A 104,411-nucleotide genomic window follows, 5' to 3' on the forward strand; every position below is an offset into this window, starting at 1 on the left:
AATAAAACTACTTCAAGGTGCAGCGTCAAAAATGTCAACAGAGAAATATACGAAGAAATAAAAAAATAGCCAAATGACAATTATATATGTATATAAAACAAACATACATCAAGCTATGTATGTGCTCACCTACAACATCACACAGACAACTCTCACATTCATCTGAGGTTGAGCAGCTGCACCGCACGTGGCACAAACAATTTTAGATGTTTGTTACTTGTACATGTTGGCAGGTAACAGCGTTTGAAGCTTTCTTTACGATTTGTTGTCACAAGAAGAAGCTAAATCCCTTTATCCCACACCAATTATCTTACAACAGATGTGGACAACACTGTTCAGACTATTCCATTAGAGACCGAGTTGATATTTCTAGTTTACTAAAACGTGGCAGGTGTATACAAAGCTTGCGGGTTAGTCCCACTTATTGTTTAGGCTCGCCGAGACTAACAGACGACAAGAGGCTCAGCGTTGGTCTCGGCACACAGACAGCAGTCCACCTCTACACTTCTGTGGTTGGACTGATGTCCTAGTGCAGTCCGTCTGCTGATTAACAGACGCCACAGACTTGACTGCCACATGGTTTGTTGTTTGGGAATACGACAATGGTTATACTAGGTATTACAGACCTGTCAACAATGACAATTATGGGAGTGGAGACTGCATCTTCTACAAAGATGCGGTTTTCATACTTTTGTACAAGTGTTTATAATTTTTTCCTTTACTTTTTTAAAGATAAAGATATCATAAGAGATCAAGATAAATTAATTTGTATCTGTTTGAATTGTCAATAGGCGCAGTCTACGGGGCTGGGAGACGGGCCGTGAGTGTTTGAGCCTGACAGATACCACGGAGTGATGAGCCTGACAGATGACATGCAGTACTTGCAGTAGACAATGTGATTTGGAGTATTTGGCCCTAGTAACCGAGCAGGAGCCACTAACATCAAATGTGAAAACTTGCTGACCAAGAGCAGCAAGACAAGAAGAAGAGTGTGTGGTCTCCAGGAGGGAGTGTCCACGCGTTGTCTGTCCCCGAGGGCAGTGGTTGTCAAAGTGTGGGCCGAGGACCACTTGTCACGTGTCCCAGTCGTACAGCAGGGTTTGTACACCTTGTACAGGTCTACCACGTGTATCAAAGACGTGCCACTGAACTGTACTCTAGGAATATATCTGTCGACTGCACTTGTCCATAAACAATATGTGGAAACACAGCAAAAACTATGTCTGTGGACTAGACTGTAGGGAAAGAGATATATTTGTCCACTAAACTGTGTCTTTGGGAGAAAGGTGTAAACAAATTAAGATTCAGCAGTGGATACATGACTGTGGTCTTACAGCCATTTGTCAGGACAGTTTGTGAACCTAAGTTCACGTGATCTTTTATTAGGAAGTTTTATATACACATAGAAGTATTTTTAGCGCGTACTCTTTATCTTGAGTATATTTCCTTACTTTTATCCTACCTTCCTTGTCTTTATGGTTGCGTTAGTGGTGTTGTAAGGTTTTGCAAACTTTCCAAGAATTGAACGGGTCACATGATAGACAATCGTACAGGTAATATGGAAGACTAGATTTATTGTGTAAATGTTAGGTTAAGATAAATGAGTTCGATTTCAACGGACAGTTTTTCTAACATTTCTGTTGAAAAGGTTCACAGTATTGTCTTTCGCTCAGGGCGCCACACAGCCTCGCGCTGGCTCTGTCCCTGCTGCCCTGTCCCTGGGTGCCTCCATCTTTTATTTGTGCTTCGTGCGTCAGCCACAGGTTTCCTCCACCTGAATGTTCATTCTACAGATGCTGTTTCCCCAGACCCACTATTACAACTGTGCCTTTGCTGGCCTTCCTACCTTGACAAGATGCACAGAACTCAATACAACTCTGCTGGACATTGTTTTCCGTCAGGTCAAAGTTGACAATTCTACACCACTCCTCTAGAGAGACAGAAAGGAGCGGAGAAAAGAAGGGTTTTTGTCTGTTTTCACATTTAAAACTGGGTTAGAACGATGTAGTCTCGATCATCAAGAAGATCACTATATTACGGAAAGTAGCAACTGATCTCTTTAGACACACAGGCGCTTCAAGGAAATAAGACCAAACAAAGTTTTGTATCTCGCTCTCTGTTGCAATCATCATTGTATCGTCGCACAGAACAGATTCGATAAGCACTTAAGGGGGACGGGTGTCAATCCTCGCCAGTTCATTGTTAGTACAAGAGGATCAGATTCCTCCGCCTGTTGTCTCGACAGAAAACAAGGAAGAACAAGGAGAAAGGTCTGTCGCCATGGTCGCGCGTGTGTTCTTGCTGCTCTTGTGCTCTCCATCTTTCTCCTCTCCAACTATTGTTCACCTTATGCTCTCATCTATCCATCTCTCAACCAATTTGAACGAACTTTATTGGTTGCCTGTGATATCATGATGTACTCGTAAAGGTTCACTGAATTACCGATACCGTAGACATTAGTCATTAAATCATGTAACTACTCAACATTTACTTGTCTCTTCCTTCTGTGAAAAAGGGACAGGGCAAGAACAAAACAGTCATCTGTCACTAATAACACAGTTGCCTGTCTCCAATACATATCCTCTAAACACTTAGAGAGACCAGGGAAAACATTAGGACTAAATATATTTGCACTTAGTAACTAATTAGAAAACATAGCAACGAGGTTATTTTACTCTCTAAGATGGCATTCAACTTACATGAATGTAATAATATTGTATTGCGATATCTGATGGAAGTAAATAAAGTAAGTATATAGGACATGCTAGGACTTGTCAAAGCCCACTGAGGATGTTTTTTCCATAATGTGTCCTGTAGGTCTGTAGAGCCCAGCCTCCCATACACCCGTTGGCTGCTGTTTGGCACCTTTGTCACCTGTCGCATCACAGGTGTTGTGTTGTATTGTTCACAACCACCCATGATTAGAGGCTTGTAGGATGTATTACAAGGATTTCCATCAGGTGTTATCGACCTCTTGGGACACTTATTTTCACTGTGGAATGATATGAATGCGATCTCATCCTGTTTACACAACAGCGATGGAGCAGAAATCAGTTTGTCAAATGAGCTTTCACCTGTCATTACTGTTGGTCGGATGGGATGAGCTGACATCAGTTTTATACATGTAATAAAACTGTCTGATATCTGTCGTCGCAAATTGTGTGACAGAATTAATAGTGTGTGTGTGTTTGTTTGAGTGTCTTTGTGTATGTCTGTGTGTGTGAACATATAAAGTACGTACACATATGCGAACATACACATAATACACACAGAAAAATACATATAGACACACATAGATAAGTAGACCCATATAGATATCCACAAACATATTCACATTAGCAAATTTTCATATTAATGTTTGTGGCTCCTGGTCGGTTACTAGAGCAAATACTCCAAATCGTATTGTCTACTCCAAGTACTGCATGGCATCTGTCAGGCTCAAACAATCATGGCCCGTCTCCCGCCCCGTAGACTGCTCCTGTTGACAATTAAAACAAAAACAAATTAGTATGAAATATTTATATCTTATTTAAAAAAGTACAGAAAAAAATCAACTTATACAAACAAATCCGGTATGCACAACAATATGAACACCGCATCTTTCTGGAAGACGCAGTCTCACTCTCATAATAGTAGTTGTTGACATGTCAAGTGAACACAACACTAAGATATCAAAACAATGTTGCCCTGCCAGCCCTCTCAAATAAGTCAATGAGGGACACGTCTGTTTGTTTGTACCAAAACGTGGGTCAAAGATAATGATGGCGATGAGCTGTTTATTTCCAGATTTGGTCTGCCATGTCGCTGCCACCGCTCAGCAGCCATCACCGCTAAATCCACCGGAGGGCTTGTTTGTATGTCAACGAAACTTTCTGTAAAATGTTGTAGTGCATGTAACAACCTGCACACCTGATATCAAACTGTTGTCAGTGTCCCTTCGCCCCTTCTTCCTCCCTACACCTCCCTACCTCCCTAGGGAGTTTGTAACAAGACCGGATGTCTCAGGTAGAATCAACGTCTGCGCCTGCGTAGCTTAAATTCACTAACCCCAAGTCTGTTTAGGTAGACATGGGGTCTTCTGGTACTGAAACAGCCTGTCCTATAGCAGGCCCGGATGCCTCAATCAGAACCATAGTCTCCTTTAGGTCTGTCCGTACACAGACACCGGGTCTTGTGGTGCTCACCAGTGGGTGTCTTCTACAGAGCATGTGTCCATGGAATAGCAGACATTTTCTTATTTTATTTGTGGAAACCAAGGCAGGATAAAGCGTGAGTTGTCTGAGTTTGCTTTGTTGTGATATTTTCATTGCGATTTGACGGTTAGCTGTTCTTGAGCAGACGACCATGATGACCCCGAGAAATCAGGTTCCAGTACCTGCTGGGGATCAGGGGGGAGATAACCATCCACAGACACCAGCCAGGGTCTTCTCTAGTGTTTGAGACATGAAGCACCAGGCCCTTCATCATCTTCATCAAGAGACTGACAAACTTTACAGCCTTCTCTCCAATTCTTTCTCTCCTTACACCGGACATGATAGAATGGAGGACTGCCATCTCACGCACAACTCCTTTGGAAAACTCTTTCAGCATGAAAACTGCTCAGCACAATGGTGACCAGGTGTAGTTCTGAGTCGGAAACAAATTTTCTGTAAGTGAAACTACAGGAGGTGCTCACCTGTTTCACCTGTTTCACGGGTCTTGATCAAAGAGGGTCAAGTGAAGTCGACTGACAAAAGTACAAAATACAGTCTGAGAACTCAGTTATATACAGTCAGCCCTGCTTCTGCTGATTGGATGTTTGTTTACATCGCAGACAGCGCGGTCTAGTCAGCAGTAAACAAGTTTACGCCTGGATTATCACAGAACAGCTGGTACATGGAGTTGTTTTCAAACTCTCGTCGGATGTAGTCAGTGGAGGAGGATGGAGGCTTAGCTCGCACGAAATGAGGCACAGAGATAGTGTGCAAGCTTCTGATGATGAAGAAGAAGAAGAAGAAGAAGGAGTTTTGTAACGCGCAAAATCCGAATCCTTGAGAAACGCTCAATGCGCCGAAAAATTGTACATAAAAGTACAAAAATAAAATCCACATTAGCAGCCACAGAAAACCAAAAGGAAAGTTCACACAGTGAAGTTGCACACAGTATCAAACGATCAGACGGCTAAAGAGGACCACAGTTGTGAGCGAACGATCTGCTGCTGCACAGCGCATGACCACTACTCACAACACAGGACCACAAATCAGGAGAAGGATTGTCATCAACATCTACAAGCCACGTGATGTAAGTGTTTGTGTTGCATTCTGCGAACTGACTGATCTACAGGCTGATGTCGATCTCTCTCGCGTGCTTCACTGTCACAGCGAACTTGAGTTGAAGTAAAGAAAGTGAAGCGACGATCCCCTTTGTCATTGTATAATATGATAAGATTCCTTCATAGTCTTAAGATATTCACAGTATATTCTCAATATTTATCCGATGTCATCGATCCTTGTTATCTGGAGTCGTCGCCGTTAGATCTACAGTGATCGCCCGTATTAACCACAAATAACCACAAAACTACAAATAGTTTGCACTTCTTTCTCGTGGAACGGCTGAGACTCTCACTTGCCAGTGTTAGTAGCAGCTGCCAGTGTTAGTATCAGCTGCCAGTGTTAGTATCAGCTGCCAGTGTTAGTATCAGCTGCCAGTGTTAGTATCAGCTGCCAGTGTTTGTATCAGCTGCCAGTGTTAGTAGCAGCTGCCAGTGTTAGTATCAGCTGCCAGTGTTAGTAGCAGCTGCCAGTGTTAGTATCAGCTGCCAGTGTTAGTAGCAGCTGCCAGTGTTAGTAGCAGCTGCCAGTGTTAGTATCAGCTGCCAGTGTTTGTATCAGCTGCCAGTGTTAGTAGCAGCTGCCAGTGTTAGTATCAGCTGCCAGTGTTTGTATCAGCTGCCAGTGTTAGTAGCAGCTGCCAGTGTTAGTAGCAGCTGCCAGTGTTAGTATCAGCTGCAGTGTTAGTATCAGCTGCCAGTGTTAGTATCAGCTGCCAGTGTTTGTATCAGCTGCCAGTGTTAGTAGCAGCTGCCAGTGTTAGTATCAGCTGCCAGTGTTAGTATCAGCTGCAGTGTTAGTAGCAGCTGCCAGTGTTAGTATCAGCTGCCAGTGTTAGTATCAGCTGCCAGTGTTAGTATCAGCTGCCAGTGTTAGTAGCAGCTGCCAGTGTTAGTATCAGCTGCCAGTGTTAGTAGCAGCTGCCAGTGTTAGTAGCAGCTGCCAGTGTTAGTAGCAGCTGCCAGTGTTAGTATCAGCTGCGCAAAGGACTGTTAGTGTCCGCCATAGAAGCAAACTCCGAGAAAAGCTCTTGTATCTGAAATATCGTGTGGCAACAGCCTGTCCTCAGTGTTCACAGAACAGGAAGACAGGGTCTTGTTATCTGCACAATGGTGGGAAGGTGATGTCGATGGTAAGGCTGACTGGCTGGTGTACAATCAGGCAGTTTAGCAAGTCGTCTGCCCTGGGCCCGTACTGGATCTCAACGGCCCTGAGTTCAGATCTACAGCTCGGAAAGCCATAGTGTCGTCATAGTGTCGTCATAGTGTCGTCATAGTGTCGTCATAGTGTCGTCATAGTGTCGTCATAGTGTCGTCATAGTGTCGTCATACAGTAGCAACGCAGAATAGAGCAATGATGAAATCACAAAACAGAGGAAAACTGTATGAACATTTTGAAAGCAAAGGACTGACTTGTGTGATCTTCAAGATCTTCAGAAAAAAAAAAACCGTTATGCAGAGAAGACCAGAAGTCGACGGAAAATCCGAAATCGCAGAAGAAACCAAAGACAAATAGTCTTGCACAGCAACGACGAAACGAAAAAAAAAGCACCGGGCTAACCAATGGGCACCAAAAACACAGCAAACTAATAAAAAAATACAAAAATTGCGGAGAACCGCCTCCTTCAAACCTGCCAGGCGAAGGGACGCTACTCTAAGATGACAAATATTAAAACTGTCTGATGCCGGACACGTGATTTGATAGTAAAGTTAATGATGGAAAGTCACGTGGGCACACGTTTCTCTTCTTGTTTACTGTTGAAAACATATATAGTGAGATTAGAACATCTGTTGAGGCCCTATGCTTTTCTGGGAGGGAATAAGAAGAAGAATAAAAAGAAGAAGAATTAAAACATCGACAGACACCTTCACTACTTTCAAAGTTCGTCTCCATGACAACCATATAAAACCGAAGCATTGATAGTTATCACCCTGCTTTTTACAAACATGCTTCATTAAAATAGACAAACACGGCGCCACAGATACACAATCACACACACTCACATACACACTCACATGCACACACACACACATACAAACATACACACACCCACCTCCCCACCTCCCCACACACACATACACACACAAACACACACAGACACACACAAACACACACGTAGAGATTCACACACGCATAGTCACAAAGAAACATACAGGTGATCGAGACCTCAAGTAAATTTTTTCAATAAAATTCATTTCTTCGTTAGCGATTGTGTGTAAAAATAGTTACATGATGACTGGCACCTTCTGTACTGCCAGTGACACCTGAATAGAGCACAAGGTGAGAAGACAAGACCAACAGCTGTCGCCTGTATATTAGAAAATATAGTCGACATGTCTTGTTTAATATTTACTCTTTTTGCTTTAAGACAATATGCTCATTTGCATAATTCCTTTTGAGTATGTTGCTGGTGAGGAGACGATAAGGAGAAAAGATTTTATCTTTCTCTCTCTCTCTCTATGTTTCCTAAATTCCTTTTTCTTGTTTCCTGTACGTGTAGAGACAGACAATCACTCACATACATTCACACAGACTCACGACTGAAATACGAGGAAATACGAGTAGAATCCATTGGAGAGAAAACAGAGGATTTAACTGTCGGTAGTCATCCAGTCATCATTGTCCTTAAGGTTACCAAAACATTCAAAGCACTAAGCCTGCAGAAACTAACCCTCCTCCCCATAAACAGGTAAGTAAACAACTTAAGAGACAATAAATAAACACACACAAGTGAATGTCAGCGACCCGTGAAACAAACTGTACAAGTACACAAACAACACAGTGGACCACGTGACACACAGGGACAACCTCAACAAGATGGTGTCCGACTGCTGTGTTTTCTACCTGCCGTCTGAAGCTCCGGTTTACAGGGATTTTCTCACCTGCCGCTCTTCCTAAGGAAGCTCGATGACAAACATCTGTGTGAAGAGGAAACAGGCAGGTGAGAGCAGGTGAGAGCAGGTGAGAGAAGGTGAGAGCAGGTGCGTGATGACATGCGGATAGGAGAGGCGTGAGATGAGATGACTGTTTGTTGCCACGTGACTGAGATATTTCTTCATGCAGTCCTTGTGTCATGTTATCTTCTAATACTATCACCTTTGTGAAATCTGATTTCTTCTTTTGTTCCAGAGGTGTTTGTATTTCTAGAAAGGTTTTTGAGAAAGTTTCAAACCAAGATTTCACTACTTGTATGTTTAAACATTTCTCGTTTTTTATTAGTTTGTCCTTGCATCCAACAGACACGTGACATGCGACATCAGCAAAGTCAGCTTCAAGATAAGAAATCTTTATTTTGTTCAGACACCTACAGTCAGTATGTAAGGTCAAAGCTCAGATACTAGAGCAGCGTTAAGAGAGTCGAGCAGGAAACAGGCTTCAGAGGCTGTTGCTAATAGCAACGGTCTGGTGAGGGCTGGAAGAGACCACGTGACCAGGCGAGGTTAGCTGATTGGCGCCCTCCAGATGTTGCCTGCACTGTTGACACCCAGCATCACCCTGGCGAACTGCTCGATCATGGTGAGTGCGCCGCTCAGCTTTTGCCATCCGGTTCCTGCAAGGGAGATAAATTCTGCTGTTGACAAATAGCCCCAGTCACGTGGGAATGACTACGAATATTAAAATGAAGGACCTCACCGACTCACAGAATGATGTATTATAAAGATAGTGAGATCATAATACCAACAACAAGTGGTTTCACAATACCAACAATGTCATCATAATATTCGCACTTGTAATTCAGTCGACTGTTTTGCCATTTTCCACTGTACAACCACAGTACAACCACAGTACAACCACTGTACAACCACTGTACAACCACTGTACCTTTGTTACTGTAGCTTTGTAACAACTTGAAGCATATGTCGTTTGAGCGCAATATGTCTGGCATTATGATTTTCATTTTATTGAACATTCCCGATATATTCTTGTTCCTAATCACCCAGCGGGCCATACAACCGTTGTATTTGCAGTTTCTGTAGCAGGATTTTTTTACAGGGTGGGGTTGCTAGCCCCACGCCCAACCCTCCTCCTTCATCTGGACTTGGGACCGGCAGGTTACCCGGGGTGTTTCCAGCAGAGTTATTCTCGATATATATTTAGATATATAGATATGCTGATGTATATATCTGTTTATAATGTAACGTGATCTATTGTGATATGGCCATTTTAAATCAATTTTTATTTACATGACAAATGTCTAACAATTTGTGATATATATTTATATATTTATGCATTTTATCAATAATTTTGATATTTGCTATCACTTGTCAATAGCTGTTTGCAATCAGTGCTAATTATCTGTATAAAGTATATATACATAAACTGACATTGTTGATAAAATTATCAGCTGTGTGTCAATAACTGTTAGCCATCAGCACTAGTTTAAGGTTTAGGAATGCCGTTATATCGTTGTTTGTATTTTGGGGAATGTCATCAGCGCTATTCCAGCTTTGGGGAAAGCTGTCCTCAATCAAAATGTTGTTCGGACCCATGTCAGAAACTAACCTGCTTGAAAGACTTGGGCTACATTATGAAATATCAGAACTAGTACAGAAATATCAGAACCGGTCTACAAGATGGAATTCATTATTATTCTCATTGTTTATCGCAGTCCACGTGCGGCGTTGTCCCTACCTGTAGGATTGCTTTCGCTGATGCCGGTTCTGCGCCAGACCTCGTTCTGCCTGTTGACACCCAATACTTCTGTCGAACCGGAAGTGATGTGAATCAGTTTTCCAGGAATGTTAGTCCATCCAGTTCCTACTTTGTTGGCCTCGCCGCCGTACGTGCCCCCACGGAACCAAATGTCGTCGTTGGAGTTGACGCCCCACACGCCGGACGGTCCTACGGAAATCTGCGTCAAAGACCCTTCCACGCTTTGCCACCCGGTGCCCGCTGGTTTGTCCTTGCTGATGCCGGTCCTCATCCAGATCTGTGGCAGTAATGTACCCTCGGTTACAGTCGCCTGTCACTCGTCTGCTAATGTGGCACTGAACCTCCACTAAACACTGTGTTAATATTTACTCATCTGGATAAAAATATCTACGATGTACAAAATGTAGTGAGTGTGTGTGTGTTGGCGAGAACAAAGGTAAAACACAGACTCACAGACACTCTACTTGATGTAACAAGAATGACACCGTGATTGTGCAAGACAGACAACTGCTTGTAAAGTACCAAACCTGATTAGCAGAGTTAACTCCCCAAATGGCGCCCCTGGGTGACAGACTGACGTGTTTCAGTGAACCGTCCACTTGTGTCCAGGCTGTTCCTGCCTGCTGAGACGATGACAAGCCGGTTCTGTACCAGATTTGATTGTTGCTGTTGACGCCGATGACAGCATTTGCACCAACATCGAGCTGCTTGAGACTTCCCTCAACGTTCTTCCAGCCTGTGCCGAGCTCACCTGGTTTCAAGAAGGTTCCCTGGTGACGTCAAGACATCACAACAGACAATACAATGGCCAACGCTTCGTTGTACAAACTCCTTAGCAGGAAGTAAAGAACACACACACACACACACAGAGACAACTACACAGGTGTGTGTTTGTGTGCATTTGATAATGTGTGTGCGTGTGTGTGTGTGTGGTATGGTGTGTGCAGTGTAGTGTACTCTTTGTGTGTGTATATATATACAGCCATATGTTTACACTAGAGCTAGGTAATGTCGGGACTGGCACACACCCGCTCAGATGACCAGCTGTTGTCTCAAAGCATCCCAGAAAGTCTCTGACCTGAATGACCGTCTTCCCTTTACTTACACGTTTATGAGCCTTAAAAATATTTGACTTCAGTTACGGACAAGCTGCTTGAGATCAGACTTTGATATCTGTAGATACCGACAAAGGGTAAGGTGTGAAAGGTTGATGGTTGATTTGCTTGCCTCCCCATTGCCCACATCATCCACAACCCACTGGATACCTAATACTCGTTCACTTACTGGTCTCCTGAAGCAACCCCAGCGATTCAAAATAACAAAAAAAAAAAAAACAGTCGTTGCCTAGCTACCTGTAAGTGGTCACCTCACCTCACGATAGTAGATTTTATTCCCCGCATCGACCCCCCACACTCCTGCCCCGCCGACTGACACGTAGGTCAAGTTTCCCTCCACCTGCGACCACGACTGCCCGGAGGTTGACGACGTCAGAGCCAGGAGCCCCCACAGCAGCAACATCGCCATCATGCGAGCTGATGGGAGGGGAATAACATTATTTACAGTAAGGCTAGCTGTCAACACTTACAATAAGGCAATGTCATCATGCACATATTTACATACACAAAATCCACATATTCTCATTTCTTGCTTTTTGCATGTTTTTCTTCTGTTCGTCGTCAGGACTGTTGTTTATTTTTCCGTCCTTCCTCTGTTGTTCGAGTTGTCCATGTCTCAATGCTGTCAGCGCTCAGAGCATGCTCCTGAAGCACGTGTGGATGTGCTATACAAATCCTTCATTTATTTATTATTATTATTAAATGCCAAGGCATGCTACTGTGGAGTGCAGAAAGTACTCGGGTTGTTGACACCGACATCAACAGTCTGCAGTACAAACTCTACGTCAGACACGTGACTAGTGACTAGCTTGACCTTGCTTGAGCGATGGATTTCATTCCACTCCATCTCTCTAAACAAATACAAATCTTTTTTTATATAACTTCTTGCTGAAACTACTGATAGTCAGTTGTATACTTGACTAGTCTACGTTGTCTCACGTGGAGCAGCGACATAATGAGCAGACAGTCACGTGACGTGTAAGTGCTGTAGCGAGGGTAACTCACCTGTGCGAGTGATGCCGATGACAGTCTTGTAGTAGAGTGGAGTGAAGGTACAGTCAGGCGGTCCGAGGACCACAATATATCCACACGGTGGGACAACACTCTGCCCGCTGATTGGACATTTCACAATACAGGCTGTTGACAAGATAATAAATCAACAGTCACAAGGTAAATAAGTAAATATTGAGTGTGAGTAACAAGAGAGCAGTCAGTGAAGCGAGTCATTTGTTCTGTACACACGGGCAGGGATGAAGAGAACAAACAGAGGAATAAAGGCGAGGTGATGCTTTGGACAAAAGTAGACATATCATGTCCTAGACACGCATAACTAAATACTCGCTCGCACAACAGCTGGAGAGTAGAGACAAAACATTTCCCACTGCCTTTTACACATACATACAGGGATCCCATGATTTGTAGAACGAATACTGATAATCATCTGGTGTAAAAAGTTTTAAGATAATTTTAAGCTAATATATCTACGATATTTAATTATAATTTATCCTAGTTGCTGCTCTCTGATTGATGTGATCTTAATTTTATAAAAGTTCAAGATGGCCGAGGTCAGAAGATGCTGGAGTCACACGATGATGCCTAAATCCTTAACGAGTTGTGGCATCTGTCTACAAGGCTGGCTGCTCTGTCCTGGTGTACACTCAGTTGCTGACTCGGCGTAAAATACTTCATCTTAAAGACTTCCTAGTCTTGTAAAACATTTCCAGAGCCTGTAGAGACGCTACAATACTCATCGTACGCCTATAGTTCGACTGTGGGACAGTGTGTCTGTAGGTCTGTGCACTCGCTTCTGACACCTGGTACACTGCATCTCCAGGTACATCGCGAAAATTGCTGCCTCAGCTACAGAGAACGGGGTGGGAAATGTAGAGGGAGAACTACCCGATCACAGACACTTCTTTGCCGCTGCCATTAACCACAACTGTGTACTTGTCACTGATGGTCTCCATTCCTGCATTTGAACTGTCTGTCAGTCTGTAGGTCTTGCAGTTCTTTCTTAGCTCCTGCTAACAGGTCTGTCGTCTGCAAACAGTAGGTTTCAGGTCGGTCTTCTACCAACTGAGATGGAAGTGTGATGGTCGTAGAGAGCTTCGAGCATGATGTTGTCCCATAAGACATTAGACAACACCGGTGACAGGTGACATCAGTGAGGTGCGCCCAGTGAGGTGTGAAAGTAAACTCTTGTTTGGTTGTTCAGCAGGACTGTACTCGTTGACCTGTTGTACAGCACTTCGATGACTTCAGCGAGGCTTTCTTCACTGTTGCATTTTCGCATTTTCGCCCCTCGTGCCAGACTCTGTCGGATGTCTTTATGAAGCCAATGAACTTGTGGTAGAGTAGCGGTTCTCAACCTTTTACTTGTGACGCCCCCCTGACGAACAAAGGTATGTCCGCGCGCCCCCCGTAGCCAGCAATGTAAGGTAATTTCACTAAAACCGGTATAAGAAACTTTTAAAAAATTACCACCTTCGCGCCCCCTTCCCCCCACCAAGTGGGCCTACCCCACCGTTTGAGAACCGAGGTGGTAGAGGTTCCGCTCTTGCTGAAGATGCTTTTCTATGAGAATGCGACAGTTGAACATCTACTCCGCTGTCCTTCCCCGTGGTTCAAATCCAGCCTGTTCTGCTGACAGCTCTTCTGTGCTGCTGCTGTTGTTGTGTAAGACCTTGAGCACTTTGCTTGGGTGGCTGATGAGGCTGATGGTTCTGTAGGTCTGGCACTGTTTGCTGTGTCCTTTCTTTGGCATGGATGTAATTAGTTGCGACTCTGTTCCTTGGACCTTTCCTATGATCGCTACGAATAGGACCACAGTCTGGGTGCCGCACTTCTGCTCCCTCCACGAGTCCAGCGGACGCGATAGTAAGCAGACTGTCATACGGTGGAATGGGTAACTGTGGTCTGTGGGGATGAGTTAGTGGTTGAGGTGGCCTTGCGGCGGCGGCGACACAGTAGTCGGCCTTTGGCGGTACTGGACCGTCGGTAGGACAAAGGCCAGGAAGTGTCGCCACCGTTTATCTCCCTTGGAATTAGTGGACCTGTGGACCGCGGACCGCTTACGTCACGACGGACAGCGCAGGGTGAGGTCGGACTGCGGGGCGGTAGGTGTCGCTACAGGTGATCTCTCAGAGAGGAGAGAGAAGCGGTCAGAATATGTCCGTTAATTGTCAGGCCGCGGTACACCTAGAGCAGGACAACAGCGCTACCTGTCTTTGCCACCCGCTAGACACAGGTGTGAATAGGAAGCCAGACGGGAGGGCGCTGGATGAGCTGATATAGTCTTATATGCTTACTAGGTAAAAAACAGAATTTCCTCCACCCTTTTCTTGTTTTACATGCGATCTTTTGCTATTTCTGTTTCTTGATCACTGCTTCTTTCAAAGATTTCTCACTTCTTTGCAAACGCACATGCGTGGTAGTCTGGGGAATCACACTGTATAGCTAGCTAGAGGGGTTCTTTTTTCCTCCTTAAACTCTAGGAGGCAGCTACCCCGCGGCTGCCCCTGATGATAACTACCGAGTTACACAGCTGCTGATTGGCCCCTGATTGACAAACATGGCCAATGACAGGAATCGCTGACCGATAGGAGGCGACACCAGTTGGCACACATTCTCATACCTGTTGCTGTGTTTTCAATGGCTGTGCACATTGTTTTAATAAAGCCATTCAAGCTCATCCCACTCAGTGAAACAATATTCGTTAACACCAACATTTTAGTTTGAACTTCTACAAATCGTCTTTGGTTGGTGTGCAGGGTGACATGTTGACAAAGATCTTATGTGACTACTGACACCAAACATTGCGGTCAGTCGGCCTTCACACCGGTGATTTCAGACATGTTAGGACGTCACATGCCGCCATCTTGTCCACTTCTTACTGTTGTCATGCACTGCATGGGTCTCATTCTCTGTCAGTATTGTGACATGACAGTGTCAGCTGCTGACAGCAGGTAAAGCTCTGCATTGCAGCCTCCGCATTTAATACACATCGTCGCACGCGTGTTTCTGATACAGGAATTCAACACCTGCTGTGTGAACAGGTAAGGTTCAGTTTCTAGACAAAGTCATTATTTGCATTCTTTGGGTGTAAAACCCACAGACTGGGAATTGTGTGCAGATTGATTGAGCCTTTCTCTAGACTCAGTCAGGTGTTGCGAATATCGTGTCCAGACCTGGCGAGGATAATACCAGCGCATCTGCCTCCAGCAAGTGCCGCCTGTTGTGCTACGTCACGGATGCTGGAGATGAGTGCATGGTGTCACAGACGTTACAGATGAGTGCATGTCACAGATGTCAGAGATGAGTGTGCGTCTCTAATGTCACACACCGTACAATGGCGAGACGGAGCAAGTAGGCGCTTGACTCGTTTCCTTTCACTTCAACATTCGAGCAGAGATCACTTTTATGATGATGTTGATGGAAAGCATCCTATCCTATACTCCTATACTCCTATACTCCTCTACTCCTATACTCCTATACTACCGCATTTCTCAACCGTGACGCCTCCTCCCTTCCCCAGGTGCAAAAAGGTCTGCCCCCCCCCCCTCACCTTAGCCAGTGAAGTTCACTGACCGACATGTGACCAGAGAAACTTTCAAGTAAATGACCGCCTTTGTACAAGTGTATGTATCTATAAATAAATGCACATACACACAGACATAGTTACACATAGTCACATAGTTACACACTTACATACACACACATACTTGCGCCTACAGTCACATCACACACAATCATATACACAGACCAACACACTGCCTAGTTGATGATTGACGGATACGTGTTACATGTGTTCGTCTACATCAGCGGTTCTCAACCTTTTACTAGTGACGCCCCCCTGACGAACAAAGGTACGTCCGCACGCCCCCCCCTTAGCCAGCAATGTCAGCTAATTTCACTAATACCGGTATATGTATAAGACACTTTTAAAAAATGACCACCTTCGCGCCCCCCCCCCTTTTGTAACCACGTCGCGCCCCCTCCCCAGGGGACCCACCCCACCGTTTGAGAACCGCGGGTCTACAGGGATCTCGGGTTGTGTATGAGAGAGAGAATGTGTGTGTGTGCTTGTATTTGTGAATGTTTGTGTCTGTGTGTTTGTGCGTGTGTATTGCGTATGTGTATGTGTTTGTGTTTATGTGCTTGTGTGTGTTTGTTTGTGTATGTGTTTGTGCGTGTTTGTGTGTAAGACATAGTGAAGTCTGCACACCACTTCCTTACCACGGAGGTAGAGACGTACCCCTGCTTCATGAATACGGGCCCAGGCACGGCTACAAGGCTGATCCTTTTCTTTTCCACGGTCTAAATAATAAGAAATGTTCCGTGTCTAGAGGTAACTAGTGTTGCTTATACACATAGTGTTGCTTATACACATGGAGTGACAGTGACAGTGACAGTGACAGTTAGTGACAGTGACAGGGTGTCGCTACAAGTCAGTGTAGAACAAGGTTAGCTCCCTTTGCACAATACTAGAAGCAAGCGACATCGTAGTCTTGTTTACAAGGTGTGTTGTTTATAACATACATATGATATGATAGATCATTTCAGTTCACAATTTACATTTGTGTCATTTGTGTCACACCGTATCAATCACAGTCTTCTCTTGTCTCTCAAATGCTGGCTTCGAGAAACGTTTTCTTTGTTGTCGTTGTTATTGTTTGTATTCTGAATCACACACAAGAACACGAACAGTTCTGGACAATAGTTCTTCTAGTTTCTACTTTATTTTTAGTCTTCAGAGCTAGATTTTGGTCGATGCCTTGTTATGATTATTTTTGCTTTGGTGCCGTGTGACATGGCTACAGTCTCCTGGATGTCAGTGACAGGACGTGTTGTCATGACTTGTGTCAACTCGGTCTGTGCACAAACATTGGACTGGAGTCGCACTAGGCTGCATCCAGACATGTGCTGTGTGCGTGTGTGTGTGTATGGGCTGTGTGCGTGTGTTTGCGTGTATGTGTGTGTGTGTGCATTCAGCACGGGGAGTAGCCTCGAGCTAGGAGCAGGACATCATGATCACAGTCTGTAGCAATCAGTTATTTCCCCACAGTGTGATCATTTTTTTTTTATCATCTGCTGTTCGTTGCTCCTGACATCTGCACCATCAACATCAAACGACAATTTAAAAGACAGCCAATGTTTATTGCTTAGTTGTGTATCTTAAGTGACAACTATTTAAGGCAGGTTACAAGCAGACCAGCAGCAGGGTAGGAGAGGCTGATACTATCGGTGATGACGGGTGATGACGGGTGTTGACAGACCGAACTGTTTGCTTGGAGACATCACTGTCGTCACTGCGATGGTTCATATCCCACAGTTCTCTTGTGCTGCCCCATCATTCTCTGCTCAACTAGTAGTCATTTTCCTGCACAGGCAAAACTCAAGTGTTTCTATAGCAACTACATCCAACCCTGATGTCAGTATAACTGTATAGCCACGCAAATATTACAATAATTTTACTTCATATGACAACGGGGAAAAAAAAACTAAGAACTAGCAGAAAAGAGAAGTATTTCTGTTTTTGCAGAAAGGTGGTCGGTCGGTCGGTCGGTCGGTCGGTTTTTCTTTGACAATAGATGAAACTAAAAGTGAGAAGACAGTAACTGTCTGCACATGTGGAGGCCTTCTGTCTACATTCCATTAAAGCATTTGACAGAAAGTGATAAGGGAGCATCTATGTAAGAGACTGAGGACACAACTACTAGGAATAATCAGAGGACGGGTAAACATTGTAGTCAGCCACATCCACAAGCTGCTGACTCGCTGGCAAATGTCCAGCAAAGGGGGAGAACACAGAGAGTTGGTGAAAGTTAGGGTTATCTATCGTGACGTACCCATACAGCCAATCAGCGATGATGATGATGATGATGATGATGATGATGATGATGATGATGATGATGATGATGATGATGATGATGATGATGATGATGATGATGATGATGTATGGCATCATAATATATGAGCATTTATAACTCACGAGACATCAGTCTGCCGTCCTGTTGTGTTCCGTGCTGTCAGCTTGCTACATACATCAAGTCTTTAATCAAAATTAATTCTACATTTTACATTGCTTTCCAAACAACACTGACCCTGTCATCACCTCCGTCACCTGTATCTCCGTCTTGGGTCCCTGTCTTTGAGGAAAGAATGTCCTGGCAACAGAGAGAGCAAAACATATCAAATATGTAGTCTCTGTCTCTCTCTCTCTCGACCACGAGCGCCCAAGCACGCGCGCACACACACACAAACATCTGCAGACATGCACTAACGTACACAAGCGCAGACATGCGCGCACAAATGAACACACACGCACGCAAGCACAGGCAATATGAAGAAAGGAAGACTAACAGGTGATATCTGTCCTTCACCAGGTGTACAACCCTATCTTGTACAGTGACTTGTCTCACGCCATCAGCTACACTCTCTTCCGGTTCCCTGAACTAAAACTCCAGCTTTGGAGTGAAATAAATATTTAATTAACTTTCCTTGAAGCGCTGACTAAAGCAATTCTTCTCGTTTGAAGAGGGTTTGGATGTTGAAGCGATCACAGTCGACAAGACACACAGCTGGTGTGAGCACCACGTGGGACAGAGGGAGATGGGCATTGATGATGACATCTGAGAATATTTTATCTGCTACATCTTGCTCCACTGCTGATTGGTGATTGGCTGAGCTCTTGTATCGAAACAAGGTATAGAAATAGTTGTACCTGGTACTTAGTGAGTACAACATGCTTGTACAGTATGACAACCTGAATGATAAATATCAATGTAATAATGTCATACACGTACATGCTCTTGACTACGGAGAACATATGCCAAACAAGCTTTTCGCATATTCTTGTCGTTTTAAACGAAAAGAAGAAGAAAGTGTTGTACAAGTACCCGCCAGGCTACTGTTGTTATTTAGTAGCTTGTCTCCCTCCTGTCGGTCCACACACCCTGGACATGCTACCCGGCACAGGAACAACATCGCCGCTTATATCATGGCTGTAAGTAAACATCCTAAGGGGGCGAAATAATATTAAATCCATCCTTGATTCCCTCAGGGGATTAGGGTAGGTGACCAAGGGAGAGACAGGTACCGCGGTTACACGGCGTGTGAATGGCCGAACCCTTCCTTTCATTGTCTTTAAATTATTTAAATGAAATAGTCTCATTTTGTGGGTGGACGGAGGAAGTCCACTAGTAACTGGGGACAGTATTACAGTCTAACCAGCGACCTTTGGCCTTGCACGTACACGAGGACTGGACACCCAGTAACACACACCTGTCGATCTCCAGCTCTCGGATAGTTATCTTCCGGCAGACTTACTTTGTTAATGTTGCCGCTTCCACCATGGAAGTTATTTCCACTGTGTGCCCCGGTGCTTTGTTTATTGCTCACATGGTATTCTTTATCTCCATGGTGATGCACGTGAGTTACATGTTGCGTAAACAGAAAACCATGGCATGATGACGTCAGAACCAGAAGACCTAGAAAGAGGCTCACTTTTCTCATGGCAATCTGGTGTATGGAAAACAAACAATGTGTCAACAATTTTACAATAATTTTATCTGTGACACACTTAGTGCAACCCACAGTCGCGTCAGTTCGATTCCCGTGCGTCACTAACTTAACTTGATCATATTTAGAAATTTTAAATCGAGTAGAAAACTATGTATAGCCACACACACACTGCTTTAGTATGCATCACAATAATGTACAAGACAGTTATTATTATGTTGTAAAAGATCCTCTGTAAAGTCTGTGTATTATGTATCTGTATGTATATATATAGTGACAAAACAATTTCTGCTCACCTGTCCGAGAATCATTGACCAACTCGTGAAGGTTGAGTTGAAGGTGTTATCAGTCGATGTTGTGCGACAAATATGGGGCCCGTTAGCACCATGGCAACTTTAAGTGGCTCAGCGGTTTGAAAGGTGAGGCCCTAACAGGTGAGCAGGGGGAACTTTGTGCACTTACACTTCCCTGCAGAAATGGATTCTCTGGTCCTTAGTGTGACGAGAATATACTATGTTGAAAGGAAATGATTTTAAAATGCATTTTAATTAGACACCCAGCAGCAATCGTTCCTAATTGTTGCAATAATTTGATGAAAATGCTGAGAATTCAAACGCTGTTTTGTTATCGCATCCCTGCCAGAGCCCCATGTTATTATCTCTGGCCGAGACGTGTAATCTCATAATGAACTTGACTATTAGCCAATCAGAAGACTGGTGTCAACAAGAGTGGGTGTAAACAGTCAGTTGTTTATCTCAACACCAACCAATGGCAGAACCACAGACTGAATTCGGTTTGGTAGCGAAACGATTCGCTCGGCCACCCGTTCGAATGTCAGTGAAATGCCAGAAAATGACAAGAATGACTCACTTTCCTCAGTACTATTCAGTTGTTGACTTTCTTACATACAGGGCAATGAGAACTTCACAAAATAATTAATCTCCCGTTCATGAAGACAAACAGTTGTAGAGTGCATTGAAAGTTTTGTTTCTTTTCCGTTGACTTTACTAACAGACTCAGGTTTAACTCAAAAATGAGCAGTCGTGCACGGGTACATTGATAGTTTACTAATTCCACACCTCGCAAAGCAACATTATTTGTAAACTGTAAAGCACAGGTTGTTAAGCACAATGTTGTAAAGCTACTGGAAATGTTTCAGTCGGATGTCTTAACATTAGCAGCACGCTAGTTACACACCATATTAGTAGACAAAGCTTGACATCAACTCAACGACCGCAGCCTGTATACTATATACATAGACATTAAATAACAAAGTGCAGTTGTCCCTTTTGTGATGACGGGATACATACACTCATGAAGGAAGGAGATGTAACCCTGACTGGCTAGTTTCATGACTTCTATAGATGAGTCACGGTGATTATGTAGACAGGTGTTCATACAAATTCATCCTGTTTTCTGTTACTTTCCTGTGAAACCTCCCTAAATGCCTTTTCCTGTCATTGTTCAGGACATTCTGTGTGGTGAGTAGTGCTCACTAATGACTAGGACTACAATGAAATTCGTGATTATTCATTTATTTGGTGCCATTTCCTCAGTACATTCTGACTTTGGGATGTGTGTACACCGAGATTGCTAATAGCTACAACAGCTGTGACACACTTACCCCCCAAAGGTGTCCTGTGTGTAGTGTTTTCTTGAAGGATTGTACTGAAGTGGGGTAGGGGGTCCGACTTGCATCTTGACGGCCACCCACGGGCCCAGTGTTTCGTGGTAGACGAGAAAACGAAGATATTTCAACATGGTGTATAAAGCATAGCGGTTGCCTTATTTCAGTTTGCGTGAAACATTGCCTACATGTCGACAGTGTGGTCTCAGGACCAAAGTCTCTACAGATGGACCTCATGGACCTCATGGTTGAGCTGTCAAACATGGCGCCGCGGGACCCTTTAATATCTCATCAAACAGTTTCATTACTTTCGTGGCTAAGTCAGGGCAGCTATCAACATCATTAACTCCAATTAACTCCATTTAATCGACTGTTAACAGTCACTGATCTTGAGTCTTTAATCAATGCTTAATATTCGTTCCTCTCTTTATCTGGAGTCGTTCAGCTTGTTCCCTACTGTCACTGATTACCTTGCCCCTATAACCCTGCGTGGGGTCACAAACCTATTTACCCTGTCATTGGGGGTCAGTGTGTATGTGGGTTAGTAAATAATGTTTCTATGTAAGTGCCTACATTTGACAGAGCAAATGGAGAACTGATTTATCAGGGAAGGTACTGGCTGACATATAGGATGAGATCAGCTGCACTCACAGCGGCTGTAACCACGACAGTGAGAAGCAGATTTCCTTGGTTCGTATCTCGGCTCCGCCATACCTTTCTCTCGGTATGACACCTACTTACAGAAGTGACTGCTGGCTTCTGTCTTGGTCATGATGCTGCTCGTTATAATATATATGTTATTATTATTATTATTATTATTATTATTATTATTATTATTATTATTATTATTATTATTATTATTATTAAGTATTTACTATTATATGTCCATGCGGCTCGTATACCGCTGTCCTAAGCACGATGTACCACTCACGTTTACTTCTCTTTTAACAATGACCTTTAACCGCTGATTTCTTAGCACTTTACAATTTTGTGCAAAATATTGCAGTGAAGCATGAACAGCAGGTGTCCGCAGTCCTACTACAGTGACCACGCCATGCTGAGGTTAGGATACACACAGGGCAATGGCCTCACTTGTACTGATGCTCTGTGGACTTGGACTTCCTCTCTCTGTCTCTCTGTCCCTGTCTCTGTCTCTGTTTCTCTCCGTCTCTCTGTTTCTCTCGGAAGCTTTAAGAGAAATCCCTTGCATTTCCTGTTCATGAAAGTTTTTTACCGATAACTTAGATGGCGCTGCTCTGTCTCAACCTTCAAATTTAGTTTTTTGAAAACTCGTTTGTTTGGAAAGTACTGCTCGTAGGTTGACATTGTTTACATTGTTTGTCTGAGTACAATAATAATTATTTCAAACCGCAAAGGTCAGCTGTTCATCTTGTTTTATTCCTGTAGTCCGTGACTGACAATGTGTGCAGCTAATAAACTAACAACACACTTGATAACAACTAGTTATTGTTATTGTTACTACACTCAGTATGTGCTCTTTGGTGTTTGGTGGATTTTATGTGGATATCATGTCACGATGGCTTGTGATATTGTGTCACGTTAGGTGATGTTGTGTCACGTGAAGTGATATTGTGTCACGTGAGGTGATATTGTGTCACGTGAGGGGATTTTAGCGGATGGTGTGACGTGATATTATGCCACGTGAAGTGATAGTGTGTAGTGTCAATAAATATTGTGTCACGTGATGTGATATTTAGCGGATGACGTGTCGTGATGTTGTGTCAAGTGACGTGCTAGTGTGTCATGTACTGTGATTTGATACTGTGTCACGTACTGTGACATGTCATACACTCTGTGAAACAGTTTACAGATCTTGTTGTCTGGCACAACTGAATAACACTCTACACAGGTGTGTTCTGTAACCATATTTGACACTTTACCTGATCTTCTGTCTACACAAATACACAAATAAGCTCAGTAACCAAATCCACAGAAATTTTAAAGAGAAGAAACATTTTATTGTTGAAGGCCAGAAGCTAAGGTCATCATGTGAGTTCAAGGAGAGGTCGTTAGGTCAGGTTAAGGACAGTAGAAAGCAGCAAGCACGTCTGAGTGTGAAGATGGTGTTGATATTGCTGACGACCTTTTCAGCAGCAGACGAGGATCGTATTCAAACACAAGTCACGTGACAGTCTGGGTGTAGAGGCGACCTTGCGTGACCTGCTTCAAGACCAAACGGTGTTCAGGAGCCTTACTAGTTGCTTGGCAACGATCAGATCGTTTCCGTCACTTCCTTGTGGTCCTGCTGTATCCAACGGTCATGACAGTTCTCTTACCTCAGCTTGTCCTGTTTCTGGTAAAAACATTTGTGTTTTAAATTCGTAACATTATAATTTTGATAGGATGGTGTATGTGAGAATAATGTGCTCAGGTAAAGAAGGAAAGGTGATGATCCTCTGGCTAAGAAGACGACAACAACCAGTCAGCTGTCAGTCAACACACCCTGACTTTAAACACCTGTACACGTGCAGGTAACAGTCTTGTGTCCCAGTTCCCAGTCTGTAACTAAGGGAAACTAAGGTGGGTCTAGGTCTGGATTTCCTCTTTGCTCACAGATTAACGTTTTATTTATTATCTTTTGGCTAAGAGGGTTTGTAATCGGGTTATTTATTTTATAATCGGTCTTATTATAAATGTTTTATTGTATTAAGATATACATTCATGTGTGCTTGATGGTCAGTCCGCACGGCTTTGGCCAGTCTGCGACTGAGGTCAAGCATCTGGCTATGCACTCACACATACAGATAATGATTAGGAATGATAACAGTAACAAGAAGAATTGTAATATTACAAATAAATTTGAAATTAACATTAATCATATGCTGGTTAGAAGAAATAGCTACAAAAATCGGAAATCAAATGACTTTGTAACATTATATTTTATAAATGACAGATACCTATTACATCGTTATGTGATTGATATATATATGTCTCATTATAACGTCCTAAATAGTAAAAAAATGAAGAATTTTTAATGTATATATAGATACAGATGCCAGCATCATGTATAATTAACTTATGTTCCATTATTCAGGGCTTCTGCTAAGGCTAAATTCTTTGCGGTCCCTGGGACCCCTTCTTCAGATTTTTAAGGGGTCTCAGTTCTTCGCCCAAATTTGAATGGGACCCCATTGACGAAAATTGAAGGGGTCCTCCGAACTTTTAATGTGTACTGTACGCAATTTTTTGCGTAAGCAGAAGCCCTGGTTCCATATTTCTGTACTACACATTTATTCTATGCAGCACAACTGCTTCATAATTAATTGTAATATCGTTGTTAATACGTTTTTGCTATTTTCATCTATAATGACACTCACTGCTTTCACATTTCGTTTTGTTTCAGAACCCATGTTTTGAGTCCCAGTGTTCACAGAAAACACATCCTGGACATGGAAAATGAAAGTGGTGAGACAAGGGTGCGTCTCTAGGCTCACTGACACACACACACCAACAAACACAGACACACACACACACACACACACACACACACACACACACACACACACACACACACACACACACACACACACACACACAAAATAAGTTAGGTTTGTACATACACACACACTCACATTACACTTTAGAACTTCTGTCAACGCACAAAGTAACTGTAGCAATTCATCTAAGAAGTTTCATGAAAAAAAATCTTTCATGTAAATAATTCTTTAGAAACTTTGTTGTCATGTCAGTTGTGAAGTTGTCATGTCAGTTTAACTATAATATTGTACAGATAAAAGTTCAACAACATCAGTAAATAATCTAGCTACCGAGTAGACGGGTGTAACTGATCAGATGAACTTACAGAATAAACTTAGCACTTAAGAAACAAACCAAGCTACATCATGACCTCCAGACCCTACATCGGACACCGCTCCCTCCCAACGACAGACCATCAACAACCAAACTAATATCTCACCCTGACAACAAACTTCTCAGTTTCGCAAACAAATCGAATTGAAATTACGAGTTATCTCCTCTAATCATTGTCTTGCTTTATTATTAATTTCCTGTCATTCATCACAGTTTGTATACCTGTACAACTACAATAACAACCATAACAAAACCGTTTGTTACGTCACTACACTGTAAAATCACATGAAGTCCTTCTATTCCCTGATTAAAATGCATTAGCGAATCATTCATATAGATAAATAATATAAAAAAAAAGTTACTGACAATGTCTCATCATCTCCCTGTTGACACAGAACTAATGTCTTACAGATGAATATTTTCTTGGAGTCTCACCGAGTTGTAGCTGCCGTATCCGCCGTGAAAGGTGTTTCCATTGTTGGTACCAATCACACCTTTGTTGTCGCTGTAAACTCCAATGCTTCCCGACACGGTCTTCGTGTTAGTATTGGTGTGTTGATGATGCTGACTATGATGATTGTTCCACCAAGCGTGACATGATGACGTCAGAACCAACAGACCGATAAACAGCATTTTTCCCCTCATGGCGTTCGTCCTTCAGACAAAACAATATTCTAAACATCGTACATGTGAACAGTGAGCAGCACAGTGAACACACAAGACATTGTTAGACACGACTTTCAGTTCAAACTGTCAAACAGAAACAAAGTGTTGTGTGCAAGTCACATGTGATTTGTTGTGTGAAGCACGTGACTGTCACATGCTGACTGCGTGTAGCGTGGTGTGTGTTTGTGTTTGTGTTTGTGTGTTTGTGAGCGTGTGCGCGCTGCTCATGAGAAAATATCAACACGCTGCAGTTAAGTAAATCGCAAATAAACTCTCAAAGCAGTCCGAGCCATCGACCTCAGGCTAAGACAGTCGTAAGGGGGTCCGACTGACTTCTCTTTGCCACTACCCATGACTGTTGTTTGTGTGTACATCAGTTTACAACCAACTTCAAGTACAGACACAAGTCTAACCCCTGATATCATCAATGATTCTGGATACGCCGATTCCTTAGAAATGACCAGACAAGACCTGAGGTTATCCATGGTCTGTGGATACGTCACGGATCAGCCTCTCTCTCAACATCGTCATGCTTGTCAGCGATGACACCGAGAGCGAACACCTTTTACTTATTCCTACAAAAGGTAACTGTGTAAAGACGTAAAGGCACTAAGCCTCCCTAATGATTCATTCAGGTGAATGTTTGAAGGAAAAGCGAGTCAAGTGAGACGGTGTCATGCAATGATAAACATCAACGGCCTCTGTCCTCCCTGATTCAAATTGTAGGTTGCGAATGGATCGTTTACTTAAAATTGTGTCTGAAGAAAGGTCTTGGCCCTCCATAGAACTGACCAAACTTTCCGCCTTTCACGTCAAGCGATCTGAAAAACACTCTAAACCCTCGTCGGCAGACCACATGGACAAGAAATTATTTGGACCAATGGTGGAGCTGACGACTCATTTAGCAAGAAAACTATCGGAGGATGCACACACTCAGAATACTCAACAATTTGAGATCCTACCTTAACGACAGCTGTCACAATTCTGTACAACAGGATGTATAGTGATGTGGATCACTGAATACTGTCCAAAACTTTCAAGTATTTCTGTATCCGTGATTGAAGGCAAAAGTAGTGTCTGTTGTACTGTAGCCTTTTAGGAAACCTGCTGGAGCTTCTGGGATGTTCATTATCTTTACAGAACTTGGTCAAAGCTTTATTAATAATGCTGCTGTACAGTTTGCTAATAATGTTTACAAGTGAAATCCCTCTCGAGTTATTTCTTTACTCTTAACACCTTTATTGTGTAGACGAAAAATCGCTACAGTGGACGAACACTCGGGATATGTACCAGACACTCTATTAAAGAGGAGGTGTACAAATCTCATGAGGATGTTATGTGAAGTTTTTAAAACAGGTCAGAGGGCAAACATCAGGTCCCGTTGTTTTTTGCTTTTTTTAGCCAACGAATAGCTTCAAGTATTCCCGAGTTGGAAATTCCCTCTACTAAGCTAGAGCTCACACTATTTAGACATTTCTCACAGTTCCCATTATTACGATCAAGTAATGAACTATCAACCTCTATGTCAAAGTCCGTGTCACACGATGTTTGTGTTATGTTCAGGACATCTCTAAAGTAATCAGACCATGATATGGGCTACTTCATTGTCATCATTATGAGAGTTCGTTGTCAGAGTTTTCACTTTGTCAACATGTTCTATCATTGAATCATGACATGCGGAGGTCAGGTCATTAGTTATATGCTTATTTTTCTCCTGGTTTTGCTCTTACAAACTTTTAAAGGAAGCTGAGGTCATTTTGTAGGTCAGGCTGTGTTTTTCCACCTAAATATTCTGAACTGTTTGAGTCTGATGTGTTTCGCACGTGCTCAGTCCGTGTGCTTGTGGCTGTGGCTGAACCCGAGGTGCTTGTGCAGTGTCCTTTGACTTCATTTTCATTAGAAAATGTGTCTTTCAGGGGTTGTCAATGGCTGTGAGGTCTTTTAGTACACATTTATATTTATTTCTTTAGAGAACTGACAATATTTTTTAAAGTCCACAAAAAAAAACTTGTAATTATCTTGGTCTTTATTAAAGAAACAATTTAATTACGAGCCCATGAAATATTTGTGTGATTACATCGCTAGAATATCATCAGCAGCACGTGTGTCCATCGTCGCACTAAGTTCTACAGAAGGACGAGTACACACCTCCAAGTTTCAAAGGTTAACGTCCAGCTTACCTGTCTAACTCACCTGTCCGAGAGATCGTCGTCAAAGTCGGGAACGTTGAGCGGTAAGACAACGAAAGGTGATGGTTTGAAGATGACAATAAATACACATGGCGACGGTGCATTCAGTGATGTGATTGGTCAGTCTCCCTGTCAATCTCCATCTGTGAATGTGTGGCTTGTACCCAAAATATTCACAAGACAACAACTGCCACAACTTCTGTTCTACTGGCAGTACTGTGACACATTAACGAGGCAAAGGTCAGCTGACTGAACCTTCCATACATATCTGTGTGGGAATACTAGGATTATAGCTATCTCGTGTGCCACGCACCTTGATGCATGCCTGAGAGCGAGGTTGAGATGATAGTCAGTCGAACACAGATGACTGGGACTGTGGGCTGTGGGTGGGTCTGTCTTCAGCAGCCTTTCATTGTTGTTCTTCTGTCAATGACTCGTACATCCGTAAAGTAGATTGGAAGTCACAGCTGACAGTAACAGGTGACAGTTACAGGTGACAGTAACAACTGACAGTAACAACTGACATAACAGTTGACAGTAACAACTGACAGTAACAGGTGACAGTAACAACTGACAGTAACAGTTGACATAACAACTGACAGTAACAACTGACAGTAACAGTTGACATAACAACTCACAGTAACAACTGACAGTAACAGTTGACAGTAACAGGTGACAGTAACAACTGACAGTAACAGTTGACAGTAACAGGTGACAGTAACAACTGACAGTAACAGCTGACAGTAACAACTGACAGTAACAACTGACAGTAACAACTGACAGTACAATAGGAAAGTAACTGTGGACGCTAGTACAATCTTGAGATGCTGACTGTAGGGTGTGTATAGAGTCCAAGTGATGCTGTCCACACTGTCACTAATTATCTTCCCCTCGTTCACCCTGCGTGGGGTCAGAAACCTATTTACACTGTCATTGTGGGTCAGTGTGTACGTGGGCAAAAGCTGCTTCAACAACGAATGTCACAAGCAGATTTCTTAGGTTCGTATCTCGGCTCTGGCATACTTTTCTGTCGATGTGACACCTGCTTACAGAGGTGACTGCCGGCGTTTTTCTTGGTCATGATGCTGCGTGTTATAAGTTCCCTTTGCTATTATTATTATTGTTGTTATTGTTGTTAATAACAAGCTATGTAAGTATTCACTGTTATCTGTTAATGCAGCTTGTATACTCCTATCCTAAACACGATGAACCACTCACATTTACTTCCCTTTCAACCATGATACTGTTGACTTCTTAGCATTTTACAGTTTAGTACAAAATATTGCCGAGAAGCAAAGAAATCTTAGCTTCCACAACACACACCATATCGTTTCCTTACAAGTGACATCAAAGTAAGTAAAAAACTTTTTGGCAAAAACAAAATGGCGGACACGTGATGTGCAGCAGGTGACCACGCAGTCCTACTACAGTGACCACGCCATGCTGAGGTTGTGGTAGGCAAAGACCAATGGCCTCACTTGTACTAATGTTCTGTGGACTTGTTATTTCTCTCTGTCTCTCTCTGTGTCTGTCTCTATCTCTGTCTCTCATAAGCTTTAAGACAAATCTGTGTCATTTTCTGCTCATGAAATTATTTGCCCGATAACTTAGATGGCGCCTCTGTCTCAACCTTCAAATTTATTTTTTGAAAACGTGTTTGCTTGTAAAGCACTGCTTGTAATTTAACATTGTTTACATTGTTTGTCTGAGTACAATAACAAGTATTTCAGACTGGAAAGGTCAGCTGTTCATCTTGTTTTATTCCTGTAGTCGCGCGGTTATCCAACGGTGGGGCGCGACGTGCTTACAAGGGGGGAGCCAAGGTGGTTATTTTAAAAAGTTTCTGATACATATACCGGTATTAGTGAAATTAGCTTACATTGCTGGTTACGGGGGGCGCGCGGACGTACCTTTGTTCGTCAGGGGGGCGTCACAAGTAAAAGGTTGAGAACTGCTGCTGTAGTCAGTGATTGAAAATGTGTGCAGCTAATAAACTGATAACACACACTTGATAACAACTAGTTATTGTTACTACACTCGATATGTGCTCTTTGGTGTTTAGTGGTATTTGATATGGATATCTTATCACGAAGGCTTGAGATATTGTGTCACGTGAAGTGATATTGTGTCGTGTACATTGATACTGTGTCACGTGATGTGATATTTAGCGGATGACGTGTCGTGATGTTGTGTCAAGTGACGTGCTAGTGTGTCATGTACTGTGATTTGATACTGTGTCACGTACTGTGACATGTCATACACTCTGTGAAACAGTTTGCAGATCTTGTTGTCTGGCACAACTGACAAACACTCTACACAGGTGTGTTCTGTAACCATATTTGACACTTTACCTGATCTTCTGTCTCCACACATAAGCTCAGTAACCAAATCCACAGAAATTTTAAAGACAAGAAACATTTTATTGCTGAAGGCCAGAAGCTAAGGTCATCATGTGAGTTCAAGGAGAGGACCTTAGGTCAGGTTAAGGACAGTAGAAAGCAGCAAACACGTCTGAGTGTGAAGATGGTGTTGATATTGGTGACGACATTTTCAGCAGCAGACGAGGATCGTATTCAAACACAAGTCACGTGACAGTCTGGGTGTAGAGGCGACCTTGCGTGACCTGCTTCAAGACCAAGTGGTGTTCAGGAGCCTCACTAGTTGCTTGCCAACGATCAGATCGTCTCCGTCACTTCCTTGTGGTCCTGCTGTATCCAAACAGTTCTCTTACATCAGCTTGTCCTGTTTCTGGTAAAAACATTTGTGTTTTAAATTCGTAACATTATAATTTTGATAGGATGGTGTATGTGAGAATAATGTGCTCAGGTAAAGAAGGAAAGGTGATGATCCTCTGGCTAAGAAGACGACAACAACCAGTCAGCTGTCAGTCAACTCACCCTGACTTCAAACACCTGTACAGGTGCAGGTAAGAGAAGTTTAGGTTATGAGCAATACGCATGAGCCACAAAACGATAGTAAGAAAGAACCACAAGAGTTCAGTTTCTTTTTCCATCAAGAGAAAAGTAACAAATAAATATATATAATGGGGTTATCAATTTTCACCTTCACTCGTTCAAGATGTATACAAGATGTGTGTGTGTGTGTGTGTGTGAAGTTAATACACAACAGCCTACTAACTCTTTACATTTTATAACAAGAAATAAAGTGCAATGTTTTGTCTCAACAGTAACAACCGGGTGGGTCTTGTATACCAGTTCCAAGGCTGTAACTAAGGGAAACTAACGTGTGTCTAGGTCTGGATTTCCTCTTTGCTCACAGATTAACGTTTTATTTATTATTTGTGTGTATGTGTACAATTGTATCTCCGGTATAATGATCAGCACCAAGCTTTGGTAACCAACTGATTTGTGGTTTTGACAGTGGCACTGACAGACTAAGGCGATGGATTCTCTCCGTAGCAACTGTCGCTGACGGTGTGTCTTGGCCTGTTATCGCCATTTATCTGGATGGAATGTCGTTACAGGTGTTGAGGGCAGGTAACCCTGTGGTTGCTGCTAGTTGCTGGCGGGACCTGGTGACGTATCGCGAGAGAAGGATGTTGGGCAGTGAGTGGCTGGGGTTCAAGCTGCTCATTGCTTCGGCGACATGAGCATCGCGGAAAGGTTAGCCGTACGAGAGGTATTTGAGGGCAGAGGATACGAGGGAGACGTCATAGTTGTAGTGACGTAGCAAGAAAAGAGGGACGTCATATTTGTAGTGACGTAGCAAGAACAGACGTCATAGTTGTAGTGACGTAGCAAGAAAAGAGGGACGTCATATTTGTAGTGACGTAGCAAGAACAGACGTCATAGTTGTAGTGACGTAGCAAGAACAGACGTCATAGTTGTAGTGACGTAACTAGAAGAGAGAGACAAGTGTGACGTGAAGAGGTTAAAGTCAAGCTGTGGAGAGCAAAGGTCACTATGTTCCTGTTGCTTTGTTTTGAATGCACGGGAGGAAGTTTACTCCTGAGGACCCTCACATCGCCACAACTCCATCACACACAGAAGACTGCTTCCTTCAGCGTGTAACACATGCTGAGTGACGAAACCTTCCCACTAGTAACAAACGTCCAAGCAGACGTCAATGGTGATGTCACCTCGCTTCTGACACAGGACTGGTACACCTTGTGACGTGTCGGCCATTGTCACCAGACGCGACCTCAGTGAGTGGTGCTCACGGCAAGCAAGGCGGAGTTGGGCGAGCTACTGACTGAGTGATTGAAGGGAGGCAGCTTGTTGTTTATTTGTTTGTTTGTTTGCTTGTTTCCGCGACAGCCAAGGATGTCAGACAGCACGAGTGTCATGGACGTACCGGAGTATGTGTACCCGCGGACCTTGTTTTGTGTTTGCTGCCTGCCGACAACAGGTCACAGAGTTACATTGATGTACATTGGCTAAACTTTTATTGTAGTCGCCGAGTGTTGAACTTTGTGAACTGAAGTACTGCTATTGTGACGGCGCCTGAACTGCACGGAGGAGAGCTGGAATGAACTACATGTAGTAGATAAGTGCTAGTAGACAACACACAAGACCCTGTGTCCGTCAACAATGTTTGTGTCGTAGCTCAGAGGGTTCGTAGTCGGGAAAGTCTTGCTATGGATGTTTTTATTGTCTTGGGATGAATGTGTATGTATGTGTGCTTGACGGTCAGTCCGCACGGCTTTGGCCAGTCAGTGACTGAGGTCAAACATCTGGCTATGCACTCACACATACAGATAATCATTGGCAATGATAACATTAACAAGAAGAATTGTAATATTAAAATTAAATTTTAAATAAACATTAATTATTTTTTGAATAGAGCAAATAGCTGCATAAATCAAAAACTAAATGAATTTTCAACATTTACATATATATGTAAGACAGATACTTATTACATCTTTATGTGATTGATGATATATGTGTCTAATGATAACGTCCTAAATACAAGAAAAATGAATTTTTATTGTGTGTAATATATAGATAAAGACAGGTATGGGTGCCAGCACCAAGTATCATTAACTTATGTTCCATATTTCTGTACTACACATTGATTCTATGCAACACAACTGCTTCATAATGAATTGTGATATCGTTATTAATACTTGTTTGCTATTTTCATCTATAATGACACTCACTGCTTCCACATTGCGCTTTCTTCCTGGACCCCCGGTTTGAGTCCCAGTGTTCACGGAAATCGCCCCCTGGCCATGGAAAATGAAAGTGGTGAGACAAGGGTGCTTCTCAAGGCTCACTGACACACACACCCACACACTCACACATACACACACTAAAAAACAAACAAGTTGTCTTCTAATTGCATGATATAGACAATGTGTAATCACATAATAATATATGCAAATTTGTAAAGCGCATACTTACACCTAAGGAGCATGCTCTTAGCGCCTAAAAACAATAACGAGGCATGAACAGCATCCAAAGGACGGGAAAACAAACAAAAAACACATGAAAGAATAAGCAACAGTCTTAAAGACAAGTAAAAACAAGTACAGACAGATACTTCAAGCAAAACACATCAATGTGATTACCATGGGCATGTCAACATTATAGTGTGTTATTACATAAACCTTTACTACAGTAGAGATGTTCAGTGTCATAAGCGACTGTTTTCAGACTGACATTTGACTAGAAATCTGTTTGTTCGTCTTTCTTAAGCATTAGTAATGGTTGGTGTGACTCGCTTGTCTTCATTTCTTTGTCTTTGAGAAGATACGGGGCTAAAAGTGCTCCTGCGCTTATTCATTCTTTTTTTTTTTCCTTGTGTGGTGTAAACAACGTGTTTAGTGAGCTGTAATATAAACTAGTCAGAAAGAAGTTAGGTTTGTAAATACACAAATTATAAATTATAAATACTCACAATATACTTTAGAACGACTGTCAACCCACAAAGTAACTATGGCAATTCATCTTAGAATTTTACATGAAAAAAAAACATCTTTCATGTAAATAATTCTTAGGAAAAATATTAACATTTGTCATGCTAGTTTAACTATAACAGATAACTAATAAAAGATCATTCACATAAGTAAATAATCTAGCTAACGAGTAGACGGGTGTAACTGATCAGATGAACTTACAGAATAAACTTACAACTTAAGAAACAAACCAAGCTACATCATGACCACCAGGCTCCTACATCGGACACCGCTCCCTCCCAACGACAGACCATCAAGAACCAAACTAATATCTCACCCTGACAACAAACTTCTCAGTTTCGCAAACAAATCGAATTGAAATTACGAGTTATCTCCTCTAATCATTGTCTCGCTTTATTATTAATTTCCGGTCATTCCTAACAGTTTGTATACCTGTACAACTACAATAACAACCATAACAAAACCGTTTGTTACGTCACTACACTGTAAAATCATATGAAGTCCTTCTAGTTCCCTGATTATAATGCATTAGCGAATCATTCATACAGAAAAATAAAATGAAAAGAAGAGAGTTACTGACAATGAATCATCATCTCCCTGTTGACACAGAACTAATGTTTTACACATGAATATTTTCTAAGAGACTCACCCCACCGTTGAAGTTATTGTTATTGTTGGAACGAAGCACGCCATTATTGCCGCTGTCGGCTCCACCGTTTGTCGACACGGTCTCCGTGTTAGTACTGGTGTGATGATGATGCTGACTATGATGATTGTTCCACCAAGCGTGACATGATGACGTCAGAACCAACAGACCGATAAACAGCATTTTTCCCCTCATGGCGTTAGTCCTTCAGACAAAACAATATTCTAAACATCGTACATGTGAACAGTGAGCAGCACAGTGAACACATAAGACATTGTTAGACAGAACTTTCAGTTCAAACTGTCAAACAGAAACAAAGTGTTGTGTGCAAGTCACATGTGATTTGTTGTGTGAAGCACGTGACTGTCACATGCTGTGTGGATACGTCACGGATCAGCCTCTCTCTCAACATCGTCATGCTTGTCAGCGATGATATTGAGAGATATCGCATTTTATTTATTCTAACTAACGGTAACTGTGTAAAGACGTAAAGGCACTAAGCCTCCCTAATGATTCATTCAGGTGAATGTTTGAAGGAAAAGCGAGTCAAGTGAGACGGTGTCATGCAATGATAAACATCAACGGCCTCTGTCATCCCTGATTCAAATTGTAGGTTGCGAATGGATCGTTTACTTACAATTGTGTCAGAAGCAAGGTCTTGGCCCTCAATAGAAATGATCAAACTTCCGGCCTTTAACAAACGCAAGCAAACTCTCTAAACCCTCGTCGGCAGACCACATGGACAAGAAATTATTTGGACCAATGGTGGAGCTGACGACTCATTTAACAAGGAAACCATCGGAGGATGCACACACTCAGAATACTCAATTATTTGAGATCCAACCTTAACGACAGCTGTCACAATTCTGCACGACAGGTATGTATAGTGATGTGGATCACTGAATACTGTCCGATACTTTCAAAAAATCAACGAAAAGAGTGTAAAATCGTCCACCTTGTTTGGGCAAGTATTCCTATATCCGTGATTGAAGACAAAAGTAGTGTCTGTTGTACTGTAACCTTTAAGGAAACCTGCTGGAGCTTCTGGGATGTTCATTTTCTTTACACAACTTGGTCAAAGCTTTATTAATAATGCTGCTGTACAGTTTGCTAATAATGTTTACAAGTGAAATCCCTCTCGAGTTATTTCTTTACCCTTAACACTTTTATTCTGTAGAAGAAAAATCGCTACAGTGGACCAACACTTCCAAACACTCTATTAGGATAGGTTGTAGTAATCTCGAGAGCATGTGATGTGCAATCTTAAAAAACAGGTCAGAGGGCAAACATCAGGTCCCGTTGTTTTTTGCTTTTTTTAGCCAACGAATAGCTTCAAGTATTCCCGAGTGGGAAATTCCCTCTACTAAGCTAGAGTTGACACTAAAATGTCGACATTTCTCACAATTCCCATTATTACAATCAAGTAATGAACTATCAACCTCTATGTCAAAGTCCGTGTCACACGATGTTTGTGTTATGTTTAGAACATCTCTAAAGCAATCAGACCATGATATGGGCTACTTCATTGTCATCATTATGAGAGTTCGTTGTAAGAGTTTTCACTTTCTTTAGAGAAAATTAGAATATTTTTAAAGTTGACCGAAAAAGAAACTAATCTCGTTTATTTTAGTACTGCTTTATAACTCGATGAATCAAGTGATTAATACTCCAGGAAACAGATAGTTGTCATACTTATTCTCTTTTTCTTTACTGACTAGCACAGTTATCATTTCTTTGTACTTTGCTGATATTATTTCCTGAGATAAGCTTTATTCTAGCTACAAGTTGCGATGTGTCATTACTAATCACTGTAATCAAGGAGCATTGCTGTAATTATTTGTTTATTATCACAGCGAATTGTTAATAAACTAGATTTTAATTTTGAGAAATTTTCTGCCTTGTATTCTGCGCTGCATGAGTCTTGTTCATCTGACACAAATTGTAATTATCTTGGTATTCATTAAAGAAACAATTTGATTACAAACCCATGAAATATTTGTATGATTACATCGCTAGAATATCATCAGCAGCACGTGTGTCCATCGTCCTTCTAAGTTCTACAGAAGGACGAGTACACACCTCCAAGTTTCAAAGGTTAACGTCCAGCTTACCTGTCTAACTCACCTGTCCGAGAGATCGTCCGGAACGTTGAGCGGTAAGACAATGAAAGGTGATGGGTTCAAGATGACAATAAATAGACATGGCGACGGAGCATTCAGTGATGCGATTGGTCAGTCTCCCTGTCAATCTCCATCTGTGAATGTGTGGCTTGTACTCAAAATATTCACAAGACACAGAACTGCCACAACTTCTGTCTCTACTGGCAGTACTGTGACACATTAACAGGGCAAAGATCAGCTGACTGAACCTTCCATACATATCTGTGTGAGGAATACTAGGATTATAGCTATCTCGTGTGACACGCACCTTGATGCATCCTGAGAGCGAGGTTGAGATGATAGTCAGTCGACAGATGACTGGGACTGTGGCTGTGGGTGGGTCTGTCTTCAGCAGACCTTTCATTGTTGTCTCTTCTGTCAATGACTCGTACATCCGCAAAGTAGATTGGAAGTCACAGTTGATAGCAACAGGTGACAGTAACAACTGACAGTAACAGGTGACAGCAACAGGTGACAGCAACAGTTGACATTAGTAAACTAAGATTTTGATAGTCGGGTGTGTATAGTCCCAGTGATAATGTCGTACTTTAATGTTACTGTATCTTTAGACACTACCCAGCCCCCTTGCATGTCACAAACGTTTGTTTGTTTGTCATGTTACTTTAAACATGTGTGTCGCGCTAGAGAAGTCTGACGAGCTGTGTCAAGGGTTCCATGACGGATGAGATCCTATGGCTAATGTTCGGCGAAGCTGTGACACAGACAGGACATTTGTATTAGTTATTAATTTGCTGCAGTCTCCAGGTTGTTTTCTGAGTTTCTTTTGAGTATCTATTCAAAACTAGGCTTCATTGACAAAAATTCTTGGAGGTCATCTATTAATGTGCTATTGCAATATTAAAGTCTCAGGTTATTCTAAAACTGGGGGAAAGCCTGCTTCCTGTAGTTTTCTAATTATTATGGTCCTTAGCCTCTTAGATATTTCCTGAAGGTCAGTGCAACTCGGGCCTGTAGACAGTTATCTGCTCCTTCACATCTTGCAGTTTTAAATATTAGATGTCTGAGTGACGAGAGAAGCTTTAGACGAGTGAAGGAGAGATTAGGGCCTACTGTATACACGACAGGACCTAGATACAGTAAACCACTTACACTTACTGCCCTACTGTGTGTGGGTCATGGGACTGCTTCATCTTTTCGTCTTTCTCGAAGTTTCCGGCAGCTAAGTAAGGCCCAAGCTTCTACATCTCTACAAATCGTATCACCATATTCCACGCAAATATTACAAACCTTTTCATTTTATCTTCGATTTTATTTGACAGTTTATACAATAAAGTGTTAACTCTTCCCATTACGAGGGATGTTAGTGCTATTGGCAGTAAATCATTAGGTTGACTAGGATTAGACTTGGGGAGTCAGTTGGAGGACTGCTGGAAAGTGCCCTGAGTGGAGAGAGAGAGAGCTGAAAGAGATGTTGAAATGTTGAACCACTCCACCCAAGTGAACCGTACAGCAATGCCAGACACCACAGCAGATCCCATCAGGCCCCTGCTCCTTGTTAACCTTTAACCCACTTGAGCAAGTCCGTGACAAACTTGAGAAATTACTCTGTCATCGTGGGAGACAAACCAGTAAGTTCCCTAGTTTTGTCAGAAAAATCTGTATTCTCAAAACGTTCCTTGAAATTATTTCGAACATTTTACAAGTCCCGATCGCCCACACAATTAACTGATTTTTCAAGTTCAGTCCACCGTGTGCTGAACAGATGCCACAGACCTACTCCCTGGCGGGCAAACACAGGTCGCCGCCACTGTGGGGCAACTCTGTCTGGTCCTTGTGCTCTTTGCTATCTGCACACTTACACCTGTACACCTCGCTCACACTGGCATTCAATGAAAACCATCCAAACTAAACATCAAATTCTGTATTTACAAATTTGAAAATCAGAATATACTGGTCATGATGGACCATTTCACGAAGTTCGTGCAGGCAGTAGTGACTCAAGACCAAACAGCACCAACAGCCAGGGCCCGGTGGGCCGAGCTTGTCAGGACTTATGGATTCCCAGGCAGAACTGTGTCTGTGGAAGGCCGGGACTTGGAGTCAAAGCTCATCCAACAACTGTGCAGTCTGGTCGCAATCCACAAATGCAGGACCACGCCCATCACCCTTGTGGAAACCCTGTGGAAAGGTGGAGCAGAACACTGATTGGTATGGTGTGAGCTTTTTAAATGTTCCCTTTAGCTTTAAGTGATATACAACAGTTCTATGCTTGTCATGCTGTCAAAATGAGCAGTCTGCTGTGTCTATTAACTACGACCAATAAAATTTATCTAATTTTATATTAAAAACAGCTTTGATTAGACTCTTAATTAACTTGTTGATTTCAGTAACTTGATGCCATTATTTTCCCGGAAGTCCCCATGGGTTTATTGAAGAGACGGGGTCTGGTTTGCACCTACATTCATTCAACCATTGATTCCTCATCAGTGAAATAGGGTTCAGCATGTCTTAGACATACCCAATCCAGTGAGTTAGTTTATTTGCATTTCTACTGTTCATTTTTACACATTACATAAGAATTTTTTAACAGCTTCAGCTCATCTCGTGCACGGAGAACTTTAAAACGGTTTTTTCTTCAGAGCTGGCTCACAAACGCAATTTCAGTGGAACCAAAGTGAAACAAGTTTCCAGTCACTTCAGCTGAGAAGTATATTCTTTGTGTGTAGTTCTTGTTTGGGTTTGATTTCTATGAGGTGTTCGTCAATCTGTACTTAAGAAGGCAAAGTTTTCGAGAAATTAAAAAAGTATCATTTTCTCTACATTTACAAATGTATTACTGTGTACAACAGTATTAGGTCTACCTTACAATGTCCTGGTGTGCACAGCCGCAGACCTCAAAGTGTTTGCAGTGACATCGGAAGCAGAAGTGGATGGCATTGGCTGTCAATGGTTTGGGGATGCAACAGACTGAGGAAAGATTCGAAGAGCGATGCCATTGTTTACTTTTATGTTGTAAATAATTATTTTAAAAACAATTTTAATGCTGTAAATAATTAATGGCTGTAATTCTTATGTCAATAATTAGATTAATGATTTTTGTTCATAGTTTGTTCATAAACAACTTATGCTGTAAATAGTTTTAACTGTTTAAACTTATAGTTTTTGCAGTAAATAATAAAATTGTTTAATTGTATCCTTTGCCTTCTAGTTGCACGTAGCTGAAGGTGAGGAAACGAAGAGATTTTGAAAAGCTGTTAAATGTTTTCTTCATGGTGTGCCAGCCTGTGTAGTAGTGGTGGTGCAGGAGTGTGAGATTGAGGGGAGAATGCAAGCTGAGTGTTTGAAGGGTTTGATGCCGACTACAGACGGGGCTTTCACGGGGAAACAGTGGTTACAAGTGAGAATTACTACCTGGCTCCCTTCAGGGCATAGCTTCCAAAATCCGTCGTGTTACCAAAAGGGTCTTAAGGGACCCATGATTTGCTGCAGGCTGGGATAGCTCCAACTTTCTGTTATTGGGTAAAACTTGTTGTATTTCTGTATTCAATGACGAAACTTTAAATGTTCAAAAATAAATGATAATGAAACAACTGCGATCCAGCAAAAGTCGCTTGTGTATCCGCATGTGAATAAAGCGGAAGTCGAGGCTGAGCTTGAAACAACCGACTGACATTAAAACATCGATGTTTATCGTTAACCACGACAATCTACACCTCAGCGACTGTACAATGTCACCTTTATTGAAGCACATCACACGCTCATCAGCATAACAGACTCTTACCTGTGAACCCAAAGCAAGACGATGTGTGTGTTTGTTTGTATGGGCAAAGCCATATATGGGTTGGAGATTAAGTCACATGATCAAGTGGCCAATCAGAAGGCTCGGGTAATGTCCCTGTAAAATATTGTTCTGGAAAAAATAAATTAGCAGAGGGGCGACCGATAGACGAGGAGTCAGGGATAAGACAGCAGACAGTAAAGGTGTGGAGCAGAATGAGCAGACCATAAGCCTGATATGTGTGTATAAATAAACATTAAACATATGTATGTACGTTTAATCTGAGCTGAGCATTGAGCGAGACAGAGAAAATATATAATGCTATCAGCTTGGCTTCTCAATGGCAGGCTGTAGGTCACCTTATTCTTCATTAGTTTTGTTTTCATTTATTGCATCATGTAACAGACATGCGCACAGCTGCAATTCATCTTCACTTGGGGAGACCATGACCACACAGAGGGGAGGGGGAGGTCACTGCCGTCACTGGGGGGAGGGGGGGGGCAAAGAAAGGTCGTGACGAGGCCGTAGGAAAAGGGAGGGGGGAGATAGACTAAGTTGTGTATATCATACCAAGACATCAGGAGTTTTAGGTTATCATGAAGTCATTGATATAGAGAGAGTCAGTATTTAGTCTAGTTAACAAGTTGCTTATATGTTGCCAGTGTTTAGCAAATTTTCCTTCATTAATTTCTAACTGAGCATTACATTTTTCAATTTTTTATCTGTGTTTCAATATTTGTATAAAATGTTCTAACAGGGGGATGACTTTTTTAAATCTAAAAGAAACTATGTATGTTTTTGCGAGCAGTAAAATTAAATCAAGTACAACATCTGTCTCAAAGTTATTACTACATCCAAACAGAACCAAATGTTCACTGATAGTTATCTTAGGAGCATTTGTACATTTGTCTGATATACAAGTTTGTAAGTTTCTCCAAAAATCATTAGCATATTTACAATTCCAAACTATATGCTGAATATTTTCCTTTTCATCTCTGCAAAGGCCACAGACCTCATCATCTTCTAGTCCCATGTGGAATAATATTACTTGTCCCCAGATGTTTATGCAGCACTCTGATTTAAAGCCATTTTAATTTAATATCTTTTATATTAGCCATTGCTTTAATCACATGTCAATCAACATTGCTGTTAATACTTTCATGAAATTTAAACAACAGTTTGGCACACATGTGTAAGACATCTTTTTGTCATAATATAGTCTTGCTCCTTTCTGTATCAAACGAATCATTGTTCGTTGTTTGTGTCATATGTAGAAGAAGGTAAATCTGTTTTATTCATTCTATTTAAGTCTAAATATGCTTTTATGGCTTTATGCAACCATTTAAAGAGACAAAATAATGTTAACATCATATTTATTTTTCACATCTTGATATGATAGCAAGTTTCCTCTTCCATCTGTCAAGTGTTTAATTAAGTATACATCTTTCTCCACCCATCTCCTATATAGAATTGGCTTATTCCCAGTTGTTATTCTGACATTAGAAACGATAGGTTCTAACAACATTTCTTCATGTTTTTCAGACACTTTATATTCTCTCCAAATATCCTGTACACTTTTAATACATCCGTCCAGAAGCTGTTTGCATTTATAAAGTGGCCTTGTCATTTGTCTAAAGAATCTAATATTTTATGAGTAGACAAAAGATTTTTTTCCAGATGTGCCTGGTTTTCTTTATTTTCCGCAGACATGATAATTTTAAAGCATTCATATAAGTTTTAACATCAGGTATACCCATGCCTCCAGCATAGATATTTTTAATGGATATTTTTCTACTAAGTTTTATCCTTTTTTTCATTCCAAACTAACTTAAAGATAAATTTCTGTATGTAATTTATAATAAAAACTGAAAGGTTAGGTAGTAGTAACAACAGGTGGACTAGTTTTGACAAAGTTCAGGAATTAAGTATTGTTACTCACTCTAAGGGAGTTAACAGTCTTTTTAACCATATTGTGTTAACATTCTAATTTCAGCGACCTTGCTATCATAGTTTTATTTTAAACAGTCTTTTTGGTTATTTGCAAACCAAATAACGAGAATTTTACATTGAGTTTTCTGTGATTCTCTAACAAAGTAACTTCAACTCCCGAGAATAGAAAACGTAAAGCACACAGACAGGTCATGATTTGTAGTGAGAAAGAATGGGTTGGATACAGGTAGGAGTTTACTTGTGTGTATTGTGTGTCCCTGACACCCTGACACTTTCATATTTTAAGTTAATTGTATTAAAGAAATTCCCGGGTATCTAACACCATTGGAAAATAAACTTGTCGTCACTTTTGTCTTCATACGACAGTTTTTTCAAAGCGAGTTTCAGGACAGTATGTTGCACCATGAAATGACTTTTGTTGTTATTACAGGCAAGACGGGGAGGGACGGTGTAGTCGACAATACTGACCAAAGCGAGACAACTGTAGATGGGTTCACTGTTACAAAATGCGTTGGTCTCTCTTCCAATGCTAAAACAAGGAACAAAGGCAGAATCCACTGAAGAGCCTTGTGGGTCTTGAAGTGAGTGGCATTTGCTGGCACTTTGGCTCTGTGTGTTGTCTTCAGTCCTTGTCCCATGGGAGAGCTGTGAGCTGTGTGTGTGAGAGAGCTTATAGGACTGCTTTACATTTCCTTCTCTTAGTGGGGCGATAACTTTAACTTTAACTTGATCCATCTGGACTACTGATGTTCTTATTGACTGGTGATGATTGTTACGTTTGAACTGAACTGGACATACATAGTGTGTTGCTGTGAAGTGGCTGCTGCTAAACAAGAGCTGGACCCATATTCTAGGTGTGGCTGTATGATCCTGAATATTTGTTTAGATCAGTGGTTCTTAACCGGGGTTCGATCAAGCCCTAAGGGTTCGGTGAGTCGGTCTCAGGGGTTCGGCGGAGCTTCCGCCACGGAGGTCAAGACACACCCGCAATTCGTGATGACACTAAAGAAGGGTTCGGTGAATGTGCAGATGAAACTTGTGGGTTTGGTACTTCAGACAAGGTTAAGGACCACTGAGTTTGAGAGAGAGAGAGAGTGAAAGAATGACACAAGCGGAGGTTCAGCTCCGGTTATCTCGGCGACTGGCAAACAGTCGATGGTCACTTGCTTGTTCTATTAAAGTGATGCGCAAAGGCCTTGAGTATTGACGAGGTTTGACAGACATCAGTTGACAGCCTATTGTCAGTCCCTGTCTAGTGTGGAGGTACGCATGGGGAATAACTCCTTATGATTGTAGCTTCTAGACTGTTCAGAGGATAGAACAGATAGATGCACATACAGGGCAGACAGACAGACATACAGACATACAGACATACAGACAGACAGACAGACAGACAGAGTTTTTATGAGCGAGTGACCTCACGTTCATCAGTTCCATAGAGAGGGAATACCGTGAAGCAACGACATCTGTTAACATTAGGTCACTGCTGTTGTACATCATCATCACCACCACCCAGTGTCAGGTCAACAGCCTCAGTCTGTGCACAGTACGATATCAAGAGTAAGTTGTAACATCCATCATCTTTATTGCCCGAAAGGTTGATTTCATCATGGCCGTTACAAATCAAAGACTTGCAGTAAGATAGGAATAGTCAAGCATAACATAACGTGAGTGTAGGCTGAGGACTTTGTTGCTATTGGTGACGACCTCACGTGCGGTGGTTCAAGACCACGTGACGTGGACAAGCTGGCTTGGTGACGTCACGACCATCGTGAGGTGAAGACATCCACATGTCCATGCTGACTTCTTCTTCAAGCTCACTTCTTCATTTCATCAACGCATCCTGCTCGGACAAAATGAAATGTTTTAGAGGTTGCAGTAATTGTGTAGGCAGGCAAATGTCGTACAAGCCTGGATTAGTAACAACACAAAGGTGTTTAGTACAAACTGTTCTACATAATAAACAAACATAAACACTGACTTCTTTGTCTGTGTGGTCATCGGGTCATCAATACATCTATCAAGTATTATAACTTTGTTGAATTTATTATTTGCATGATACGTGTTGAGTGCTGATGTATCTTTCTTTGTTAATGCGTGCGAATTCATGTCACCTTCTACATTATCATGTCACTTTATTGTTTTGCATGGTGTAAACCTACAACAAACAGTCCATGATGACAGGGACATTAGTTTTTAAATTTGTCTTTTAGAAAACGATGTTTACCTTTAGAATGTATCGCCTGCCAATGTTCCCGTTGATACCCTGGTTACAGAGGAAACAAACTGACATAAACATTGAGGAGACACTGGCATATACAATCGTAGCTAGGGGCACGCAGTGTTCTCACTCTTGAACATTAACATTTATCCTCGATATTTATAGATGGTGGACATTAAATTGTCACAACACTGAACAGAATGATCAATACATACTCTAGCCTTACATCTTCTACAATGCCTTCCCACCTTTAGATTGTCATTTGTTTCCTCTGTAACCAGGGTATCAACGGGAACATTGGCAGGCGAGACATTCTAAAGGTAAACATCTTTTTGTAACAAAAAGGAGGAACAGATGGACAAATAATGTCCCTGTCATCATTGGCTGTTTGTTGTAGGTTTACATTATGCAAAACAATAAAGTGGCATGATAATGTAGAGGTTAAAATCAACGCGCGCGCACACACACATTAGGACTTATCAAGTGATAGATGTATTGATGACCCAGGAAGACTCAAAGTAGTCAATGTTTATGTGTGTTTATTATGTAGAAAAGTTTGTAGTAAACACCTTTGTGTTGTTACTAATCCAGGCTTGTACGACTTCACCTCACGATGGTCGTGACGTCACCAAGCCAGCTTGTCCACGTCACTTGGTCTTGAACCACCGCACGTGAGGTCGTCACCAATAGCAACAAACTCCTCAGCCTACACTCACATGTTATGTTATGCTTGACTATTCCTATCTTACTGCAAGTCTTTGATTTGTACCGGCCATGATGAAATCAGCCTTTCGGGCAATAAAGATGATGGATGTTACAACCTACTCTTGATATCGTACTGTGCACAGACCGAGGCTGTTGACCTGACCTGACACTGGATGATGATGATGATGATGATGATGATGATGGATGATGATTGATTGATGATGATTGATTGACGATGATGATGATTCATTGATTAATGGATGATTGATTGATGATGATTGATGATGATGTACAACAGCAATGATGGAATGCTAACAGATGATTTCGCCTTACACTATTCTCATTGTCTGGAACTGATTAACTTGAGGTCATTCGCATAACACAAAACTCTAATTGTCTGTCTGTCTGCACTCTACGTGCATCTGTTCTATCCTCTGAACAGTCTAGAAGCTACAATCATAAGGAGTTATTCCCCATGCGTACCTCCACACTAGACAAGGACTGACAATAGGCTGTCAACTGATGTCTGTCAAACCTCGTCAATACTCAATGTCTTTGCGCATCACTTTAATAGGAAAAGCAAGTGACCATCGACTGTTTGCCAGTCGCTGAGATAACCGTGGAGCTGAACCTCCGCTTGTGTCATTCTTTCACTCTCTCTCTCTAACCAAATATTCAGGATCATAGAGCCACACCTAGAATAGGGGTCCAGCTCTTGTTTAGCAGCAGCCACTTCACAGCAACACACTATGTATGTCCAGTTCAGTTCAAACTTAACAGACAAGCATCACCAGTCTATTGACCATCAGTAGTCCAGATGAATCAAATAAAAGTTATCTCCCCAATAAGAGAAGGAAATGTAAAGCAGTCCTATAAGCGGGCGCTCTCACACACACACACAAGCACCTCAAAGCTCTCCCTATGAGACATCGTCTGCAGAGAACAAGAATAATGAAAATAATTTTATGACCCATTTTAGTACTTTTGTCACATTCGTGATTTATCCATATTATAAACAATGTGGGTAATTATAAAAGCACTATCCAAAATCAAAAACCTAATCTAGTAAAAAAATGTGGCAACTTTGGAATTCAGGATAGCCTCCCTACATTGCAGATTTAGTATATCTGGCTGTAACAACTGGAAGAATGATGCTAACAGTAGTACCACCTGTGGCATCACTGAACGGACTCCTTATCCCCATATGCACCCACCCTAAAGTGTTTCTCTACTCACCCTTTCCCCATACCCACCCTAGCCTATCTCCACTCTCCCTTTTTCTATACACACCTATCGTTCTTCTCTATTCAAATGTTTCATTTTTCCCATACACCCGCAGTCTCCATCGCACATTGTAAAATTGCCATAAGGTGGAAGCACGTCATCCTCTCAGCAAACAAAAAAAACTTGTGGTAAGAGGTCTTTCAATGATGGCTTTCCTGCATGAAATCATGTATACAGCCTCAGCAGATTGGACTAAGAATAACACACTAAAAAAATGTACTTCATTTTTCATTTATTTCTTCATTGTAGCCAACAGAGAACACTCTTAACACATGCATCACTAACATACATGCCCAGTTGTCACTCTAACACATTTAAAACACAAAATGTAAATACATACTTTCATAACTAGTACACATCACATTTTATGGCCCTGTAGTCTTTTCATAAAAACTAATACTTGACACAGATTTTACTCTCCACACAAAGCAGCAAAATCACTGCACTGCATTCTGCTCATTGTTGCTTTTATCAACATTTTCTTTTATCAAGTATGTCTCTTGAAGCTCTTCATAAAATGCATTTGGCTGGTGTCTGCTATGGTCAGTACCCTGAAGAGGTTAAGAATGTTCAAGATCTTCAATACAAAACTCTTCCCACTTGGATGTTAGCTGGTTATATTATATTAGCCTATTCTTGAATCCATCTGTTTTTCTTAACTTTGCACATACTAATTTCTTCACTGATTAAATAACTATCCATGTTTGATAATGTCTCCACTCACAATCTTTAAATCCAAGGTTACAAGACATGTACAATACACCATTTACAATAGAAAACACATGTGACAATTATAATGAACTTAAATAGCTACATATCTAGCCATCCTAAACTTCCTAACTACTGCTGATTTTATTACATCAATTAACTGAAAAGATAGTTTAATACAATAATCCCCCTAAAGAAAATGAAAAAGCTGGAAGACTTTAAATGCTTTTACCACTCGCTGCATGCCTCAACAACTTGTTGACAATGAGTACTCTGCAAAACAAACGTGGGCAGTCTGGCTGTCCTACTTGACAAACACACACCTTTGGTAATAAAAAGCTTCACTCCTGTTTCTGTCAGGACATGTAACTGCTAACATCCCCCAAAAGACACAGTCTTCAACATCTTAGTGGATTACCTGATCCTGACAACACCATCAAAATACCTGGACTTTGCTGGTACTAGGAACTGCATAAATTTATTAACAAACATATTCCTTCAATCCCATTCCCACAGCAACGCTTCTTTTGTATTAAAGCTACGGTCCACTTATAAACCTACAAACAGCTTAACAAACAGCTTAGCACATCTAAGCCCACATGCAGCTGTGCATGTGCAATCAACAAGCCAAATTAACGACTACAAGTTTCTCACACATTTATCAACTAAAACAGAAAAAAAGACATTTCTGCTAAATGTAAAAGAAATGGTTTAAATTCAATATTAATAACTGTTCTGAAACAATTAATTGCCACCATTGTGAATCAATCACCTGTGCTGAGGACAGACCCTTATTAATGTTTGTTCAGGGACTTTGTAAAACAAAAAACTGTAGCCTAAAATTTACCCATTTCTTGAAAATACTACAGAATGCTTTTCACATAAAGCAAATGTTTTGGAGCCCACAGGAAATCAAAAGCTGCAATTATGCATGATGGATCAAGACATTGGCAGCTACTTCTGACCTTTTTGTATAAATTCTAGTATAGTAAGATTAGGAAAAAAAAAAATACCATAGCATTTCTGTGATTCCTGTCTGGTGAAGCAATTTATGTATCTAGAAAAAAAATTTGTTTCACATGTGAAAATTATTTGATATATTTTTTTTCTTTTATTCTTTAACATGTCTGTAAATCACCTTCAAGGTTATTAAATATGTGAAATGAAAAAAATGCAATGGAAAGCAGGAGGGCAGCAGCAGAGCACTATATGGACAAATCCTAAAACACAAATCTCACTCTGACCAAAGTTGTGAGCCAGAAAAAAAAATTATCTACACTAAACAAACAAAAAATGTGTGGTAGCAAAAGAGAAATAAAATTTATGCAGACAAGTGGTAACTCCGAATTGCTACCGAATAAATGAATAAAGAGGTTGCAAGATGATCCAAGCATTCACCTATTTTATGACAGTATGAAATTACCCTTATGTCATCATATCAATAACCACAATGATCTATATTGTACTAGCATTCAAAAGTTGAAATTCTTTTTGTCACCAAGAAAATTTATAAACAGTCCTGATGCTGAAATGCAGTAACAATAACCTTTGACCCAAATGCAGACCAAAATAATAAGCACGGATAGCCTTTCATCAAAGTTTGTTTCTAAAGAAAACATACTATAAACCCATTTTGCTGACATAATAATTAAACGTTTATGTGTACACTTTCTATCCAACTGGTAAATGCTTACAATAACGAGTTGAACAAGAAACAACACAAAGAAACAAAACCTTTGCTGTTTCCAAACATAAGCCAACCATAAATAGCCATTTGAATTTCTCAACAGATACGAATCAATGAGTCATAAAACTTCTGAAAAAGGTGGAGATAAAATTACATGGAAATGATTTCTGAATACATGAATAACACGTGAAGATGCAAAAATGCCCTCCTTCCTAGTTAAAAAAAAAAGTTGCTTGTTGAAAACAATCCTTTAACACAAACGAAGCTCAAAAGGAAAATGTTACCAAAAAATACAACCCTATATAGCCAGCAAAGGTTCCACACATTATACGAAATAGATATTTTTTTCAAATTAAAAGAATTTAAAAAAAAACAACTGATAATAATTTGGCATCTCAAAAGGTCAATGTGCCTGTTTTCTCCTCTAACAGTGGTTCCCAACCTTTTCTCGCCTGAGGGCCACACAGGAGATGATATAAACTTTTGTTTAGTAGAAAAGGACTTCCACTAACAGTGGGGAGGACACATCTCCAGGTAGATGGGTAACAATTAACTCTTTACAGTTGTAATACTTGTAACTCAATATTTGTTTGAATATTTATAATTGTGGTCTGAAAAACCCCATTTATGTGGTGACTGAGAAACTCAAATGTAAGAAGTTAGACCAAGTCAAGATGAGTGATTTAGGAGAGTTCTAGTAAGTCTACAAATATGCTGTGTAACAAACATCATGATTCTCATCTGACAGGGATGGAATATTTTTAGGGGATTATTAAATAGCAGTGTATTTGTGTGTGTGTAACCACAAGAATCTGTCAATTTAGTAACAATTATTTTGAATACTTTGATTAATGTAGACATTTTGCTTTGTAATATTTTTTGCTTGTTTTATTTTGGCAATTTTACTACAAAGTTTATACATCTAAAAATAAGCATCTGGAAATGGATTTATAGGAATCTCTGCTTCATGTTAATGCCTACCTGTTTTGTGAAGCTTCAAAAGATCGGGGAAAAAAGCAAAACTGAGCAAAGGAATAGGAACAAAGCTTAAAAGCGGCTAGCTCTAGCACTCCACATACACAACCATGATAAATCAATGAAATAAGCTCAGTAGCTGCTTCTAGAACAGCCCCCTCTATTCACATACACAAAAACAAGCAAAAAGTGAATTCAGTTAACTTATTTTCTGCTCTTTAGCACCTGTTTAGCTCTATCCAATGCTACCCACACCCACAACAAACAATACAAACCATCAATTTATAAGAGCACTTTCTTAAATGTTCTCCAGAAAGACTGCAAATCATATAAAGGTATCATACCTTTTTTACTTGGATTGAGAGTTATGTCTCTTCAGGTAACAGGCTGAAGGGATCCAATCTCCTTGATTTTGTTTCCATATTGTGGTCAAATTTTAATGTGGGTTAACCCTAACCCAGTGTTGGATCTTAATGCCTCTATTTAACTCAGCTGTTTTGCTTCTATCTTTTGTTTTGCAGCTGGACTGTATATAATGCTCTCTACTAAACAGAAGAATGAACTGATTAAATCTATTGGCTGGATTTCCACAATTAACAATTTGCTTCAGCAGTGACCTTAATCGAGTTGCAGTTAATAAACTCATGACAATCACCTTTTTTGCTCTTTAGTATGATCAGCACTGGTCAGCATTCCACCGAAACCACCAACACATGTTTTCTGGAGATTTTTGGCAATGTATCTTCACCATTAAATCTTTCACTCATTGCCCTCTACTATGCAGGTAATTTTTACAGTGCATTATCGAGGCCAAAAAGCAAGCTCATTGGGGGAACAGTGCAGGATCCTCACAACAGTCACAATAATAATGGAAATGTAATCTGTAAAAATTAGTCACTATTATTTTATGGCTAAGAAATAGTTTTAAGAAAATAAGCATTTCTTATTTATAATCTTATCCAGTCTTTTTTTTTTTTTTTTGCATCCTGGAAAATATGGCTCTCCTATTTTGACTTTTAGTTTTACACAAGAAGATTGAGATTACAATATTTTTCTAGCTATATCTTCTTGTTCCTATTCACCCCCAGTGAAGCATAGGGCCGCAACTACACCAGGCCATCGAATCCAGTTCTGGGTGTCCCTTCCATTGGTGTTTTACGCAGTGCCAGCAACTGAGGCTATATTACGGCAAGCAGCACCTGTACGTGAACTCTACCGTTGCGCCACCAATCTTTATTATGATTAGGATTTAGTGGAAAGACAGCCAGTCAGCGGCGCACAGAAAATGTTTTTTCATACTGCACTGCAGTTAAATGTAAAATAAAGTTTTTATATTATAATTAGTTTATTACATGCACAGGTTATTAAAATAAGTTACGTTGTCTCTGTTAATTACAACATACATACACGTATGTTTGATAGAGTGTTTGAGACCCCTGGATTAGGGGATCCAAGGAAAAAATCTGAATATGAATTTTTTTTTTTAACACATTAACTACTCATCCAAAATTTAAAAAGTGAAGTATTCATATACATTTAAATTTCAAGGTTATGCACATAACTACATGTATGTTTTTGAAGTTCCCTAAAAGCTCAAACTAGCAAGAAAGACAGGGTCTGAAAGCATGAGAATAAATGTCACAGAACTTTCACTTTATATAATAGTAATAATGACAACTTCCTCTATTTAAAAATATGTCCCACAAATCAGTAGAAGCGTTTCCTGGAACTTTCTTGCTGTTTTTGAAAGATAACAAAGCCGACAACGCCAACAACAGCAAAGCCAATTATGACGAGAAGAATAATGAAGAACAGCTTCCAGCCTGACATACTGCCAGCAATATAGGAGCCTTTATTATCATCCACACGGTCTGAAAACAGACAATTGATTATTAGCATTTGAAAAAAGGAGTAATAAGGGAAAAGACAACTTGGGTGAAATGTTATGAGAGCATTCATTACCTAGGAACATGGAAATTATGTCTGCAGTAGAGCACTATGCTGCCTATAAACCAATTAAAAGTCTCTTCCACTTTTGTGTTTTGTTTACTTCAATTTCGAAAAATGGCTCGCACACAACCTGCAACTGAGCTAAGTAATCTAAGGAGGAAGCAAGTGATTATAGAGAGAAGCTTACAAGACTGGTATGATGCTTCAAGACTAGCCTTCATTTCCAACATCTGAGCCCTACTTCACTTACAGATGTATGCCATCTGATTTGTATAAAACATTTTGTGAGGAGTACAAAATATTACAAATTAAAAAAGTGAAATAACAACATAATGAATAGTCCAATCTCACCCCTAGGTGCCTCCATGTAATCTGCTTGTGGCAGTCCTGTGTAAGGAGCTTCTTTCTGCAAAGCGTTATGTACCATGACATCAACATCATCATTATTGCCCACAACAGTAAGAAGAATGCTTATAACAGATGCTCCAAGAACACTACAAAGAACATCTAGTTATAAAAACTGAAAAAAAAAGGTTATTTGCATCATCCACAACCCCAAAAAATGGAGAGAAAGGGAAAGAGAAATATGAGCTTTTGACTTGAGGACAACTCTGATGTACTACTGATGGGAAAAAAATAGATCTTTCGACCTGTAACTGACATGTTGCAGAGGTGCGGGGGTAACCCCTAAAATCAAGAAAGTGTCTCATTCATCCCATGGTATTCATTTATGGATATGTGTGTATGTGTGTCAATAAAAATAAATAAAAAAGTATAAATTATACAGCCATTTTAAGCATCAAAACCTATACATTGCTGCATGTAGCTTTTCCTAAGTTCCTTGCCTCATTTTCCTAGATGAGACAACTCTGATATCTATGAGACAGATTAATCTTGTTATGGCAGAAATTTACATTTCACTGATGTTTAAAGAACCTCATGCCCTTTGTTTCAGTTTCTTACCGTTTCATCACCAGTGTCTAGCTCATACATCTTAATGGCAATGATATCATGGTTATCTGAAATATTGTAAGAAAAAGATTTTCATGAATTTCTTACACAAGTAAAAACTGAGGAGCCCAGAAAAAGCTGAATAATCCATAAACAAGATAATATGACATCACTGTGGTCTTTAGCTTTTCAAGTGAAAATAAACTGTAATGATGAAAAAGACTTATGATGGAAACTTCTTTGGTTGAATGTCTGGCATGACAAATTTCTTTTCTAGCCTGCTGTATTAGAAGTCAGAAGAAAATTGCACATGGGCTGCCTCATTAAACCAAGAGAAAGGGTCTTTGTCCCCAGTTCTGATGATGGTTAGTGCATGTCGCCAATACAGTGAAGGTTGGCTGTCCTGGGTTCAGCTCTCATCTTGAGCTCATTGTTTTTCTCTGCATGTGGCATCTGTTTACAGGGCTGACTGCTTTGTCATGATATAATCTTTGTTGCTGGCTCAGCGTAAAACACAAATCTCTCCCCACCTCCCCAAAAGGTATGATGCCTTGCATTGCAGAAAAACATTTAGAGAATTAAAGAAACTGTTGCAAAGTGCATCTTCTATTACAGTGATAAGATTTTACAAAATAAATATTTAGACAAAAATTATTTAAAAAATACCTGCAAGCTCCCCTGTTGCTGCAGACACACCCAAATAGTAGCCCACTGGCAGTCTAATTCCATGTACAGTGAAGCACTCTTTCCATCCATTTTTCCCATCTACATCTACTGAAACCTGAAGCACAGTTATGTGAAAGATAAATTGAGCCAAAAGGTTTGAGACTTTTTTTTTTGAGGGGGAAGGGATGATAATATAATAAACCACAACTTTCGTTTATTTTCTACAACTGAATAAACCTTAACTACCAAACTGATGACCATACAGTGGGTTCAAAGAATGATTGAGATTGTTCTTGTAAACTGCACATACGATTATCATAATGAGAAATAACACTGATTTACATCCCCATAGGATTTTGTTGGGATTAAACAACTTTTCTTCTAAAATAAATAAACCATTTAAAAAAATATCACAAAATAGACCCATACTTTCAATACATTTTTCTCATATCGGATTGCAATCCAGGTGTCATGGGCCTTGTTTCGAAACTGAGCTTCGCATCCTGCTAGCTGTGTATGTGTGCCATCTGTGTCATGGTCATAGTGTAAAGAGCCATTACTGATCATGGAAGAGATATAAGGATGTTGATGCTGAAAGCAAAAAATTATAGTCTTTATACATCAAATGACTGAAAAATATCACTGATATAAAAGAGCAAATATTTTCTACATAATTAAAATGATATAAATATAACAATAACAATTCCTGGAAAATTTTGATTTTTTTTAAAAAGTTTTATTTCAAACGTTTCATTTCATTTCAAAATATATTACAACAATACAATAACAGTAACAAAGCTCATACAAAAGTAACAAACAAAAATGCAAAGAAACAACAAAACACACACACACACACACATTTGATTAATAAGTGCACATTTTTATATACCCTTTATCAACAGCCAATGAAAGCCTTCTGACAGCTACCATAGTTACTAAGAAAATAACATCTAAATGCACTGAGAGATGTTAGTAAACACTATATGTTAACTATTTGACATGACCTGCTTATTCAGACATCAGCTTGAACTGTGTGTAACCCTTTTAATATTACTTTACTAGTAAACACCAACTACCCACAGGAGAAGGGAGTTGTGGGCATAGCAAGTATCATATACACTGACACCTCTCCTCCATATCTCATGATTGGATACTCTAGAGATATTTTAAGACTATTACCAAAGACCAAGTAGTCAATTAAACACACATGTACACAGAATCCCTCATTTACTGTTTCTTTGAAAAATTGTTAACTCACATTGTGTGGCCCATTATGGTTGCTATATGTATCCATGAAAATTCCTAGACCTGAGAAATAATCTTTACTGCCAAATACAGGTCCTGAAACAACAGCAAGATGCAATATTATACTTTTGTTGCTTCTTTCTTTAAAATGTGTTGTTCAAGTGCAGTTACTAATGACAGTCATAGTGGAGCACTTAATTTTATTACTGCATGGAAGTTTTGTGCTACTATGTTTCAAAACCTATCAATTAGATAATATCTGATCTTGGATTTCTTTGTTCGACTTATGGAAACTTGTAAAATAAAGTACAATTAAAAAACAAATTATAGAAGCATAATAACTATAATTGTGTGTGCCTGTTTACAAAATCATTTGAGACTATAGCAAAGCTCTATTTAAATAAGTATGGACAGCGTCACCATACTTACAGAAGTTGTTAGAAATTAATGTGGATATATATAAAATTTCATCAAACACAATTTAAACTATAAACTAGTTGTTGATGAACTATTTTATACTTTACTTGATTAATAAAAGTAGATTTACCCTGTTGCATAAAATCATAATAACCAAACACATTGTTACAGATTAATCAGCTATATTAAAAAAACTTCACTTTTTTAATTCTACACCAGTTATCTGCCTAAGAATAAAACATCTTACCCAGCTCCATTCGATCTTTGGTGTACCATATGGCAAAGCCATCACCAAACAGTGTTTTTCCATCTCCATGCACTTTGAACTGAACATGCAACTCCCAATTTTGCACAAAGCAGCGCTGGGAAAAAAAAAAAAAAAAAACAATGCAAGGATTAATAGAGAAGTCAGTTTCTTCAATGAAAAATGCCAGTGTGAAGTAGTGGAAACCCATTTCAGGCTTGAATTTAAGATTAACCAATTCCCATTTAGGCAGTATCTGACAGAACATGCTGCAAAGTTTTTCTTCCAGGCTATAATAGTAAATATGCATATGCTATACAAATCTTTACATTATACTGGATGAAAGACAAGCTAGTCACACAATTTAAACATGTCTGGCAAACGACTACTACAATATTGTCAGACCTTATGGATCATATAGCAATCTATCACAATATTTTTCATCAAAATCACCTTTCATAAAACAGCTCTGGCCATCCATCATCTGAACAATGATGTGGACATAATAACCTACATAATATTGCACAGATTCACTGACCACATTGTTCCAGATTGCTCCCCTCATGCTCTGATGGTCAGAGGTCAAACGATATGATTGGTAGTGACAAGGGTAGTGCCTGTGAAATCCCACAGCGGGACAGACATCCCTGATCCTGCAAGTATAAAAATATATCAAATTTATATGATTTTAAATTTAAATAAAAATAAAATGTTGCTGTCAATCAGCATAGACAAATTCAGCTTTTTTTAATGCCATAATACTGGACATGCATATGCAGACTCCTCATTCAATACTATCCTGTCTCCATCTCTCTTAGCTGCTTTCTTGTTCTCACTCCCCTTTAAACTATCATTACCACCCCTCACACAAACACACACATTCTAAGAGAAAGTGAAAGAGATGTCTGTGCTTTCTATAACAGACATACATTCTGGGAGAAAGTGAAAGAGAATGCTGTGCTTGCTATAACAACATTAAAAGGAGAATGGGAAAGGCTGGCTCTTAATTGCAGGTCTGGTGTTTCTGGTGATCTTGCACTAGGCTATCAGTCACAGACTTAGATAACAAAAGGTTTTGTAAACATTGTATTTCTGATTTATTTTTCTTAAAAATGGAAGATAAGGAAATTGCATTCACTCGGGAAATAGCTGAAAAAGATTTCATTTAGATGTGCCAGCAAAGGAGATAAGAAAGTGACATCAATTTATTCTACAGACTCATTTAATGAGAAACCACAAAATCTAGAGAGAGGGAGAGATAAGACAGCTATATATTACACAACCATAAGTCTAGCATAGTAACAGCATATTTCTGGATCTTCTGGAGCTTATCAGAAATGATATATTGCTATAATAAGGTGAAACATATCAACACATCAAATGAATGTATTGGGGGATGGGCTCATGCTCTTAACTTCACCTTAGTTTAATAGCTCTCAGTGTACTACTTTATTACCTATAAACTCAAGAAAACAGTTTCTTTAGCCCTTATAGCACTGGATAAGTATTACAAAGAAAATGGCTAATAACTGAAGATTGTGAAGACAACAGAGAGGAATGCTTGTTTTGATTATTGCTGCTATCAGGTAAACATAAGACCAAGAAACCTACATAATTTTGGAATGAAGAAACCTTGAACTCTGCAATAAAACTAATAAAAATTGCCTTCCCATGCTTCCATGGAAAAGCCACAATTATGGCTCATTGTGCTAGAAGGGTTAAGGGAGACAGCAGATTAAAAATCTGTTGTGACACAATGATTATTCATCATAGTGAATAGCAACTGTAAGTGTAAGAGTTGGTAAGAAAGTCAGACAAATTTAATTATATTGAAAAAAATCCGTTTTGTGAACAATCTGTTTTAAGCAGACAATCACCAGATGGTGAGCAGAATATCCTGACAAAAATGGACTTACATGTAAAGTCCTTAACGTTAGAGCTTGTGTGGAAATTTATAATGCTTAAAAAAAAAACAAACACCACCACTGGAAGAAGAACTGCTAACAGTTCTAGAAGATGAAGCCTTACACTGAAAAAAGTAGGCGGTCAGTTGCTTTTACTCCATATTGTGTAAATGATGCAGGTTTCTAGCACTAGTTCGCACTAGTTATTAATTAATCTATTAAGTAGTTTTTATATGAGAATAAAACATTATTTTTATTGTTATTAGTGTTGCTTGAAAAGATATGATTATATATATACACACAACTGCTTTAAATATAGGAATTTTGGAAATAATTATTAAGTATGACCGTAGCAAATGACATATGTTTTCTTTATACGTATCAACATATGCAAAGTACTACAATCAAACAGCGCAGTGATGAAAATGTGGGCGTGCCATCTACCGACCAAACAGACGTTGACAACTGTCAAAGGGTCAGATGCGTTATTACGATGTTAAGAAACGCCAATGAAAGCTTGTTAACAAACATAAAGCTTTTTATTACCTTGGTACGGCCGTGTTAACGTGTGCTCTCTGCGCAGAAAGTCCTTTGTGTTCCATTCCGCAACAGCACACAGGAAAGTAGAGATGAACAAGGGAAGGGTTGACAGCTTCAGCACGTGAGCCACCATTTTGACTGTTAGCACTCTATCCCACAAATCAAAGTACTTCCGGGTCAACCAACGGCCGCTGTGTTAGTTGGGGATGTGCGCAAATGTGAAAGTACATAGAAAAGTAACGAACATCGTTGGCACTATTCATACTACTTACCAAATACCAAGTAGTTTCAAAGTTGTGAAGTCTCCAAGAGACAGTCACACAGTTTTCACGAAGAAAAGGTGAGAAGTGGTGGTGCTGGGGTCTAAATCGTTAGAAGCACGTGACATGTACCGTACGTGGCAAAGAACTATCGCACTACGGACGTGTCAATAAAGTTCGTGATTGCATTATTGCTAGTTAGTCGTTTATTCTAAATATCAATATGTTGTAAGGCAGCTAATACCGGTAATTTTCAAAAGTTTTATGCCTGTTTTCTATGGCTTGTCACAACAACGATCAACAGCCCGCACTGACCAGCCTCCGGGTTATTTAGTCGTCGTGAGGCAACCATCCCCAGCGCTCTAGAACAAAATTCCTGTCAGAAGAAGCCAGCTCTGACCTTCAACCTTCAGCCGCCTGATAGGAGACCCCGCCTCCATCTTCCTTCCAAGAGTCGTGCGCCACAAACCTTCGAGACACTGGTGCCAAGACTATAAATATAATTACAAACGCTTGTATAATCTCTCTGATATCAAGTACCAATTTGCTGCAAGATGCTTAAGCGTGCTAGGTTTTAGTGGACTATATAGGTAGGTAGGTTAGAATAGACATAGTACGTAGTTGTATGTGTAAATATGTAAATAAATCTGTCAACTTATTTACCTTTGTGAGCGTGTCGTACGAGTATCATCGTGTGAAATAGATGAAAGTGTACCACTAGCGCGAAAGAGATTTGTGTCGTCTGTGGTTATATATGACACAGCAGAGAACACACATGAAGATCTGTGGGGTCGAGCGACGCACCGAAGAAACTTTGGGAAAAAGCAGGTCTTTTGTGGATTCCAAGGTCGGCTGACTAGTGGATGAGAAAAAAAACAAACAAAAAACGAGGTAAATTAGACAACACATCTGACAAACGAGAGCTAGAATTTTAGCAGAAAATTCTCCTTGGGAACTTCCGTTCTCTTCCGTGGAACACCAAAGAGGAACGGACTGACTTGGCGCCAGAGGCCATGCACGGTGTTAGCGAGGATCTTGTTCAGTCCGGCTACAATTAATATCTTAAAGAGCGAAGGCAAAGTATCAAAAAAAGTGAAACATGACACGGCTAGAGCAAATAATTAATTAGTGTTGTTTCATCGGTCGATTGTACTTCATCAGCGACCATTTACAAAAGTTACATGTATATGATGTATGTATGTTTACTCCTAACTGTGTGTTAAATGTCTGTATGGGTATGTGAGCAAAGACAAATTTCTGCCCTTGGTCTCCTGGGCAGACAATAAAGTCTGTTTGTATTTTGATTTTGATTTTGATATAAAACTAAGATTTTTGTTTCCGACTGCTTGTGCTCTATTGTAACTCTTTGCAGAAATTATTTTTGAAAAGAATACCGTGGATTTTAAGAGACCATCCTTGTCTACCATAGTAGGCGTGGTTGGTTGCTTATTGTTTTCGCACTGTGACAGGTTGGTGCTGATGGGGGAAGGCATAACTCCCGACAGCCAGCCCTTCAAACATATGTCCCCTACAGAGTGTCTCAAGAGGAAATCTGAATCTGAACCCAGAGCCTCTCTCTGTCGTGGTGATAAGCTAGGACTTTAAACACTGCATTACCAGGCGCCCCCAATTGGTCTTACCTGTAGTCAGTTTCACTTTAAATCTTCAGTGGCATAAATAATTAAAGCACGATCAAGCAAAATCGAAAATGTCAACAACAAAAAACTTTTATCATGTGGTTTTATTTTCAAAGTTCAAGTAAACGAACTTGAATTTATAGATGTTCGAAGTCATAGTTCATGCAGAAGTGGCCTTAGCAGTTGGCAGGGCACTGCGGTACCCTGGGCGAGTGTCGTATGCGGGGCTGAGAACTTATAGATTGTACCACAAGAATCCCCTATCGCGATTGCCCCAGTTGCCACCCTCAAAAGTTACTTCTGGGTTCATGGAATGAAAGCAGATAGGTCGATTTTTTTCTTTTAGTTAAGACTTTTGTGGGTTTTGGCAAGTCTTAATAGGTAGGTCTTAGTGTAATAATATAATCTGTTTTTCTTCCTTGTAGTCTTCACAAAATACAACATGAAGATCAATGACCATCATAACATTTTATTAAAGATTGAAAAGCAATTTACAGAAGCATCTGTTTCCCAAGCATCATTTATTTTGCAGTGGATACATTATCTAAATGACAGGCTAGCTTTATTCTGAGTTTCTACCCACATTTTGTTTAATTTCGTGATCAGATAGACAAATCCCACATCACCATCTACTCTACATCTATCATCTCTCTTGCTTTCCAAACAAAGATAACCCACAAGTCTGAAGTTTCGTACAAAAGAAACTTTTGTTTAACAGTTGTAAGTGAATGAGAAACATTTTCCCCCTCACAACCACATTTTACTTCTACAATTAAATAAAAAATGTTCATGTGCCCTATGCCTAGCAGCTTCATCTAAGAGAACATTAGATGCTTAAAAGTGTTGAAACTAACTCAGATAATAACTTTTTAAAACATTGTTTAAACACTGCCAATTTAACATAAGGTATTAAAATATGCACAAGACAGAAACTTGATGACCAAGGACTAAGTACATGTACAGTCTCAACTTGCTATCATGCTGCCTGCTATGTTGTCAACCAAGATTTAAGCGGCACCTGATGCAAAACAAATTTCCTCCAAAGTTACCACTGAATATGAATCATATTCCCCGTTTATTTCACACCAAGCCTCTTACCCATCATTTGTGTTGGACAAATGGTAGACAGATAGCAAGTTGGGACTGTAGTGTGCCTGATACAAAAAGTTAAAACTTGTGACATCAAACATAAGCAAGAATAGTTTTAAAAATAAAAACAAATTTCACTATGTAACACAGTATGCAAAAATGTACCTTGCATACATTTCCTGACATGGCCATTGACACTGCGCATACGAAAGGCTACCAACCAATGCAACACAATCCTTACGTGTGCACTTAAAAAAACATAATTCATACAAAGCAAGATTCAGTTTTTTTTTAAGCTGCCAAATATGAATTAAAAGAGAGCTAATGCACAGTGTAGATAGATCATGTGTTTTCTTTTGAAAGAATTGAGTTCACAAATCGAAGATGAATTGCAACTGTGCATAGGTCCAAACATAATGCTAAAAAAAAATAAATAAGAAGAATAAGGTGATCTACAGCCTACCATTGCAAAACCAGGTGGTAAGCATGCAAGCATGTTATTAACTTTTTGCCAGATATATGAGGAACACTAAAAGCAAGAAACCTGTGACCTATGATCAGAAAGATGTCATCTAAACAAGTCTGGCTGGTTGTTAAATTGTTACATGCAAAGTATTTACAAATTTATCTCATTGTGACAGCTCCTCTTAAGATAATGTCATTTATTTTCAATTTTCTCTGCTGCTTGTCAAAACAGGTGCGCACAAAAGTATTTTAAAGTTCTCCCTGCAGCTAAAGTGGCTAGTAACCAAACAAAACAGCAGCTCAGTTCTTTAAAGTTATTAAATTCTGTGGCCTTGACTGGTGTCCTTGGTAGTCAGGCTTAATGAGTGCAAACAGATGTGATACATCTTTTTAACTTGAAAAAGGAAATCTGAATAAAATCTATACTTTGAATGTGGTGGCATAGAAACTAAACTAGTGATCAGCAACAAACAATTTGTTAAAATGAAAAAATTCTGCTTAGAGAGCTAAGAACAGTTTTAAGACAGTGTCTATAAGTATGCATGTTTCCAAGTATACATGCAAAGGGTCAAAATGCAACAATTATCTCATGGACAACACTTGAAAAGAATGTCGACTATTTCAGACAAGCATAACTGAGGTCATTAAAATGTTTTTTTCATTTATTCCTTTTTGTAGAGCTGATTTCTGATTTGAAGTCTGTCTATATCATTAATTATCAAAGTTTTAGTAGGTCAATTTTCAAGATAAATTACATAATAAATTATTATTACAAATTTATATATGTGTATTATTAAACAAAAATCACTATATAAAAGTAAATATGTTAGCTGTCTAATCAACAACATAATATCAGCACAAGGGAGAAAATTATATGCAAGTCCTTAACTGCACTATATAAAGCAAACTGCCATTTGTTTTTAATTATCAAGACTTCTAACTGATCGAAAAATTATCTCACCTCATCACAGACAACAGAAGTTTTGTAATGGCTCTAGAGCAAAGGTGCCCAACCTACAGCCCGCAAAGGCACCTCATTCGACCCGGTCATTTTAACCAGACACAACATCATTTAATTTTTAACGTCATGATTCTGGCAAAACTGCCACATTCTGGCCTGCGAGATTTTATATCCTGTCCAGTTTTGCCCTTGGGTAAGAAAAGGTTGACCACCACTGCTCTAGTAGATTTCTACTTAAGTTTCAATAAACCAAAAAATATTCCTCATTTATCCATAGTTTTACTTCCAAACATAGCATCAAAACATATGAAAACAATGAAAAACAGTACTAAAAGTTTTCTTCTGATGCACAGTGCACTGAGAATTCTTATTTTTTCCATAGTCTTATATGTTATCAAATGGATACAGAATTTCTTGAGAATAAAATGCGTGATCCTGAAAAAGCAAAGGATTTTCTTCTCATGAGGTCCTGCTTAAGATGAGCCCTAAGAATCCCTTAGCATGCAAAAGCTAAATAGAATATGTACATGTACCATCATACATTATGCAAGAAGGTGTGCATCCTTCCTCAACCATATGTAGTGGGCAAAGTAAGGCCAAGTTAATTTATAAATAGACACTTGTCAAAGGCTTGACCACAACATGCAATGTTGAGAACAATATGCGGCATTATGCACCACGTGTAAATGCCCAAACCTCTTCACCAACCCCACACCTCTTCCAATTTCACAACGACCGAAAAAGGCCATTTTATTTCTGTGGTAAATATATGTTTCCAAGTATAGGCAGTGTCCACAAGAATGATGTGTGGTTTTGATCAGTCAAATTCTGGAATGTCTTCATAAGAGTAACCTTGGTAACCTTTGTAGGCATAGTAGGCAATCCGAACGTGATATGCACCAGGAATAAACATGAGTGCTCCAAGAATGAGGACAGGCCATGTGCGGTCTGCGTACTGCAAAAAAAAAAAAGTATTTGAAGATCTAGTGCCTGATGACACAGAAGTGCTTCACTTGTATAATCTAGGACAATCTAGAAACATATCTGATGGGTATAGAGCAAATTTTACCAACAGAAAAAAATGATTTATACAATGAATCAAATAATGTCTGCTAATGACATTTACGATATAAGAAAAACTTCTAAAAAAAAAACCCAAAGAAATTGCTACTACTATCTTTTTTAAAGACCATGTTAAAAGACCATGTGTTGCAATATTCTTGCATTTCTCCTCAAAACTCATACATAGGCCCTGGGAACTGGGCATATAGGTGAAAGTTATGACTGAATGCTTACAACCCTTGTTAACATAATTCTGCAGGAAAATACTACATACAGTGATCACATGTTTGTCACCTAAAAATCTTGACATGCGGCCCAGGAGCCTCTACCCTTGCTTTTGCTGAATAAAACACTTTATTTTTGAAGCAGGGTACAAAAAAAAAGAAATTAATAAACATACAAGTAATGCAAAATACAACAACTTGGCTAATCTTCAAAGAGTCCCAGTGATATCCATGCTATTTGTACATGTACTTCCAAGCTACAGTGGTGTTAGCTCCTGTTTACACTATCCATTTTCACATGCAAGCATCAAGTTAGCTCTGGCAGTTGTTATTATTGTTGTTCTGTGATTTTCTTCCCTAGATTATAATCTCTCCACATTGCAAAGTTCACACTTGTGATGAGGTGAGCAGCAAGTCAGAAACTGATAGTCACAGCATGCCAGTGACTGCATTCATAGAGCCCTGTCTGATTGTCATCACTCCCCTACTCTGCCAACCAAGTCAGAAAGAAGCAACTGCTACCCTGGCAACATATAAAAACGCTGCCTCAGCCCAAGGAACCTCAAGTGGCATTGATGACTGCCTGCCCTGACTACACTGTTATGCAACACAAAGTGGTAGGCGCTAGGATGAAGAATATCACGCAGCCACCAAACAAACAGACTCATTGTTATCCTTCTGATGTGGTGCCTTGGAGTGTAGGTAAATACATAGCTACCACCTTCTTCTCTTAGAATAGCAACTGCTCCACTCAGCCTTGGCATCTAATGCCTACCTCTCACTGTAATGCCAGCTGCCTCCGCCTCTCTGTGGACCGATCTCCTCCATGTCTGTCTGGGTCTCCCAACCCTGCACCTCTCCTGTGGGTTCCAGCCCAGAGCTTGTCTTGTTCAATTGTCGCAAGGTGTGACCGATCCTGCCCCACTTCCGCTTCTTTATGTCTTGGCTGGCAGGTTTATGGTTGGTTCTCTCCCACGTCTGTATTGGAGATCTTCTTGGGCCATCTGATGTTGAGGATGTGGCACAGACATTTGTTGACAAATGTCTGAATTGTGTTGGTGATGGTGTTTGTGATTTTAGAATTAGGTATCATTAATAAGTAATAATAGCATACCTTAGATAGTAGCAAGGATTAACTGATTTATGTTTACTAGGGAATTAATTTTAACATTTTTGTGTATTTTTGTTACTTAAAATTATTAAATATATTCTTCTTCTTGTTCCTATTCCTATTAAATATATACAGGCCTACAAAAAAGGCAGAGTTGTTTTGTGTTGAAAGAACATGTCAATGTCCAGGCGTCTACGTGGACGCGAGTGTTTTTGACAGAAGTGGATAGCAGAGTGGTTAAAGTGCTGATGCCCAAAGTGAGAGGCCACCAGTTCAATACCTGTGCAGCTCAGCTCACCTCCCCCAGTCAACCCAACTGGTTAATTTATATGTGAAATGACTCATGGGGGCATGCGACGTGCTTACAAGGGGGGCGCGAAGGTGGTCATTTTTTCAAAGTTTCTTATACCGGTTTTAGTGAAATTAGCTTACATTGCTGGCTAAGGGGGGCTCGCGGACGTACCTTTGTTCCTCAGGGGGGGCATCACAAGTAAAAGGTTGAGAACCGCTGACTTAGACTATTTGTACCATAAACTGTGCTTGCCACTCACCTTTGCACTGATGATGCCCGTCAGAAGCAAAGCCCCAACCACAATAAGAGTAGTCCCAACCAGAAAAAGCACTACAGCCAGACCGATGGCCTTGTATGGCACTTTTGGAGGCTGCTTTTCAAACTTGGGGACAGACAATAACATTTGAGAGTCTTTTGGTTTAACTTAATTTTTTTCCCACACTTTTTCCAAGCATCAATTAACACTCTTTTATACTATGCTACATCTGCTACAAAATACCATTTTAAGTAGTAAAATTTCTTTCTTCGAGTACTTACCATGGCATTTCTTCTTTGTACTGTACCAGATGACATGACTTTGTGATTACCCTCTAACTACTTCAAATCCAGCTGTCCAAACCTGTTCCGATCAAATGACCACAGAACAGTTTGACATGAAATCAGTTTAGCTCCACCTGTCATGCTAGTGAGCACTCAGCTCCAGTTTTTGCCTGGACTGAGTCTGAAACCCATTGCCGGGAGGCGGAAGGGAGCTAGCTGTCATGTCATCTGGTAAGTACTTGTTAAAAGAAATTTTACCACTAAAATTGGTATTTCTTCTTCGTACTGTACCAGGCGACATGATCATGTGGAGACTAATAGGTGGAAAGAATGCTAACCCACCCTGGCAGCAAACCTAGTGATACGCTAGGTAAAACAACAAATTAACATGCCCCAAATCCAGCTGGGCTGTAGGCTGTGAAGCCGCCTTAATTGCATTAATGAAAGCTGCCTTCAGGCTGGACAAATAGGCAGTTACACCTGCCCCATGCTGTGCAGCCGAGCCACTGCCAATCCTTCTACCAGCATCAGAAGGGGTGTCATGTCCTACAGGTAGAACCTGGGAAACGTCATAACCCACCTTTCTATCGCCTGAATGCTAATTTCAGGCCTTTCCCTCTAGCTGGTTAAGTTAGTGGTACACGCGCTACTTCAAGTACTCTAGCAGCACAAGAGAGGCCGCTGTAAACAGCCTTAATGATTGTCTTGAATCAGGCCCAACCGATTGCATGAAAACTCTCAACTTGAGCTGGAAGGCTATCACCATAAACAACAGGTATTCCATGTTACTAGACGATGCCCTAGAATGAATCCAGGTTGCCAAGCTCAAGAAGGTCGAAAACCAGCGCCATTCCAAGAAGTGGAGAGGATTCAGCCTACAGTGCAAATAGTGAGCAAAGCAGAATATCATTATAGGTTCCCACAACCCAAAAGAATATCAACAGTCTCTAACATTAACAGGCGCCAGCAGTTTCTGAATGAACAGTCACAGAGACAAACTGCCACCTTTGCCTAGGCCCTAGGACATAATGCAAGCTCCAGTCCATTACCAATGAACACCTCTCAAATGCTCCATGACATCATAATAAGGTCCAGGTGGGAAGGTTCAGAACCTCTGGTGTCACATGAAAAGCTTATTGAGCAGCTATTTCAAGGGGGTCCTGATGGCTGGTAGCTTTCGCTGTGCTACCCATCAACAAGCCTGCACACTCTGAGCTCCAAGACAAACACTCAATTATTAGACCACCAAGCATAACATTGCCATAACCCTAAGCTTGTGGTCCTAATGTTCGGCCAAAAGAGCCACCATAGGACAAGTTCAGAATTAAAGATCACTGAAAGATCAGTGAATAATCTGTCCCTTCCTGCTCAAGGCATCTGCAAAGCCATTGAGCTTCCCGGAATGTGCCAAGGTAATGGCACCAAAGCCACATCCCCACTATTGAGTACAGCTCAGGGAATAGGGGATTCCCCTGTAGACATAAGTAGGTCACTGAGTCTCTGACTCTGTTTTCTTCCTCTGCCCGCTTGTATAGTCTCTTATTGAGCATGGAGGTGAAAGTCTTACTAATGACACCAAGTAACGACACTGGTCAGTAACTGGCCAGGTTGTTGATGTCTCCTTTTTGTGGATAAGAACAATTGCTGAGCATCTCCAGATGACCGCAAAGTATTGCTGGTCAAATAGTTTGTTAAAATACTCGGTCAGGAAAGTCTCTGTTTTGCACACTCATTAGTATCCTAATCCTGTTTCATTGTTTACTTATCCAAAATGGACAGAGTCTGCTTTACCATAATTATTAACCATGGCTTCAGTAAGCAGCGAAAATAATGACAGAGCTTTCCCAATGTGTCTGTCAGAAAGCCAGTAGGCGCAACAAATATCACAGATGACATAGATCCACAGATGAGACAAAATGAGAGACAGCTGGTCCCTTCCAGCCAGTTAGGCGAAGAGACATCACTCTCTTTGTGAACTGTTGTTTCAACGTTCTCTTCGCCAATCGCAGACAGATGTGGATAGTGTGCTATCTTCGTTTGATAGCACTGTGCGGGTAGGTGTTTGATCATTTGCTACAGAAGAACTACACGTCTACACAAATCTAAATAAAAATAACATGACAAAGCAAAACACATACATCTCACGCTTTATTATGCGCTAGTTCCAACACATAATATCATGAAAATGTCTGCTAATCCCAGCAACACTACAAGACCCAGTGTCTGCATAAGGAGACGGTTCTACCTGAGACGTTGAGGCTTTCTATAGCTGTAGGGGATGTTGGTTCTACCTAAGACTAATGCATGAAAATGTCTATTAATCTATCGAGACAAATGTTCCGTAGAAGACAGCCATTCAGCAGCATCACAAGACCCAGGAGGCGTTGGTTCATGCGCAGACCTCAAGGAGTCATTGATTCTCGCTAGGTCGTTGGGTCTCGATACACCTGCAACCTTGTTCCCAGTGGTCTAGGAGTGGCAAACCATGAAGAAGAGATGATCAGGGCAGGCATGACAGCTAGTCAGTACTGTGAAGATGTTAGCATAAAGCCTTCGCAATACTTCACAAGCTGCGCTGGTATATCCAAGAGAACACAGAAACGAGGTAGCTGTCACATTTCTTAACTGCCTGAAGCCAAGCGAAAAAGTGAAGCTGAGTGCTCACTAGCGTGACAGGTGAGGATGGGAGTGTGGGGTGGGGGGGTGAACTGATTTAATGTCCTACTGTTCTGAACAGGCTTGGACAGCTGGGTTTAAGGTAGCTAGAGGGTGATCTCCATATAGTCATGTCATCTGGTACAGTACAAAGAAGAAATGCCATATCAATATATAGCCCTGTTGCATTATTACTGGAAGTGGCTAAGATGAGTCAAAATCAGCAAATAATGTACCAAGCATTGTCACCTATGATTCAATAATATTGAACAATGTAAAAAGATTACAAATAAATTATGTCCATCGATTTTTCTAGAATTTTGTTGGTTTTTTTGTGATTAAACCTATCATAACTGTTGTTGGTGATGAGTCCCAATAGCATGCATAGTCATGGCAGTGAAAATAATGATTAAATATCTATGCATAATAAAATACAAAAGTCAACATTGACTAATCTTAAGGTGCATGACCGTACCTTTTTTTTTTTTACAGGCTAAAAAATGTACAACAAATACACATCAGGGATAAGATGAATTTCAGCAAACGCTAAAGAACACAAGACAAGGCAACTTATAAACAGTTAACAGCTTCTGTTTGTGAGCCAACACTTTTACACAGAGAGGTTCTGTATCTCAACCTACAACCTTTTCAAATATTTGAATTGCATGGTCAAACATGGTTTTTATTTGTAGACAGCTGTTCCTTTAAATGTGGAAAAGTTTTACTGTACTATAAAGGTAGTTGATTCAATGCTCAGAAGGGACTGAAGAAGATTAAAGTCTCCATTGTTTGAGATTTCCTGCATTAGACATAGTTCTGAGTGTTACAGACTTACCAACATGCTGATGTAATACCATAAAAAAAGTAAGTTAGTGATAATTTTTCTAACACTTATCTTCTTCTCTGTACTGTTATGATGATAATGACAATGATGGTGATGATTGGATATGCTTACTGGAATGTACATTTCTTATCAGTTGTGTGATGTGAGCTCTCTTACTTTCATATTCAGTGGCTTCTCCAGCTAAGGCAAAGGTAAGATGTTGTTGCGGCCCTATGCTCCTCTAAGGAGTAACAAGGAATAAACTAACATGCCATGTACTTGATACACTCTACTGTCTGTCATCTTGTACTAGCCTGAGGTGATCTAAGGTCACCAACTGTATCTACTGTTATTGGGAATGTGTGTGCATGTGAGAGAGAAATTATTTCAACATATATATATATATGTGTGTGTGTATTATCTATTACAAGCATTATCTTGAATTGCCCTTGTGGATAAATAAAGTTGATTTATATTAGAGCATTACAGCATTACTGATACTATTTATAGCAGCAACTGCACCGGAACAACTAAGCTTGAACAACATAAAAGTAATGGTCTGACTGTGAATGTGGTCAATAGATTTTTTTGTTTTTTTACTTTAAAGAGTGGGGTGGGGATGGGGAGAGTCAGGGGGAGAGAAGCAGAATATGTATGTGTGGAGCTGCAGAAAGAAGACTAGTTGAATGTTAAAAGAAGGTTGAAAACAGGAGCACGTTTTGTTGATTGAGTGAAAGCATGCTGCTGTGACGCAAGTACAGAGTTTCACAGTTGTGTGACAGTTGCTCCTTTGAAAAGAAAAAGTTCATTCAGTGACAGCCCGATGTGGCAGGGTGATGAGGAGTTTGTGTGACAGTGCTCTTCGTTGGATTTTTGTTGTTGTTGAAGTGACTGGTTATTTTACTTGGTGTATTTGAGGGACAGTGCATGGACACTGTCCGACTGAAGAAGACACACTTTTTTTTTAATAATGACAAAGCAGGGGAGATAATGACTGTTTGTCAAGATAGTATGATCGCAATCGACTGGGTGATGAAGCAAGCCACCAATGAAAGGCGAAATGGAATCCAGTGGACTCTGTGGAACCAACTAGACGACCTTGACTTTGCAGACGATCTGGCACTCCTGTCCTACAGCCACCGACAGATGCAAGAAAAGACATCAGAGATCCAGTCAGCCTCGGCACAAGTGGGGCTACACATCCATAAGGGCAAGACCAAGATCCTGAAGGTCAACACTGACTGTGAAGAGCCAATCAGGTTGGATGGGGAGCCGCTAGAAGAAGTCGACACCTTTACCTACCTCGGGAGTGTGGTGGACAAACAGGGAGGGACAGACGCGGATGTAAAGACAAGAATTAACAAGGCAAGAGGCGCTTTCATAAAGCTTGGAAGGGTCTGGAACTCCGGGAGCATAGGCTACACGACAAAGATCCGTCTCTTCAACTCCAACGTCAAGTCAGTCCTACTATACGGAGCAGAAACGTGGAGGACGACCAAGGGCACAACGAAGAAGATCCAAACGTTTGTGAACCAGTGCCTGCGTAGAATCCTCAGAATTCACTGGCCAGAGAAAATAAGCAACACCGACCTGTGGCAGAGAACGAAACAGCAGCCTATAGAGGAAGAAATCCTGCGGAGAAGATGGGGTTGGCTAGGACATACCCTAAAGAAACCAACATCCAACGTCACAAGACAGTCGCTGACATGGAACCCCCAGGGAAAGAGAAAGCGAGGAAGGCCGAGAAACACCTGGAGACGGGACCTCGCCGCCGACACCAAGCTCACCGGATTTGGATGGGGGCAGCTGGTGACAGTAGCCCAGGACAGGAGGCGTTGGAGGGCTGTCGTCGATGGCCTATGCACCAGGAGGGGCGAAGGGCATAACTAACTAACTGTCAAGATAGTCCAAGACAGAGGGTTTAAAAGTTTGATTCCCAGCGGATTCTTTTTTTGAGTGTGATAGCCATCCTGAGTTGCCTTCCCTGAGGTATAGTAATGAATAATGGATAAAAACTTGTTTCAAGCAATGACTTAATTGTTCACTTTAGCTGCGTGCATGAGTATAATTATAGGGAATAATGCTTTAGTCTAAATGTGAGTGTGACAAAGCTAATTTCAGCTTAATAAACAGCTCACAAGCAGAAATTTCCAGTGCAAGCATCAATCATTTTACTTTCTAGATTTAATCATTGTTAAATTTTATTGTAAAGATCTGTCTGAACTTCTGAATCTTACAGTGTGGCTAGAGAGACAAGCTTTTCTGAGTAAGAGATCTGATGGAATGAGGTCTCAACTGGTGTTCTCGTGGTTTTGCTCCAGGACAAAGTCCTCTTATATGGAGATCTTAAGCATGTAAGCTCTTTTCTCATAAGTACTGCTTTCTCAGTCTGTTCCCTTAAATCTTCACCTCTACAACCTGACTGGGTCAACAAAGAAACAGCAATATTATATCTCACATGACCATCTACTGCAATGTCAGTGCTACAATTAACCAGAATGGCAAGTGCCGTTTGATGTTTCAAACAAGACATTCTTTTCCCTTCATAGTCTGTTCAATGGAATGTATGCTACTGTGCTCTAGAAATGTTGACGGGCAAAATGTGCTAGGCTTACTTGCATATCTGAGAACCCATCACCTGTGATGTTGGTCAAGCGATGGTACTTGGCTGAAGAATCTGGAAACCTCGCTACTGACCGCTTCGGCATCATGGGTTCCTTGTCAGATACACTAATCTCTGGTGTTTCACTTTTATCCAGTGTGAAGTTGGACTGTTACTCAATGTGATGAAAGTATGGAGCTTCTGTGTAAGTGACCATAACCCCGACTTTATTCTTCCTGCTAAATAAGCAAAGAGACAGTCAAGCTTTTCATTTCCTGTGCACTGGATCAAAAATGGTAAAACTGAAATAATAAATCTAACTTAAACAGAACAAAAATAAAGAAATTGTAATGATAACAATATCATTGTACAAGTGATAACACTATGTTTTAAAAGTTTCTTTCTCAGTTGTTTTATTCTGGCAAAGATAGAACTGAATAACAAAGGCACAAGCTGTTTACTAGTAATAGCAGAACTAAGCCAGTAGTTCATCCCAGGATCACACTAAATAGTTAAATAATAGCTAAATGAGGCACAACTGTTAAATGTGTCCAATCTTAGATATCAAATAGCCTGGTCATTTCATTTGACACAGTAAAGTTAAGATTTAGAATAAATGTACAGTGAACGGATCCTATAAAACAGTTCAAGGGAAAGTTTAAAGTCATTTGAATAAAAAAGGTGAGTCTTAAACTGCCACTAAAATTTGCTTAAAGAGGCAGCCCATTGGAGTATTTCAAGCAATCAGCCTTGGCAAAGGCTCACTAGCCAGCAGATTGTATATTGTATAATGTAAGACACATAAAGACTTAATTTATTACCTGCTAAACGAAGTGTGAAAGATGAGGTATGGATTGTGAAGCAAGAAACACTGAGATGGAGACATTTCTGGCAAAGATGGTCCAGTATGAGATAGGCAACCAGTGAAGTAAGAGAAGCAGGAAGAATAGGGGTGACATCAGTCTTGTGTGTTTAGAGCACTAAATGGGGATGTTAAAGGGTGTTGAGTGTAGGAACAAGAAAGCAGCAAAGAAGGAAGTAGTTCAGGCATGAAGAAAGCAAGACTAATGTACTTGGCAGTAAGTACATTAGGTCTGAGCCGCTGACCTATACAAGTGGTTCCGCTACACAAGAAGACAACTAGTTTGATGGTGATTTCAATAGTCTATAAAGGGGCTACCCATAGGCAAACTGTTCTCCTCTTTAATGTGGTCAATCTGTAATTGCATAAAGAATTTCTCTTATTTGTACGAATAATGTTTTGGGTATGTTTACAGTAATAAAACAGCTTAACGAAACCGAGGAATTCTCCTTTGCCAAACACACACATATATATATATATATAATTAATGACATAAAGAATATTATATATAATGTGTGTGTGATAGAAGTCCGTGATAAAATGCGAACAGGCTGTCATGTTGCTAAAATATTTTGTCACATCTCGGAGTTTTTCAGTCCAAATAATAGCAATGCTTCAAACTGGATTTAAACTTTCTAAATGTTATTTCCAGAAAATATCATCTTAGCGAGAGAGAGAGTGGGGGAGGGAACTGTATGGGTTAACTAATCATTTAACAACCAAAGATCACAGCACGGACAAGTACAGGTGTATAAACAAGTTCGTGGTAACAGCGAAATCAAGGCGTAGATCTGGAGTCAGTGCTCGATTAATAAAACTAACGTACGTCCAGAAGCCAAAGTTAGTATATTTATCTGAATTTACAAGGACTGCATTGTGTCCAACCATATTTCTGCTACTAAAAGCGAGCTTATAGAGAAGACTGCCTTCTCACCTCAGTCTGTGACACGTCCGTCTTTCTGTCAACAAACTTGAGAAGCGGAAGTGGTGTTTGTGTGGGGAGTGGCCTCCCCTGGCATGTTTGTCCTCGCGAGGCTGAGGCTGGGCGTGTTGTGTGCCTGGGCGCCGCTTGTTGTTTCAACGGCATTTTTTAAAAACTATTAAATAAAAAGAAGAGGCAGATGTGCCTTTTATTTGTACGGTTGTGAAGATCTGAGAATAGCACTCGTTCTCGATGCAGTTGTCATCCCTGAGAGTTTAGAAAAAGTTGTCATCTCTACGGTCTGGTCCTCCGTCTGCCAGTCTTAGCAGACGACTAATAGTTTGTCTCGGCCTTTCGTGAGACTAAGTACATGCCTTTCGCTTTGAGAAATGGAACCACACCAGTTTGAATACTTCGGAGGAGTTGAAGGGTATGATTGATACGTATAACTGTTAAGAAGTCAATCCATTCTCTTTATATATATATATAAAAGCCAACAACGTTATTCCATGTTAAAATCTGCACACGTTCACGATGCTAACGAGTACATAGCCTATTAAACCATTAGTATGAAGTTACATAATGTGAATAGTTCATTGAAAAAAATGTCTTAGTAGTTTGAAAGTAAAGAAGGGTTATTATAGTGACATTATAAATTACAATTTTGACAAAATTTGTTGGCGTTGTCACAATCTTTCGATCACATGACCGATTAGACCATTACAACAAAGTTCATCCTCTTTGATTACCTTTGAGAAATGGCCACGCACCACACACTGACCACTAATTTGTATCAGAAGATACGCAGCACTATATTTATATGCCAGTAATAGTAATATTTTTTAGTGACCGACTTGTTGACAAACACTGTGCATGAGATTACTAGCTTGGGGAATTGTATGTTTAACACTTCTGTTTTATATGATTTTTCTACTTCTACTTAAACATGTTTTCTACCAGCTTAACAAACTCTGAATTAATATACATAAACCTCCCCCAAATCCATATGCTTCTGCAGTTCTGTATGCCTTTCTAAAACCTAAGTATACGGTATCTAGCATTGAAGTTAACTCTTCAATGACTTATAATTAATGTGTAACCATGTTGAAAATCAGTAAATAATTTAAATATAATAAAATAATTCACAATCACATCTCTTTCAAACACTATGCACACACGCATTTCAAATTCAATGGCCTATAGTTACCTAGTCTGTTTTAAACCTTTTTTTAAAAAATAAAATACTACCATATGTCCACAGTCTTCTACCCTCCAGGCAGAAAATCTTATCATAGGGATTTGTTAAAATTCATGCTGATTGAAACATATGATATTTACTTTATTCTTTTAACACATGTGGTGGTATCATGTCTGGACCATGAGTTTTATCTACATTTAGTTTCTTTATTATGGGATCACAACTTACGTCCTTATGTTTTCTGCTTATTGATCGCCACGAGATAGTTATTCTAATTTGGGTCAATGATACTCCTTTAGATAAAGAACATTTTTCTAGGCTTGACACAATTTTTTGTATACTTTTTGGTCTTATTTATTTATGTTGGTTCAGTACTGTTTATTTTTGTAAATTCATTTCTTTCACATGTGTTTTATGTTACCCTACTACATCTGTCTGAAAAATACCTTATGGTCACTTTTACCAGCTGACCTAAATGCACCTCATCTGATAAATGTATTAAGTTACTGTCACTCACCAAAATCCAATCTTCCAGAGTAGCATGTTGATGTTCCCTTCCCCTTGTAGGTTTTTTACCTTTTGTTTTGGAAATGCAGTTAATAGGTGCTGTTGTAATCTTTTTTCACTATTCTGCCTTAAACAAACAAAATACCATCACACTCTGTGATAATAAAAATCTTTCAGAATACTTTATTCCATGTAGAAACATCTTCTGACTTCAGTAGCTGAAACATGATCTTGTCATTTTTATCAGTATTAGTGTTACGATTTGTATGCACACAACCCAACAGTTTTCTTCCATCCTTGATTCTAATACACTGATTCTAAAGAAAATCTGTTTTTAGTCAAGAAGACATTTCATTGATGTTCAGTACCAGCTTAAATATCCTTGAAAATCTTGTCTTTAAAATATGGTAGTGTGTGGTTTTTGTTTTTTTCGTTTTTTCGGTTTTTTGTGTGCATGATTTTATAAATTGACAAAATTATTATCAGCACAAAATCTGTAGTCTTGGTAATGCATTTTGGTAGTATGTGTATTTGGCACATACATAGCCAAAGCAGCAATCATTTTGAAAGGTTTCTCTTGATTATGACAAAACCAAATACACAGAAATCTATATGCGATCATTACAGGGGAGCAACATGTTCCAAGTTTGTTCTTATACGATCTGATGGGAAAATTATGGCTTGGAGTGAAGGAGGCTGCACAAATAAATGGGTAAAGATGGATAATTATTTTACTTACTTTTCAGTCACAATAGGTGTAACTAGTTTCCACTTGAATATAGTGTACACTCTTGTCCTTGATTCGTTCTTTAAACAACAAACCACTGTAATATTATATGTAATATAGTGATCTTGTTTTCAAAGTAAGCAGAATAATACCAAAACTTTTCTCTTGTTTTTAACAAATATTCGCTATAGTCCCACTGTTGTAGTTAGTTTTGTAGCATTATCCTCCTAATCAAAGTATTAGTTACTTATTGATAAAAAAAGTAGCTCATCTTCATAAAATATACCTTGAAAGGTAAGTACTTTGAACTGCAGCTTTTACTTTTGGTGACAGCTTGTTGGAGTAGAAGAATGTGTGAAAAGAATCAACTCAATGGCAGGTGAGGCCGTGTCTAAGGCTCAACTTGAAGCAGGTACATGTCTGAGAGCTTTGGTAAGTCAAGTCTTAGTTTTTACAATTAAAATCCCTTAAGGAGGCATCCTCACAAATGAGTGTGCACTCAAACAAGAAAACATCCACAGGTCCAATTTCCTGACTTAGTCAAAGAGGAATATTGAACAATCTATTAACGTCTGCAGTTTTTACATTTTCAGACCTTATAGTCTTACAATAAATAATTGATGTAATTTGTATGCTAATGAATTATTTATGTGAATTTGTTGTCTACAAAGTCAAAGCATATGACTCGGTTGAACTGATGAGTAGGCATTAATCTCAATCACAAGCAGGTAGAGACTTGTAGTGAGTTGTCATTGTAAACTTGACTTGAGGGAGCCTTAATAATAACTATTTTCAGTGGTGGGTACAGAAAATAGGGCATTAGATTTTTTTTTATCAAAGGCCTTTTATGAGCTGCTGTCATTTCAACCAGTTTGAAATCAGTGAAGGTCTTTGTGCTAAAGCTTCCTATTTGTCAAAAAAAGGGACACAAATGACGCATTTTGTTCATCTCCTGCATATTTTGGCAACACACTTCTACAAAGTACTTTTGTTATTTGCTAAGGGTATGTCACTTAGTGGAGGGGATACTCCCAAGTCACAAGAAGAAATTGTTGCCGCCATCAAGACACAGTATCCAGGACTGGCTCAGACTTCGTTTGTTTGTGGAGACACACGTGGATCTTTGGCCACTGCACTACCATCAGGTGCATTTTGTGAACTCTGTTTTACCCTAATGACACTGTTAAAGACTCCTTTTTGAAAGCTTTGATGATTTGTTGACACACACTAGAGTCATATCCTGTGCAGTCGTTTCATATATGTATCATCCCTTGAGATTTCTCCAAATGCTGAATTCTTTTTCAGTCTACCACAAATTTCTTCACTCACTCTACAAATTCCATGTAGAGAGTTGGCTGTCCTTGTTGATTTGTTACAACAACAATTTACCAGTCAAGGACAAGAACAGTTTTAACTGAGCAGTATATACCTGCTCAGAATAAATTTCAGGCTCTGTGTAGTCATTGCTGCATGGATATCCATTCCATATGATACCGATGTGTCTCCAGGGCACTTGATAAGGTCAGCAGGCTTAACATTGTTGCTATCCCATCAACATCAGCAAACAGCAAGTTACCAATGGCCTTGCTGACGTGGTTTCGCCTATTCTGCATACAACATTGCAAAGGGCTGCTCATGTAAATTGGAAAAAAGTTGTTTAGCAGATCCTGCCAGTGGTTAGTTTATATAGGTTGATCTTATAGTGGAGGATCAGAAATATAGACGTGAATGAAAAGCAGTGCTGCATGAAGGTGAGCTGCAGCAGTGATGATCCTGATCTCTTATTATAAGTGAAGTCACTGTGTGCAGTATGGCATATTACATTATATTGCAGTGTTAAGATGTCACAGAAATAAAATATTTTTCTTAAAAAGTTCTATATACAAATACAATAATACAAAATTAAAAATCTACAAAAGCAAAATGAAAAAATAGCAAATGGATTATAGATAGTTCAGCTTCTAAGAATGTTTAAGAGAATAGAGATTGAATGTTTACGGAAATATAAAAAATTCAGAATGTGACTAGAAGAGTGCTCGTTATTAGGTGGAATTGTCCTGATTGCCGCACTGGCTCCAACTTCACCTCATCAATCCTAACGGCTCTGAAGCAAGATGTGGAGGATGGGGGCATCTCATTGTGATGAATCATCAGGTAAAACAAACTGCTCGTTTGACATGCCTTTCTTATCACACTCACTGTCTTCTCAATTAAGCACTTCAGGAGATGCAAGTACAGAGGATCATATTCCTCCTCTCTCCTTAATGAATATGCTTTACCCACGCTGTAACATCTTCTTAGTGACCTGACAAATACTCTCTTTTTATAAAAAAAAAAATAGCCTTGCATGTTTTCAAGTTTGCTTTAAGAATGTAAGAGTTATCTGATGTTTGAAATATCAGTAGGGGTTAAAAAGATGATCAACACCATCAAAATATATTTCTGTGTTTTTATGTGTTCCACAAAAATTTATATCATGAAGACCAAAATCTTTTGTTTTATTTGGTTATTGCATGCACTTATTACTGATAGATTGCTGGATACTTCTCTTGTGATTTTGTTTGGGGAAACGGGGGGTGGATTTTCTCAAATCATTTCTGTCATGGTGAAATTGAAAATTTTCCTGTTACAGGTTTTTGGATTTCCCAGAGGGCGCTAAAAGTTTACTTTGATCATGCTGACAATCTAGTTTCATCTCCACATGATGTTACCTTTGTTGAAAAAGCAATGTTCAGCCACTTTGGGGTAAGATCCTAGTATACCTGAGGATAAGATTAAATGTGTTTAGCTAAGGTCATGGTCTGATGGAAGGTTTTGACAGATCTGTACAGTAATTATAAAAGAAAACAAAAACAACTTTCTAAGAAAGCTATCCTGTGCTTTTTGTCAGAAACCTGCTAGAAATCAGCTATTCTGGGTAAAAGGGAGTGGGCATGTGAGTTGAGTCACATTCTACAGAACAGCAGACAATCTTTGTGATTAATTTTGTACAGTGATAGAAAAGTGACATCATTGTCTTTTAGCCTTTATGTTGTGAAGGTATATTTCTAAAACTGGGAAGAAATGTTACCACTGGTCTGGACTGGCTCTTACTATATGTGTACCAGCCTGTCTTGTGCATATTGATGATTGTGTTGGTCTGCCCCTATTTATACATATAACTACTGTCCACCTTGTGCAAATAGATGATTGTTTTGGTCCGCCACTCATCTACAAATAACTACTTTGTGTCTTGTGCAGATAGATGATCGCAATGGTCTGCTTCCTTTCCTTTACAGTGGTTTTGACAAATCAAGGATTGCAGGACTTTGTAAAGAGCTGGCCAGAGGTCAGTAAAGATCCACAATCTCACAGACAGAATTTTTGGATTGTACTCATCAGCTGTTAAATCTCTAAGCTCAAGTAGTCCATGAAATATTCTTCTTGGGTGTACCTGAGCCTGGAAGCATATTGTAAAATAGTTGTACAGCGGAACCTCGGTTAGCAAACGCCTTCGGATAGCGAGCAAAATTTCGGATAACAAACAGCCACATGAACTATACATGTCATCATTCGCGCTCGAGACACAGTTACGATTGGTCGTTCCTTATTTGTGCACATCCTTCTTATTTAGTGATTTTTGTGCTTTATTTAATTAAGATAATCCTCAATCATGGCTCCAAAGAAAAGTCTGTAGAAAAGTCTTTGCCTAACAGTGTGATAGGCAATAGGAGCCAAAACATGTTCAATGATAATGTGATGTCGTATTACCCAAGAGTGTTACAAAAAAGGCAGAAGCAACAGACACTGGACAAGTTTTTTCCTTCAACCTCAATGCCACAGAAAAGGGAAGTCACCCCAGATTTTACAATGTCACATGTGCTCATAAGGGGGAATCCAAGCAGTAATTCCACCCCTTCCTCCCTACACCTCCATCCACCCATGCCGTTAAAACAGCAAGTTTTCTTATGTTTAAATGCTTTCGTTAATGTTTTTATGTTTATTTAACTCCATTTATATTGTATTATAAATGTTTACATTAAAAACATATACCTACATAGCCTGTAATTTTCAAATATTAATTAGCGAGTCAACAGGGGCTGGGAACTAATTAAATATATTTCCTTTATTTCTTATATGATAAATTATTTCAGATAATGAACAACTTTCCAGAACAGATTGTGTTCGTTAACTGAGGTTCCACTGTACAAGGATTTTAAAAAACCTTGTTCAAAATAGCAACAACCACCCTGATAGCATTTAAACATTTTATAAATGTTTATAAATGGTTCTCGACCATTTGTGAATGTTTATAAAATGTTTAAGAGCATTCTGGGCAAAAAGCAGGACTATATTATGCTAAGCAGCATTCTGTTACTGACTCAAGCCTAAAAAAAAAAAATAGAGGTTTTAAAATCTTTTAAAGCTTCACTGTACTGATAAAGGAACATCGGGAGGATAGAGAGAAGATGAGAAGGGGTGTAGAAGAAGCAGAATAGAGAGAGGAAAAATACAGTAAATGTATAGGTGTATGAGTGTACAGGGCAACCAGGAAAACAACAGTCCTAATATTCATTTCACAATCTGTTTTTGATCTCTTGTTTACTTTGGTATATCTGTCAGATATTTTCTGAAACTATTTTTCTGCCGTTTGTAGAGTCAAGAATGATGCTGGAAATACACAATTATTTGATGCCAAACACCTAGCAGCTTAGGAGATGATAGGCAATACAAACATTCATTGTGATGATACAATTTTTTTGACTGGGGCTGAATCAACACTGTGCAGTCCTCAGTCATTGACTTTATGATCTATGAAGCACTCGTCACATCTACCAGCTTAATTGTGTTTAAAGAATAAATATCTGATCCTTTCACTTTAAATCAGATTTGTGTATTGTTCACTTCCCTTTTTTTTTTTTTTTTTTTGTAGTGAGGCACAATAGAAAAAAAGGGATTATGTATTAGAAAACAGTTTATCATAAAATGCCTCTACACAGTACAAAGTAGACACAGAAACAAAGACACTATTATGACTTTATAAAACATAAAACTTCCTTGACCTCTAATTAATATATGAGATTTACTGTTTCAGGTGCCATTGAAAAAGGTGATGCTCTGTGCTGCTCTGTATTCTGTGAAGCAGGGAAATTGCTGGCAATGCATATTTTAGCTGTTGCCAACAAAATTGACAAGGTAATATAAGAATGGAGCATTGCTTTGTGTAAATATATTTCCTTCCCAAAAGCAAATTGCAATCAGCCATTTTTGGACTACAGGAGTAAATAAATGTTTGTTTTATTCAGTGTTTGTTGAGTCCAGAAAAGAGAATTTATTGTTCTGTGTAATATTTTTCCACATATCTGAGTAAACATTTACTGTACTTAGAACAAGACTTTATATGAAGTTTGGTTCAAAGATTTTAGGCCTGGGAGGATGTAACAGCTAGATGCATGAAATGAGCTACCTTAGAAATGATTGAAAAAGAGGATGCCTTTTAGGAGCTAATCATTCTATCAACACATGATTGTGCAGGGATGAAGTGATAGTCAGAAACTTAAACCATTATGTGTGGGATATTTTCTGAGGTTTGCATCACATGCCTTGAAAATGATTTGAAATTTTATTAACAGCTACTCCTAAGCCAAACAGGAGGGCTTCATGTTGTTTGTGTGGGATCTGTCTTCAAAAGTTGGCAAGCCTTACAACCAGGTTTGTGAAAACCACATAACAATCTTGACTTTTTTCTAACTCCATGTCAATTACAAAGATGTGACCAGCAAGTTTTGATTGGTTTTTAAGAAAGCTTGGAAACCATCTCTAGTATTTAGCTGAGATAAATACGCTTTACATTAATTTAGAAAATATTTTAACAATTCAAATCTCTACGAACTACTAATATTTTCATCATTTTCTGGTATCAAATCTATGTACAAGAGCTCAGATGAGGAGAATAATAGTGATAGGAAAGATCCTGTTCAACCTTAATAATAAAGAGGAATTAAATATTTATTAAAAAGTATTAAACATTGTAACACACTTGTTCAGTTACTTCACTACATTGGATCTACACAACTTGAAAATTGTACCTAGCCTTCTATATTAAAAATATCCACACACGAGAGACTTTAATAGGGTTAAAGGGAGAGAACTCAATTAGAAAAACTCTTTGACAGTAGTTGCATCCCCTTTACTTCTTTAAATTGTGTTTAAAAAAAAAAAGTTGCCCATGTTCCCAAAACTTGTCAACCTGTTAAAGCTTAACAACTGTTCTTTTTACAAAAGTTTAAGCCCGTTAAGAATATGTTAAGCCACTGGACTTTGACATTGGCTATATATATATTATCATATGTTAATGTGTTTGTAGAGGTGTAAAGTTATTGGGACATTTTTGAGAATTTCCCATTTGGTTTTAGAGGTTTGTGATGCCCATGATCTCACACAGATTTTTCTGTTCAGTAAAATACCCTTTGTTTCACACAGGTTTCGAAGCAGTCATGAAGGAAAGAGGTCCAGGGTTAGGCATCTGTGAAGTTAGTTTGCTGACACTCCAGACCTCTGCTGCAGTGGGGGCAGCCGCCTTAGGAGCACAAGCTGCAGAATGCCCACTGCCAATGGACTACAGTACTTATGCACAGACTTTTTACACTGCTAAATTTTCCTAAGTGACCCACACACAAACCATAACAGACATTAAATGGGGTTACATATGAAGTCCACAAAGCTGGCCTTGCATCATGACAAATTTGCTTATGTTTGATAATGTATTCAAGCAACTAATATGTAGAGTGTATAACAAAAAGAAAGATAATATCAACAGTGTCTGAAAAATGTTCGTTTTGTCAATGACATGACTATGCTAAAAGTTCTCGTACAATGTTGTGTGATCTCAGCTGTTCATCTCATACCCTTGTCAGTATAATCATGGTAAACTGCAATGAAAATAATATTCTTTTGTCTCTAGCAGAACATCCTTTAACATGAATGACTAGGAGGCACTTTTGAATTGTGACAATTTTGGTACATGATTATTATTGTGGGACCACTTACATTTTCAGCCTCTTGAAAATTTTAGTTTATGATTATGGCTGTAGTAAATGAGCACAAATTTGATAGTTTTTTCTCAATATTTGTCCTTTTTTTAAAAAAATGTTTCCCTTATTTCATTGCAAAAAATTCCAGAAATTGACATGAAATTTGTGTACATCTCATAGTCCATTAAACATTGTCATATCTTTTATCACAAAGTATTCACTTTTTGTCGCATTCATGTTAAGATGTGATTGACAAAGATGTTAAAGACAACAAAAATCCTAGGTTGATACTTCATGGATTAAGAGTTTCTCACAAGCGTCCAGTGAGAAACCAGAATAAAAGCAACAGAAAATACATTCGTTGATGCATTTGCATTTGGACCAGCTTGACATGATTATCTTGGGATATGTTGCAACTATTTACCTGTGTCTGTCATGTATTTTGCTGCTTTTGTGGCTTCAGGAGAAAAGTTTTGGGGGAATTGTCCTAACGATTCATGATATATGTGAATTTATGACTGCTATATTGTGCCTCAAATATAACACCATGTCATAAAGTTATTTATACAGAACAGGTTATTTTATACACCACCTTTTTTCTCATAAATGTTATAAACTGAAAATTGAACAGGATTAAATATGCAATAAAGTGCTCATCATTGAGATATGCATATATGTGAATGTGTTGATGCATTACTCCTAGCAACCAGATGGCCTCAACATTGTGTCTGTACAACACCTAAAGGAAACTAAGCATTAGTAATGCTCAGAGCAAGTTAAATGTTGATACCAATTAAATGGAGATAAATGCTTATTGTCTTCCACATATGTTGTGTGTATATGTGTGTGTGTGAGAGATATGTCATAACCTCTAATGCACACAGGATCTGGTTAACATCTGCCCGCTGTTTCAGTCATTGCTTAACCTCACTGATGAGACTCTTCAGCTGAGGTAGGGACTCAAGTCCTCCATGTTCTCAAGCATCAGCAGCTATATCAGTACATGTTCTGGCATGGATTTGGTATGCATTAATTTGTCTTCAATTTTTGTGAACATCTATCTAAAAATGAGCCAACAAGTGACCCATACAATAATGAACTATTCTTAGCCAAATACATGTGCATGCAACCACAACAAGTACTCCTCAGACTTCAACATCAGAACTGTTTATTCTGTACTTTGTGATATCCACATGACAGTAAAAATCAAAGCGCTCAAAACATACATTACCTCAATGAAAGAAAAGTTCACACAAGGCAGCTTGATCACAGACAGTCCTCCGTATGATTTTTTTCCCAAAAAATTTCAGTGAATTCTTGAGTGAAAAAGTACGCAACATTTTCCACAAACACTTATCAAGCTATGCTGGGCCTAGAAAATGTCATCTTCGGTCAACTGAGTATCACAACCTATGTATTATGTTTATACCCTATGACACATGCTGGCCTTTAGTATAATAGCAATATTTGCAGCCAGATTAGCCTTTTATAGCCAGTAGTATATATATCATGGCTTCTGCTTACGCAAAAAATTGTGTACAGTACGCATTAAAAGTTTGGAGGGCCCCTTCAATTTTCGTCAGTGGGGTCCCCTTCAAATTTCGGCGAAGAACAGGGACCCCTTAAAAATCTGAAGAAGGGGTCATTGGGACCCCAAAGAATTTAGCCTTAGCAGAAGCCCTGAATATGCAACACAATTATACTGTAAACATCTACAATCTCAAAAAAAAAATTAACAAAGTGATAAAGAATTGCTTGGCAAAGCCTTCTATAACCATAAGAAAAATAGCAACAGTAAAGGTACTAGAATTACATTGTCAAATGTTACAAAATTTAAACTTCTTCAAGCGACCAATTCTTTTCAAACTGTCTACATATGTTTCGTTGTTATGTGATTAGTTCTCAATATGCTAAGTATCTACTGGTAGAAATGAATTTTATAAAAGGCCTGATACTTGGCACAGAGACTTTTTCAGTTAACAATCACAAAGCAGAAATAACTGAAAGGAAATAAAGGGGAGAAAACTCCTTTGTACCCCAGCAATCCCATCACATATATTGCACCCATTATTGAAGACTCTCACATATCACGCTTTTTTCCTTAAAAGGTTACAGGTTTACGCTGACAACAGAAATGGATTGAATTTTTGGGAAATAAATAAGTCTAATGGACTCGCATAAAGGTCTCAGAATTGTAACAGAGAAAAGTAGATGGGGGTTTTGTTCTTTTTCTTTCCAAGCAAAGATGATGGCACAGTAAATGATCTGCTTCCAAAGCTGTTACGTGTACTAGGCAGAGGTCTCCCAAAAATGCCAAGTTGTAGGCAGCTCTGTATGCAGCACATCATGTTACTGACCACTCATCATCAAAATCACAAAATTTATTCCAATGGACTTCTAAATTTATAAGTAAAAAATAATACATTGATGACATATTCTGACAATACCAGTCTACAAAATGGGTCTTGAGCAACATAAGTTATGGAATGTGCAGTGTTGCACATGCATAATGCTGCTAGTACAAGACTAGGGAACAAAGTCAATTTCTGTTGTCTATTGAATCTGTTTTTAAGGCTCTCCAAAAGCTGAAAATGTCACAGTAAATTAAAAAAAAAAACAACTGAAAGAGCACTAGCTCCTTCCAGAAAAGAAATGTAGCACTGAACACAACTATCAGCAAGGAAATGTACTCATACAAAACATATCTCTAAACATTCACATAATATATCCCTCAACCCCTCCACAAACACACATGGAGACACATATATTCCCTGAGGATGGTGACCATTACTGACAATCTGCCGTCCAACTAGTTGTACACACACAGACACATAATCCACTTTTAAATGTAAAACCATTTTTTATACTAAAAGCCGACAATAGAATGGATCATTTTCCTTTTCAATATATCTTAATATTCGGACTAAAACAGATAAAACTTTAACATTTCATTGGTTTTTTTAGTCAACTAGTAACTTCAATGTTACTGATGTGACTGGTGTTAGCAAGATTCTTATTCTGTGCTGCTGTTAACAGTAAGATTATTGCTGATCTGCCAACATATACTTCTATAGTGAGTAGGAGGGCAGAGTGTTATTCATGCATGCCATTGAATGCTGCTATTTGAAGCAGTGGTGTTCAGTTTCACAGTGAAAATCCACAAAAAAGGCCTCTAGAATAGTCAAAATTAAGATAAAACAATCTTTTAAGAAAATGTGCTGAGACATAAATAAATACACTAAAAACTGTCTTGTAAGATGTTAATCAATCAAAACCTGCATTAAAAATCATGGATGCTGGCTTGGAGATGGAGACAGATTAAGTTTGCTCTAGTCTAGATGATAAGCAAAGCAGACAGTTGAAGCAAACCTTGCAACCAATAGAGAATCAAAAATGGAGAGCTTCCCAAAGCTTGTCTGCATGAAAAAAAAAGTAATAAAAAACAACTAAAGAGTAAAGCCAAAAAAGTGGAAAGAGGGTAAGAACTGGATCCGACAGCCTGATGGAATTAATTTTGCTCAACATATTTCTAACACCACCACGAAAAGAATGCCAGGCTTGTGCCTCTTCTCACACTGAAGAATAACAGAAAATTGAATAGGGACAACACTGTAAGTGCTGAAGTCTCAAGCATATCAAGCTAAGTTTGAGAAGCTTCTCCAAAGATTGAACTATTTGTGGATAAAAAAAGCACAATGAGAAACTATTTTAAAATCATTAGCTGCACACGAAAAACAAACATTGAGCAGAAGCCCTTTTCAAGATTACCTGTAATATGGAAACTGATCTGAGACTTGTGCCATTCCTGGGACAAAACAAAAATTCCCCCAAAGAGGAAATTCCTGATCAATTTCCATTAAAAACAATTTTTGAAACACCACTGCATTAAATAGATGCCCAACATGTCTTATAGTAACACTCATCTAAAAATGATACTTCTATTATTCTAAAGAAAATTATCTAGTTAAAGTGTTAAAGACATAAGTAGTAGGCTACATTTTAGGAAAATGCTAATGTCCCTAGACATGATTCCATGCCATTTTAGTATATTCAAAAATGATATTTTTAGAAAATATAGGTAAAATGAACAGCTGCACAGTGATGCAGGTCACAGCCTCATCCTTACCTCAGTTCTTTCTGTTTTCAAACAGTTGCTCAATATGGCACATGCAGCAGTCACGCAGAACCTACTCAAATTTTCAAATTTAACACAACAAACAGCACAGAGAAACACACAGATATGATCACCATGTAACACTAAAATACACACAACACACAATTATAAAAAATATGTTGCATTCAGATAAGACAGCATCAAAGAAAGAGAAGAAAAGGAGAAGACTCCCAAGTGTAACAAAGTGTTAAAAAAAAAAAATTCCAGCGGATTCACTGAGTCATGGGAACTAAATGTTCAGAAGGTCACTCCCAACAAGTATCCATGTGAGCCAACAACTCAGACTGTCTTTCCTCAGAGAACTCTTTGTTGCACTTTGGGCAAGTCAAAAAGTTTTCATGTTTAGAAGACTCTTCAGAAATCAGCATGGAGGATGGGGGAGACTGTTTAGGTTTGGGTGAACGTGCTATCAGCTCAGATGCAGCTGCTGGAAGAGAAATTGGTGCTTTGACAGCCTCATGGTTCTCTTGATGAGTCTCCCCATCGGAATCAGGGAAGTCCGGCATTGGTGTGGACCAATCGTGTTTACCATGCAGCCGAGGTCTGTGCCTTGGATAACTGCCATCGTATTCCAGGTTCATACGAAGGCTTCCACGAGGCTGAAGATTGTTAAACTGTCAAATAAAAGTATCAATGCATGAAAAAAATGCACATCATGTGTTTTCAGTGAATATGATATTCAAGCAAACTAAAGGGAGAAAAAGAAACAAAAATTGAGTTTCATGAACAATTCAAAAAGTTTTAAATAGTTTAAAATTTGAGAGACACAGAAATGAGGAAGGTATGGTTAAGTGTACTGAAAAATGAGAAGTCAAAGATGAATTCTTACATCAAGTCCATGTTCCTGAGCATTGGTTCGATTTGGCAAAGAATGGCCTTGCAAAATCCTTTGCAAATGTTCATTCTGTAAGTAAACAGAAAACAACAAATCTTTTATCTTGTAAAGGAAACCCAGTCTATCACAGGAAAAAAGTGAAATAACTTGGAATAATAAAGTCTTTTTAAAGCATCTCAAAAGGTGTCCATCAAATGTGACTCACCTGGTTCTGAAGACGATAAATCTGCTCCTGCAGACTTGAAACCTTTTGCAATGCAAACTGTCGGTCCTGTCTTTCCTTTTCAAAATCCTCTGTGCACACTTGTATCTGTGCCTTCAGCAACTCAATGGTACTGGTGTCTGCTGCTGGGTTGTGTGGAGACGACATGGAGAGAATAGTCACCTGGTCTTGGAGCTGCACAATCTCAGCTTCTTTGGCCCCTAAGACACGGCGCAGCTGTTCTGCTTCATTTTCAGCCTATTGCAAACATAAAATTTTGAACATAAAACATACAGATGCTATGTCATTAAAAGAGACAACAAAGAAATTAAAAAAGCATGTACATGTACAGGTTACCAGAATGTGAAATAATGGAATAATAATGTCTGTAGCAGAAAATAAAAACTTGAAAGGGACGAAAAAGGAAAATAGGAGAGATTCCACCCTCCTAAATGCTACCTTTCGGCGGAGGTCGTCTACTTGTTCCAGTTTCTCACGTGATGCTGTCACCAACTGCTCCATTTGTCTATTAAGTTCTTCTGTGACCCCTCCCCGTAGAGCATCACTGTAGCTCTTTTCCAGATCCTGGATCCTAAACTCCAGGCTCTGTGTATATTTTTCCCGTTCCTCATAGTATTTCTGCCATCGTCGGTTCATTTCTGAGACCTATTGAAAAAGAAGGTAATTATGTTTGGTGAACTACTTTCACTTTAATTTTTTTATTCCGTGTGTATTCCATACACACTTGTCCTTGGCTAAATGCTGGCCAATAAACAGATTCAAACTATTGAAAATAGTAATGAACTCATACAAACAATTATGCCAACCCTACCTCTTCTACTTTCTCCACCAGTTTCTTCTTCTCTTCTAGTAGTTGACTGATCTCAGCACCATCTGTACTGTCCCTTCGCTGAAATACACAGATATTTTAGCTTAACTGATGTTGCCACAAAATGTAGACTTTTTTAAAATATAGATATCCCTGTAATTGCTCTTCACAGCTAGACTTTCAAAAAGTTAACTTTTTCATTCAATTTTTTTTTAAGTGTTCAATGCTGCAAAAGAGCAAGGAAGGAAAACAAAACACAGACTGCAACAAGTCTGACAGAAATGTCTTCTTTGCTCAACTACGCAATGAGAACTGCTACTGAAGTATTTAAGCTTTCAGTCTTTCTGTGCATACACATCCCTATACTCTCTGCTTTCCCCACTTTCTCTCTCTCAATAGGTTCCTGCAAAATAAAGCAATACAGCAAAAAAACCTATCTAAAAAAAAAAAAAAACTGACCTCAGAATTGTGGCGGCTGACAGTGACAACTTCTTTTGGAATCTCCTCCATTTTTTCCAACTCTCCCTCTAAGTCTTGACAATGTCGTGCAAATGCACGCAACTGCTCCCGAAGCGTTGGCAAAGCTGCCAAAGTCTGTCGTGACTTTGTCAGCTCCCCTGTACCACCATGTTCTAGAGCCTTGAGCTGTCTGATTTCTTCCAGGTAGGCAATGAGACGCTTGTCCTTATCATTGTTGGAAGATTTGAAAAGTGTCTCTAGATCTGAAAGCTTCATCTTCATGCTAGTATTTTCTATCCTAAGTTTCTCAATTGTCTTTTCTGCTTCCGTTTCCTGTGCATGAAATAAAAAAAAAATTCACTCATGAGAAAGCTGTTGAAACTTTATCTCTCTAGTTCAAACTACACAGGTACATAATCCTAATGAATTATTATTCCACTTCTGAATGCAGTTCCCTTTCCTAAAATAGTTGATAATTTCTCAGTCAAAAACTGTCAAAATAACTGAAAGTCCAGCCATTGTATGGTCAGCATTAAAAAATTTTCCATTCATCGAAATTGTGTTAACGGAACAGCTAGTGGATAAAGGCATCAAGATTGTGTTAACTGAACAACTAGTGGATGCAGATATCAAAATAAAACCAAGCAAGATTTTAACCACCATACAATGGCAATATTATATACAAAAAGTGTATTAATAACATCACTGCACCTGTTGAATACCATACAATGGTATTCTATGTACAAAATGTCTCAATAACATCAGCAAATATGTTAAAAATGAAAAAAATACTGGCTTTGAACTGAAAAGTTACTCACCTCTTTGACTTTCTGTATACTGTCTAGATTTTCACTGCCCTCTTTGTGTAGTATGCTCCTTAGTCGAGCATTCTCAAGAGCTAGATTGTTGAAAGTCTGTTTGGACATACTTGGCACAATAACTTCATCATCCTCTGTAGCTGCATTCGAAATTCCATTCACCACAAGTCTATTCTGCAAATTCTTGATTGTTGTCTCCAAAGCGACCTGGTTTTTCTTTAAAGTCAAATTTTCCTGTCGAGCCTCAGCCAGGAGCCTGGAGACTGTTTCTACACCATCACGGCGCACTTTATGAGATTCTAGCTGAGCCTGATAGTGCTTCAGAAGAAGTTTCATATTCTCTACTTTCTCTTTATATCCAGTTAGCTCTTCCTCCATTGTTGATGGTGGGTCTACAAACACATACTTTCCTGAGCCAGTTACTTGTTTATCATCTATGGACTTGTCAGTCTGAAATAATTACATAGCACATAAAACATATATTTAGAAATCCATCCCTATATTTTATTCTCATTTCTAATTTCAATCTTTCTCATTGCTTAAATAATTGTTAATTAGGAATAACTGCCATTCAGATACTAAAGATTAAGTTGACAAATGCTGGATTTCAGTGGCACATGGTTAAACAGTATGAGTAGCGTACCTGAACAAAATTAAAAATACTGAGAAATTTAAAACCTATATTTTATCACCAATGTGAAAACAGTAATAACCCTAAAAATGATACAGTATTGTAATCACAAATGCAAAAAGCCTATAGTCATCTTTTAAAAAAAGAAGTTTGTGGTTTTGACACTTTTGTAATAAGTATAATGAAAAAATTACATACTCATAAAATCCGTTTTTTTATAACTGAAACTAAATGCCGAGTGACAACATACTATAACACATGGATATGCCCCAACATGCTAAAACACTGGGAAAAAACACTATAATTTCTTTCAGCGGGCACTGTATTGCGACTTCTATATCTACTTGTTATAAAATGTTTATAAATGGCATTCCAGGGTGCTTACCAGCGTTTTCATTGTGTGTTGTGATCCAGTTTATTAGAATCCACGGCGCGAAATGTTCTGTCCCACTAGGACGCTACACCGATATGTTACACTGACAATCTCGAAAAGAAAGTATGGGCTCGTGTAGCACTCAGCCCTTTTATACTTGAGCACTGCCACAAGGATTTCCCTGGCGTGTGACGCGGAGAAGGAGAGGGGGAGGTGGGCGGTGTGTCACAAGCAGACGACACGCCACTGTGTCTATTTTTAGTGTCGTGTACTTTTGCCACTGACATCATTGTACGCATTGCGCCTTTTATTTGGGCAAAACCTAGGACAGCGAAAAAATGCTCAATATTTCTAACTTGATTTTACCTACTGGGGTTACCCCTGATAAACCCTTGCTATCGTGAGACAAAAGCACGCGCAGTAAAGATGGGTATTTGATGAAAAATGACAAGTTGTACTTACTGCGACTCACCTCGCCATATCCCGCCAGGAGCTCCACTGCGCATGTCCGTCATGTGACCAATTGGTGAGCGCGGGAAAAGACGGGGAATCCCCCACTTGCCTGACGTAGGCCTCGATGGCTCAGCTGACTGTCAGTATAACGCACAGGTCGCAATTAAAAAAAATGTGTCTTTGTCATGACATCGATGACACCAGAAGGGATTCTGCTGGTGATGATGATGACTAATGATAATGGCAAGGACGAATAATTCTACTGGTCCAAACGAGAGAGAAAGAGTGTGTGTGTGTCACAGTGTGTGCGAAGAATTCAGAGTATCAGGCTATCAATACAAATGGCTGTGGAGTCTGAAAATGTGGAATTAAGAACAAATGAGCAATAGTTCCCACTAGACATTGAAGAAAGTACTTTGTTATTAGAAAACAAGATTTCATTATTAATAACTCTAAATTACCAGCTTGAAAGTTGTGGCAGTTCTGGTTCTTCTACAGATAACGGCAATGATGTGCAGCACGACTGTGTGCGTGTGTAATCGCACCCATAATTATAGACCCTCCTCCCAAGAAAAGGAAGGGAAAAAATAAGATCAAATATTGTAATCCGCCAGTTAGCTCAGGTTATTTTTGAACTGAAAAGTAGACAACTATAGCCGGTTGTCAGTCCGGCACGTTCTAGATCCTTCTGGTTGCGAGGCAAGCAGAGCACAAATACTTTGCTTATCTTCCTTGTTATCTCTCACTGCTGCTGGCGTCAGTAGCTCACGTGACTCCACTTCCCTTAAAGGTCACAAGTCAAAGCTATGTAACTATCGTGACGAACCTGTAACCTTTCTATGGTAAGCACTCTAGTAGTGTATTAAGTCTTTGGTTGTAGAGGGTAGGGGTCGAACAGCTCCCACTGGTGTCCACTGGCACCACCGGGGTCGGGACGAGACCAAGGGAAATGAGGGTGGATAGTTCTGGAACGTTCGACGGGGAGAGAATAACTAGCGTAGCTTGAGAGTTGCAGGTTTTTTTTAGTTTGGAAGTGAGAGTAGACAGCAGGCCAGTCGCCGAGTGAAACTCTGAATAAATGAACAGCTGTGCGGCCACTTCCATCTTTGTTGTGTTCTTCGTACGACTAGCCCACCCCTACATAGCCATCAGGGACTGAGTGGTGGTTACAATGGAAACCAGTTCAAATCTATTGCTGCACAATAACACAATGAAGAGAGGAAAACAGCTCTGAGTGCTTTGAAAAAAAGTTACACAAGGAAATGCACGCAGCCTTGAAACATAAATACATCATTGGAGAAACCTAACTGCTATCAGTGACACCATGTTGTCCCTCTCATCACACACATCGTTACTCCTTACTTTTAAGAATTGATCGATAATTGTCAACAATCGTCAACAAGTGATAAGCAATTGTAAAGAATCATGAATATGAATATGAATAAGATGAGAGTTTGAGTGCGTCCATTCGGGCTGTAGCCTGGAGGAACATATATACACACATACGAGAGCAGAAAACATTCTTGTTCGTTGTGTGGTGTGTGTGTGTGTTTCGTACAGTCTCTGTATGTTTCGTTGTGTGTGTGTGTGTGTGTTTCGTACAGTCTCTGTATGTTTTTGTGTGTGGTGTGTGTGTGTTTCGTACAGTCCCTATTTGTTTGTTCTGTGGTGTGTGTGTGTTTCGTACAGTCTCTATAGCTGGTGGGTGGGGGGGGGCATCTTTAGGGTGACAAGACGCAGAAAGTGTCTGTGTGGATGGTGGTGAACCCATCCTTCACAAGGTCTCTGACGGCGACGATGACACGGTGTGCGCGTGCAGTATAATTAGTGGGCGTGAAATTCTGGCATACAGTAAAGTTTTGGCTTAATTAAGCTGCTTTTCTTTCCAGAATAATTCCAGAAACCTTTGACCTGGAAACTTGCTGTTGCTGTATGTTGGCATGGTGGCATGCCATTTCCATACACTGCCTGACATTCCCATTCTCTAGAAATGTTTGTCCCGATACTACAAATCCTTGCATTACAAATGATCCATAAACCTTGATGGACACAAACGGATTACGGCGCCATAGGGTGCAATGTAGTCTAGAACATTTTGGTCTCAATCTCCGCGGTATCCACGAAAGACAAACGCAACACACAAACACACACACACATATTTCCATCAGATTATTCATATACCTCCCTGACCTCATTAACTCACTGACCGATAAAGCAGCCAGTTATGACCTCAATGACTTCCTGCTTGACTTGCTCACTCTTCCACTCATCCTCATACTCTTCTCTCTTTCTGCAGACACCACCCCCTCACACAACAGAGAGGTGAGGGCAAGGGTGACCATGTAAGGTCTTGTTTACAGACGAGAAAGTGTAGCTTTAGGACGAAAACAAAAAACATGGTCTAGTTTGACACAGGCTTACACACACACCACGTGCATGTATCAGTACATTCTCATTTTCTGTAATGTCGTCTGCAAGTGTCGAGTTTTAGGAAGTAATTAAAGCGTCGAGAAATAAAAGTGAACAGCAACATCATATTTTTAAGTTGTCAGTGCATTTGTTCAGTAGCATTGACCAGTGGGCGAGTTACTGATGACAGCAAAGTTCTGAACATCTTTGCTGCACATCCTGGAAAATCCTTTGTAGCACAAAAAAAAACTGACTGAACCCATGTGTAGTAAATGTAGGAATGTGTTGTGATTGTGATTTCTTCACCCTTCCAACCTTCTTTCTCTTGTGAATGTAACAGCTGGTTGGACTGCTTTGTCGTTATTTTTCTCCGTGATATCATGCACCAGGGGCACCCACTGTGCGTGCGGAAACAGGTCAGTAGTTATCGCCAGTGACATCTGATCACTTGACATGTTGGTGTTGTTGCCAACTGGCTGTCATGTCAGCTGGGAGTCTTGTCACAGCAGTCCACTCACAGCGTCGCCAACACTTCCGTGTCGTTGTTGTCGTCGTTTTTTTAACCGGTTGTTGACAACCTTGCTTGTCCTTGCACCTGACCTCTGACCAGCAAAGGACAGAGCGAAACAGGCGGTGTGTGACGTCATCCACGCCGGAGCGTGCGTCACACTTCACCTTCGCTGACGGCGATATGGTGGCCAGTACGTCACACAAAGTGCGTCATACACGTGCTAGTCGCGAGACCTCGTCAGAGGAAACTTCACGCTGACAGTCAATGACATTCACAATCTTGCCCCCTCACTATCTCTGTTGAGGGGGCGGCGGCCCTCCTTGCCCTGGTTCCTACGCCAGTCTCAATACCTGATCTTAGTCACCAACGTCAATACGATGTGAGTAATAATAATATCAACAGCGACAGGCCCACAGGACTAGGTTCGCTTGTCACGGGGACATCCGGGTACAGACAAGGCTCAGGGGAGTAGGAGGTATGAACGGTTTGAGTAAGATAAGAATGATTTGTAGTGCTGACTACCTGCAGGCCAGTCATCATCAACTCGACATTATACCAAAGCACCTCGTGTGAGGATTTTTCCCAATGAAAATGTCAACAAGTTTTTTCAAGAAACGAAGTAATGTTAAAAATAAGCAGGTGATCAAATAGCTCCAAATGAAAAATGTATTAAAATGAAATAACAGGAGGCAGGTGCACTAATGTACGAAGCCTCATACCTCAGAAAAAAAATCCCACACCAGGTTTATCACCAGCAAGGTTGCTCACCCAAGTTTTCATAAGCAATAACCATTTCGTTTGAGAACTCAAACAAGTGCTTTGCCGGTAAACATGGCGAGTGTAGTGAGGGGCAGCTCCGCAGGTCAGTGAGAAGTAAGTGCATGTGAGGAAGTGGGATCATCGGGTAGGACTGTTGTGAGGTTGTTGACAGTGTACACAGGTATGTAGTATACTATACAACGCCTCCCTCACTTTTTACCACTTCCTGGATGTTGCTTTCAGCAAACCCGTTCCGTGGATGAGGTCTCTGTAAACTTTTTCCGTTTTTAACCCCAAAACTCGGCGCTTCGCCAAAAACAGACATCTGAGTTGTTCAGCCGTGCTTATCCAGGTTAATTAAATCATGAATTTGCTAGAAAATGAGCCAGTTTGGTTTCGCAAGAGAAAATGGGGGAAAATTCTGTTACACTTGTCTTATCTGAGCTCTTACATTTTTGCACGCAAGACAGTAATGGATTTTGAATGACCAGCCGTCTGTTTAGCCATTAAAAGGGATTGCTGTTTCTTCATTGAGAAAACAAAACTCTTTGAAAAAATTGCTACAAGCCGCCTGAATTGTTCCTTATCTAACTACCGCTCAGTACTTATCTAAGTTTGAAGTGTGGCTAAGTGAATATGACTTTGCTCTTTGAGTGGTCACAAAGAAACATCCTGTTTCACTGATAACCGAGAAAACCACGCTGTGGTGACTTCGCAGTATGACCCTTTCATACCAGTTCCGGGTGGATTAGTAGTCTACCCGCTTGAGACCAGTAGGTGGCGGGTGTCCACAGTGTACCCTGTAGACTGCTGGTCTGTATACTACACTGTAAAGCACTACACTCTCAGACAACTGCTGTCTCACTTCAACAAACAAGGGATATTTCTTCTCTAGAAAATCACATTTATTACAGCATACAATACCCTAGCTGGACTTGTCTTTCCCAGGAGTCAGAGTATCAATATCACGTGATCCTTCAGACCCTGCGCCGACCACTGATCGGTGCTTCAGAAAATTCCGGACAAAAAGGTCCGCAGACAGAATTCTTCATTCTAGAGTACATCGCTGGCTCTTCCCCAAAAGAAACAAGCCAAAGACATGTCCTGTGGTTTCTATTGGAAAGTCGGGAAAGAGTTAATTGATTGGGAATCAGATTTAGTTATAAAGGAAAATATTCTTAATAAAGATATAGAACTCACCTAGTCTCAGTAACATTTAAACTGCTTTCTCACTTTTTCTCTTTCTTTGTATTTCCCTGCATGTCTTTTATTAATAAATAAATGAATATATACATTCTATGTTTACCCCGACTTACAGTGTACATATTACAGTGTAAGCTGGCACACAGACCAACACACAGACCAACACACAGTTCAACCTTCATGCACTCTACCATGACATCCTTCTCCAGCTCCTTCTTCTTACTTCTTGAGTCTTTGGACTTTTGAACTGCTACCTGACATTGCAATCCACTCTGTTGTAGTTGTAACCACATCTTCCCTGCTACTTTGAGGTACGGGATACCTGACATGTTATCGGGCTTCTTTCAATCACTGTGCACATCCAGCCAACTGATGGCATTATCCAGTGCTGGGCCTTGGAATCCCGACTATGGTCGTGACAGGAAGTTGCCAACGTCCCTCGCCTCTCATCTCTCGGAGGCTGGCACCCCACACAGCACACAGTAGGGTCTGCCAAAGCCCGGATGTCCACCAATAAACTGAAAAAGAATAACGACAAAGCTGAAATCTTTCCGGTAGCTCTGCCTGTAAACCGAAATGTGTGTTGTTTTCTACTACTTTTATTGTCTCTGTGACGAATATATATCTTTCTCTCTCTCCCTCCTTCCCAGACTGTCCAGAATCTTCTTTGTTATCATCGACGTATCATTATCAGATCGATCCAGTCCGCAAGTCCACCTTTCATGAGCTTCGCATGATCAGTCACATCCGACCCATCCTGTCAGACTCTGCCACCAAAATACTCCTGTCTGCTGCTGTGTTGTCCTGGCTGATTAATGCAACTTTTATCAATAGTCATCGATCTCCCTACTCACATAATGGTCAAACTTCAAAGGGCTAAGAATAATGCCGCTCACATTGTCTTTCGTACAGAGAAGCAGGCCATGCTACACTTGCTACACTCGTTCCGAGCCTGTCTGCCTGCCAGCCCGAGGTCACATTGACGACAAGATGTCCACCCTGTGTTACAGTCGTCTTGACGACCTTGCCCAGCATACCCGTCTGATAAACTCGCAACTCGCTCCTGTTATGCGCATGTCACTCTTTCTGTTTGTCAGTGTGTCCCGCTGTAGCTGACTGACTATCTGACTTATCGTTTGTTCACCAGCTGATCAGTGTAACCGTCACGTTGCTATGGCCAGGAGGTCCCAGCCTTGACCTCTCACTCAAGCCTTATCACCGAGACTAATCAACGTGCAGCGCAGTGGCAGACGGGGAATCCCCTGCACTGAGTAATGTTACGCCTTCTCACCCGATAAACCCGCTCCTCACCTCCACCCCTTGAGCCGCTCTCCTCTACCCGTCTACAGCCACAGCCTTGCTCCTGTTGAGGACTGCTGTACGCGACATCATCGTCACGTGGTCACACCAACCTGATCTCGTGTCAGACTGTGCAATAGAACTGGGCAGCACAGAAGGAAGCTGTTTACTCAGTTTTTCCCCTCCCACCTGCTTACCTCCCAGCTGTGTATCTAAGGGGGTCAGTGGATTCCATTTGTATTGTGATGTCTTGGTTTCCAAGGCGTATTGCTTTTGTACGTTCGAGTTGCTTGACAACCAAGCAACGGTTATCAAACCAGTGAATAAGTCACGTGCTACGTCTAAGCCACGTGCTACGTCCTGAAGCACGTAACATTCTGTGACCGAGAACCTGTAAAGGTCTATGACCCAAACAGCAGTGGTGGGGTGGGAGTGTCATACTACCCAGAGTTGCCTATGATTCTACAAATACCTCTCAGCAGTCGCTTTTGTCCAATGTGTCTTTCTATATTTGTCTCACTTGTCCGTTCGGCTAGAGCATCCAGGTGGTCCGATAATATCTGTCTTATATACGTACCCTCTATCCTCTCCATTTGCTTCTCGAAGTTTCCCAATATTAGATAATCTATTGACTTTTTCAGGGCTAAACGCCCTGGACGAACGGTTGAAAGGTTTGACAAGATTATATATAATTGTAATGTTTGTAATTATAAAATTTAGATACTCGTAATGTAAATACTCTGGCAAACTTGCATAAACATTTGTTCATATTTGTTCAGTTAAGAAGTTCCGTTAAAGAAGTGTCTAAGCTTGAAAGCGTTCCACAGTGTTGTCGAATGGAGTGGCAAAGAAGTCTGGACATATGCTGACCGCAGTTGTCTGTTAAAATAAGTCGAGCTTAACAACTGTCTGAAATATTCTGTGGCTTTGAATGTAGAGCTTGATTGACACAAAACACTGCGCATATACACAAGAATGAACATTCTAATAGCACCCAACCAAAGCTGCATCACGTGACTGCAGTCAGCAAGTCGTTGCATCGATGGTGAGGCTGGAACTAAAAGATCCACGAGAAATAAGACGGTAGGTCACGTGAATGGAGTCACCAGCCAATGAGATGTAAATACTAAGGATCTGGGGCGCACGCCGTGACCAGCCTGTCAGTGTAATAGGATGAAGTTGAGGTTAGTCCTCGTCACTCCTTCAGGAGCAAAGGGCCGCAACAACACCTCGCCAGCGGACCCTTCCCCCCTCAGGCAATGGGATGAAGTCGTCACGAGTACTTTCTCTACACCCACCCTGCAACCATTGCTCAGTGATGGGACATAGCTGGACTGATTGCTTTAGTTCACAAACCGACCTTCCTAGACACCGCCAGGACTTTCATCAGATTATCTCCGATAACTAATCACGCTGTCTCTGGCATAGTTCAATTTAGAAAAATAGAAGTCTTTGTTTTTGAAATGAACAAAAAAAAAAAAAAAAAAAAAAACCAACAAAAAACAAACAAACTGATCGGTTGACTATTTATGGACATGTAAAGTTCCTGTCCTGTTAGTCTTCTATAAGACTTTCTTCCTGAACTTGCATTTTGTACTTTCATATACCCGCTCTCAATTCTCACGGAGGCAGTGGATGGACCAGAATGCTCCTCCCTTCCGCTGCACTGGCAGTGGTGTGTGTGTGGGGAGGAATGGGGCATGTTGGCGGCGACTTCAATGCTGTACATACTGTTGTGTATGAGTGTTTGTAAAGCATCCACCACTTACAGTTTATAAACAAAGAAACCAGACAAGCTGATGTTACTGTTCACAATGGTGAAGCTGAATAAATCACACAGCACATCACTGACATCATTTGTTTGGTTGTGAAGCTGCAGACATGTCCAGTCTCTCGTGCAGTTTAATAGCAATTTAGGAGAAATCAAGCACAAGTTGTGTTGTGGCACCGGTGTGACACGGACAGTCGTAAGAACAGCGAAACTGATACAACAAGAGAAGGGAAAGACAGAAAGAAAGAAGAAAAAAGTTTTCGCTTTCATATTCAAAATAAATCTACAAGAGGAAAGATGGACTGAAGGATGGATATTGTAGATTACAGAAGCAGGTGGAGTGAAAGATAAAACAGTTTCTGTGAGTGACGTTTCCTATCAACGGATAACAACTGTATTCAATGTACAAGTCGTCGAGTGTTTCTACATGCACGCATTGACACAACTGCGCAGCAAAAGCGAATGTATTTCTTGGCCAGGAATCCCCGTGACCCATTTGTGCACTCCACCTGCCCACCCTGTTGTTTGTGGCTGAAAGTCACTCAAGCGAAACACTGGGCACCTGAAAACTGAGCCCCGGATGTCCCCCACCCACTCCATCTGTGAGGTCACAGCGATGTGCTTCGTCGTCAGTCGTCTTCTCTCTCGCCAGGCTTCTCACCCTGCTTCATGGGGACAAAACTGTTAATAGCAATCTATGGGTTGAGACACAGAGAGCGAGAGGAATAAGAGAGGACAGAACTGAGAGAGAGAAGGAGGGAAATTGGAAGAGAGAGAGGGGAGATAATTTAGAGATAACTTCTATCTTTTTGATCTCGTGTATTGGAGATTGCAAGGGGGATAAGTCACATTGAAGTTCGATGTGTTAATGTCCTGCAAATGGAGGACACTCTTACCAACTTGAAATGCAAGATCCTTTACACAGAAGGTGTGGACACTTTCGTGACGATCCTCCTTGTTTACTGAAGGTCCTGGAGTGCAGGGATGGGGGTGAGGGTGGTGCACGATGACCTTACCTTGTCCTCCTCTGCCACTGAGCAGGTGAACAAGTTTTCAAGTACCCTGTGAGTATGCTTCACGGAGGGTCAAGAAAGGCTACAAGATAAGGTCTGCTTTCATTTTTTATTGTTTAAAGGTACACGTGTCTCACTTCCTGACCGACTAACTCTCTCACGGGAACGCTTGGCTGTGCCCCAGCCACCAGAATGAAGCAGGAAGCACTGACTGAGGTGGTTGAGACAGCCAGCCAGCCAGACAGCCAGCCAGAGACAGTCATTACCTCCCCTTCCCCCGCCCCTGCGCTTTGCTGGCTGATGAGACAGCGTCACCTTAACGGCTTACTGACGTCACGAGAGGATTAGTAAACAACTGCACGTGCCTGCGTCATCGACCTCACTGAGTGTAACATCTCTGACGTCATCGGAGGACAACTAAGATGAGACGCTTGAACAAAGCTGTCAAGACCTTTATTTATTTATTTTGGATGACGGGCCTCTGCTTTAAAAAGGAAAATTAAGATCCTGTTATTATAATTATTTTAGGTATGCGTCAAGGGAGTCAATCCGAGGAAACTAGGAAAGACAAGAAGACACCACATGACACACCACGTGACACACCACGTGACACACCCGTGACTCCAGCCTTTCTCCGCACAGATAATTAATGTAGCGCAGTAAAGAAGGAAGTTTGCGTGTCCTGTCCTTTCGGGCGTTTTGAATCTTGATACCCGTGTACAGACTGCTATCGTATGTTGACACTGAGGCACGTGTTCAACACATGTTTACACGGATGTTTACAGTCTGATCAGACACAACACGCTGTCCGACACAAAGACCGCCAAGTTAGAATAGTCCTACACACTTTTGTCTGTGGGTGAGTCGGTCTCTTGAGTTCACTCGTTGTAGTGTAAGGTCACCAGAGGGATTTAATCTTCGTGAGAGGTCTCTCTGGGGGTAGATCGCGCTGTCACCCTCCTTCTCGTCCTCCCTGGCCAACCTTGTTGCGGACTTTGAGTTTATTTTACGACCACTCAAGTGCTCATTCCACCACCAGTTGGTGCAGCTCACCTTGTAGTGGTGTGGTGGCGAGCACCTTGTAGTGGTGTGGTGGCTTCAGCACCTTGTAGTGGTGTTCAGCACCTTGTAGTGGTGTGGTGGCGAGCACCTTGTAGTGGTGTTCAGCACCTTGTAGTGGTGTGGTCACCTTGTAGTGGTGTGGTGGCTTCAGCACCTTGTCCATCCACAGAACGATGTCGTCAGGACCTTGTGCTCCAGGCAGGTGTAACCAAGCTGAACAGGTCTGTCAGGGGAGTGTCCAGACTAAACTGTTGCACCCTGGTCCACCAGGTTGGGGATTTCGCTTTGGGCTCATGTGAAAAAAAAAGGCTGTCACAGAAACGCGCGAGAAAAAGAAAAATCCATTGACCAAGGCCGGACCCACTTCCCTCCACAGGCATGGGAACCTCCCTGTCCTCCCTCTCGTCAGGCATGTGTGTATGTACTCTTTATCGAAAACTAAGCCAACAACTGTCACTACAAGGTACTTGGGATTCAGGTCACTTAGGTCAACCCATCCTTCAACCCTCGCACCCCCAGTGCATATTTATCTTTCATCCGAGTAGTTCTACAAATCGCTGAAGTTTCTCCCTGTTTCTCCTTGTTTCAGACTGGGGGGAGGGATGCGGATGGCGGTGTCCACACCCTACTGAGATAATATCTAAGGAGAAGGTAAGGTAGATAAAGGTGATTAGATGTTCCTAAGTCCACTGCACCCCTCTAACACCACACATTCCAACAACCTAAAACTTATCGACTCTCCTTACGCTGGCAGTATGTGTTTTGTTGAACAACTTCCATGATCCCACAGTAAGCAACTGACCCTCCCTCAGCTCTGTACACATGCTGGACAATTCAGACCTCTTCCATTAAACCATGGACGTGTGTAGGTGGACGGCTGTCTGTCAGACCACAGATGTGTGTAGGTGGACGGCTGTCTGTCAGACCACAGATGTGAACAGGTGGACTGCTGTCTGTCAGACCACGCTGTTAGTCTCGGCGAGCCTCAACAAAGAATGTGACTAAACCGGAAGCTTTGTAGCCTAATGCCTCGTTTTAGGAGTTAACTGGAAAAAAATCGTCTGCCAGCAGTCCAGTAATACATTTGCGTTCATTTATTTATTTACATCTGATTCTCCTGTCGATGGTGGTGTGCAGTGAAACCGGAAAACATTAACTTTTCAAACCAGTGAAATGGAGGACAACTCAAAAACAAATCTTGGAGTTAATGTCTTCAGTTAGAAGGAAATGTTTTTAGAAAAAACAGTTGGGCGGGGACCAGCCATGATGCAAGCACAATCAAACAGGACATGGTCTCACGTGACCTGCGTCAGTCCCACAGTACACGTGACACAACCTAATCCTGCTTCCTTTCCCTCTTTGTCTACACTAGCCTGAGGTCACGGGCACCTACACCTCTCAATTACCATGGTAACGAACTTGAGATAAGATTGAAGAAAGGGCTCGACGATTTGTCATTCTCAAAGAATGCCATTGTTCCTTAATTCCTTCTGTCTCTCAGACCATGGAGCAGGTAGGGCTTTGTTTAAACAGGAGAAATGTTCATCACGTGTAAGGTGTAACAAGCAGGTGCGACTATCGGCTCTTGTTTGCCTCCATTCTGTGAGTTGTCTCCACGAGTCACAATGAATGTTTGAGTATCAATAGAGAGAAATATCCTGGAGCATTCACAATTCTGGAGAATACAAATGAAAGAAAGGCTCCCCTAAGTCCCATGAGAGAATCTTTGTTGATGGATATAACTTTTAAAACATTTATCTCTCTAAATTAATTTCTCGTTGGTCGCAGGTGCCAATCGCGTACTTTGTTATCGGAAATTAGTTAAAGGATGGGTTTGGACGCCGAAATTTACAGGTGAGGTTTAGCATTGAATAGCTACAATCAGTGAGTATCTATACTGGAACAAAAGTCTCTATACCCACACTCTGGTGTGTGCCTGTGTTTTCTTCCTATGAGTGTGTTTTTCTTTTTCCTATGTGTGTATGTGGGCGTGTGTGTGAGAGAGAGAGATGAATATTCTGTGTTCATGCCCATTGACACAACAAGTCCCAAATAAGAAAGGTTCCGTGTCCCGACACTTGTAGAGAAGCAGCAGACGTTAATGTAGTCCCTTGATGTATCAGTCGGTGTGGAGTCATCTGGACTCGTAAGAAACCAAACTTATCTCGGGGTCAGCCTTCCTTTTGGTGTTAGTAGTACCCATCTTTCCTTCCTCACTTCTTTTGCTTAGCAAATGCACCAGAGCATCACCAAGCTGGTGATGTGGAGGAAGTAGTGTGCACTGTGTGTGTGTTCATACCCCGGTGACCCGACCTAACCACTCCGCTGTCTGCTTCCGCGACTAGGAAAGGTGATCGATGCACAGGATCCGTGGAACTCTTCCGTCTTGAAACTACTGGCCCGTAGTTAAGCGGCAGAAGTACGTCTGTACCTCCGGGTTTGCATCCGGAGCTACCTCCACGTCATCATATGGTTCCCACGAGTGTTTAATAGTGAATCAGTCATCCGAAACATTGAGTGGAGGGTAAGTGACAGCACCGTGCCCTTCTGGGCATGTGACATCAAGACATCAAGACTTGTGACATCATTGCAGGCGGAGGAATAATAATGTAGGACAGACGTCAACAGTCACAAACCGTCAGCCTCTTGTGTGTGCATGGTGGGTAACAAAGTAGCAAAACATGACAGGTCGTCGCCAACAGCAGCAACAACAACAACAACAACAACAACAACAACAACAACAACAACAACAACAACAAAAGAGCTCATCATGCTGCCCAGGAAACGCCGACATATAATTTACCATCACCTCACGGAGAGAGCACATCAAGTCACGTGATGCACGTGACACAAGCCTGCCTCTCGAGCTGATGTCTCTTCA

The 104,411-nt window shown here is 40.3% G+C and overlaps 6 protein-coding genes and 3 long non-coding RNA genes across 13 annotated transcripts; 2 read left to right on the top strand and 7 right to left on the bottom strand.

Annotated features, from left to right (window-relative positions):
• Positions 1-8,579: 8,579 nt before the first annotated feature.
• LOC112563869 (lectin L6-like) lies at positions 8,580-13,370 on the bottom strand. Its single transcript, XM_025238284.1, has 6 exons — positions 13,304-13,370; positions 12,083-12,214; positions 11,334-11,494; positions 10,490-10,732; positions 9,942-10,239; positions 8,580-8,859 (listed from the first exon to the last, which is right to left on the bottom strand). The coding sequence occupies exons 1-6, from the start codon at positions 13,368-13,370 to the stop codon at positions 8,750-8,752; spliced, it is 1,011 nt and encodes a 336-aa protein (XP_025094069.1). The 3' UTR covers positions 8,580-8,749.
• Positions 13,371-23,177: 9,807 nt separating this feature from the next.
• LOC112565279 lies at positions 23,178-28,059 on the bottom strand. Of its 2 annotated transcripts, none has more exons than XR_003099381.1 (4): positions 27,915-28,059; positions 25,491-25,710; positions 24,563-24,628; positions 23,178-23,538 (listed from the first exon to the last, which is right to left on the bottom strand). XR_003099381.1 is itself a non-coding variant. In XM_025240646.1 (4 exons), the coding sequence occupies exons 1-4, from the start codon at positions 28,012-28,014 to the stop codon at positions 23,518-23,520; spliced, it is 420 nt and encodes a 139-aa protein (XP_025096431.1). In that variant the 5' UTR covers positions 28,015-28,048; the 3' UTR covers positions 23,178-23,517. The 2 variants fall into 2 exon arrangements, 1 of the variants encoding a protein (XP_025096431.1); XM_025240646.1 differs by having other exon boundaries at positions 27,902-28,048.
• A 2,250-nt stretch (positions 28,060-30,309) lies between these two features.
• Positions 30,310-36,708, bottom strand: LOC112565180. Of its 2 annotated transcripts, none has more exons than XR_003099364.1 (4): positions 36,559-36,708; positions 34,438-34,639; positions 33,030-33,095; positions 30,310-30,658 (listed from the first exon to the last, which is right to left on the bottom strand). It is a non-coding gene; the product is annotated as an uncharacterized LOC112565180 (long non-coding RNA). The 2 variants fall into 2 exon arrangements; XR_003099363.1 differs by having other exon boundaries at positions 36,546-36,695.
• Positions 36,709-38,720: 2,012 nt separating this feature from the next.
• Positions 38,721-40,372, bottom strand: LOC112563598. Its single transcript, XR_003099077.1, has 3 exons — positions 40,336-40,372; positions 39,421-39,521; positions 38,721-38,732 (listed from the first exon to the last, which is right to left on the bottom strand). It is a non-coding gene; the product is annotated as an uncharacterized LOC112563598 (long non-coding RNA).
• A 10,976-nt stretch (positions 40,373-51,348) lies between these two features.
• LOC112563495 (vesicular integral-membrane protein VIP36-like) lies at positions 51,349-57,940 on the bottom strand. The gene is given in 10 exon segments (XM_025237415.1): positions 51,349-51,733; positions 52,164-52,218; positions 52,776-52,831; positions 53,430-53,544; positions 53,859-54,020; positions 54,688-54,770; positions 55,339-55,453; positions 55,874-55,926; positions 55,929-55,988; positions 57,786-57,940. Coding segments are annotated over 10 exon segments (990 nt in total). The 5' UTR covers positions 57,913-57,940; the 3' UTR covers positions 51,349-51,569.
• Positions 57,941-57,977: 37 nt separating this feature from the next.
• On the top strand, positions 57,978-61,183 carry LOC112563497. The gene is made up of 2 exons (XR_003099069.1): positions 57,978-58,119; positions 58,344-61,183. It is a non-coding gene; the product is annotated as an uncharacterized LOC112563497 (long non-coding RNA).
• On the bottom strand, positions 60,130-73,379 carry LOC112563496 (transmembrane protein 230-like). The gene is made up of 4 exons (XM_025237416.1): positions 73,297-73,379; positions 71,514-71,739; positions 65,140-65,262; positions 60,130-63,146 (listed from the first exon to the last, which is right to left on the bottom strand). The coding sequence occupies exons 2-4, from the start codon at positions 71,607-71,609 to the stop codon at positions 63,009-63,011; spliced, it is 357 nt and encodes a 118-aa protein (XP_025093201.1). The 5' UTR covers positions 71,610-71,739; positions 73,297-73,379; the 3' UTR covers positions 60,130-63,008.
• A 7-nt stretch (positions 73,380-73,386) lies between these two features.
• LOC112563494 (N-acetyl-D-glucosamine kinase-like) lies at positions 73,387-84,249 on the top strand. Its single transcript, XM_025237414.1, is given in 12 exon segments — positions 73,387-73,714; positions 75,617-75,701; positions 76,050-76,148; positions 76,720-76,861; positions 77,763-77,790; positions 77,792-77,853; positions 77,856-77,870; positions 78,349-78,461; positions 78,957-79,044; positions 80,791-80,891; positions 81,329-81,407; positions 82,179-84,249. Coding segments are annotated over 12 exon segments (1,035 nt in total). The 5' UTR covers positions 73,387-73,673; the 3' UTR covers positions 82,361-84,249.
• Positions 83,881-91,640, bottom strand: LOC112563493 (polyamine-modulated factor 1-binding protein 1-like). Of its 3 annotated transcripts, XR_003099068.1 has the most exons (9): positions 91,063-91,350; positions 90,047-90,496; positions 89,229-89,561; positions 88,773-88,850; positions 88,400-88,606; positions 87,944-88,198; positions 87,733-87,807; positions 86,856-87,517; positions 83,881-86,534 (listed from the first exon to the last, which is right to left on the bottom strand). XR_003099068.1 is itself a non-coding variant. In XM_025237413.1 (8 exons), the coding sequence occupies exons 2-8, from the start codon at positions 90,422-90,424 to the stop codon at positions 87,149-87,151; spliced, it is 1,695 nt and encodes a 564-aa protein (XP_025093198.1). In that variant the 5' UTR covers positions 90,425-90,496; positions 91,513-91,640; the 3' UTR covers positions 83,881-87,148. The 3 variants fall into 3 exon arrangements, 2 of the variants coding, with proteins under 2 accessions (XP_025093198.1, XP_025093196.1); XM_025237413.1 differs by lacking the exon at positions 91,063-91,350 and adding an exon at positions 91,513-91,640 and having other exon boundaries at positions 83,881-87,517; XM_025237411.1 differs by having other exon boundaries at positions 83,881-87,517.
• Between the last annotated feature and the right edge of the window lie 12,771 nt (positions 91,641-104,411).

Source organism: Pomacea canaliculata, linkage group LG5 (genome assembly GCF_003073045.1).
Source record: "Pomacea canaliculata isolate SZHN2017 linkage group LG5, ASM307304v1, whole genome shotgun sequence".
Taxonomy (NCBI): Eukaryota; Metazoa; Mollusca; class Gastropoda; order Architaenioglossa; family Ampullariidae; genus Pomacea; species Pomacea canaliculata.

Coding starts and splice junctions, on each gene's coding strand:
- LOC112563493 (XM_025237411.1), bottom strand. Junction 89,562..90,046: donor GTATACAGAAAGTCAAAGAG/GTGAGTAACTTT, acceptor TTTCATGCACAG/GAAACGGAAGCAGAAAAGAC. Junction 88,607..88,772: donor TGGTGGAGAAAGTAGAAGAG/GTAGGGTTGGCA, acceptor CTTTTTCAATAG/GTCTCAGAAATGAACCGACG.
- LOC112565279 (XM_025240646.1), bottom strand. CDS start 28,014: ATGCACCGTCGCCATGTGTATTTATTGTCATCTTCAAACCATCACCTT. Junction 24,629..25,490: donor GATACGGCAGCTACAACTCG/GTGAGACTCCAA, acceptor TTCCATGTCCAG/GATGTGTTTTCTGTGAACAC. Junction 23,539..24,562: donor CAAAACGAAATGTGAAAGCA/GTGAGTGTCATT, acceptor TGTTTTTACCAG/AAACAGGACAAGCTGAGGTA.
- LOC112563496 (XM_025237416.1), bottom strand. CDS start 71,609: ATGATGCCGAAGCGGTCAGTAGCGAGGTTTCCAGATTCTTCAGCCAAG. Junction 65,263..71,513: donor ATGGGTTCTCAGATATGCAA/GTAAGCCTAGCA, acceptor TCTGTCCCCAAG/TTTGAAAAGCAGCCTCCAAA. Junction 63,147..65,139: donor CGGGCATCATCAGTGCAAAG/GTGAGTGGCAAG, acceptor TTTTTTTTGCAG/TACGCAGACCGCACATGGCC.
- LOC112563869 (XM_025238284.1), bottom strand. CDS start 13,370: ATGCGAAAATGCAACAGTGAAGAAAGCCTCGCTGAAGTCATCGAAGTG. Junction 11,495..12,082: donor CATCGGCATCACTCGCACAG/GTGAGTTACCCT, acceptor CCCTCCCATCAG/CTCGCATGATGGCGATGTTG. Junction 8,860..9,941: donor CAGCGAAAGCAATCCTACAG/GTAGGGACAACG, acceptor TCTCCCTTGCAG/GAACCGGATGGCAAAAGCTG.